This window comes from Copadichromis virginalis, linkage group LG17 (assembly GCF_057382275.1).
Source record: "Copadichromis virginalis isolate Kocher_CV1m ecotype Utaka linkage group LG17, C_Virginalis_male_GT1.1, whole genome shotgun sequence".
NCBI classification, from domain to species: domain Eukaryota; kingdom Metazoa; phylum Chordata; class Actinopteri; order Cichliformes; family Cichlidae; genus Copadichromis; species Copadichromis virginalis.
Genome location: NC_140634.1, coordinates 7,552,488 through 7,664,172, shown reverse-complemented (window position 1 = coordinate 7,664,172; position 111,685 = coordinate 7,552,488). Strand labels below are relative to the sequence as shown.

General features: G+C 41.2%; 4 protein-coding genes across 8 annotated transcripts; 3 read left to right on the top strand and 1 right to left on the bottom strand.

The window, feature by feature from the left end:
• Positions 1–46,434: 46,434 nt before the first annotated feature.
• Positions 46,435–53,229, top strand: LOC146688925 (fetuin-B). Its single transcript, XM_085436922.1, has 7 exons — positions 46,435–46,742; positions 47,537–47,647; positions 49,248–49,335; positions 50,110–50,276; positions 50,747–50,854; positions 51,651–51,737; positions 52,536–53,229. Exons 1-7 carry the CDS (start codon positions 46,524–46,526, stop codon positions 52,977–52,979), a joined length of 1,224 nt encoding a protein of 407 aa, XP_085293048.1. The 5' UTR covers positions 46,435–46,523; the 3' UTR covers positions 52,980–53,229.
• A 5,982-nt stretch (positions 53,230–59,211) lies between these two features.
• LOC146688924 (G protein-signaling modulator 2-like) lies at positions 59,212–76,191 on the top strand. Its single transcript, XM_085437381.1, has 16 exons — positions 59,212–59,475; positions 59,564–59,605; positions 67,261–67,482; positions 67,851–67,986; positions 68,352–68,491; positions 69,356–69,479; positions 69,602–69,717; positions 70,179–70,334; positions 70,917–71,025; positions 71,198–71,363; positions 71,585–71,682; positions 72,033–72,218; positions 73,347–73,506; positions 74,034–74,219; positions 74,304–74,419; positions 75,068–76,191. Exons 1-16 carry the CDS (start codon positions 59,468–59,470, stop codon positions 75,233–75,235), a joined length of 2,133 nt encoding a protein of 710 aa, XP_085293507.1. The 5' UTR covers positions 59,212–59,467; the 3' UTR covers positions 75,236–76,191.
• A 1-nt stretch (position 76,192) lies between these two features.
• Positions 76,193–83,775, bottom strand: mcoln3b (mucolipin TRP cation channel 3b). 2 transcript variants are annotated; one of them, XM_085437382.1, is made up of 14 exons: positions 83,491–83,775; positions 82,741–82,980; positions 82,454–82,621; positions 81,966–82,119; positions 80,690–80,756; positions 80,486–80,582; positions 80,034–80,133; positions 79,822–79,934; positions 77,975–78,124; positions 77,761–77,862; positions 77,297–77,419; positions 76,966–77,172; positions 76,632–76,762; positions 76,193–76,479 (listed from the first exon to the last, which is right to left on the bottom strand). In XM_085437382.1, the coding sequence occupies exons 2-14, from the start codon at positions 82,978–82,980 to the stop codon at positions 76,434–76,436; spliced, it is 1,698 nt and encodes a 565-aa protein (XP_085293508.1). In that variant the 5' UTR covers positions 83,491–83,775; the 3' UTR covers positions 76,193–76,433. The 2 variants fall into 2 exon arrangements, with proteins under 2 accessions (XP_085293508.1, XP_085293509.1); XM_085437383.1 differs by having other exon boundaries at positions 82,741–82,964.
• Positions 83,776–83,824: 49 nt separating this feature from the next.
• dnai3 (dynein axonemal intermediate chain 3) lies at positions 83,825–105,867 on the top strand. Of its 4 annotated transcripts, none has more exons than XM_085437378.1 (23): positions 83,825–83,919; positions 85,336–85,397; positions 86,036–86,074; positions 88,518–88,702; positions 89,065–89,169; positions 89,583–89,717; positions 89,811–90,007; positions 91,883–91,999; positions 92,291–92,487; positions 93,099–93,217; positions 93,712–93,801; positions 94,043–94,141; positions 95,367–95,486; positions 96,311–96,384; positions 98,006–98,156; positions 98,518–98,614; positions 101,495–101,610; positions 102,053–102,113; positions 102,400–102,530; positions 102,972–103,179; positions 103,267–103,358; positions 103,519–103,635; positions 105,270–105,867. In XM_085437378.1, exons 2-23 carry the CDS (start codon positions 85,343–85,345, stop codon positions 105,378–105,380), a joined length of 2,616 nt encoding a protein of 871 aa, XP_085293504.1. In that variant the 5' UTR covers positions 83,825–83,919; positions 85,336–85,342; the 3' UTR covers positions 105,381–105,867. The 4 variants fall into 4 exon arrangements, with proteins under 4 accessions (XP_085293504.1, XP_085293505.1, XP_085293506.1 ...); XM_085437379.1 differs by having other exon boundaries at positions 98,003–98,156; positions 98,518–98,602; XM_085437376.1 differs by having other exon boundaries at positions 83,826–83,919; positions 98,003–98,156.
• Positions 105,868–111,685: the final 5,818 nt, after the last annotated feature.

Genomic DNA, 111,685 nt, shown 5'->3' with positions numbered 1-111,685 from the left:
GGAAGCCGACGGGTAAAGAGATCGGTTGTTATCGTATTACGTCGTTGAAGAGAAATTGTTCGAGCCATGTTTCCGAAGTAACAAAGAGCCGACTGGATTGCAGCCATTCAAAGACAAAATATAACGTCCCAGAACACTCCAGCTCACAGGTTAGTCTGCTCCAAGCATTCCCACAAAGGTCAGTCTGCTGTTGTAGTTAATGCGTCATTTTCATAACATAATTGGTGATATAGGTTACAAGCAAGTCTGGCGCTGAACAGAAATTGTCGCGCTATGCTCCTTTGTTTATTGTGCATAAATAGTAAATTGTCCTGACACAATATTGTGTTTCGCTTCTGTTATTATGGTACACTGACAAAAACATACTTTTATTCACAGGATAAAACAGGTTTTTTGTATCACTAACTGTCCAGTACGATTACAGCATACAATATTATTGTCACTGCTACATTTCTGTGATGCGTACCAGAAATTATTTCCACTACTAATTAATTACCGTTGAGCTCAAAGTTCCCATTAATAAACGGTTAACGAATGTGTATTTATGACGACGATTTGTGAGACTGGTAAACTTATGATATGTACGATGGTCTTTCGTTCTACACGGTGCATTTCAAGGTCCTGCACCCATCCGTCGGCAAACTGTACCTGGGCTTGTTGCAGTGACCTGGAGTTACTAAACTTCACGAGTGTATGCACTCACTCCAAGAACCGTATGATTATAAATATGAGCGTGGTGAAAGTTGGGCAGCACGCTAACGTCTTTTGTCCCTCTGTGTGCTCGTAAGGATCTAACACTTTCACTGGTTTGATTTTTTTCCTCGTATCTTTTCTTTGACTTTTCATTAAGTCTGTCTTTGTACGGACCGGCATTGTTCTCCTTCGTTTTGTACATACCTTTTTGGGGGGCAAAGAAAAAGCAAGAATTTATTGGAACCGAAGAATGAACGTTTTGCGGTGCTGCAAATGCTTGCATTTGATGCAGTACTTGGATTGTTTTGCCACGAGTTACCGGCATGCAATGCGCGAAAGTCACGTGGTCTGTCAATCTCTATAGAGAAGCGTCGGACGAGAGAAAAAGTTCATGCTAGCAGGCCCACCTAGTGGTGATGGGATTTCCGGCTTTTTGGAGAACCGGATCTTTCGGCTTGGATCACCAAAAAGAGCCGGCTCTTTCAGCTCCCAACCGGCTCTTCAGGTTGTTTTGTTGCTTTAATTAATTTATTATTAACAATAATATAAAATTATGCACAAAAAGAATTGCTAATGGAGAAAAGGGTTTTTATTTATATATGTTTACATATAAATGTATACGGTGGCCCCTAGAGACAAACTCTGAAACACATTTCTAGCGTTAACTTAACTTCCAAAACAGAGCTATCTAGATAACTTAAATAACACAATTGAAAGCATATGTGTATTGTTTGTGTATTTACACACAAACACTCACTTAGTTTCAAATAATTTAAAAAAATGTTCATTTACCTGTTACTGCCACACACCAAATCCGATCATTGGTACTTGTGTAGCCACTAGGTAACAAAAGCTCAACACTGCGCAAAGCATCCTGGAGCACTTCTGTTGTCTTTTATACGTGCTTCTGAGTTTTTACGTGTTTTGGAGTTTTTACGTGCTTCGGAGTTCGTACGTGCTTTGTCTCTAGGGGCCACCGTAAATATACTTTCATTTATCCACTCCACATAAAATTTAATAAATAAATCATATAATACAAAAACCAACTATTTACATTTCAACTTTTAACTATTTAAATTTTCTGCTTTTTCCTTTTAAGTTTAAAGTGAAACAATACAAAATACTGCAAACCACAGCCAATTAAATATAAATTAAAATATGAAAGGGAGAGAAAAGGGGGAAAAAAACCCACTCTAAGAGCCGTTTCATTCGCGAACAACACATCACTACCACCATCATTAACTGATGACATTAATTTGTGTGACCGCTGGCTGCAGGCTCTGTGCATGACTGACAGATCACAGCAGTGTTTCCAGTCAGTTTGAAAGCCAAATGTAGCTGCTCTATCCTGCTCTGGCTTTTGATATTTAAAGTTCTACTTGCTATTTATTTAGCGTACCAACGCCACCGTTGCCAAATACTGTAAACAAGTTAACTGTACAATTTACTCCAGGATTAATTGCATGTCAGGTAAAGATTCAAAATCCAAGATTCAAAATGTATATTTAACAATGGTCTGTGTGGTAGTCCACAGAATATCTGTAGTTAAGCAAGCTTACTGAAATGGGCTTGGATTATTAAGGCTTAGGAACAAATATGAGCCTATCATGAACAAGCAGTTTTTGTAACATTAACAAAATAAAATGAAAGAGCCATACCAAAAAGATTATAGTGAGCAGCAACATGGGAGAGCTGTTGTTGGACCATACTAATGCATTATTGACATGGTTCGCCATGGTTTGCATATTCTCAATAATCCAGATGGCTCCAAAATTACTCTTGCTGAAAAAGAAAATCCTATTAAATTTGTTTGTATGAGGGTCAATCATAAAAGCTTTAAAGCAGCCACCTTCATATGCTGCTTGTGGGTCTTTCTGCATTCAGTTTTGTATTTATAACTGAAAAAAACTTGGGTTGAGATCATGTGACTGACATGTCCATTGAAGAATATCTTTGGACATTAACCACTGTACACAAGCAAACACACTATGTGTCATAATCTCTCTATCTGTCTCACTCATTCACAAATAATATCACCTAGCAGTGATCAATAATATCAATAGCATCATTCCAGCTTATGAATAACAATTCCAGTCAGAGTTCAGGGAAACTGACACATTTCAACTTGGCCACAAAAAATCCGAGACAGAATCAGCTTTGCTAAAGTAACAAAGAAAGGTGCAGCGTCTATAAGCCCGGAACAAACGAGATAAGCCCATTGGATGGGGTCGAGGTACCAGACAAGCACACCTCATTTATAGAATTCCTCATTCAACAAGCATTTTCAATGGACTAGTTGGAATAGAAAGAAACAGCGGCTTTCTAGATATGCCACACACATTACAGCATGAGTTTTTCATTTTCATTTCATTTTCAACTTACTTAGACTTAGATCCTCCCGTGCCGATCGGCGCATCGGGCGACAAGAGAACGCCATCGAACTCGGTCTATCGCGGCAGTTGTTGCTTCATCCTATGACAGTTCAACTGAACGTAAATCTTCAAGGAAAGTCCTCCTCCATGTTATTTTAGGTCTTCCTCGCTGTCTCTTTCCATTCTTCGGGTTCCACAGAACCGCGACACGGGCAGGTCTCGGGTCCGGTAGCCGAAGGATGTGACTGGCAAATCTGAACCGACGCTTGGTGACTTGGACATGGAGCGGCTCTACTCCTGCACGGCGATATACTTCTTCATTGGTAACGCGATCCCGATATGTGATCTTGAGCAGCCGTCGAAGACAACGTTGTTGGAAGACGTCAAGATGGTGGTTGATCTTTGCAGTTGATTTCCAAGTCTCCGCTGCATACAGTGCTGTCGGTATAACGATGGTCTTCAGGAGCCGCAACTTGGTTGATAAAGGCAGTACGGTGGTCATCCATATAGGTTGTCACTGCTAAAAGTGCAACCCAGGTACATGAACCTGTCCACCTCTTCTAGCTGCTGCTGTTGCTTCACAGTAACTTCTGTGTTTGATGGTGTAGCATAACCAACTCGCATAATCTTCGACTTCTCACCGCTGATCCTGAGTCCTATCGGTGCTGCTTCACTTTCCAAAGATGAGGTTGTTTTCTGAAGAGCCCGGAGTGTTGGTGCAAGTAAGGCTATATCGTCCGCAAAGTCCAAATCTGTGAACTGCTGCAGGGGATCACGTCCGGCGATGCCCATCGTGTTCGGTCCAATTGCTCGGCGCATGACATAGTCAATGGCGATGTTGAAGAGGAATGGCGATAGGACGCAGCCTTGTCGCACACCAGTATCGATGTTAAAATATTCCGTGATGCCGTTGTCTGTTCGGACGCAGCAACTAGAGTTGCGGTACAACGCTTGGAACGTGGTAACGAAGCAGTCGGGTACGCCGTAAGACTTGATGATTTTCCAGAGCGTGTCTCGATTAAGGCTATCAAAAGCCTTTTTAAAGTCAACGAAGTTCACGCATAGCCTTTGCTGGAATTCGAGGCTCTGCTCAATAATTGATCTCAGTGTGAATATTTGTTCAATGCAGGACCTTCCACTTCTAAAACCCGCCTGCTCTTCGCGTAGCCGTTCGTCCACCGTTCTCAATAGTCACCGAAGTAATACCTTTCCGAACACCTTCCCTGGGATGGAGAGGAGGTTGATGCCAGGCCAATTATTGCAGTTTGACAGATCACCCTTCTTTGGGAGTTTCACGATGGTACCTCTCGTCCAGTCGCCGGGTACTTTGCCTCTTTCCCAGCATTTGTTGACCAGAGTTGTCAAAGCTCTGACCAGAACGGGGTCAGCGTACTTCAGGAGTTCCGCGGTGATTTCGTCGGCACCGGCTACCTTTCCACTCTTGAGAGACTTAATTGCCGCCTTTGTCTCTTCCATAGTGAAGAGTTCATCATTTTCGGCTAAGTCATTGTCCAACAAGGGCGTGTCTGGGGCGGGTTGATTCAGGTCTTTGAAGTGTTCTACCCAGCGCTTATCTTGGTCTTCCTGCGTGACAAGAGGTCTGCCATCCCTGCTTTTAATTGGCACTCCTTGACCCGAAAAGGTGTCAGTGAGGTCACGCACGATCCGGAATAGCATTCTCGTATCATTCCGATTAGCAGCTTCCTGTGCCTCCTCCGCTTTCCGCTCGACCCATTCGCGTTCATCCCTTCGACAGCTTCACTTCACCTGCCGATCAAGGCGTCGGTACCGCTCCTCTGCGGCTTGCTATTGTTCATTTGATGTCGTCTGATCCCGGGCAATTTTTGCTCTTCGTCGTTCATCGATTAGCTGCCATGTTTGATCTTGGATCCAACGTTACTTGAAGGTACCTCTTCTCTGCCCGATGGCCTTCTCAGCGCTGGCTGTCATAGCAATTCGAAGACACTCCCAGTATGCCTCCAGATCTTCGACTTCTTCCAAGATGACAAAGCGATTTCGGATCTCAACGTTATATCGATCGCAGAAATCGCAATCCTTGAGCTTGGCAACATCAAAAGGGCGTACACGGCGAGCATCTTGTCTTGTTCGTTTGAGCCGCAACTGGATCTTTGCCAAGATAGTGGTCAGACCCAACATCCGCGCCGCGTCGAGTGACTACGTCAGCAGTAGCTGACCTCCATCGCCTCGATATGCAAATGTAGTTGATCTCATTTGCTGTTTGACCATCCGGGCTTCTCCACGTCTTCTGCACATTTTCAACATATGATTGGAAACAATTCTTGACAAAAAAAAGTAGTTTGTCTTTTCTCTTTTTGTCAAGAATTTTTTTATTGGAAACAGTTCTTGACAAAAAGAGAAAAGACAAACTACTTACCCATTGGAACTTCCTTTTTTTGGGCCTAATGCTAAGCAACGACATTGACAGCACCACTCAAATCCTAAATCCTGGTGCTCTGCTTGTCCTTTTTTCCACAGATGTCAAAGAAAAAAGTCAGGAAGTACAAGTAATACACATCACAGTGTGCCAACCTGTCGTCAAGGGCCGAGGGCTGACAGCATGTTGACCGGGCAGTTCCTTGGTAGCTACCCCGCCAAAAGTTACGCCTTCGCGTTTGTGCTGTCCATTATCCATTTACACTGTGAAATACTTCCAGAGACTGTTCTTGACTTGGTTGGTTGTTGTGAAGTTGTATTTTTTTTTCCTACCAATTCTGAAATAATTCTGCGATCATCCCCTTCAGTTGTCTTCTTCTTTCAGAACTTCTGGTGTTACTGAGCTGGCCAAAATATTAAAAATGAAGCAGATTGTTGCTTTGGACACTCCAACTCAACTCACCTGGTATTTTAAAAATAGATATACAATTAAACTTTTTTTTTTTAAAAACAACAACAACTTGTGATTCGTTTTTTAGGTCAGGACACAGACCTGAACTATTTATTATCTATTTATTTTGCTTTCTAAATGATGGGTTGTTCTTTATTACTTTGCATCAACTGAATTAACTCACACACCCACAAAGCAATAATGGACCCATTGATTTCAGATTAATACACCATAGTTGTGAACACACACATTAGCCACTGCAGAAATAATCAGCTGTCAGTGGAAATATGGCAGAAATATATGTGGATTTGTGGAGGATTTATGGCAGTCATTTAGGGAGAGGTTTACAGTTGCAGGAGCCGGGAAGGAAAAGCATGGCTGATGAAAAATAGTCTGTCAATCTGTCTGCCCTAGGTAGAATCTCAAACCCAGGAATCTGACGGTGGGAATGAAATATTATGTGAAGTGTGAAATATTCCAGCGGTGAAATACTCAGCTCTGTCTGTCCTCATTATCCAGCTCTCTCTCTCTCTCTCTCGTCCTTCTTTCTCTTTTGTATCACTTCCTTTTCTTCCTCTCTACCGACACTGCTCTCTTCATTCGCCTGCCCTCTCAGTCGTCTCTCTTTGTCTCCTTCTGTCCATCTCTCTTGCTGATGCAGGGAGTTGCTCAGATTGGTCACAGCTTTCACAACAAAGGAGGAGAGAACAGAGAGGGACAGATTGGTAAAGAAGGAGAAGATAAAGAGGCTTTTACCTGGCTCAGATGTTTCATTTTGGAAGTGAAATACTTACTAAGGGAAAGATAAATAGCTTATAAAGCTAGATTACCAACTGGACCAAGTGGACAAACCGTCTAGCGATTTCCTCCACGTCATGTCTGCGCAACGCTTTTGTTGTTAACAAATTTTCCCAATTGAAGCAATCACAACAAGGCATCCATGTCTTTTTCTTTTGTCTTGTAAGGTGACCTTGTTAAAAAAAAGTTTGTTTTATTTTTTATTTGGGTCATTTGTTTTGGTTTTTTTTATCAATCTGCTTTCATTTTGGTTCACATAATTAACACCCACGGACCCTGAGGGAAAGTACTGTTAGCTTTTAAACACAGTAGCCGTGGAAAGCTGCAACCAACATTTATTTTTATCATCAGTACATTTGAAAGATGTTTTTAATTAACTGACTGTAAAGTGTTACAAATGAGAGAAAATGCCAGTACATCTGTTCTCTTGATTTGGCTTCTAGAATCTGAAAAATAAGAAAGTACACCCTCCTTCAACTGCTGTAGGCCCATCAGGAATAAGAATACTTAAACTGTAGTGTACATCACCTCTCCTCTCGCGGTGCTTTGGTCTATCCAAAGGACACTGCTCTTGTGTTTTGTTCAGATGTAACTCTAAGCCATGCTGTGATGTTCTTTTTAGACACAAGAGGCTTTCTCCTGTCAAACTTTTCAAACAAGCCATACTCGTTCAGTCGTTCTCTAATTACACTGTCATGAACGTTAACATTTAGCAGGCCAATTTGGACCTAGAGAGCCTCAGATGTAGCTAGCTGTGTCTTTATTCCTATGGAAGCAATATTTACTTTATACAACAGACGGTTGATAATTACACTTTGACATTTTGGGTGACTATGCTGTACTGCTCTCCTTGCGTGTGTGCATGTGTGCATAGGTACACAATTCAGCAGCCAGCCAAACTCCATTCAAAAGAATACGGGAGTCAGGATTTTATTTTATTACCATTGTTGGCTGTTATAGACCCCCCTCAGCTAGTAGTGAGGCTTTAGTTTCACTTAGTGAAAAACTATCTACTTTAGATTTTAATGAAATTGTGCTGGCCGGAGATTTCAACTGGGACTGGTTGTCCTCTGCCTCAGACAGTTTTAAATCCATGTGTGATTCATATAATCTCACACAACTAATTTATAGCACAACTCGTCCAAATCTTAAATGCCCAGAACAGTCATCACTTATTGATTTATTTTTAACTAATATGCCGTATAAATATTCTCACACTGGGGTTTTCGCAAATGATATCAGTGACTGCTAATCAAAGACGTTCACATGCTTCCCTTGTTCAAGACTTGTGTGGAATTTTGATGATGTTTTAGGTCATAATTTTGCAGAAATATATAAAAAGCATGCACAACCTGCCAAGCGCCACTTTAATTGAGAGTGAAATTTTGATCATCATATTCACTACAAAAATAAGTCGCTGTGCCCCCGGGAAATTCAAGGACAGGTAATGTGAAATGTTTAAAACTCCTGTGGACAGCTGTGTGTTTTAATAGACCAAGATCATGATCCTTGCCAGCCAACCCACAAATGTTAAGTAGGTGAATAGCAGAGAATCAAATCAATTTGATTTGGCATTAACTGAAACGACTGGAGAGACACTGAGTTTTATTCGATTTAATTGGTCTGGTATAAACTATGCTGTTATTCAGGCTGAAATACAAACGCTTGTAAGAGCGGACAGATCGGCTGTTAGGAATAATAAGTCACAATAATGCAAAATGTCTGGGTAAGCCCTACATTTGTGTCAGAATCTTGAAACATATAAGTAAAGTACTGAGTACATGTATGCATGTTTCTCTTTTCCCCATGAAGATGACATTTGATGACCTCCGCTGTACTCTTAACGGTGACTTTTACTCACTATACATCAATAAAGACGTAATTTAACGATCCTCAAACATTTTGCACACAATCGCACACTTCCAACTTTGTAGGAACAGCTTGGTGATGGCCCCTTCCTGTTCCAGCATGACTATGCATGTATAAGTGTGTTTTGTTTTAAAGAACTTGACTGGCCTGCACAGAGTCCTGACCTCAACACCTTTGGGATGAATTACAGTGGAGACTGTGAGCCAGGCCTTCTCCTCCAACATCAGTGTCTTATCTCACAAATGGAAGAACAATCAAAAATTCCCATAAACACACTTGTAAACCTTGTTTATAGCTGCAAAGGGTGGACTGACACCAGCCTTGTGAATTGTGAGGAAATACTTTTGCCAATATGGCGTATAACAGAAACCGTCATAATAAAGTGTCCGTTTGAGTTTTTATTTTTAATTTGAAGCTAAGGCCTTTGACCTGTGTCACTGCTGTCAACCTCCTGCTGCCTCCATCTAGCAGATTCACATCACTTGACTCGCAGGAACAGCAACTCGGCACCGGCCTTGGTCAAGTGTGGACACTGGTTTACCAGCAAAGACCCCAGATTCATTCCATAAACATCTCTTTAATTATACAACTTACACTAATAGCTCAAAAATGAGCCAAATGCTGAATGTTGAGAAATAAAATCACGCCACAGTTATCAGGTTGCTGGTTGCACTAGGATTGCTGCTCAGACAGCGCTGTCCATGGTGCTGATAGCAACATGGAGACGTTTGGCTGCCTTCATCCATGTGCGGTATTCACAGTTTAACGCCTTCTGTGAGCTCTATGCTGATGTAATTGATCGTGTCATCTCCTTCCTCTCCAGGGCGAATCCCTTCCTGCTCTCCAACACATGAGCCTTGTGCCTGGCAGCCTGATAGACAGTCATGCCACGTACGGAGTTAATTCAAACACTTCCCGCTGAACGAGATGAAAGATTGTATTTGTGCCACTAACTTGAAACTAACTCCGTTGACACCGTGACACTTGATGCACCGTTCCTCTGTTGCAGGGAATTTTCCTCACTTCCTTTCCTAACCTGAAAGCACAAGAAAGTTCAACTTTTCCAGAGACAAAAATTCACGAGGCAGACTCCCACACATGAGCACACACACACACAGGGATGCACGCTTCCCCTCCCCGCGCCACACACCCATCAGCGTGTGCGTGCGTGCACAAAATAACACAGACAGAATAATAAAAAATGCCTCGGCACTCACGCTGAGATGAGAGCTTGCAAGTGGAAAATAATGACATCTGTTGGGAGTCAAGAAACCCTCTACGCAGTACACATAGAAATACACACAAGACTGCACACGTGCACTCGGAGGTTGATAAATATACTAATTCTCCTGCGTGGCGTTATGCATATTGGTTTCAAACTGTTCAACCAGTCATTTCGGATCAAGCTCATTCAATGTGTGTTCGGCTGCATTGGAACTGTTGCTGCTGTGGAAATTGACTGGAAGTCTCTCGTGTCACCTGTGCTGCTTGATGCGCTGCCATAGCAGAGGCAATCTTGGCTCAGAAATGTAGCGCTGCTTGTGCTGTGCAGGTTCTTCGAGTTATGTGCTGTGGTTACCAAAGAAATAAATCTGACCTTCATAAATACATCATTTTAAATGTGGTATTGCAGCTGACTTGCACGCACTGCAGAGTAATTTGAGAGAGTTCCGGTAGGTGTCCAGTCATTTTAATTTGATGGGGGTTGTGCATTCATTACCTCACCGAGTCCCCTACTGGTGCCTCCAAATAGCCAAGCAAAAAAATAATCCCAACTGCAACGCAAAGATAAGGACTCGCAGTATGCCAGGGGATAATCTCCTGATAATGTGTTGTGTAGCAGCAGGGGTGTGCTGTACAGGTAGCTTGTGGTAGTCATTTAAAAGTCCCATTACCTGGTAAGTAGACAGCCTTGGTGCTGTGGGATTTTTACAAAGTACTGCACCTGAGAGAGGCATGGGTTACCAACCACAGCGCGGCAAGGATTGCTCTTCCTGAAGTGAGTCACTATGAGATTTGGGAGCAGAAACAACTCAGTAGTGGTGGATTGGACGGGCTATATTTGCACATGTTTTCATCTCCGCTGGCCTGCCACAGGAGACAGAAGATGCTACAGTGTGATGGTAGTGGCAGAAAAAAAAGGCGGGGGAAGCATTCTAAAGGCGAGTTAAAGATCAGTGTGGCATTTTGCATAGCTGTGTGAAAAGACTGCTATCAGATTGCAGTTCAGGGTCTATTCTTGACCTTGTCTTGGAGGGACATCTATTTTTCTGACTACTGTAAGGGAAATGAAAATGTTTGACTTGATTTTTTTTTTTCTTTTTTAGTACTCTGAGCACTAAAAGAGTGCCTACGGAAAATGAACATCTACAGTTATAACTGGGTAAGAACAGTCATTAACTACTTGCTAGACTGCTGTATGTTTAGTAAATCCATATTTGCCAGTCAGGGTAATAACGATGTTATTATGGGTGTTCTGGATTATAAATCTCATCAGTGTGTTGTTGTATGATGTTTACATGATTACATAGGGACAGACAGTCATTTTTTGGAAAAAAATTGATTATTATTTATTTATTTAACTATTTAGTCAATAGTTAGCTCATAAACGGACAGTGATGATGCAACACAGTTGGACTTATTGAGATTCATAGGTATTTATCTTGAAAAGATTACATTTTAAGAGAGTGTTTCATCTGTCTCCATGAAACATAAACTCAGAAGTTATGATGCCATAAAAATCTTTTTGTTAGTCACAAAGTAGCTGTGGTTGATGAAGGTTGCTGTTAGGCAACAATGTAGCTCACTGGGTTAAACAAATGGCTTTTGCAGAGGGCCTGGCTCAAATCTACCCTGAGGCCTTACAGCGTGACTTCTTCCTGTTCTGTCTCCTCTGGTTTGCTGTCTTCTCTCCACTGTCCACAACAAAAATAAAAAAAGACAGTGCTGAACAGTGAACCCCAGATCACACATGCAACAGTGTTTCAGGTTTGTGGAACAAAAGGCTAACACACCCTATAAATCACTCAGTCCATCGCCAGAACTTTCACACCGCACTGCTCCAGCGTTAAGGGAAGGCTTTAGAGTTTATCGATCTGATAAACTAAAGACTCCAGCTGAGAATAACTCCATGGCACGAGTACGAATCTGGCTGCATTTTACACCAACTCAAAACCCAAGTATGATGACAACTTAAAAAATAAAAATAAATAACATTTCTCAGAGAGAAAATTTCAGTGTCATTGCTACAGATGTATGAAATCAAATACCTAGCCATGCAATCCGCCTTTACAAACAGTTGTGAATAGATGGGTCCTAAAAAGCTCACTGGACAGTGTGTTATTGTAATAGGATGTCACCATTGCAACAAGCCAATGACTCTGTGAAATTTCTTTCCTCCCACATATTTGACGAACTATATCATAACTATATCACTGCAAAGTGGATGAAGGTACTGTTACAGGTTAATTACATGAACTGGGAACAGGTCAGTAACATGACTCATTATAAAAATAGCATTTTAAAGAGGCAGGGTTAAGTCTAAGAAGTAAAGATGGGCAAAGATTTTTTTTAAAAAACACCGTTTACAATTTGTGGAAGAATTTTCCATAAAATATGTAAAATTGTCATCATCTACGGTACATAATATCATTCAAAGATTCACAGAACCTGGAGAAATCTCTGTGGGTGAGGGACAAAGCTGAAAATCAATACCAGATGCCTGTGATCTTCGGGCCCTTTAGGTCACCATGCCATCCACAAATCCAGGTTGAAGCTCTGTCATGCAAAGAGGATGCCATGTGTGAAACTTATAGAAACACCACCACTATGTCTTCGCTAGAACACAGTTCATTTTAAATGGACTGAGGCAAAGTGAAAAATTATTCTGTGTTCAGCTGAAAACTTTTTACCTTTCATGGAATCTGGTCAAAGGAAGTTATTTGGCAGATTTTCCTTAAAAGATGAAATATTTGACTTAATAAACATGTGATTTAATATTTTTCAGTTTCAGTTTAGCATAAACTAAATAAACGAAAAAGTCTTATATATAGTAAAATGCCGTAGTTTAAACATGTGATATCTTTTCCTTGATTTGAAAACCGTTTCATTCTGGTTTTCTTTACATTTTTCACAGCGTTCCAACTTTTCACGTGTCATTTAGATTTACTGAAACCTAAATGACATTTTATCCATACCCTGAGCTGTCCATTAGTAAGTGCAGCAATGTTACAGTCAAGATACCCATTATCATTAAGTGGGCTTCAGCTTTTGTCAAGCCATCTAATGCAATGAAGCCTGGTTATGTCCAACACCGAGCACAGGTGCCATTTATCTCTCTGTCTGCGTTTTACCTGAGAAAACAATCGGCGTGTTTTCACTGTTTGAACATCTGATGAGTCTTTAACATATGTATGAATGTGTTACCATTCAGTGGATGTCTCTTTGTCACTTGCTTACACTTTGTCAGACTTGTCAACACCACAGAAGCCAAAGAGAACTGTGTCGCATGTTTAATGTAAAATAAGTATGCTATCAAACTACAAACCAAAGCCACTGAAAAATCACCTGAAACAAGTGATTTACAGTGTGCAGTCACAATTAAGCAACAGCGCCTTTTGATAAACAAGCTCACGACAGTTTGCAATTCAGAAATTACTACTTTGAGAGCCTCCATAAAATGTGGTGCATAGCAAGGCATAAAAAACTATCCATATGATGCAAAGCTGAAGGACAAAATAGGAAATGGGCAAACATTTCCAATCAGGCTGGAGTCGTCCTTTAATGTTGACCTCAGTGATTGATGCAGGCATTCTCCAAACATCATTTTATTCCCGTAGCCTTTCAAATCAAAAGCAGCAGAGGACCGGGAGGCTTTGAATGGCCGTAATCAGTTTCTACTCCATTTTGCACAAACCATTGTTCGTGAAACAAAACCACAATGATGGGGCTACAAAGAAATGTGACGAACTGATTGACTGCCGACGGTACGCTGATTCAGAAAAGTTCCGTTGTGGATAACTTTTTGTTTGGCTTTTGACAACTTTGCTTATCATCCGCCCAACGGCCAAGTTTGGTTACTCAGCTCTGCAGGAAATGAATAGTTATTCCAGTCACTTGTTGATCATGTAGCTTGCAGTGTGAATGTGGGGTTTATGGGAGGAATGTAATGAAGTTTTTCACAGCAGTAAAAGAAAAAAAAATCCCTGTGTTTGTGCGTGCGTCCATGCGTGTGTGTGTGTGTGTGTGTGTGTGCGTGCGTGCGTGTGTGAATATTAAAACCCAGGAGATCCACAAGCGGCCAAAACAACAAATTAGCTGGGCAAATGATCCAAAAAATGAACAAACCAAGCAAAAAAACAACAAAAAAACAGCTTCCATCACTTCGTAAGTCGGACTTCACATGTGTGTAGCCCCCTTTCATCACCCTTAATCAGTGTATTAGTCAGCTTTTACCATTCCATTAAGTGTTTTCAAGCCTTGTTAGTGTCCCCTGTAGAGTGTGTTTGGGTGTGTTTTGGAGTAGCAGGGTACAGACTGTGCTCTGAGTCAGCAGACGAGAGTGGAACTGAATGTTAAAATGACTAAATGCTAAATGCCAGCTCAGTAATGAGAAACTGTCTGAAGCTGTCAGAAGCAGCCCGGACCAAATGCTCCCGGTTTTGATTAAGACACCTATCGTCGGTGTCCCGCAAACAGAAAGCAGAACGCTCTCTAAAAAGGTCAAGCTTTCAGGAAGTGAGAAACATTTCTTCATTCGCCCAGTGACATCTCTGCATTTCACAGAGTATGTTTATGTGTTTAAGCAGTTTGCAGAAGTTGCTCTGTGTGAGTGTGAGAGGACTTTGTTGAAACTGCTGCCTTATCCAGAACATCAGACTATATTTCACAGCAGTTCTGAGTCAAACTGCTTTTGACTCAGAACTGCTGTGAAATATATGGTCGCAGTTGGATAGATCGAACCCATCCTGACTGATTTACCTTATCTGTGGGCAATGGGAAACCTTTATTAAGAATTCTTTCCTGACTGATCTGCAGCATGTCTGGCTTACTATGACAGCCTTTCAGCATCTACTCTGTCAGGAGCACACGCAGCTGAGCAGCAGCTCATGTAGCTTTAATAAAGAAGTCATTCGATAATTGGCCTTTTCACTTCCCATCCTTGAACAACTGTGACCTCATGCTGCAAATAGGGTGAGCAGCTTTCCACACAGCAACAGCTCTACACAAGCCTCTAAGGTGGATGGAATGACCCAAATATCAACAGTACGATACCAGTGCCAGTATTGGTATCAGATCAATACTAACAAGAGAGGATCAATACTTTGTTTCTATCCTCCAAGTTCAGTGTGTAGCCCACTGAATTGTGTTAAATAAATACAAATGAAATGGAAAACACACCTCAAACAGTATGAAAAATATCTGAACCTTTTTGTGTTGACTGTCATTTATAGCCTATAGCACATTTAAACAACAAAAGCTGACCCAACGTGCTTTAGAGACACGAGCGCTTACGTGCAGGTCTCCAAATAAACCTGGTTTCAAAATACATGAAAAGCTGAATGATGTGTTTTGTTGTGTTAACTATTTAATGTGGAAAATATCAATCACCAAATTCCATCAGAGCTGAAGTACTTACAATTTGTTCCGGAATAGGAAATCTTTTTCCAGTTGCAATGTTGATCCAGGACCAACATTATCATGATGATGCAGGAACGACACGGGGATATCGGGTACACCCATGGGTTTGGAGGGGTGCGGCTCATCATCAGAACCTCACTGTGGCTGCTGCTTCTTCCTTTTAAATGAATGATTCCTGTCAGTGTTAACCTGGATGACAGATGTGTTTATTTTCTCTGTCACTTCTTCAGTCTGACTTTTTTTTTATCCGTGTGAATTAAGCATTGTGAAGCAGTTGGAAATATTTGTTTTCATTAGCAGTAACTTCATACAGCTCTGATACAGCTGTGGGAGAAGGAAGAGTAAACAGTGAGGCTGATGATAATGAGCTAAAATTACAAACAGTAATGGGTTTCTGGGAATCTTTGTGAAGGCAATCTGAATCCAGTAAGTCAACGGTTGACTTAGAGACATTACAAAAGCGATATATTGTACACATTGGTAGGTTTAAATACATATGTGACTGGATGGCTTTGCCGTCTAGGAAAGTTATCCCAGTAGCATCTGGGTTTTTGCCTTAATAAATGTTAGTATCATGTAAAATACAAAGTAAGAGCTTTTAGAACAAAGGGTGAATCTGTAAAAGAAATCAAGTTTGAAGAGATTAAGGCACTCAGTCAGTTTTTGTGTTAACCAGTGTTGGAAGTAATGCGATTCAATTATCTGTGGGAAAAGGAAAGAAAGAAAAAAATCAAACGTATCTTTTCCTACATCCTTGTGCAACAATTTTCAGTTCTAAGCTTGCATGGGAGAGGGTATGAAAAGTAGGAGGCCTGAAATATGCACATTATCTTCACATTTTTGGTCATTATGTGCAGTAGATTTGAAAGAAATAACCATTCACTACTGTCTGTGAGCACAGCTCACCATTCTCATGGCATCTGTGTTTGCACTCACCTGCAAAGGAGACATGCTAACACAAAGGTACCAGCAATTTGTACCATTGCTTGAATGTCAAGCTGTGGTGGGTCAACACAGAATAAGATGCATGTGAGGCAGATTCTCATCACTCTGAAACTCTCTTATAGACATCTGAATAACACATAGCCAATCAGCCAAGGAAACTGCTGTTGCTGCATCACTGTACAATACATTTGCGGGCTGTACAGCTAAGTAACGAGGAGTAGCTAGAAGTGCAATTCTCCAAAAAGATGAGTGCAGCTGCAGATTCAGCTGATAGTTTCCCATAAGTCAGAGAAGCCTTTCCACATCATCGCATTGCCAATATTATGACTTGATTGTTATTTGCCCTAATGAAAAGCCCGAGTCATAGTCTTACTGAACGGAATCAAAACTTCAAGTTTAAACTGTTTTTGACTCAGACCTACGAGCCTCCTCAGCAGTGCGCTCTCCTGCCTTAGGTAAAGTATCATTAACAAGGAAACATGCTGCTCGATGCAGGTGAAGGAATGCCTCCTGGTTGCCTCCTCTCTATAAGAACCTGCATGTGGCCAAACAATGAGTGTGTGAGTCATGCACAGAGCTATATCTGATGCTGCCTGTTGTTTTTTCCCTCCTTGTCAAACACACATGCTGGTCTGATGCAGTGTTTCAGCCCAGCAGTCGATGTAGCTTTTATCCTTGCTAATGTGGACGGTGGAATTGGCTAAAGCCGCATCTCTCCACTACATGGTGTTTCTTGTGTGCTTTCCTATCTCACTATCTTGGTTTAAAGTATATTACTGTCAATTTTACTATCTTTTCTTGGGACAGAGCTCTTACAGTGGGGCAAGGAACAAATCAGTAATGGAGCCAATGTTTGCGCTTCAGTGCTGATTGAAGACATGTGTTTCAGGTGTGCCTTTGTTCTGGTTTAATTCAGCCACATACAGTGAACTCTGAGACCATGAGTGTGCTTCAAGTGCTGCAGTCATAACAGTTGGGCTTCTTAAGGCTGAAGGGGCCTTGTATTAATCCATGCATGATGATGGATTAAACAGGACATTCAAAAATGTATGTGTAAAGTTGGTGTGACAGGAGCCTTCAGTTGATGAAGGCCCCTGTCACACAGGCCTCGATCCCAGTTACCAACTGCCTGGCAAGCATTAGTTGCTAAATAAAGATAAAGATTCCCTGAATGGTTGCCAGAGGTTGCTGGAAGTAGTTCTGTGAAACTGGTTACTTCAATTCATTTCTATTTCTATAGTGCCTAATTGCATCATGTTACTTTATATTGTAAGGTAAAGACCCTACAATAATAAAGGAACCCCCCCCAACGATCATACAACCGCCTTTGAGCTTCCCACTCTGGCAACAGTGGGAAGGAAAAACTCCCTTTTAAAAGAAAGAAACCTCCAGCAGAACCAGGAGTGGATAAGAACCCAAATAGTGCCCCGACTATCAGACAAGGTTCCTTCTATTTCAAAAAGTCCTATTTAAGTGCATTTAACTGGTCAGATTATTATCATTGCAATTATTACAGATCGACTGCATAATCACCCTTTTCAATCACTATGTGTTTGCACACCCCTATTATTTATTATTAATAATCTCTGGCTCTTTTCCACATGACAGATGGCCCCGCCCCTCCCTGGTTCTGCTGGAGGTTTCTTCCTGTTAAAAGGGAGTTTTTCCTTCCCACTGTCGCCAACGGCTTGCTCATAAGGGGGCATATGATTGTTTTCTCTGTTTTCTTTGTATCATTGTAGCATCTTTACCTTACAATATAACCTTGTTGTTATTTGGTGTTATATAGAAAAACCTGAATTGAATGGAATTAATGTGCAATGATTTCTTCAGAGCTTTTTTGCCCTGTCATTGTTACTCGTGAAGAAGTACAAAAATCTTCCTTTTGCTACGCTAGAGCCCTGTGACTGTGTTGTGAGAACTTGCATCACTTTCTGGATAAGTGATGCTGAACTTGAACTAATTATGTTTGCTTCAGTTTTACTGCACAGTCAGACTTTATTCAGCTTGCACGGTATATTTCCTTTCTTATTCTGTTCTATTTGCCTTGCTTATCGCATGGCTTCAAACAGCAGGCAGTCACCATTTCTCTGTTCTAATCCTTTGTTTTTCTTTTTTTAAATTTTCATTTGACCAGAAAATCTTGGTGTGTCATTGGGCGATTCCCATCCGGGTGCAGCAGCACACTCCCACTCTGGTCGGCGTCAGGCTCTTTCTATCAAAGCCGAGGGAAGCTGCTTTGATTCAGCAGACAACGCAGAGTCTGTAATGATGTTCTCAGCGGAGCACCCCCTCTAGAGTGATTGCGGGGCCATGTTTGTTGGTGTTGTTTAGATGCATCAATCTCACCGCTGAATGGAGTGGACTCCTGCTGCCACTGCTCAGCATTCAAATTATCTTCCAGTCAATTAGTCATGAAGTTGAGAGGAAGCCTTCACTGAAGAAGTTTTTTTTCCTAGAATGACCTAAATCTGTTATTTCAAAGAAGTGACATGTACTCCTCGACCAAAAAAAGAGAGTGAAAAAAGAGAGTCACCGGCACAGATGGAGATAAAACTTCCCTGCTGTTTCAAATGGAATTTGAGTTTACTTTTCATTTCAGAGGGGTTATTTTAGGAGAGTTCTCCCCCTTTTTTTTCAGAGTAAAAGTATGAACACAAACAGCCCCTCACATGTATACACAGCCTCGCACTCTGACAAGACTAGAAAAACCTCATTAAGATCAAAGACTTGTTTCTCTTAATGACTCTGTCGCTGCAGCCCCATCCTGCCCTCACATGCATGCACACACGCACACAAAGCAGAAAACTAATTAGACTGTGGTTATTTTTAAATCCGGATCACAGTTTCTGAGAGGGTTTTCTTTGACTGTTCTGTCTCTTCGGGAAGAGGATTCCCCTATAACCCTAGGATCAGTGACTATTTTATTACTAACAACTCTCTAATGCTGGCTAGGATCCCAGAAGTGCCCGCATTCTGCATTACATTGATTCAGCAGTGCATTAGCATTACAAAGTTGCTACATGATGCAGACTCAAGGGTTCCCTTTTGTGGACTGAGATATGCTAGCTGCAGTGACCTTTCCTACAGTATAACCGAACTTAAATCATACACTGTGTCCACAAAGATGCTTATGCTAAGAAACAACCATAGCGTTAAACCACTTCAATGCTTGGAAGTATTTTGTTTTTTATATTGGTGAATATATCCTGCAATACGAAGTGATTCAACAGGTATTTGCACCTATAGGAGCAAGAGGTAAGAAAGTTTCTTTTTGCTGCATAAGCATTCTTAGAACAAAATAAGCAACAACCTTTCCTGCAGTATCTCAAAATCAGTGGTGTATTCAGACAGAAGTACTGGTTAATGAATTATTTATTTGCTACAGCAAAATTTAGCAGCAAAAGTACCCCAAATATCATTCAGTCAGAGTGCATTTATTATGGGACAGGAATGACAAAGTTCAAGTGGGACAATGTTGAAACTCCCATCTGCATCCTGCAGAGACACAGGATCTTCTGGTTAATGAAAGATCATGGTGGGCATGCAAAATGGTGAAATAGTGAAACAGCAAAGGAGTGACCATTTATAGCATGGGTAAGGATCAGAGGTCATAAAGAGGTCAGAAGGTGCCTTGACCTGCATCTGAAAGCACAAGTGTTTGTAGCCCTGCTTACTGAAGTGAAGTAGATTACATAGTATAACATGTACAGGCAGGTACCTCTATTTTTTTAAAGACTCAGTTTTAGTGACAAGAGCAGTTGTAAATAATTTCTTTGGCCCCTGCTTCAAACGATTTACGCATGAATTGTGTAACCTGCTCTTGAAAACGATGTGTAGTTTGGCAGATTTGATTTAAATACAGCACCAGGATTTTCACTCAGCCCATTGTCAGGCTGGTGAGTGTTAGGGATTATTAAACATGGCCAAGTTCGTATTAAGGCCTTTATCTGCCAAGAAAATATTCTGAAACCTATGAGGCCTCCACCCCCAGCCTGAACTGCACAAGGCAGCTCAGATTCTGTGATTCATGATCATTTTGTTCTTTATTGGATGCTGTAGGATAACACAACTTAATTATCAAAGACAGATGCAAATAGTATTTGCAAATAGTATTTATAATACATCCAGCCATTTATCCATTTTCATAACCACTTATCCAACACAGGTTGGAGGTAACACTGTGTGAGAGCTGTTGACACTATATGAGAGGCAGGGTACACTCGGGCAGGTGGCCAGGAAACACAGACGTGTAGTTTTCTTTTATAAAGAAGTGGGCACTGAGTCAAAAAACACAAACTAGCTGGGAAAAAATAAAACATGTATTGATGCTGTGCTTTAATTTAATTTGTAATAATTGAAAAAATGAAAATGTTGCCAACTACACAGTTAGCTTGTCTGAAAACCTGTTGCTTTGCAACGGAAAATAGCGTTGGGCTTTCTCGACCGTTCCTCTTTTCTCCAGCCTAGTAAAGCACAAATGCAGTGTGCATATAAAACAAGGGCGCAGGACAATCAGTCTAATGGCCAGTAAGATGCTGAAGGCAATTATATTCTTTGAGATGAATAGGAAGAGAATAATGAGGTTGACACCATGAATAAAGCACTTCAAGTTTGTGTATGAGTGTAAAGCGAGTCCCTTTGTAACGTCTTGCACCCAGCGCTGTACATGACACGCAGTCAAATAGGGCAAAGTAACAGTGCTGGACAGTCTTGTGTGTCATGTCAGTAAGTGTGCAGTGTGACATTGGTGCAAGTAGTCTCGTTAATAACTTGGTTTTTCTTAACGTTACACACATTTATTCAGAGCTTTTAAAAAGGTAGGTTAACAGTTCGAGCCCTGTATGTCAGATAAATTACAATTATGATTGAACAGATTTATATCTAACATCTCTGTGTTTCCACAGACATTTGATCAACATTCAACATTTTCATGAGCTTATGATGCTTTTTTAATTGCATTACTGCTGCCTTTCCCACCTGATTAACAGTAACACTGTATTTGGTTGGTTTGGTCTGGATCAGAGTCAAAGCAACAAGCTATTCATAGCTTTTTAAATAGGATTGAGCCCATCATGAAGTTATCCTTACATTACATCCTTATGTAACCGGTGTGCTTCTGCGTTGTGTCTGATAAAAAAGGTAAAAGAAAGAAAGACCTCCAAGTAAATAATTTGCCCACTCCAGCTCCTCTCCCACAGGGGAATTGTAGAAAAAGGGGCTGGCATTTATTTTTACATTAAACATAAAATATGCATTTACACGTAACATATTTGACATAAGATAAAACAAAAACAACATGAAATCTGACATACCTGATAAAAAAGGTAAAAGAAAGAAAGACCTCCAAGTAAATAATTTGCCCACTCCAGCTCCTACGACCAAATACAGACAGTGGGGAAGAGGATTAGCTCAACCCACCACAGCTCCCAAGCTAGCAAGGAATACATATTCATGCTATCATTTATGGCGCCTAAAACACATTTATGACACACACATACTACACACTTATAACATCTTACAAAAACAGGCTCAATAATGACAATAACTGAATTAAAATCGCAATCATAAACATCAGGGTGGTTAAATATGAATTATGTGTGCTTTAAGGTGCTGGAAAGAAATGACACCCACCTCTCCCACAGGGGAATTGTAGAAAAAGGGGAGAGGCAAAAGGGGTACACTGTATTTATAGTATTGCACCAAAGAAGAAGAAAAGAATGAGGAGGGGCTCTAACTGATAATGAACACAACTACAGGCTTGGAGGTCCTAAAAGTCAGGTATAAAAGGAGAAGTTTGGAGGTTTAGAACACATTTTGTGTAATTATAACAATGTTATTTATGACTCTGTTACATTCACCCCCCAAGAATTACACAAAATCCTAAAGGGTACACCAAAAAAAAAAATATATAAACCCACAATAACAGATACAGTGGCCTCAAACAAATTCACATCGCATATACAATGAATTAGATCAGCAACATAGCTTCCTCCAAGGAGGATAAGAGACCTGAGACCTGCTCGGCGCCTAGCAAGATCCCAGGACTTTCTATAGACAAAATGAGGTGCCATTTACACCACACAAAACAGGCCATAATATCTATGGGCGTCACTATCAGACTGCACAGACTGACAAAATACAATGAACTCTGTGCCTGTATTATTCTTTTCCAAAAACAATAGCAATGAAAAACATACAGAAATAAGCAAATTCACACATCAATAACCGCTGCTTGAACAGGTTCAACACCAAGGAGTGTTTCAAGTTGAGCCATTGATTCAATCAAGCGACGAACTGGTTTAATGATTCTACCAAAACGTGTGGTAAGTCCTTGATCCACGTCCACATTTTTGGGTTCAAGAGAATGAAAAGTGTGGGACGGGAAAGCAGCAGGGGAGCCTGGGGAGGCTCCATCACCAGCCAGCCCACCAAGATCAGAAACACCCATTATGGGAGGGGTCCCATGAACGCCATCTTCGACCGGGTCAGCGGCAGATTGCTGATGGATCCATGATAGTGTGCGGTCATCACACTCGCCAATGCTGGAGACGGAATCCACAGTCCAGGTGGCAGGAGGTACAGCTCCTGTGCCCCCAAAAGATGTCACAGACCCATCCAGGTCAGACTCAGCGGGGCCACTGACAACGCTCACAGCAGGATGTGCAGCATCGTCATTCAGGGTTGTGTCCAAGGGCAAAAAGTTAACTTGAAGGAGCAGGTTGCGATGCACCACACGCTCATGACCTTCTTTGTCTCTGATACGGCAGATGTGAAGAGCAGGATCCAAGTCAACTACCGTGTACACAACAGGTTCCCATTTGTCAGAGAGCTTCCTTTTTCCTCTGACTCCCTTGTTTGCCAACAACACCTGGTCCCCTAGTGAAAGAGGCAGACCCTTCACTTTTCTGTTGTACTGGTCAGACTGGTGTCTCTGCTCCATTGTGCTGTGTTCCTGGGCTCGGAGCATGGCAGAGCGCAGGTCATCCATCAGTGACTTGACATAGGTATCATAGTCACAAATGGTGTCATCATGAAGGACATCCCGAAACATGAGGTCAACTGGCAACCTTGGCACCCTCCCAAACATCAGGTAGAATGGCGCAAAGCCGGTGGTCTCGTGTGCCGTACAGTTATACACAAACGTCATGGACTGTATCATCTGCGGCCATTTCTGCTTACATCTGGGGGGGAGGGACCGTAACATGTTTCCAAGGGTGCGATTAAATCTCTCTGTGGTACCATTACCCATGGGGTGGTATGGTGAAGTGTGGGATTTGGCAACGCCACCCAAAACCAGAAGCTCTGCAAGCAGCTCACTCTCAAAACTAGCTCCCTGGTCAGAGTGAATGCGCTGAGGGAAGCCATACACACAGAAGAATCCATCCCAGAGCTTTTTAGCGACTCTCTTAGCTGTCTGATCCTGGCATTGGAATGCATGTGCTAATTTTGTGAAGTGGTCAGTAATCACAAGGACATCCACAGACTTGTTGTTGCTGTCCTCAGCTGACCAGAAGTCAATGCACACAAGTTCCAGTGGAGCACAGGTCTTAATGCTTTCCAACGGGGCCCTAGCTGCTGGCTCTGGGGTCTTGCTGAGAACACACCTGCGGCAATTTCTCACATGACCGCGCACATCCTTCTCCATATCATACCAGAAAAAACGCTGACGAGCCAAGGAGAGTGTGCGAGGTTGACCTTGATGACCAGCATTGTCGTGTATGCCAGACAGCACCACTTGTTTTAGGGAGTCAGGTACCACAAACTGGAATCTCTTGTGTTTGGTCAGTGGGTCCCTCACGACTCTGTAGAGGACACCATTGAGGAATGTGAGCTTATCCCATTGTTTCAGGAGCCGCAACGTATGTTGGTTCTCATGACAGCGCTCACGTCTGGAGGGTCTGCGCTTACGCTCAACATAGCGGGCTACTCTGGAGATCACAGGATCCCCTGTTTGATGAGACAGGAGATCAACACGGGACAGCGCATGAGTAACATCACAGTCAGGTGGACTGATGGAGGTTAGGTGACCAGCGAGGGATGTTGCACGCTGGCGAGAAGCAGACTCCCACTCACAGAGCGAAGACATGAGAGAAGACACGTCATCAGTTGACAGAGACACATCAAGCACAGCAGAGGGTGGAGCACTGCGTATCGATTGAGGTTGACAGGTCAAACGGAAGGCATCTTGGACACTGGCATCTTTCACACCACTGACTTGCTCTAGCAGCTCAAAGTAGGGCTCCGATAGGAGCCGCTGGGCCAACGGCCTCACAAACGGTTCCCTGCTCAGGGTGTCTGCCACAATGTTCAGCTTTCCAGGAACATATTTGATCTCAAAGCAGTATGGTGCAAGCTTAGAGACCCAACGCTGTTCACAGGCATCCAGCTTTGGCTTAGTCAGAATGTATGTGAGAGGATTGTTATCAGTCCAGACAGTGAACCGATGACCCTTGAGCCAGTGGCTGAACTTATCGCACACAGCCCACTTCAGAGCCAAAAATTCGAGCCGGTGTGCTGGGTATTTGGCCTGACTGTGGCTGAGAGACTTACTAGCAAAGGCTATAGGTCTTGCTCTCTCCTCACCAGCTGGCACCTGGGATAAGACAGCACCCAGCCCATCCATGGAAGCGTCAGTTGAAAGGATGAATGGCCTCTCAAAATCAGGATGTGCCAGCACCGCACAGCTGAGGAGTGCACCTTTGAGTCCCTCAAATGCTTTCTCACAAGCAGGAGTCCAATCTTGAGGGGTGAGCTTGCGAAAAGTTCCAGGTTTCCGACTCCCATGGCAGCCTTTAGTCCTCTTCTGACCGGCAGTTAGAGCAAAGAGTGGCTTCGCAATACGAGAGCACCCTGGAATAAAATGCTGGTAAAACATCACCATGCCAAGGAAGGATCTCACTTTCCTCTGAGAAGGGGTGCAACCGTCACCATCCATAAGGTCAGTCTTCTGAAAATTGGCGATAACCCTCACTTTATCCTGATCAACCGAGACACCACCAGCATCCACGACATGACCCAAAAACCTCACAGAGCGTCTGAGAAAGTGACATTTTTTCTGCGCCAGCTTCAGATTGCTGGTCCTCAGGCGAGAGAAAACAATCTCAAGACGTCTTAGGGCCTCCTCTTCTGAAGGCGCAAACACCAGCAGGTCATCAAGATAACACAGGAGGCTGGAAAAGTTCAAATCACCAAAGATGCTGAGCATCATCCGCATGAAAGATGCTGGGCTGTTGCATAGACCCTGGGGAAGTCTGTTGTACTCATACAGGCCAAGAGGTGTAGTGAAAGCAGTGTACCGTCTGTCAGACTCATGGAGGGGAACGTTGTAGAACCCAGATGTGAGGTCCATGGTGCTGAAGAAAGCATTCCCACCAAGGGCAGCAAGACAGTCAGCCTGATGGGGCAGTGGGTGAGCATCCTTAATGGTTTTGGCATTGAGCCAGCGGAAGTCAGTGCATATCCTCAAGTCACCTGACTTCTTCCAAACCATTACCAGTGGCGAGGCGTATTCGCTGGTGGACTTACTGATGATGCCTTTCATCTCCATGTCTGACAGCACCTCTCGCAACTTGTGATAGTGAGCCGGGGGTACTCTGCGATAGGGAAGCCTGAAAGGGCGGTCGTCAGTGAGGTGGATACGATGGACAAAGTCTTTCACCTCACCACAGTCCAGTTTGTCTCTAGAGAACACATCTTGGTAAGTCAACACAAGCTCCACCAATTTCCTCTTCCACCCATCTGACACTTCACAGCCCTCAATATCAATGTCAGCCAACCCAGCATCTTTGAGTAGCTGTGCAGAGTCAGGCACAGAGTCTGATGAGGGGGGAAAACTGGTATGCTGGTCAGTCAGAGTCTCGCAGAGACCTTGAGTGATGGGCAGGTCCTCCACAGCAATACAAGGAAAGACATCCGCAATCTTAGCATTGCGACGAAGTGTCACAGGGCTCTCTGTTGGGTTAAGGACTTTCATAGGGACCCAACGATCTCCCCACATGGGTGTTATAATGCGCCCCACCATTATGTTCTTTGGAGTGGAACGGGCTGACGTGGGTTCCACAACGACAGTACTTCCTGGAGACACGAGGGCAGAAGGTGGCAGCTTTCCCCAAACTACATATTCTTTTTGTGGCAGGAGAGTGACACTCTTCCGCAACCTGACTGTACCTACTTTATCTGGCAACACAGGAGCAGACCACCGTGAGATACAGCTCAGCAACTGCAGGAAGTCTTCACAATCAGTGCCAGTGTAATTGGAGTTAATAAGCTCCCAGTACTTTGTATCAGCCTTCATCTTCTGAATGATGGGCCGGATCACATTGCTCCCCACGATGAGCTCATCTTTTTGCCCAGGAACCACAAATGTTGGTACAAGAAACCTAGTCCCATATACTTCAATGTCCAAATCATAGATGCATTTCGGTTGTGTGAGAAGGCCACCGCAACCAACCAGCACCACATTTTCAGGGATATGCTGCGGAATCAGAGCAACACCAGCGGCTCTTAGCTTGCTATCAGCCTCTTCACTTAGTGTGCATGACATACTTCCTGAATCAAGCATGCTTGTCAGGGAACACCGGCCACTGACCGACACTGGAGTGTAAAACAACTCACTAGCCCTGCCAACTCTTTGTGAACCCATAATAACAGTCTTCTCATCAGAGAGGCTACTACAGCAGTTAACATATATGGCTTCTGGGTCTGTTGCATTTCTGAGGGTTTCATCAACACTGCCCATGCTACCCCTCTCGTTACATGGGCTGGCTAGTTTAAAGCAGCATCGGCGGGAGGAGGGACTGAAACGCTTGGTTTCTGGTGCAACTGTGGGCATTCACGCCTCATGTGTCCAGGGTCAAAGCAGCTGTAGCTTGTACAGCCTACAATGCACATGGGTTGTGTGTTCATGTGAGCCACACACTCTGCACGAAGCACGATGAGCATTGCGGTGCCCATGGGAATGACCTGTGGGTTGTGGGCACCTAGGACCAGTGGCTAGTGATGCAGTGCACATGGACAGAACCTTGTCAAACAGTGCTACCATCTGTTGAGCACCTGGCTCAGCTGGAGGAGGGCCAGAAACTGGCAAAGATGGGGGCATGACATGTAGAGTCAAAGGAGGACAAGCAGAGGGCTGCTGCACACTTACCATGCCATCAGAAGAGAGAGGCTGACATGTGGCTGCAGAGGGAACAGAGGGCATAGGATACGAGGCTGGCTCATGTGTTACTGGGACTGCTTGAGCACCGCTGGAGTGGGGCTGGCTGTTAACAGCGACAGGGCTCTGATGCGGGATGGACAGACTTGCTGTATTATGAGACAAAACACTAGACTGTCTCATTTTCCTCACATAGTTGTCCAGACGGCTCTGAACCTCAGCTGCAGTCCACTCCTCAGGGGCCTTCAGTTGAAAAGACAACGTAAGACTGTGGTCAGGACAGTGATTAATGAACATCGAAACAACCTCACTACTGGGGTCCTCTACCATCTTGCCGCGCCTGCGGAGACACTCATCAGCAGCATCAATAGACTTGTTCAACCGGATCCAGTAATCCATGGCGTTCTCACCTGGACGTGGCACAGTACTGTAGAAATCTTTCATGGGCAGGCTGGAATATGTCAAGTCGCTGAAGTTAGACCTCAGTATGTCAAACACAGCAGTAATAGGATCATTCCGATTCAACTCAGGGCGGCAACGAAGTGACACCTTGACCACATCTCTGGCTTTGCCAGTTAGTCTAGACATTAATATGGCAAACATTTCTTCATCTGTGTCACAGCTGATTCTGTGCAGATAACATCTCATCATGTCCTCCCATTCACCGATGGGAAATAGATCTGTGTTGTCACCCTTGAAGTATGGTGGAGCTTTGGTGTCTGACTGAACAACAACCTTCAGCTGGGACTGGTCATTGCAGCTCGAGGGCACATTCTGGGGAGACTGTGGCTGGGTGGGGGCTGGCTGGTGCATAGAGTTAAGAGAGGATGTGATATTTTCCCCAATTTGCTTTGCTAAGTCAGTGATCAAGCTGCTCAACATGTCACTAGTGACAGCCTGGGTGTGTGTTTGGCGTTCGCAAGCAGCTGGTGTGGAGCTAGCTGCTGGCATCAATGGTGAGTGCATCACTGGCTGGTCTACAGTGTGGGCACCAATACCCGGGACTACTGGCCTACCCCTCCCAAAAAACTTTGGAGCAATCTGATGACCCCTCCCCAAACCAAAGGTCATATTACTCCCCGCAGAGAACAGATCAGGCAAAGCGCTATCCACAGTTTCCTCACCTAACATGTTGGCCCAAGTGAGATATCACTGTTCAACAGCAAAAAAAAAAAAAACGAGCCTAACCCCCACACACAATTATGCAAAACTTCACAAAACAATGAAATGTGGGGAGAAGAAAAAAAACATCAAAGAATCAAAACACCATAGAAAATAAAATGTTGTTTTCTCCTCTCAATTAAAACAGGCTGTAAAAGCCAATATCAATAGAGAAAAAAAATTACAATCCGTGCCTGTATAATTTGAGGCAACAATATGAAACAGTGACAGAAATGATCACCTACGTATTTGCCCTTTAAGTTCACACGTGACAGAGATGCCTGCAAGCCAAATTACGGGGCATCGATCACACACGCGATATAAAAACCTGTGAGTCAAAGCGCAGGGCACAGGATTCTGGCACACAGCTGCAGAGAGGAGGCGGGAAAACAGCGGCAGCAGAAGGAGGAGGGGTGGATCGCGGATTGGCGATGTGACGGGTCAGCGGCACCAAGTGTAACCGGTGTGCTTCTGCGTTGTGTCTGATAAAAAAGGTAAAAGAAAGAAAGACCTCCAAGTAAATAATTTGCCCACTCCAGCTCCTCTCCCACAGGGGAATTGTAGAAAAAGGGGCTGGCATTTATTTTTACATTAAACATAAAATATGCATTTACACGTAACATATTTGACATAAGATAAAACAAAAACAACATGAAATCTGACATACCTGATAAAAAAGGTAAAAGAAAGAAAGACCTCCAAGTAAATAATTTGCCCACTCCAGCTCCTACGACCAAATACAGACAGTGGGGAAGAGGATTAGCTCAACCCACCACAGCTCCCAAGCTAGCAAGGAATACATATTCATGCTATCATTTATGGCGCCTAAAACACATTTATGACACACACATACTACACACTTATAACATCTTACAAAAACAGGCTCAATAATGACAATAACTGAATTAAAATCGCAATCATAAACATCAGGGTGGTTAAATATGAATTATGTGTGCTTTAAGGTGCTGGAAAGAAATGACACCCACCTCTCCCACAGGGGAATTGTAGAAAAAGGGGAGAGGCAAAAGGGGTACACTGTATTTATAGTATTGCACCAAAGAAGAAGAAAAGAATGAGGAGGGGCTCTAACTGATAATGAACACAACTACAGGCTTGGAGGTCCTAAAAGTCAGGTATAAAAGGAGAAGTTTGGAGGTTTAGAACACATTTTGTGTAATTATAACAATGTTATTTATGACTCTGTTACACTTACATAATTGTGTCCAAGTTTTAACTTTCTAGCTGTTGATCTGAGGTCAGACCAAAGTGATTCTCTCTGTTCATCCACATTGTGCAATGTACCAGTATTACTGGCAGAAAAACTGCCCAGGAGCATGATGCTGCTACCACCATGTTTGACAGCTGTTACAGTGTTCCCAGGTTTGAAAGCCTTGCCTGTACTCTTCCAAACAAACCTCTTTTCATTGTGTATAAATAGCTCACTATTGATCTCTTCTGATCATAACACTTTTGTCCAAAACGCATTTGTCCATAGGAGAATAATCATATGATCTTTCATTGCAGGTGTAACCATGATCATCTCATACATATTGCAGTTTGTTGCTCATTGTAGAGTTGTGCTCAAGTTAATAAGGGTTAAAAGCTACAGTCAGCGCGAATGTCTGGCTGATCTATGGAGGGGAAAGGCTTCGAGCATAGAAGGCCGCACGCGCTTACACAACACTGATATCATGTTATTCTTTGTGATCCTGTATTCAGTTATATCTTTTGTTATGTTTTAAGTAGTGGCAGTTGATTAAACAACATTCATTTAATATTACATACTTGATTCAGAGCATCACCTCCAGGACATTGCGGCGTGCAGCTCGGATCTCAGCTGACCCTTCTCACCCTGGACACAGTCTGTTTGACCTGCTCCCCTCAGGCAGGAGGCTCCGGTCCATTCGCACCAGAACCTCTCGCCATAAGAACAGTTTCTTCCCCTCTGCTGTTGGACACATGAACAATAACCATATGACTGTTCCCACCACTAACACATGACCCTACGCTGTGTCACTGCATCATTCCATGTTTGGCACTGATCACCACCTGCACTCATGTATATATCTTTCAACGTAGCACTCTTAATTCTTATTCTCATGTATATATCTCATGTATAGCTCATGCACATATCTTTCTACGTAGCACTTTTAATTCTTATCCCTAGTTTTATTTTTTCATGTCTATTTAAGTGCTATTTATGACACTATTTAAGTGCTATTTATGACACTATGTTTGCACTGAAGCACCGCAGCAATTTCCTAATGTTGTAAACCTGCTCAACATTTGGCAATAAAACCCTTTCTGATTCTGATTCTGATTACACACTGATCACCTTAACCAATCTGGAAATCCTTGTAGCTGCAATGTTGTGTCTCCGCAGGGGACAGTTGGCTCCAGGAGATAGGCGGGAGTCAGGGCCCGTCCTCGGGAAGGAGAGAATGTTCTTTTGCTGTGTTAAATAAACTGTCAACATTGATTGTATTGTACCTGTCTTACGCATGAGGGGGCATTCTAACACCCTGATTTCATAAAACTATGGAAATGTGGTTTTTGAGGTGAGATCTGATGCTGTCTGCGTACGGTGTCCATCTCCCACGTGTGTGATCATTAAAATCATCGTTTGACTCAACCTGGCCGGACCAGTGTTGTTATTGTGGTTTTTCCTCTTGTATCCATCCCCAATATTTGAATCCGTAACAGTTTGGGGGCTCGTCCGGGTCAGACAAATTCTTTTCATGCTGGCAAAAAGAAAATGCCAGTTGTAGTCAATCATGATCACTAACAAGAAGTTAATAGTTAACGTGTGTATATATTTGAGCCCTTTGATATTTAATGAATGTATATATATATATATTTCTGACATCAACTAAATAAAACCATACTAGGTGTCTGTATGAATAAGTTCAGAGCTTGTTTGAAATAGTCATGGTTTAATGGAGGTTCTAAGTTTGTCTGCAGTCATTTTGTTTCTGCTACAAAGCTAAATGAACTGCAGGATTAAAATACAACATGCACTCTTTCCAAAATGTACAGATAATCTTGCAAAATCTTCTAGGGGATGACATTCATCCATCCCCAGAGAGACTAGTAGTTTAGTCAAACTTTACAGATAGTGAAAAGCTTAAAAGGAGACACACATGCTGTGTGTGGAAATAGCCTGTTTGGAATAATGCAACCAGATAACTGACAACATCTCCTCTGTATATTTTTGACTTATTCTACTGCGAATTTCGCTCACTTGCAACATCATTTCAAGGCACTTCTCCGTGTGTGTGTGTGTGGGGGTGTCTGCATTTGTGTAAATCCCATCTTCTTTTTTTAAAATATGAAATTCATTTCTGACGCACCACACGAGGGGAATATGTATCAGATCATGTCTTCCACATGCGAGGAGTGAGACTTTTGAGTCATTGCTCATCCCAGATGACTCGTGCCTGACAACCATGTGGGTTTTAAGGCTGTTTCCTGTTGTTTTTCGAAGCCTCTCGTAACATAAGATATGTGAATTTCATTACACCATATCAAAATCTGTCCCTGAACACCAAAATAGTAATGTCTATGGTCTTTGTAGTTGCCAACAAAGGCCTATCTCTGTCTCTTGTTTTGCCACTGTGGCGGTGGCAGTGTGTAGTGTGTAGCATGTAGATGGCCCACCTGCCACTTCAAAGCTCCTGCCAGATGTGAAAGTACAGGGACTGGCAACGCAGGGTCCCACAGTGGGAGGTCCCCACACGGTTCTGCAGCATTATTCACACATAATTATACATGCACAAACACAATGGCTGTAGCTCATTGTAGTGCCGGAAATCATGCACCCACCCTGTGTCTTTACCTCTGGCCACTCTTTGATGGATAAAGCTGTAGCAGCGATTTTTCATTATTTTTCAAATAAGCATTTGTTTCATTTGAATATGTGTTGAACAGTGAGCCAGGGCTGTACAGGAGGACATCCCATCTTGCTAACGTGGTCAAGGGATGCTCAGTCTTACCTTAGACCAGCGGTCTCCAACCTTTTTTGCGCCACGGACGGGTTTATGCCCGACATTATTTTCACGGACCGGCCTTTAAGGTGTCGCGGATAAATACAACAAAATAAAACTAGTACCGGTACTGAAAAATAGAAGATTTATTCATAACACACGTGAAAAGACCCAGGAAAACCGAGTAAACGATAAAAACGATAACAAAATAACACTGAAAACCGATAAAAACCCTGAAAACCATACATTTCACACCTGAGCGTCAACTCTCGCGGCCCGGTACCAAACGACTCACGGACCGGCACCGGTCGGAGGCCCGGGGATTGGGGACCGCTGCCTTAGACAATACGGGAGGTGCTTCGAATGTCATTTCCTTGTCCAGCTTTGGACCATTTTCGGTGCCCTATCAACTTTTCCCTCAGATCATGTTGAGGGAACATGCTTCATTTCTTTATATTTTGCTTCAAAGCAGACAGACCTTTTTGTAATTGTGGTCTTGAGCAATAGTTCTCTGGGATTTTTTTCAAAGTCCTTGTACTTGACCGTTTCAGACGATTTTTCTGCTCATTAAAACACTTAATACTGACCCACGAATTGGTCGAGCATAAAAAGGCAGCTAACTTAAATAGGATGTCTACACACAACAGAGCAAAGAACCAATTTTACATTTTATCTTTAGTGACTTGGTTACTTTGTGTCCATTTCTTTAGTTTAATCTACAAAAAATAGAAAACAGCTTGACATTCATAAAATAGTGTTTTGTGATATAAAAACTATCTAGACCTCGTGAACGGCATCTGAAATTCTTGCCCTTAAGAAATTGTAAAAAGCTGAGACCTTACACACGACCTGCGAGATGCCTCCATTGGAGCTTTGATGAAGCCTCACCGGAGAGGTTGAGATACGCTAAATTACACAAGAACTGCACTAAAAATCAGTGCAAGAAGTCTTGTGGGGAAGTGAATCCAAATTTGAAATGTTTGGTTCACATATGTAGCAAAAAGGTCTTGAGAGATCTGCAGCCATCTATACGCAGTAAAAGCACATCTGAATAGAAAAACACACAATGACATGATCAATCATGGATTAGCATGAAAGAGCTCAAAACTCAAGATTATTGAAGTAGTAAGGGGTCATCTTGAAGGCAGTCAACATCCAAAGGAGAGCTCTAAATGTCTTGAAGAAATTTTCCCAAAAACTAGTAAAGAAATTACAGGAAAGCTTAAATTAAAGAGGCGGTGCTGAAGAACAAAGGTCATACCAAATATTGACTTTCAAGCTAGAGTTGAACCAGTTGTTGCCTTATATACTGTATTCCCATGTATGTTTGCACATGTTTCAATAAATCGCTACATGTATTTCCCATTTTGCTAACAATGCACAAAGAACTCAGAGGCGGCTTAAGACTTTTGCACGACAGTGTCCATGTTACAAAATGTCTGTTTCCTGGTTTTAGTTCCTCTGTTAGTTCAAGTTCAAGGCATGAGAGAAACTTCAGCGGAGAAATGAAATTTCAAGTTCAAAAAGATTTCAGACGCCACAGTAATGAGATGCATGTCAAAAGATTTGACCACATAATTACTTCATTGTATAGTTGCTACCATCACATTAAAAGCATTTCTAAAGGACTGTAACATTTCCTATTTTCAACATCTGATAAGTTTCTTTGTACTGTTCAACTAATATGTAGAGATATAACCCTGAGATGAGGCTTTTTTCTCTTCAAAAATTATTCTACCCAGAAGATAGCACATGATGTTTTCTCCGTTTTTCAGTTAATGAAGCTGATTATCTTTGTGGCTTAATTACAGCCCACAAAAAAGAATAATTTCACTACGCTTTCTTTGCTTTCTTTATTGTGTGATGCTTCTCATCATTACTGTAGTCTGCAGACTTGCTGCATTAGTACAGTTTGCATAAGTAAAGTCTGGATGCTTCATATATAGAGAGAATGGATGGCTGTATATTTTTAAATAATGTGCTTTTTCTATTAAGTTATTATGTGCTTGATCCATAAAGCTAACAGCTAAGATGCTAAGGTTGTGCTTTATTTAGCATTGTGTTAGAATATGTAGTAGAATGTGTCACCGTGATGACTAAACCTGTGTTAGCACAGACGGGAGTGATGCTTTTCCCACAGTTAAAAAGAAGATCTTTGAAGTGAATTTCAAACCGTCTTGCTGCTGATGAAATGTGGAGTCACTCATAAAACTTTTATGCCAGGCAAAATAAAGAGTAATGATCTATGTTAACTTTTGTGTTATATTTACAATGTATAGAGTCAATGCTTTCGTTCAATAAGGAAGATTTTATTAATTCTACCATTCCTTTGTGGTTTGGTCTGTGAGTTTATTCTTTACATTATTCTTTTCTTTCATGCTCTCAATGCAGTTACTCAGGTCCGGTAATGTTCTTGGTCACCTTCTATGAGCCAATCAGCCTCAGTACTGCTCTGTCAGTCTGCCTTTCAGACTCTCATTTGTGCGACCCACCTTCACCACACCTCCAGCTCATTTCGTTTCCTCAGAGAGCCTCACCCAAGTCTCCACTGACTTCTCCACCACCAGCAACAAGCATCTAGACTCCAAAGGGCCATTTCCCCAAGGTGATCTCATCTTGATGAAATGAAATGAAGGTGTCTTACTTCAAATTAAAAACCCGACATTACTTTCTAAAGACTTTAACTCATTAAAAAGCCGACATAGCATGTCATTAGATCCTTAAATTCTGAAAATATTCAGTTTGAGTTGACTTGATTTTTATAAGCTACTGTATAGGCTGTAATCACAGGAATTCTTGATTTTCTATGTTAATAACTAATTTAAAGCTTTCAAAGTGTATATATTGCATCTAATAAGCTTAGTATCCTTTCATTATTTGGGCCGATGTCAGGTTTTGGATTTTAACACAACATTGAAGCATGGTAAAAAAGTGCATTTTGCTTATTGTGTGTCATTATTATATTAATTCTATTATGTGATTGACCGTATCCGGCAAGGGTCGGCCTCTCCAGACCAGCATCGTGTTACACAGTAGTGGTCATTGGGATTTAAGAGACCTGCCTTCTCACTTTTCCCAGCAGACCAGCGCTACCCGCCTCCACTTGCTTGCCATAGTCACGTATTCCTTTTTAATACCACAAACCGCTTCCCATTACAGGGTTGATAAAGCTGCACAACTGTTCCTTGCAGTAGCCCCTCAAGAGTGTGTGTGTACATGTGTGCGTGTGTGTGAAGTGTTTTTTATCCATTAATGCTTAATATCATTGGCAGAGGGCACGTTTCTATTTCATCTCTCACAGCGTTTAAGTGTTGAATCATCTGTGATTAAAGTGTCGAAATGACTACATCATCATGTTCCTCACGCTGCCCATGTGCATCTCGACTCAAACAGTCACTTCAGTGATATTAAGGCAGGTATGCACGCAACATTAAAACTCCATGAGCCGCTGTTACACGCCAACGTAAACGCGGCCTCTTGCCCATTCGAGTCTGTGCGCAACATCGTGCATTTTGACGCGTACGCGCATCTGAATGTGGCAGCATATTTACAGCTGTCCCGTTTTAAGTAGAACAACAGGGCTTTTTGATATTCCTGCCATGGATTGTAATACTGTCAGGCTAAGGGTTTTGTGCATTCAAGTGAAGAGAATTAGACAGGTAGAAAACTGGAAGGAAGGAAAAGACATGCAACACACACATACGCACACGTGTAGCTTTTCATGTACTCACAAACACAATCAGTCTCACACACACACACACAAATGCGCAGACACCCTTTCCTTGTTTCAGTGATTTGTTGGCTGGCATTTCCTGGGGTTGCTCTCTCTGCATGAGCTTTTCACACATCCTCCCTCTTTGGCTGTGAGTAACACTGATCTGATGGGCAGAAAGAAAGACAGACAGACAGAGCGAGAGAGAGAGAGCAATCAGGCAGATACTTGGTCAGATGCAGCCAAGCAAAGAGTGGTAGTCAGACAACGAGACAGACTGCGCGGGAGTGGTGCCAGGACCTGAATTTTTATTTTACCCCGAACCAGCCGTCTTCATTCAAACATCAAACCAGGATCAATCGAGCTCCAGTGAAAGAAAGGCCAAGGTCAAGGGAAGAAAGCCAGTGTTCTTTAATGCGTGTGCCTTGTTAGCTGTATTTTTTTGATCCTCAGAGCTGGGAATGATCTCTAACGTGTCAGTTTCTTCTAGTTAGAATTCAATTAAAGAGAAATTTCACGGCAGCAAAAACCTTGATTTCTGGCACAACTCCAGTGGTTTCCACTGGTTTAACTTCCACTCCTGCAGAGAAATATAGCAACTGTGGCAACAGGTGCAGTATACCACGTCTCCAACCACACCCAGATACACCAGATACACTCAAAAAATACTTTTGAGTAAAATGCAGCTGAATCTAAAATCTGCTTGGTATAAAGTGAGGGCAACACTGTTGCCTCACAGCAAGAAGGTCCTTGGTTCAAATCCACCATCTGTAGCTGCTATTGTTCTCCTCATGTCTGCATTCGGCTAATCCAACTTCCTCCCACAGGCCACAGACATGGAGTTAGTGGGGTTAGGTCAACTGATGATTCTAAATTGCCTATAGGTTTGAATGTAAGTGTGTGTGTCTCTGTGTTAGCCCTGCGACAGACTGGTGACCTGTCCAGGATGTACCAACCTATGGCAGTTGAGATAGTCTCCAGTCCCCCCAGTTTGACCCTGAATTGGATAAGCAGAAGAAAATGGAAGCATAAACTGAATATATACCAATCAAGTAAATTTCACTGACCAGATTCCATTTAAATTAATTTTTCTTTGTATTTTTGTATCAAAATTACATGCAAAATTGAAATAAAATTACTTAAAATCATTGTTTTTCAGCAAAAAAGTACTTTTTCAGAGCTCATGTAACTCAAAATCCTGAAATTCTGACCTGAACAAAATAGTTTTAGGATAATTAGACTTTAGGGTGAGAAGTTCGGCCATCCGGGAGGGGCTCAGAGTAGAGCAGCTGCTGCTCCACATCGAAAGGAGCCAGCTGAGGTGATTCGGGCATCTGACAAGGATGCCCCCTGGGCGCCTCCTGGGTGAGGTGTTCCAGGCATGTCCCACCGGGAGGAGGCCCCGGGGCAGACCCAGGACACGCTGGAGAGATTATATCTCTTGGCTGGCCTGGGAACGCCTTGGTGTTCCCCTGGATAAGCTGGAGGAGGTGGCTGGGGAGAGGGAGGTCTGGGCCTCTTTGCTTAGGCTGCTGCCCCCGCAACCCGGCCTCGGATAAAGCGGATGAAGATGGATGGATAATTAGACTTGATCCAAACGCGGCTGAAACAAACAAACCCTAAAGGAGGGAGAAAATGAGCAGTGGCAGCACCATGATACTCTACAACTTAACAAGCAGCATCTGTCGCGGCACGGTGTCAAAACATGTAATTTTTTTCTCCTGCACTTAACAGTTCGCACGCCTTGTTTCAAAAGACAGATTACACTGAGTATGAGACAATACAATGCTTTGCCACACTGATATGAGTCCCGGTGCAGTATAATGAGATACTACCTGATCCAGTCAAATCACAGCCACTAGTATCTGAACAAATGTGAAGATCTGAGACTGCAGTGAAGTATTCATCTTAAAATTAATATATATAAAACCATCATCTGTGCGTTTTGGTGATGCATTTCCAGATTTGCAAGGCACAAAACTGCTAACTGGTTATTAAAACAGTGAAACCCACTGGCGGGGACGCACACCTAATGTTCATGCACAAGAGTGGTGTACAAACAATCATCAGAACCTGATCATCAAAGCGCTGCTCCCCAGCCACATCATCATCATCATCATCATCCTTATTATTATTATTATGAAGCATGCAGCGGGTGTCCGCACAGGCTGCTGCTGCAAGACACACATTCAGACTGAAAAAAAGAAAAAAAAAGAATTCAATATTTGATGAACATTAAAGAGAGGGGGGAAAAATGCTAAGTGATTTTCAAAGACTGGGCTGAGACTTCGGTGGATAGCAGTAAGATTAAAAGATTACTCTGGAGAAAGTGAGAGCGAAAGATAATTGAAATGGCGTGCTGCCAACGACATCCCAAGTCTGTGGTATGTAAGGCAGGCTGATGAGGAACGACGTAGCCCGCAGATTGTTGTTGCTGACGGAAGAATACACAGATACAGTATATCCACTGAACAATAGGGAAAGTTGCCTGTAAGATTTGGATCCATTGTTCAAAACGTGAATAATCAAATATCCCGAGACTGTTTAGACGTATTGAAACAAACAAAAACACCTCAACTGAAACAAAGCGGGGGGCATTCATAAATGACACACACACATATACGCACACATTCTCACATGTAAGCTGGCGTGCACTCACGAGAACAGACGGACACAGACACACACACATATATATACACAGGCAGTCTGAGACATCCACAGCATCCTCTATGTGCCGGGCTCTCCCTCCAGGGTGAGTTAGTGGTGCTTTTAAGTGCCGACATCAAAGAGGCCTGTATGGGTGTATAAATAGGCTTTAGGGCTGGAAAAGTTTTAGTTGTCATGAGTTTGATACCCAGTCGGTTAGACAAGGTCATGCATTGACTCAGTGACTTCTCACTAACCCCTCTCTCTCTCTCTCTCTCTCTCTCTCTCTCTCACACACACACACACACACACACACACGCATGTAAAAACACACACACAGAAAAGTACATAAATACACACAGGCCGGCAAAACAACCTGCGCTCAGGCTTCCAAACACTGTACAGCTTGTGCAAATAAGCACATGCATCCAAACACATTTTAATATATTCACACACGCAAACAGACACAGACTTGGCTTGGAATACAAATAGGAAGCAGAGGTTATGACATTTCCCAAATAGCCACAATATTACTGCCAAACAAAAAAAAGTATTATATTTTCTTTGTCAGCGTGTCAGGCGCAGAGGTCCAGCTGTGCGGTGGGTAGCAGGTGACTGGTCCTGATACATCTTAGGGTTGGCCGAGGAGGTAAAATGAGGAGTGGGCAATGCATCGAGAGAGGCAGAGTTTGAAGTGCCACACATGGTACTTCAATCACATTCAGTGATTGAGCCAGTCTCTCACACTGTGCGTCATCATTCCAGCTCTGGGTTTCTATAACACACCCTGACATAGCTGTGTTCCACAGTATTTTCTCTCTCTCTCTCCCTGCAAGTCACACTAAATCCCTGTGCTTGCAGTGTCTTGTACCGCGTGGCGGCCGTGGCGGCAGCATGTGCAGGAAAACAAAGCCGCGTTAATTAATGTTGCTCTAATGTTAAATAAAGTGAAGGCATGTGACGAGAGAGAGGGTCTCCTGTTAGTGAATGCCAGCTACGTTTCTGAGGAGTTTGGTTTGAAAGCACACACAGCAAATACCTCTCAGTAAGCAAGCAAGCTGTGATTATCCCACTGGTGCAGAAAATCTATAATTCTATATCAAATCTATATATTTTTGTTATTCCTAGAATCACCAATTAACCTAACTAGACATACAGCACATCAATATACAGAAAAACAGCAATTGTTCTCCCTAAATATTCACTTAATTGAATATTCTTTTAACATCATTGGACAGAACTATCCAGTGGCTTATCAATCAGCTATTTAACTTCATTCAGGGTAATCACAGGGTTAATACAGGCAGACAAGCATTCACGCTTGTCACATGTCATTATACCTACAGCTAGTTTATAATGACCAATTAACAGTTAATAGACAGGAGGTATATATTTACTTACTACAATCTGCAAGTGCTGACAAGTGCCCTCAAACCAATCTCCTGTCGGCTTTGTTAGACTCAAAGTGCTGGCTGCTGCCATATTGCATATTTATAGATATACAGTATGTACAGCGTTTCTTCTTCACTCACTACTTTTCTCTCTGTATGTTTTTTATACACCACTCTGCATTAATCATTAGTTATTATTATTAAACTCTGGTTCTCATCCACAGTGTGTGTTTTTGTCCTGCCTCCCTCCATTCACCCTCAACTGGCCACCGCAGATGGCCCCGCCCCTCCCTGAATCTGCTTCTGCTGGAGGTTTCTTCCTGTTAAAAGGGAGTTTTTCCTCCCCACTGTTGCCAAGTGCTTGCTTGTAGGGGGTCACCTGATTGTTGGGGTTTTTGAGACAACTGCTGTTGTGATTTGGCGCTACATAAATAAATCTGAATTAAACTGAATTGATTTTGGATTTATCCTGGGTCACTGATATTACACTATAATGGGGTTTTGATTTGCTGTTTACCTATTTGTCAACCGAAAACCAAATGAGTGGACAAATCCTAGATCCTTATGATGTGCCGTTAAGTGCTATTAATAAGTCTAATGTAAGTATATCAATAAGCATAATAAGAAATGTTACTTTACTTCTTTGGTTTTGTTCTGAAAAGGCATATACAGGAAGCACATATAATGGTTCAATCAATACGATGAATAAAATCCTGCACATACAGAATACAGGAGCATCAGTTAATGTTTACACCAGAACAGGAGGCGAGCTGCTGTCTCAATGACTCGTTGGTGCCAGAGTGGCTGCTCTGAGTACTTCTGGGAATTTCACCAGAACATTCTCTGCAATCCACACAGGTCAGTGGGAAAAAAAACAAATGCTCCTGTGGGAGTGTGCATTGTAGAGAGAGAGGTCAGATGAGTACTATTACTGTGAGCATCTTATAAACCAAAACCCTTCTCAACTCGAGGCAGACGGGCTACATCAGCAGAAGACCACGGCAGCCGAGAACATACATCTGAGGCTACAGATGTGCCGGCTCAGAGCAGACATCACCAGTTTGAATCCATCCACCGACCGGCCTTGCGTGTGCGTGTGTCAGTAGTCCAGGCTATGAGTTTGGTGGTGTAATGGTGTTGGGTGAATGCATGGTCTTAGTGGCACAGCCTATCAGAGTGGCCTCTGCATGACCATGATTAAGCCGTCTCCTAATGGGCGCTTCCAGCATGCTGACACACCAAGTCTCAAATCAAAAGTCGTCTCAAATTGATTTCATGACACGACATTGACTTCCCTGGGCTTCGGAGGCCTCCCCATTCACCAGATCTTAATCCAGTAGAACACCTTTGGGATGTTGCAGATGAGTGCAGAACAGGAGATTTGCAGCATGAATGTGCCGCTCGTGAATCTGCGGAAATAGTGTGAAATCATGTCAGCATGCACCAAACTCAGAGGAATACTTCCTTCAGTTGGTGGAACCATGTCAAAAATAGCTGCTGCTGCTTTTGAGCACTAATAGCGGTGATATTTATGCATTACATGCAGCTCTAAATGAAATGATCAGCATGCGTTTAAATGCGTTGAAAGTATCTATCTATCTATCTATCTATCTATCTATCTATCTATCTATCTATCTATCTATCTATTGTGGGCAAAACAGAATCACAGTTACACCCAAGTCACACAGATGGAGGGCAAGATTAAAGGAAAGTCCAAACTCTAAGTTTTTTTTAAGTGAGTGATCACATGTAATAATGAAAGAAAACATTCCCATCTCGATAGGAGTGGTCTCTTCCCAGATAATAGGGCTTCCATCCATAAGGCACAAGGGATCAGTAAATGGTTAGACGCAATAACATGAGGTAAATGCGCACAGGCCCTATGGAAGATTTCAAACCAGTGCATCAGACAGCATTTTCCACCACTATCATCAGAACACCAGAAACATTTGTAATATCATGTGGGATATTCCGCCTGTCCAGTAGATTTCCAGAGACTTGGAATCAGTGCTAAACCAGACTGGACCAGTGCAGGCAGCAATTGGTGGCCCAGCACTTCACATGGACACTAAATGCTTTTTTACCTGTTCGTATCTTGGAGTTTGTTTTGTAAAATGAGACTATTAACGATAATAATGTTGAATTAAAAACCTTATTCTACTTTAAGCAAAAAACAAGCATGTGCCACTAAGTGCAGGCAGGAAGACTTCCCACATAACAAGCCGTGTTCTGGTGCAGGTGTCCATTCATTTACCGGCTGCTGCTGCAAAAGCAGAGGCTGAATACACGGTGGGGAAATTAAGAGTCTAAAGCTGACTACTTTATCCAAGGGAAATGACTGGGATTTGTGACCACTGCCGCGGAGAATGCCAATCAACTGTGAAAGCTTTTGCTAACACGAGCTCGTGGCTTGATCAATTACAGTGAAATTTAATGGGTTTAGCGTCAGTGTCCGTGTTTTGGCCACAACAGCGGAGGAAACAGGTCCTCCAGGGGCGAAAAAAGTTTGAAACCAATTAAATGAGGAAATTATCCTTCTTCCTCCTCTTTCCTCTCTCCCTGATGTAATGTCTCCTTGCAGACTTTGACCAGTAAGATTGAAAAAAAGAGTTCCCAGAAGCTTCTCAAGTCAGAAAAAAGCAGAAATAGAAACGGCAAAAACACAGTGGGAGATAAAATGCAAAAGAGAAGACAAAAGCGAGGCTAGTGTGAGAATTAAACCAGGCGAGATGGAGATGGAAGAGCGTGATTTTTTCTAAAGATAAAGGCTGGCTGTTGTCCTGTCCACTTGTTCTATTTATTCACACCAATCTGTGGGAGATAGTCTAAGTAATGATAAAAGACAAAATGTAAATACTCTGAAAGACAAACACACATCCCAGGTACGATGTGATTAGAAAGTGAAATGGCACTGGCCTCCCCCCCTCCCTCCTCCTCCTAAATGCACCATGCAGTACAGAAACCAATTCTTTTCCTCTTTTACTGGCAAGGGATGTGACACAGAGTGATGGGGGGGGGTTCCCCCAGAAATTTGTTCTTGGCAAGGTGGAAAGGTCTGTGAAACAGCATTTAGAGCATGGAAGACTGCAATTCTCCACTGAAAACAATACTAATGAACTTCTCTGAAGCAGCATTTAAACCATGTCAGAGTAAAACTTTGCTCTGCGAGAAACTTCAGTGAAACCTTTCAGAGCGTATTTTAGACCAGCGTCACGCTGCAAATTTCTCTTCTCTTCTCTTCTCTTCTCTTCTCTTCTCTTCTCTTCTCTTCTCTTCTCTTCCCGCAGGCTCATGACTGTACAAAGTGAACAGCAGGAGCCCCGGTGGCAGCAGCCCCCTCGTATCAGGGCCTGGGCATCACTACAGTGTGGCATCTATCCGCAGCTAGCAGAAGGGGAGATTACTCAGTGCTCACATCAAAGGAGGTTTGTCTAACTTGGGTCTGGCGTTGTGCTGGTAGAGCAAGTCCTTGGAGCAGCCGTGCCGTTCTTATCTCTCCCCCACAGACTCTTTCTGTTTTTCTGCAGCAACACAACTGGCTCCCGGTAACACTGACGCATGAATGCATGGCTCTGCGTGGTCAAAATGTGCACACAGACAAACACCGGTTCACATTCTCTCGTATGAAAGCACACATACACAAAGGGCGCACACAGCATGGAAGCAGCTCTCTCTCTCTCTCTCTCTCTCTTTTCCCTGATATTAGTAGAATTTGTTCTGCTGAGCGAGCCTCTCTCTCTCTCTCCCTCCCTCCCTCCTCCTGCTCCTTGTCGAGAGCTGAACCTGGTTCAGTGAATATTTGAAATGGATTAAATGATTATCCCTGGACAGATGCTTGCAAAAAAGAACCCTCTGTGGTGGAATATTATGTTAAATATTTTAACCACTCCAGGTGTACTTTCAACCCGAAAGCACCAGCAAAGTGAAAATCGCTGAAACGTATAAACAAACTGGCTTATGGCGTTTTACACACTAAACTCAGATGATCTTAATTTCTGGATGAAAGGCAACTAGAAAAATCAACAGTTTGAAAAATGGACTTGAGAGGGTTCTCATACCACCAGCATGTAGCTTAACACAAAGAGCATTGCCATGTCATACCAGCAGGTCCTTCATTAAGAGATTCACCTATATAGCTTTTATGTAAGGCATAGACTGCATATAAATGATGGATACAGCGACCACGACATCACCCACCAGTTTGTAATCTCCTGTTTTGAGACCTCGTGGCATCCACGGACTGTGCAGGTGTCAGTCAAAGTGGCCGTACCACAGCATTACTTAACTGTAAGTGAAGGTGGATGAGTTTAAATACTTGGAGTCAACCACCCAAAGCAGGAGAGTGCACAGGAGAAGTGAAGAAGAGAGTGGAGGCAGGGTGTCAGGGGTATTTTGTGACAGAAGGATTGCAGGGAGAGGGAAGTGAAAGGGAAGGTTTATAACCTGCTATGATGGATAGGTTGGAGAGGGTGGCACTAACTGAAAAGACAGGAGGCCAGACTGGAGATGGCAAGGTGGAAGATGATAAGATTTTTGTTGGGAGCGACCAGAAGGGACAGGATTAGAAATGAGAACATCAGAGGGACAGCTCAGGTTGAGCTCAGGTCAACCCTAAGTCAGAAAGGTGAGGCTGGGATAGTTTGGACATGTGCAGAGGGGGATAGTGGATATAATGGACAAAGGATGAAGAATATGGAGGAAAAGAGGAAGACCACAGAGGGGTTTCACATATGCAGTGAAGGAGGGCATGCAGAGGGTTGGTGTGACAGAAAAGGATTCAACGAGCAGAGTGAGATGGAAGACAGGAGATCCATTGTGGCAACTGCTAAAGGGAAGAAGCAATGTGTCAGTTGTAAAAGTTGAGGAAATTATCTACAGAGAACCAAAGGATTTATTTATTTATTTTGGCAAAAGGCTGTAAACACGTGTATTCCAGATGAAAGGTTGGGCATTTTGACCTATTCTGAGTGATTCGGGTTCGGAGCCAGCCTCGAGTAGCCATTTGAGGGCCTGCTTTTGCCCTTTCTGTCTTGACATCATTTTTAACCCCTGAGGTCACCACCTGGTCAAATCCACAGCTAGACTGTTTTTCCTTGTTGCTGCCTTTTATGCTAAGCTAACAGCATCTTAGCTTTACTTAGATTTACAGCCTTGCCAGAGGGCAAATGTGAGTATTTCCCAGTTGTATAAAACTAATGCTTTGGAATTCTTTATTCATCAGTGTATGCAAAAAAAAAACCTTTGCTTTGTAAAATCTATGATTAATTAAATGCAAGCATATGTGCGTGTGAGAGAGAACCGAGAGAGAACGAGATAGGCCACGCACGTGTGCTCTCCTGTATGCCAGTCTGTACCGAGCTGCAGTTACAGACATTAGTCATCGATGTTCTCATGAACAATGGAAGCAGCCGTACTTCTCCCAAAAAATGTGAAACCCCCCCACCACCACCACCCTTCTACACACAAACGCACACTCTCTACGAGGGCCTTACCTTCTGTTTATTACTTAAAAAGGAACATTATGTACTCCCATTTATTTAAAAAAGAAAATCTGATTTCTTTTGTAAACATGACACTAGTTTATAAAATCTAAAACAATTAGACTATGGTTACTTATTTACCACAACAAAGTAAGTTGAGTAGGATTAAGGGCAGCTGGGTTCCTCAGGAAAAAAGAATGAAGATAGGAAAACACAAATATCAGAGTTATGAGGCTCTAAGACAACATCAACATCAAATGCTAAAGTAATTAACTTGATATCAGTGAATCATTAACCCAGTTCTGCCTGGTGGACCAATAGATTTCTCAACCCGCATCTTACCAGATCCACAGTGACCCCTACTGGTGAGATAATAATATTACAGTCCAACTCAGCGACCCAGTCTTGAAGGCATTGCACGCTCTCTTTGGTGTTCATTGTCATTTAATGAGGTATCTATTGCACTAATTTAGTTTGCATGACATACACCTCTTGCACAGTATGGAAACAACTCCTGCAGAAACAATAAAATAACCCCCAGACTTAATATTGGAGCCACAGGAATAAGTATATTGAATGGCCGTTTTGACATAGGTTCTATTTGCCTTTGACGACTGCGTGTTCCAGGGGTTAAATAAATACCAGGAACATCCATTCACAAGTCAGCTCTCTGCCGTCAAATAAACTTTGTCCTTGGCGTCATTTCAGCTGTCCTGTTCGTCCTGTTTTGATTCCAAAAGTCAATGCCTCGACTGAAGGCAAACACAAGGGAACAAACTTCACTATAAAACTGCCCAGTCTTCTGGCTCCTGTCTAAAACCACCTGCCGTCATGGACAAATTACTACATCTAATATCACTATCCATTCACATCTTGTGTGTGTGTGGAGAGGGTGTCGTACTAATGCCAGTTGAACTTGCTCCCATCCCCTGTAACGACAAAGCGGTGGAGAAGCTGTCTCGCTTGGCCGTCACTTACATCAATGAGGATCGCAGCGAAGGATACAAGTTTGCCCTGAACCGCATCGCAAATGTTCATCTGCACGCTCAGGTTAGTACAAAGACCAGAGGAGGCTGTAAAACACGTTTGTTCATCCTAGACCAGGGTGGGAAGTGTTTATATGTAACAGCCATGACCAGATTCATGTCAGGGGAAGCCCATTTGATAAGATTTAAAACAACAAAAATCAGAAATGACCCTTTTCCAGGACTCGCTGTGGCTTCTAGATTCTCCAGTTGAGGACCCGCTGGGTTACATGAAAGCTGTGAAAAACAGCAGCAGTTTCATTAGGGAGCAGCAACGTAAGTACTAAAAACAACAAGAAACACTTTGGTGCGAATGGCCGCCATCAGTGCATGTCGCTTTTAATAAATGTAGCATTAAGATCAAAGTACATAATTTTATATCATAAAACGGGAAGCCATTCCTTTTTCACGCCCCGTGAAAAAAGGCCTCTAGGATTGAAGCGAGTGTTAATAAAGTCCAGGTCATTTCAGTCCAGCACTGCTGGGACAAACCTTGCACAACAGACTTTATGAACTTCATGCTGTCAGCTGCTGAAGGCTATAGTGGCCCGACTGTGGGATAGATCAGGTTTTAAGAGGCTCAGATCAACTTCATGACCTAAAAAGGCTGCTATTACTGTGGCGCAAAGTGTTGACAAATCATTATTGTACAAAGTGTTGTGTGGAATTACACAGAGCACCTCCTAAATGGTCCCTTATTGATATACTTAACAGAACAAATGATGCTACTTGGCAGGAGGACGTCTCATAAATTTGAGCCTCATAGCTTTGTTAATGCCTGCTCTCCTTTATCGCATGTGTTTATACTCTGAATTACAGGGCCCGGCAGGCAACGTGTATTACCTCGACCTGGAAGTCCTGGAGACCAAGTGTCACACAGGCAGCAAGAAACCATGGAAACGTTGTGACGTCAGGCCATTCATGGAAACGGTAGGATGTTCACACGTATACAAACAAGAGCACGTGTCCGCACGAGTAGGAGGCCCCTATATGCCTGAAGGCACTGTTTATAAGATATGTCCCACACTGTAACTGGACAATGTAAGAAAGTCACACTTAAACCATATACATGAAGGTATTTTTGAGTTTTTGGAAGTGTCAGGGCGTTCTTTCAGAAGTCACAGTCACTTTACCCATTTCCACTGGCAGATCTATTTTATTACTGTGACTTTTTTCAAAGCATAAATGTATTACTCTTCAGTAACTGGGCATTTGGAGGAAATCTTTCCCACAAAATGGAAAAATCTATTCTGTTAAAATAGATATTTATGGTTTACATATTTTACTTATGAAACTTCCATTATAAAAAAAACTATTGATTTAGTCCTGAAAGCAGCTCCTTTGACAAAAGGAAGGAACCATCAGCAAGACAATCATGGGCCACTTTATTAGGTACATCTGTTCAACTGCTCGTTAATGATTGTTGGTTTATTAATGGATTGTTGATAGCAGACAGGCTGGACTGGGCTCATCAGACTATGAGAGACACAATCATCTCTAGGGCTCAAAGAAACAACAACCAGTGAGTGGTGAAAATGTATTGCTGGCATCAGAGGTCAGAGGAGAACAGCCAGACAGCTTTCAAATGACAGCAAGGAAACAACCAAGATATGCAGAAAAGCATCTCTTACTGCACAACACAAACCTCTAAGCAGACGGGCTACAGCAGCAGAAGACCACACTGGGTGCCCTACTCGTGTCAGATAAGGCAGAAGAGTAGAAAAACTTGAACTTCCCTTAAGAGTCTGGATTTCTGCTATGACATTTGGATGTTAGGGTCAGAATGTGGTGTAAATGACATGAATGTATGCATCCATCCTAATTTTATATCAGCGGAAGTGGTGAAAGTGGTGTAACGCTGTGGGGGATCATTTCTTGGCACATTTTAACAAATAATAGTACCAAATAAATATTTAAACATCACAGTCTACCTGATTATTGTTGCCGAAAGTGTCCACAGTGTAACCATCTTCTAATAGCTGCTACCATCAGGATAAAGCATCATGTCACAAAGGTCATTTGGGATGTGGTGGAACAGCAGATTCGCATCATGAGTGTACAGCGGACAAATCTGCAGCAACTGCGTGATTCTGTCACGTAGCATGGACCAAAATGTCTGAGGAATATTTCCAGCAACCTTGTTGAATCTGTGCTATTAAGAATTAAGACAGCTCTGAAGGCAAAAAGTGGTCCAAACCAGTACTAGCAGCATAGTGTACCTAACAAAGTGGCTGGTGAATGTCCTCTAAAACTTACAAACACAACCTTTTTTTTACGGCAATGGGAAATTCAAATGAGTTTATTTCTTTTCCGTATAGGTGAGCGACTTATAAGCCAAAAACAGCCCTTTGAAGAAGTAACACAAGCCAAAACACTCACACTGGTCTCACTGATAGAAGAGTACATTCAAAGTTTTTTTGTCTTGCATCTGTTTGAACACATTGTGCCAAGTCTTTGTAGTGAAGAGGTTGATATTGGGCCAATCACGAATTCTGTCTGTTTTATCTTTTTTTTTTTTTTTTTTTTAAAGCAAATCTCTGGCAACTGCAACACCACCATCCTGCACACACCAGAGGGCTACTCCTACTTATACAGCTACGACTGTGCTCTCGTGCCAGGTAACGTTAGCAGGTTCCTAACCACTAACTGCTCACATACACAGAAGGTCGCATGCATACAGTGCTGTGCAACATGAGTCGCAACATAACGTCTATTATTAGATACCCACTGTTTATCGATATCTTTAAATAATGTGTAGCATCAGAGATCATGCAGCCGGCATGTGCTGCTTTGGATACCACATCAAGCTGGAGATTTAAGGTAAAGAAAATATTGAATTAAAACAAAGAAATTGTAAATATCCAGTAGGGAAAAATTCTCATAAGAAAGAACAGCAAAGACCTGAGGAGAGAAAAGTATCGACGTTTCACTGTGAGTATCTCAATTTGTTACGTGCAGGTGTAACTAATAACATTAATGATGGCCCAGTCTAATGGAGCTGAGTCCTAATTAATTATCAGTTAGTCACACTAGTGAATTTCCCACTATGACAAATCAAAAGGTCGAGCGTGAAAATTATGATTTCGCCCCGATCTCAATTGATTTCCCTTCTCTCTCACTGCCACAGCGTTTGGTTTGGTGCTACTTTGGAGACATCAGCAAAAGCAGGTTACACCTCACTGTCATGAAAAGAGATGTAGATGTCCGATTTAAGTGCATTTGGACAGCAAAAAGTTGTGTATCCGTTCAAAATGACATGACTTTTTTTCCTTTTCTGCTTTCACTGTAAATTTAGTGCCACTGCTTTATCCAGTCTCTATCATCTGTTTGCTCATGTAATTTAATACAGACGTTTACTTATTCATTCTTATTCAGTTCTCTGGTTTCTGCAGATTCTCCAGAGAAACTCCAGCAGATCTGCCCAACATGCCCCCTCCTGCTCTCCGTAGACAGCCCCGAGGCCATGACTGCTGCTCGGGTCACTCTGGTATCCTATAAAAGGACGTCCACTATGGCTGCAGGGCTCGGGGTGAAAAAAATTACCAGAGCTGCTGTACAGGTATCGCTAGATATACTGTTATTAACTTTGATGGGGGGAAAGAAAGCTGCGGGGCTAATTTTATTGCTTGACAGTGCGTCAAACATTATGTTTATGGGGGGAAATCACACTTAAGGAAATTCTCTGGGTATACATATGCAGAAGGTACAGTGCACCTTTGAGCTTCTGTGTTCCAGATAAGAACCATTATTGCACAAGCATCACCATCACGCAATAGTTATAGACGAGTCTGGCAAGGTTGCAAAGGATCACTGAAGGCACTTTCCTCCATGGCCCAGCTTTTGTTTGGGGAGCAAATGAGAAAAACTGAATAGTTTGCTTGGGGACCAAAGCTAAGTACACAGCTTCAGGATGGAAAAACCAACATGATAGCTGCCGCAATAAAAAACCCTGCCATCTCTATTTGTGCCTGTGCTTGTGTTTGTTTTTGCAGTTTGCTCCTCTCTTCCTATATTATTTTTATATTTCAGTCTGTGCCAGTAAAAGCCACCTTTGTGGAATACACAGTGCAAGAATGCCCCGAGGGAGTGACAGAAAGAGGCACCTGCCAGCGACTGACACTCGACTCGGACACAGAGGTACTCGTATAGAAGTTACTCGAAAAAAATGACACATTCACACACCAATTTAGATACACTCGTACAATGTGCTTTAATTTATTGTTTTTTAGGATTCCTGTATTGTTTAGTCATGCCACTTTTGGAGATTATTTATTTTTAGGTCCTTAGTGTCCCAGCTAAGCAGATTTTGTGGCCTCCTTGTGTATGTAAACAAGAAGGACAAAAGCATTTCCAAGGTCAACAAAAATTGAACATTACAAACTTCACAAAGGTGAAATTCATGGAAGAGCTGTATAAATTCTAGATCTATTTACGTGGCCGCTAAGTGTATATTAATGATGAATTAGCACTCAGACATAGTCAAGCAGCGCTGTCTGAAACAGCACTTAATTACAAATCAATTCATTGATCACCATTGTGTGTGTGACATCTGGATAATTTCATGGATAATTTACTAGCTGACATGACTACTTTGGTTACGTTTAAAATGTGACGTCACTTAATGGTTTAGGCTCATTCAGACATGAATAGTGGTGGTGGGGTGCAGGTGGCTTGCGAAGCGGCTTGCAGATGCACAACAATTATTTGCAGGGTAAAGCAGGCTTTGATATCAGCTTCTAGTAAAAACATCAGCTGAGCTGCAGGGACTGTTGCTGAGCTTAACTTCATTTTCTGCCTGAACTAATGCTAATGAGAAGGAATGTACATTTTATTTTAATTATTTTAACCCACCCTGTGTCATACTCTTACTTTTTAATAGTCTCCCAGTATGTCACAGAAATACATTACCAAATGTCTCACACTCTTCTCTCAGACTGCAGGTTTCTGCAAAGGATCTGTACATGGAGACACGAATACTGATCCTGATGTCCAGACGTCCTGTGAGATGTTTAAAGTACAGGTATGGGAGGAAATTACGTAATATTTTTTAATATTGCGTTGCTAAGCCAAAGTGGCAGCTCATTTATGCAAAGATCCTATAAAATCACAACTATAAGAATCAGTATGATGAGGAGGAAAGGAATAGAAGTGACTGCATGTGGACTGCATGTTGAACATGTTTCTTATTCTCCCATGACAAGAAGAAGAACAGATTTAGATTTATAGAAAAGCCAACATTCAGTGTGCACGCAAGATTTGACCTAAAAACCTGTTCTGATTGTTCTCTATCAAAAACTGTGAACGTCCTACATGCAGGAAAATCACAGCGGAGGTGTAACAATGATAGCAGCTGAATTATCCGCAACCCAAAAGTGAACAGAAAATTGAAATGCATTAATAGAAGAATGTCAGTAACTGAGAAAAAAAAGCAAAAACTACTGGAAAAGTGTAGCATTTAGTGTCAGTTCACACTGCTTGACCTTGACTTGATGAATGTTTCATGTTCTCTGTTTTCTTTCAGGGTTTTTTTTTTTTTTTTTTACTAAAGTAACCTTTAGAGTGAACATTTAACTCTCTGAATGGAAGCCAGTGGTCATATAATTATTCTGTCATATCTTACAAGTTGGTGGTTTTGTGTGTGTGTGTTTAATCCTATGTGTGAGATTTCAAATTGTATGCTCCTGCGCTGTAATTATGTTGTCTTCTCAGTTCTTTTTAGAGCGTGTGGTTTGTAAAGTAGTTTTACAGTATTGAGTAAAATTCATTCGTGCAGCCAGAAGAGTTCTCATTTGGTGTGGTGTTGTCTGCGTCTCTTCAGAATGTGGATGTCCTCCGGCCGGTGCAGCCACAGGGTCACGACCTCCCAGAAAACCCAGCAATCCCGACGTTCCCACCTGTGATTGGCGGCCCAGGAAACGATCCGCAGCCTGTTCCCTCTGACCCTCCCTTTCCCACTGCCGTTCACCCTGTACCCGTTGACCCCTCTGTGGCTGTTAACCCAGCTGTCCCTCTTAGCTCTTCTTCCAGTGAGTCTGCTGAAGGTCTACTCACTGAGGCTTCTGACTCATCCTCCGAGGAAATCGGAGGCCCTGTGGCTCTGCGTCCCCCTTTTAACTTCCGCTACCAGAGGCGTGACCGTGAAAAACGCCAGGCTTTGAACAACACCTCGCCCTCTCACCACCCTGTCTTCCTGTCTGATTTCCCCAGTGGGCCCTCTCCTTTCCGATCCTGTCCCGGTCCAGCTCGGTACACCACTGTTTAAGTGTTGCTGCTCTGTTCAGGAGTCTATTTTTCCATTTCTGATTTATCCAGCGAGAGCCTACGCTGATAAACTGTTCCACTTTCTGTTGCTGGAAGCATAAAAATAATTTGTGCTAATAAGAGGAAACCTATCTCTTTTCACTGGCCCTGAAATGACCTCTAATACTGCTGCACTGTTAACTGCTTCTAATGCAGCAAAATAGCTTCAGATGTTATTACAAATTTCAATAAAACTTGTTTTGAAACCCTCATCAGAATCTTCAAATTCTTACACTCATAGTCTGACAATGCCTACACTTATTTGGTAGTACATACAATTTTGATTGAAGAGCTGAATTTGTCAATAAAAGTTTTAATGGAACTAATCTTAACCAGTTTAATAAATAATTGAATGTTTTGAGTGAAACAACATGGATCAGAAAGCTGATAACTTTCATGCGCTTTTCTAATTCAGATATCCTTGCAAAATGCAGCCCCTGTGTTACAAGCATGTTTCATTGATTCTTTGATAATTCTCACATTTTTTACAAAATGAAGAACTATAGAAGGAAATGGGTGTTTTAAAAAAAGTAATGAGAAAATAACCAGCTGCAGCTGCAAAATCTTTAGCTGCCGTGCTGCAGCTGCATTTATATTCCTACAATTTCTATCAAGCCCATCCCTGCTGAAATTAGGCATCAAAGGGCTAACATAAAGACGCAGACAACCATTCAAGTACACGCCAATTTAGAATGCAATGCACATGTTTCTGGACTGAGTAGGGAAGCCACAAAAACTGGTGAGAACCCACATAGACACATTTAGAACACAAACTGCACAGAAAGGCTCCAACCGACTACAGGAACCTTTTTGCTGTGTGCTGTGCTAACAGCTGCACAGCTACGTCAACTCACATCCAATTTTCTGTAATACAGGGAGTGCAGAATTATTAGGCAAGTTGTATTTTTGAGGAGTAATGTTATTATTGAACAACAACCATGTTCCCAATGAACCCAAAAAACTCATTAATATCAAAGCTGAATGTTTTTGGAAGTAGTTTTTAGTTTGTTGTTAGTTTTAGCTATTTTAGGGGGATATCTGTGTGTGCAGGTGACTATTACTGTGCATAATTATTAGGCAACTTAACAAAAAACAAATATATACCCATTTCAATTATTTATTTTTACCAGTGAAACCAATATAACATCTCCACATTCACAAATATACATTTCTGACATTCAAAAACAAAACAAAAACAAATCAGCGACCAATATAGCCACCTTTCTTTGCAAGGACACTCAAAAGCCTGCCATCCATGGATTCTGTCAGTGTTTTGATCTGTTCACCATCAACATTGCGTGCAGCAGCAACCACAGCCTCCCAGACACTGTTCAGAGAGGTGTACTGTTTTCCCTCCTTGTAAATCTCACATTTGATGATGGACCACAGGTTCTCAATGGGGTTCAGATCAGGTGAACAAGGTGGCCATGTCATTAGTTTTTCTTCTTTTATACCCTTCTTGCCAGCCACGCTGTGGAGTACTTGGACGCGTGTGATGGAGCATTGTCCTGCATGAAGATCATGTTTTTCTTGAAGGATGCAGACTTCTTCCTGTACCACTGCTTGAAGAAGGTGTCTTCCAGAAACTGGCAGTAGGACTGGGAGTTGAGCTTGACTCCATCCTCAACCCGAAAAGGCCCCACAAGCTCATCTTTGATGATACCAGCCCAAACCAGTACTCCACCTCCACCTTGCTGGCGTCTGAGTCGGACTGGAGCTCTCTGCCCTTTACCAATCCAGCCACGGGCCCATCCATCTGGCCCATCAAGACTCACTCTCATTTCATCAGTCCATAAAACCTTAGAAAAATCAGTCTTGAGATATTTCTTGGCCCAGTCTTGACGTTTCAGCTTGTGTGTCTTGTTCAGTGGTGGTCGTCTTTCAGCCTTTCTTACCTTGGCCATGTCTCTGAGTATTGCACACCTTGTGCTTTTGGGCACTCCAGTGATGTTGCAGCTCTGAAATATGGCCAAACTGGTGGCAAGTGGCATCTTGGCAGCTGCACGCTTGACTTTTCTCAGTTCATGGGCAGTTATTTTGCGCCTTGGTCTTTCCACACACTTCTTGTGACCCTGTTGACTATTTTGAATGAAACGCTTGATTGTTCGATGATCACGCTTCAGAAGCTTTGCAATTTTGAGACTGCTGCATCCCTCTGCAAAATATCTCACTATCTTTGACTTTTCTGAGCCTGTCAAGTCCTTCTTTTGACCCATTTTGCCAAAGGAGTATTGCACTAATAATTGCCTAATAATTATGCACACCTGATATAGGGTGTTGATGTCATTAGACCACACCCCTTCTCATTACAGAGATGCACATCACCTAATATGCTTAATTGGTAGTAGGCTTTCGAGCCTATACAGCTTGGAGTAAGACAACATGCATGAAGAGGATGATGTGGACAAAATACTCATTTGCCTAATAATTCTGCACTCCCTGTACATTTCATATATAACGATAATGGACTGATTAATCACACTAGGTCATTTCATTTTACTGTTATCCTTCCCTCAAATGTTTTAAAGGTGACCTTTTATGCTTTCCCTTACTTCCTGTTAGACATTGATACACTATATGGACACCTTCAGGAGTTGCTTGAGCAAAGAAACTTACGTCATGAAGCTCCTGGCCCACAGTTTTTGTGCTGATGTTAATGGAAGTTTGGAACTGAGCAGTTACTGAATCAGCAGAGCACAGATGAGTTTCATGCACTATAGTCCTCAGCACTTGGGAACTCCACTGCGTAACTTTAGGTGGTCTGCCACTATGTGGCTGAGTTGCCTTGAGTATGCAGTGGTACCACATACAGTTTGTTGTGCAATATCTATGAAGGAAGAGATCGCACAAACTTGTAATGATGACATTTTATCACAGTACTATGTACCTCTTTAGAACAGCGGTGTCAGAGCTAAAGGCCCGAGGGCAAAGACTCCAATCTGCCCATTGGACGCCTTCGGAAAATGTGAAGGAGGGCATAAACTTGGACTTTTAACTGTTTTATCATTAGTTTTACAGCATTTCCTATTTCCATCGTTGCCATTTTTACTATTCCAAAGTAATTAAGTAATAGATAAACACTTAAATCAGAGAAAAGTTCATTTTTTTATTATCTACTGTAGAGATTTCCTCATTCGTTACAACAACATTTATTTGTTGTAGAACACTGACATAGACGTACTATTGAAACTGCACTTCTTTTTTGAGATATCTCCGGGATTACATGTTTGGTTTACACTGACAGAATGGAGTCCAGCCCACTTAATATCAAAGTGGGCTGTTAGGGCCCATGATGTAACATGAGTTAGACATCCCTGCTTTACAATGACCCATTCTTTCACAAGCATATATAAAGGCAGGGTGCATAGCTGGCTGCTTGATTTTGCACACCTGTAGAAAATGATGCTGAAAACACCTGAATTTGAACATACTTTTGTCCATATAGCGTATGTAGATAGCAGTGAATGCTGAAATGAAATATGAAGATTCAATATTAAGTTACAGGTGAGCCCTGTTAGCCGAAAGCTCAGGGTTCAGTCCATTTAGTGCACTTTTTTGAGAGGGGATATCCTTAACACAGTCATTTCAGGTACACAGCTTAGGTTATAAGTGCAGAAGCCCAACCTAATTGTTTCCTTTTTCTGTTTTAAATCTTCTGTTTGTGATAGACAGCCAATCAGAATAAAGTAATATAAGAAGAACGAAGCTGAAAGATGAACAGAAGATGAGCTGAAGGTCAAAGGGCTAACAGAAGGTAAATAATGATTATTTTGATTTAAAAACCATGGAAATCTCCTCTAGTACAGCCCAAGAATAAAATTATGGAGTAGAAAATAACTGTAATATTTTCTTTTCAAAGGATTCCCTCATCCTGTCTTTATCTGGAGAATTTCAACACACAGGACTTTTATGAGTCAAAAAGGAATATTTTAGAACGTTTTATTTTATTTTTTAACTTTCAAGATGACAGTGTTGTAGAACACAGCAAGGTTTGTATTCTCCACACCATATCCCTCAAGATCCAGATGGTTTAAAACAGCTTTACAAACACATCTGGCGAAGCAGGGGGAAAAGTCGGGGTTTGTTATTGTAGGACTCTTCACCACAGGGCTTATACTGTGCCAAAAAGCACTGAAGTGAAAAGGAAAGTGCAAACATATCAGGAAAGCTTTAAAAGCTTGCAGCTAGCTAAAGTGGGCCTTTATCAACACAGCTACATGAGCTATTAAAAAGAGCAGGACAGGACAGCACAGAGGAGAGACGCAGCACAAATGTGAAAAGTCATCTCGTACCTGGCTGGAGTGTCACTCTGGAGAATCCTCAATCAGCAGCATCTCAGTGTTTTTTAAGGCCAGTGTGTCAGAAACTAGCTATTAGGAAAACCACACACACACACACACACACACACACACACAGAGCAATGTCGAGTCCAGACCAAAGACAAATTCAGAAACATATAAGCCAAGAAATGAAATATGACTAAGACAGAGCAAACCAGGTCAGGTCTCTGCAGTATGTCTTCATTTAAGAGACAGCAGAACATTATTTGAGCTTCATGCTTGACAGAGACGAAGATGAATGAAAAATGAAAAAAGCTAAAATAACCATTCGGAACACCATCCCCCCTGACATTAGCAAAATACCAGCAGGACTCATATGACAGCCATGTAAACAATTTCAGTGACTGACGACGTCAAGTTGTAAACGTCGTACAGAGGTTTAAGTGTCTGTGACTCCCTAAATGCATCAAAACATCACTGCCATTCTTGATAATGCATTCTTCTGAATTGCAGCAAACTGGAAGCACAAGTTACATTTTCTTTATTTTCCATATGGTTCTTAGCTTTCTGTGCTACGACAAATCCCTCAAAGCTACAAAAGAAGGAAGCTTAGGGTGTTAATGACCCTGTGATTCTCCCTGCCTTGTTCAAATTACACGAAAGCTTTCTGGGTACAACAGGACATCCCATGCGGTGACTGTGTGATTCACAAGTCTCAGACAGCTCTTCCTCTTTTTTTTTGTTGAAAAAAATTGCAACAGTTGTGAAAAAAAAATTCGTCAGTAAAGGCAGGGTATATGTGAGTAGTCCTGTGTGATGTAGTCATTTCATTACTTCAGTCTGACAACTATTTCTGGATAAAACAAAAAGAAACCAAAACTGAGCTCTTGGCCAGCTGCTGGGACAATCTAACCAGCAAATAGCTGTTTTAAATCATCAATTAAAAGTATTAATTGGCAGAATTAGTGAGCAAAAGTAGCTAAACTGTTTTGAGGCATTTATTTGGGCAGTTTAGAGAAGAAATGACACTTGGGAGAGACAGTGAATGACAACTAGAGGTGGCCGGGTCAGTCCAATGCTAGTACTGGTGTCAGATTGATAGTAGGAACGATATTTTGTTTCAGTCCTGAAACACTGAATTGTGTTAAATAAATTATTGTTTATAAATGAAAAAATATATACCTCATGCACATGTGCATTAGAAAAATGTCTGAATCTTTTTTGTGTTGACTGTCTGTCACCTCTATTTTATTTGCCCTATGGCACATTTAAACAACGGAAGTTGACCCAAAGAGGCAAGCACATTTACATTCCAGGTCTCCAACAGTTTCAAAAATATAGTAAAAGCTGAGAGGTGTGTTTTGATTGTGTAAAGTAGAAAGAAAAAAAAACTAAATAAAACCACAGTGATTTAGTGGTTTTTAAAACGGCTTCAGAATTTGCAAACTAATGATGATTCATCTCAAAAATCATGACACATTGCTCTCGCCGCTAAAAGCTGCCTTTACAGGTTAAAAATATCAGTATTGACAAAATTGGCCCTCTATTTACTTGGTCAGTAGGTAATTTTTTACGGCACTAAATTTGCAGTATTGCACAGCACTAAGGACAGCTAAATGCCTGGGTGAAGACTACGACTACAACCATCAGTAAGGGACATACCTTTATTTTGAAATCCTAAACGTTGCGTTGCGCGTTTGTCGTAATTCCCACTTAGTCAAAGTGATTTAAACAAACTGCTACACTTTGCCACCCTACTTTTAAATATTTTTACCGGACTACACAAGACATCTGCCGTAATTTGCTTGTTTTGAAAATGAGTCGCAAAGAATAGCGCCGTGCGGCAGGGGGCGGGAGAGACCTTCAAAGCTAGGCACGCTGTATTAATTGAGGCTATTCGCTAGTACGCGAATAGCCTCAACTGGTTTATTAACAATCCCTGACTTCCAACGACGGATAGTTGACAGTGGAGGTTTACAACCGCCCTTCTGCAAACGTCACCTCAAGAACTTTTTAACGACGTGATTGGTCAGGTTACAGCACCATTGCCAAATATTTCCCATGACACTTGAAGGCAGCAACCGTGGAATCCTAATTGGAGTCAGATTTTGAGCTCGAGGAGTGGCTTCGACTTGTGCTTCCCGAGACACCAGAGTCATCTTCCTCCCAGATGGACGAGTGAGTAGTAACTCTACTGTAAACAACCCGGTGGAAAACAAAACAAACACTTTGGAAGATTTTTGACTTGACTATTTTCTTTACCGAGCTGGAGCCATGTTTGTGGTGTATTCGCGGACTTCACTTTGAGGTAGGTGAAAGAAACATCTGGGAAGTTTTGGTGTCGTTTGGTCGTGGTGGTTAATTTCTAGAAACAGTCGTTTACACATTTAAGGTAGCTTTAGTCTCTGTGAGACCTTCATACGTTTGGACTGTCACAATAGCTTCTATAACAAGTGACACCGTCTGCCGTTCAGTCAGACAGGGGGCATGTGAGGGCTTGCTCAGGTTTAACTGACTCATTTCCAGCTTTCTAATACAGAATTTCCTAAACATGACCAAGGCTGTGTCATGAGTTTAGGGAAGAAATGTAGCGTGAGCCAGTACACGGACCAAACAAATGGTAGCTTTAGGTGTTAAATCGTAGCACAAAAAAACCCCCCAACAACAACAAAAATAAGTTTTGTTTTTTAAGTAGTGTATTGCTACAGCTTTGGCTACATGGTGAAACCCACTCAACTAGTTTAACATAAACAGTAATTACAGGGCAGGCAGCAGTTATGATGTTGAAGCTCAGTTTGCTATTTAAATAGGCTGCGACCCATTTTCCCATGTAGGGCTGGGTTTAAGTCTCTAATGATGGTTTCTGGTGAGCTTTCTTCAGGGGAAAAAGAAAGAAAGAAGCTGTTAGCACTTCAGAGAGCATCACTTAATTGGAGAGAGATTGGCTGGGCGTATTTCTATGGAAATTATTTTTGGATGTCACTTTGAGCTCTCTTTTTTTTCTTTTTTCTTTTTCTTTTTCTTTTTTAATGCATGGGGGAGTAAGAGGCTTCCAAAGAGCAGCGGTGGGGTGGTGCTTTCGTTTGTAGTTGTCCACACTTTCTTTGCAAAATGCAGCAAAATTAGGAGGATTTGTTGTGTCAGCTTTTTTTGTGTTATGGGAAATTAAAAGCAGTGGGCTGGGGTTTTTTTTCTTCTTTTTTTAAGGATGTTTTAAAAAATATTTATCACTGGATCTTCAGCAGAGAGCTGTGGTTAAAGGCTATGGAGCTGCTGCAGGACTGCACATTGCTCTTATAATTCTTCAGAATTATAAAAATTCATATTTAAAGCAGCGTTTGACAAATGAGATCTAGATTTAGGCCAAACTGGGTGGAAAGTGAAAGAAAACTGGACTTATTTGGCTGCTCATTGTGATCAGTTTTGGTTTTACTGTGCCGCACTTCCTCCTGATTGTCATTTACTGTAATGAAACATTGCACATGTATAGTGCTTGATCTTGAATGTTTTCCAGTCAGCTGATTTTTTTTTTCTTCATTCTACTCTCAAGAAAATCTGATGGCTTTTTTTTCACCCCCTCTTCTTTTAAGCTTTAAAAAGTAAAATCTCAGTTTGACAGGTATTGCTAAAAGTGCGACGCAGAACCGACTTTTAAGTTTGCTCTCGATTGTTGGCAGATGTCATGGTCCCTGCATCGGAAACGACTTTCCCTTTGGGATCCGTGTGCACTGCAACACTGTCAAAACTTTAGAGCGCATGATGATGCTTTCACCCAAAAAAAGAGGGGGAAAAGGAAAATGGTGCAGTCAGCTGGAGTGCCTTCTCTGAAAACAGTTCAGTCAGTGAATGAGGTCATAGGATAAATGGATCCATTCAGGCCAACAGGGAGGCAAACAAGCCTAGTACAGCTCAGTATGTGCAAAATAGGTCAAAAATCAAGAAAAAGAGCATCAACGGCAGCATGATCAGAAAGACAGGAGGTGTGAAACTAGTAGTTGGATTTCGAGTTTCTGTTTGGACACGGTCTTGGGAACTGGGCATGAGGAACATGAGCACTTTCTCATTGTTTTGAATGTGAAGGGATTTTTCTTGGCATACGATTGACACTGAGTAGGTGAACATCATTTTGAATGCAGTAGCGTGCCCATTGCATTGTGTGCACTGTTCATGACAAATCCCCAGTCATTTTTTAAGCATGAAAATCAAAGAACATGCCACAGAGCAGTGGTACCCAATGCAAGCTCTTCCCCTTCGAGACAGTGTCTGTGTATTCTGTTTATTTACCACATATTGCAACTTGAGGAGAGATCGCTATTGCTTTGAACAAGTACGTGAACTGACAGCTTCCACAGAACTCCTGGCAGCATGTGCAGCTATGAAAATAATTAAATTATAAAGCTCTGCTGATTCAATTGTCTCCCCATCTGTGTCTCGTCAAACACCCTTGATTGATTGTGTTAGTTTTTGCTTGTGAGTTGGTTTTTGTTTTTTTCTTTACATGTGTGCATGACAGTGAGTGTTTTCTCTTGCACCTCAGCTCTGGTTTCCAGATAAGAGGTGGGACAGAGATGGTGCGACAGCTGAACCCATGCATAGCAGCATGCGGGCGTTCTCCATGAATCTGTTGCATGTATATTTCGTGTCAGTTAGTTCCCAGATTTTTCTTCAAAACAAAAAAAGCTTGGTTCACCTTGAGCCGAGGAGTTGACAGGAATACATAATGTGGTTCAGTCTCTGGCTCCTTATAGGACTGCTTGGCTGACTGTCATGTTTGGCAGCTTTGCTCTGCAATGTGCATACGACAGAGAGCATTTACTCCATGTGCGCCTCAGGTAGGCTTGTGTTTGCGTTTACTTAAACTGTGCCATGCTTTTGTGCCGTTCTCTCTGAATATAAAATCAGAGAGATTAGAAGAACACGACTGAAGAGTAATGGAATAATCCACATTATTTGGCGTGGAGTGATAAGAGCTGAAAATCTGAATGCTGACACGCGTAAGAGCTTCCATACTGAATGGCACAATTACCTCAATTTGAAGTTACAGCTAATTAAATGCTTTACTTTTTTTCCACAATAGTAGTAACAATAATAATACTACTAATAATAATAATAATTAAGGAAAGAATCACTCACATTTGTATTTATCATTAGTTTATCTGCTAAGTTTGTGTCTGTGTCAGTAACATGAGACCTGATTGGCTAGCTGATGACAGATTCTGGATGGCCCACAGGAGGTCCTCCTGAGCCACGGTGTAAATATTTCATGGCAGGACCGAAATAGTTGTGAGAAAATGAACCTGATTACAAAGCTGTGCTGTCATGTTGTTGACTCTGACTCTCATGTTTAGCTCTGCATGTAACTGATATAGTATATGACATATATTTTGGGAAACGGCGTAGGGTAGAGACATAATTGAGCTGCATGCACAAGCCCAGTCAAACCGGTTTGCTACTGGCATATTTTCCTTTGAATGAATTCCATTCTGTGTGTTCGGCAACAGCTAGCATGCAGGTAAATAAGACAACCTGATAATGGAGATTTTCTTTTACTTTGAAGTCATAGCCATTAGGGCTGGGCCATATTATACCGTTCACGGTAATACCGGTATAATGTTAGGCAACGATAGGAAAATGAAATATCGCGATAGAATGGAGTAAAACGCGCATGCGCAGTGCCTTTGTTTTCATACACACATGGCCGATTGTTGGTTTGTAAAAATGGTGCAACTTCAGTGATGTGGAACTGGTTTGGTGTTTGTCCGTCAGATACACAACAAAGCACATTTTTTTGCAGAACATGCAAGCGGCCGTTGTTATTGTCGTATTTGTCGGACTAAGATGCTCTTAAATCTGGGAGTAATCTGGGTCCCAAACTCCGTATATTTGACTTCAGGTCAAACAACACTGCAGCATCACTGAGAGTTGAAAACTGTCTAAATTCTTTCATCTTTAATAAAACGATCAGCATTGCTGCTTTACCAGGTGTAACTATAAAGTTTAACTTCCAGGCATCCATGAAAACAAAAGTTATTACATTTAACGGAGTTAGAAGTTAGCAGGAAGCTAGCGGAAGTTAGCTCGCTAGTTTCGCTAGTTACCTAAGCATGATATTGCATGTTCTGACTGAGAGATTTCTGAAAAAATTCAAACGTACAGCTCTGCTATCACTTCCAACATAAATGAAGACAGGAAACTAAACAGCAGTGACGTTTGTAGGGTTACTGAAGTTGGGCTAGCTGGTATATAATGATGTGCTACGTGATCGCTAGCGACACAGCTATGTTAGCATAACATAAACAGTGAAGCTGGAGGAGGAACACTAACACTTTTCCACTTATAAAAGTTAACGTGAAGGTTCCTCATGGTTAGAGACAAATGCAATCGCATGGCAGGATGCTGTAAACGGACCAAACTTCAGTCAGGAGAACAACTGAGATAATCCGTCCACAATACGAGGTTAGTCATTAATATACTGCAACAACATGGGAATAGAGCAGCTGCCAGAGAATTCAACATTAATGAATCAATGGTACAGAAGTGGAGGAAGCAAGAAGAATGAGTTTAATAAAGTTTGATTTATCTGACTGCTTTGTTTCGCTTAATGTGCCTTATAATCCCGTGCACCTTATGGTCCGAAAAATGCGTACTGCACACTGCAGTTTAATGTTGCAAAGCACCTCTTTTTAACTTCAGTGGATATTATACATGGTTATGCTCAGGATATGTCAGCCCATTTCTACGGAAATGCCTTTGGGTTAAACTTTCAGCAAGGAATTTGCATTTGCACTGTTACATTTTTATAAAGCTTTAATGTACATAAAAACCAGCTTCTTGTTTACGTGAAAATAAATGGAAGGTTGTCTTTTTGCGCTAGTAATGTTGTGGAGTTGTATTTTGTCTCGCATCAATTATATCGTCAGTTATATCGTTATCGCAAATTTTCAAATATATCGTGATAAATATTTTTGGCCATATCGCCCTGCTCTAATAGCCATAGATGAGAAGTAGCAGGATAATAATTTATATATTATTATTTCTACATAAGTAACTCATAGCTAATTAGGAGAATTTTACTAATGCATTTTCTTGTCTAATACATTTCTACGTGCACCAACGTTCACCTCTTTGTATACCAATTGACCTGGCGTTTGGTCAGCTGAGGTGGTGGCTTTAAAGTCACATGGCTTGCTCTAGTGATCGTGGACAAGGATGAGGAAATGTCCACCCCAGAGGGCACTTTGGTCCAGCCTTCTTAATTCAGACAAGTGGATTTCTTCGGATCTGCAACAGCTGAGATACGAGAAGCTTTGGTTAATGGATTGTGAAGGGGTGTGAATTTATTTTTGACTTTCCGTACCTAATACATCTCTATGCTGTCCACTGTGGGATTTGCCAAAAGAAATCACACAGAGTCATTCTAATAAAAGATGATGTGTCTTATTAAAATGAACACTATTGTCCAGGTAAAACATTTTTATATGTTAATAGTAGAATGTGTGTACATCCAGACTGCATGCTGCAGAATGATTATTTCATGCGGAGTCAAGCAAATAGCCTTAGGGTTCACTAGAGCCACTTAAAGTGACTATAATTACCTCGCAGGTCTGGCCTAATTGGAAGTGACACATACCATCAGGTGGATTAGATGTGCAGGTTACCAATGGCTAAGTGAGAAATATAACAATCATTTGAACATGCCAGCCTCGCGGACTGCTCTAACTTGAATCATATCAGCTCTGTAACAGCCTGCTGTTAATCCGTCTTCACCTAAACAAAAGGTCTCCCAGCCTTTCACCTGGCCATCGAGGTCGACGTGAACGCTGAGAGGATTAAGTCCTTTGTTTTGCTGCTACGAGTTAGCGGGGCGCACGCAGGGAAGGCGGCCTATCCGTGGGGGTTTTCTTTATTTCTTTGAAATTGAGACACCGTAGCTGTGTGCGTTATGTGTATGCACGCGAAAGTAGAGAAGATAAAGGGTGCAGTGCTGAACGAGCTGGGTTTGCTCCTGAGAGTCATTGAGAAGCTTGAAATGTCTGTCGTGTCAACTTGTCTCGAGTGCATCAGAAGGGGAAGAGGCGACAGGTATGTGAGCCAGGGTATTGGATTGTCACTTGTCTTTGACCGGGAGCAACAAAATGTCCAGTTACATGTCAGAAAGCATGTTAATATACAGGAAACACTGTGGTACTCTGAGGTCCTACATTGTACACATACGTCTCAACAGCTTACAGTTAGTGTTTTTGTGGAATTTAAAGTCTTCAACATATTGTAAACAATAAAGACATCCTTTTTTTTTAATGCATTAGTGCTTTAGTAAGAAAAGGTTTAGTTTATTTACATTACTTTTAACCTTTTGAAAGAACATCTCTGCTCTCTAGCTGAGATTAAATACTTCTATTCTTGTAACCAAAGTGTGCTCAAGTAGCCATGGAACATTCAGAAGAGGAAATCTCTAAGTTTAGAAAGTAAATGCAGCACATCACACATGAAGATATATTAGTTTGTTTGTTTATTTATTTATTTTAATGAATCCTATGAAACCACATTTTGCCATTCATAAATTACTTGTTAATTCCTGAATGGAGCAACCTAACAAACCAAATAGTATTGCAGACAACACAGCAGAATGTGGTTTCATTTCCTCAGAGGGCTGAGGGGGTTGAGGGGGCGGGGGATAACTGGTATGGTCTCTTTGGGGGATGGGGTCACAAGCGTGCAAGGGTAATTATAAACCTGTGATTGTTCTGATTAAAAAGAAATGCCTGCATGTGTGTGCTTTTCCTGTGGCAGACACACAAATTTTAACCCAGTTCATGAAAGTAAACCGCTTTGTTTTAATGCAGAGCAATATTGCTGTTCCTCCAAATTTAGTATCAATCAACAAGTCAAGTCATGTTAATGCTGTAGTTGTGAAACTGTTGCAGCCGTGCATGACTGGATTTGTTTTACAAATTTATTGTGCATTTGCTCATGACAGATTTTTTTTTTTCCCCTCTCGGTTTTGTTTCATTGACAGTTTTGAAGCTGAAAAAAGTAAAAGATGATTGAGAGTGCAAAAATGTTAGACCTTATTAGTTTAGCTAATGTCATGGTTAAATGTAAAGTACACGTTGTCATTTCAGGGTAAATGTGGCAGTTTAGGAGTTGGACAGGAAATGCTTGGTCCTATTTTGGAATTATAGTTGTTGGGTCTGGTTTCACAGACTGGAGGTTTTTTTTTTGTTTTGTTTTGTTTTTCCTGCTTCTCATTTGGAGTTTCTCTTTCTTGTGTTGTGTGGTAATTCGACTGTTAAAAAGGGATCTCCACAGTGAGCCAGTGAGATGAGTTCATGTGTTAGTTGAGTGATCTAACCTCCAGGTTATTTGGCCCCGTTTCAAAACACAGATGATCTCTCCGCGGTGGCACTTTAGCTTATTTCTTTGTAGTAAAGGACATTCGTGCAATTTAAAAAGTGGTTGTTTCAGATTTTGCTTGAACAATTTGTCAATTTGTTGTTAAGTCACTTCAGAAAGGTTTTTGCTAAATGTGATCTGTTGAATAATTCAAACAACCAAAATGGAATTTTTGGCATCTTTTTTTTTTTTTTCCCCTCGCTGGCAGCAGATTCTCTTAAATGATAATTTTCTGCTCTTTTACATCATTTTTGAGTAGATGAATATTTTTTTCTAATATGCTAGGAAATTGATTGGTTAATCAAAACCTAGTCAAGAGTAATCCGTTTTACCGGTAGTAATTTGGAAGAAAAAAAAATCAGTACCGTACATTTGAATGGATGAGTGTGTCCACACTTATGTTCGGGACTGTGGACGTGACAGAGTATTGAGTTGTAGTTTTGTGGCTCAGCATGAGTAAGGGGGAAGGGGAGAATTATAACTGGTTTGGCATCCTTCTGATTTAGTAAGGTATTTCAGCCTTGTGATTAAACACACTGTGATTTCTCGCCTGGTCCCGCCTCCCTGCAGGATGGAGTCATCATGTCTGGACCTGGCTCTGGAAGGTGAGCGGCTCTGTAAGACCGGGGACTACCGAGCGGGTGTGTCCTTCTTTGAGTCTGCCATCCAGGTTGGAACAGAGGACCTCCAGATCCTCAGTGCCATCTACAGCCAGCTGGGAAATGCCTACTTTCACCTTCAAGAGTATAATAAAGCTCTGGAATACCATCGGCATGACCTCACACTCACCAGGTGAACATTTTTAAAATATGATTGTTAAACAAATCAACCTAATCTCTTCATTTTTAAGTCTTTTGAGTTGATTGTACAACTGTTTTGACCTTGGTCAGCCTACACACACACACGCGCACACACGTATAGTCTAACAATACATTCAGGATTAAGTGCTACAACTTTTTTTTTTTAAATCACTATATCTCCCCTCCTTAATTAAACTGCTAAACTAGACTCCAGTGTATTACTGCTTGCAGCTGCAAATTACTTTCTTGCCTCTTGTGTTTTCTATCTAATACACATAAGGAATACACTGATATTCCAATCTAATTATTTCCTAATGCTTATTTTTTTTTATTTTTTTTAAATCTTCATTACAATCCCAGAACAATTGGAGATGAAGTTGGAGAGGCCAAAGCCAGTGGTAACCTTGGAAACACATTAAAGCTTTTAGGACGGTATGATGAAGCAGTGGTTTGCTGCCAAAGACATTTGGAAATCACGAGAGCCATATATGATAAGGTGGGTAATGTTTTATTTATTATTTCAACACAGGCGGAGCATCCCCCAGCTGTTTTTTATTTCAGCAACATGAGATTAAATTATTTTCACTGTTTTGTCATTTAGTCTGTGACTAAATTGCTCATATACTGTGATTACCATAAATGGATCCAAATTTGTTACAACTGTACCACGTAACGTGCTGTGGAGCCACAGAACACTTCGCGCACACGTGACGACTGCATTGACTCGGTGTACCAGCATCTAGAATAGTTCTGCAGGCTGCATGCAAGCACCAAAGTCTGGTGTCTGTGTATTTTAAGTATGTAATTACAGCGCCGGTCACTCTGGTTTCCGTCTGTGAAAATCTGTTGTGCGTGTTGTAGGTCGGGCAGGCTCGAGCGCTGTATAATTTCGGAAACGTTTACCACGCCAAGGGCAAGAGCATCTGCTGGAGCGGAGCAGAGCCAGGAGAGTTTTCAGAGGAGGCAAGGATAGCCCTGAGGAAAGCTGCGCAGTACTACGAGTGAGTTGGCATCACTGTTTACCTCTAAGCATTGATTTTGCTTTGTTTACTGCAAAGGTCCCAATGAGATATGACTAAGACGCTGAACTGTGCCACGGTTGGAAGTTGCTTAAAAAATTAGCTTGCCAGAATGGATTAGATATAGAGCTTAAGACAGCTCTGAGGTGCTAGGGTGGTGTATGGTTTTTTGTAATAAAGTTGTTTAATAATCATTTCCATTGCCTCACATTTCACTGACTAACATCAATGTCTTTGCATCAGTGGCAGGCGATATTTATATAACTGAACAGTTTGGAGTGGCATTGAAACTGTTGTGTCCCATGCAGCTCTAATCAAAATTGTCATTTTTGATTGTTTGCTGTTATTTCATTATGCAATGACCACCATGCACATGTAGACAAAGACGATTTGTAGAAAAAATGGTATGTAATCTTCCACTGATCCATTCAAATGATTAAAAAAAAAAAAAAAAAACACACACACACACACACACACACACACACACACAAAAAATAAACTGTTGCTAAAGTTACTTAAGTTGTTGGGTGGTTGTGCTATCAAGATGTAGGTCATAAGATGGTCCATCAAGAGTTTTTTTTTTTTTTTGTTTTTTTTTTTAAAGTAGCAGACAAGCTCCGATTGGCATTAAACCCAAGTCGAAGCAAATCTTCGTCTGGCTGTCCAGTGGCCGGCGCAGACTGATCAGTTTCTTGTTGACGACTAGAAAAACAAAAGGAAAAGTGTCTTTTTGTCAAATCTCAGTCAGTCATCACAGAATCACCCAGGAAACCTAAGACAACAGCCATGTGTTTCTGCCACAGTTTTCAATTATAAGTGAGCATTTTCTTGTTATTGTGAACAAAGAGCAAACCTGCACCTGGTGACGGAGCTAGGCGATCGAGCGGCCCAGGGTCGTACCTACGGGAACCTTGGAAACACTTACTATCTGCTAGGAGACTTTGAAAACGCAGTAGCTGCACATGAAAAGGTAGGTGCCGAAGTACTCACAACGCTCTTTGATGCTTGTTTAGGAGCTTGGCCAGTATTGTTATGATGCTTAACTCATTCTTTAATAAGATAAGAGTAACATGCACCCTTTTTATTCGATAGCGCCTTCTCATTGCTAAGGAGTTTGGGGATAGGTCTGCTGAGAGGAGGGCCCACTGCAACCTTGGCAATGCACACATATTCCTCAAACAGTTTGACGTGGCGGCCGGTCATTACAAGTGAGGCTCATCATCTTTCTCACTTCATTTGTGGCATGACAGAATGCTGAAAGCGCACTTTTTACTTTTAGGGCTTCTCTTTGTTCTCCTCTTTGTACCATAAATGCTACATTAAAACCTTTTACACATGAACAGACAGCTATAAATGAGTTAGAGAACAAGAATCAGTTTAAACCTAAGTGATTTACACTGGAGGATGAGTTCATCCCAGCAGCTTAGGAGTTTTTTTTTGGCTGCACTTCCTCTCTAGTTTTTATGAGCAGCATAGTATTTTTTAATGACTTACTTACAGGAACACTGTCAAATGTTGTAACTTGTCAGTCTGTCATTCCAGCACTTCCTTGACATGGATGTCCTTGGAAAATGAGAACAAAGAGAACAGAAAAGAGCAGATAACAATCATTGTCCTGCACCCGCCCTAGACATTCTTTGACCTTCCTCCTCTTCTCTTTCACCCTCAGGAGGACTTTGCAGCTGGCCAGGGTTTTGAAGGACAAGGCTGTGGAGGCTCAGGCCTGTTACAGTCTGGGAAACACCTACACGCTACTGCAGGACTATGAGAGAGCTATCGATTACCACCTCAAACATCTGGTCATTGCTCAGGATCTTAGCGACCGGTATACCACTGAAAGCCTTTTGTTGTTGTCAGCCTTGCTGCCAAACTGTCCTCAGAAGTGTAATCAGATTGTGCACTTAACATGTGGGTGGCCGCTGTGGTGTTAAAACAAACATCCAAAAGGAAAAAAGTCCCAAGGAGCAGCATTTACAGTCACTTCATGTTGTAATTGGTTAAGTGTTTATAGATGAGCTTTATATAAAGGCTCTGCAGGATATTTGGGAACAATGGTTATTTTATAATGTGCAAATGTTGTGTTGTTTTTTTTGTTCTTTTTTTTTTTGAGGGGGGTTGATTTTCTTTTTAGCCTTGTAAAAAGATGTAAAAGGGTTTAAAATAGGCGGTGCTGAGTAAATCTTGTAGAATGTTTTTTGGGGGTTTTTTTAAACTAGCTGTCATTAATATGTATAGATTTTAGCAAATTGTGCGTGGAAATGTTAAATACCCACTATTGTTGTGAAATACACATGAGCTAATTTTAGTCTCAGCTGTTGTAATTGCAGTGTGTGATAATTTGATGTATGACTACCCGTTATTGCATAATTTCACATGAAGTTACTCAGACTGTTCTGTCTTGCTGCAGCGTCGGTGAAGGAAGAGCTTACTGGAGTCTAGGAAATGCCCACACAGCCCTGGGGAATCATGAGCAAGCCATGCAGTTTGCTGAGAAACATCTAGAAATTGCCAAAGAGGTGACTGTTTACAGTTTTCCTGCTCTTTTAGGAGTTTTATCGGGCCACACCTCCATCTGCTGGTTGAGTAGGGAACAACAGGAAATAATTGCATATGTATTTATAAAGCCAGATGTAGAAATAGAAATATATCGTATGCTCACAGTAAACTGTAATGTTGTCATTGGTGCAGACCAGAGATAAAAGTAGCGAGGCCACCGCCAGGATGAACTTGTCAGACCTACGGTTGGCTGTAGGCCTCAAGTCCAACCCAAACTTTCATCCCTTCCTCTTCGGCAACACCAATGCAAATAGCTCTGCTCTGACAGGATGCTACCAGGGTTACCCCAGCATACCAGGTAAATCTGGACTTTGTTAACCAGTTCATTTTTACACTTCTGCATGTGTGTAAATGTGCATGAACAAGAGTCGAGTCCTCTTTAACACCAAACCCATGCTGCTAAGATTCAGAAATCCATTTGCTTGTGTCCTGTAGCTTTATGCTGTGATGCTTCACTGAATCATTGTTTTTCCAGAAATGTGGCCACACTGGCTAATTTTTTTTTAATTTTTGTTTCAGGGACCAAGTATGCATCCTTGAACAGAAGTAAAGAAGAGAACTTGGATTACAGTCCAATTTCCCCCAAAAGTCAAAGGGGAGATTTGCCAGCACACCCGGTACGTAAAACTAACTGTGCTCAGTCTTATTTCAAAACTGGCCATAACAAATGAAATGGTCCAAACTCCTGAGCTTTAAATTAGGCTAGCCAAATTTTTAGTTTTATTAGTTTTACTATATTCACTATTTTTAGGAGACAAAGTGGAACAGAGTAACAAAAAAACAGCTGTTCTGACAATGAAAACACATTAAATACAAAAAAAGAGTTAATTTTACATGAAAAATGGTTTGCAGAGAATGGTACTTTCTGCTCTGTTCACCCAGCCTGTGCTAGGTAAAAAAAAAAAGACTGATCTTGTAATTCTGTCAGTAAGAAAGTCGTATGTTCTGTGTGTTTTTATATATACAGGACTGGGGGGAAGATGCATTCTCTGGGTCTTCAAAAAACAACTCAATCAAGGCTTCCAGTAAGCTTTTCCCCTTCCCCTGGACAAAAAGCAAAAGGCAGAAGGATGACAAATCCTCTCCGGAAGACCAGCGCAAAACCTGCACCAAGGACACGGAGCCTGAGCTGGAAGCACCAGTGCCTCAGAAGGTATGTGTAAGTTAAAGCAGGCAGAAAGACGTAACCCACTCAAAACATTCTTGGAATCCTCGCTGAGCTTCTGGTCAGTGATGATTCAGCCTAAAATCATTCAAAGTGAGCATGTAGCCTGTGACACAACCTCACGCAGATGCCTTCCCACAAAAGTGTTAATGCTGTGGGAGGAAGTTTCTGTGTAGCAGCATGGAGTCATAGTTTCTGTCTTATGTTCATTGTTGTTTTTCTTCCTACTGCTTCCAAGTACTTAAAGGGAAACGGTTTGTCTGTACAATACCGAGTCTGTTAAAATACAGGCCGTTTCAGATTTAAGTGAATTTGTAGCAAAATGTAACACTTGTAGTAATAAACTGTAAACTAGTGAATCTAAGCTTTTGTCCTCTGTGCCTGCAGCTGTCTTGGAGTATGTTGATATCATAAGACAAGAAAAATTGCTACACAAAAAAGGGGCTTTCTTTGTAAAAATCATCCACTCTGCTGCTAGTACAATTATCCCAAGTTGTGATTGGTCAGATGCTGCTAGCAGCACTCTGGGAAACCCTGGGCTAAGTTGCTGAGTTCATAACCAGTTATATGTAACTGCTTATCCTGATTCAAAGATATCCTATGTATGTTGAACTCTCTTTGTAGTACAGGACCCTCACCAGATGAAATTAGATGTGCCACCTCAGAGAATCTGTTGTATATTCAACTGCATCGCAGTTGGTGTAACAAACTGTGTGCACCAGATGAAGAAAGGCTGTGTTAACAAAGGGAGCCGAAAACCACTCAGGATACTTATCTTATTGTATTCATAGCTGTTTATAGTATATTGATGCATAAGTATCAGTAAACATCTACTCCACTCTCTGCCAGAGTGTAAAGGTTCATCTCTTGTCACACTTGCCTTTTAGTCAGTTTTGCCTCTAAAATGTTGGAAAATAGAGAAAGTGCTCATCAAAATTTCCCAGAACACAAATGGCATCTTTATTAAAATGATTTAATTTTCTGTCAAAGGTCAAATTAACTAATTGTTTTAGCTTTACTGTTTTGTTTGTTTGAGTACCTCCGTTATCTGCAGCGTTTTCTGTTGTTATTAAACCTGCTTCATTATTTATTTATAGATTTTTAATGTTTTTGTAGCCAGAAACACGGGACACTATCGGCGAGGACAGCTTTTTCGACGTCCTTTCTCGTTTCCAGGGCAACAGAATGGACGAGCAAAGGTGTACCCTGGATGGCAACAGCCATCTCCCTGCCCATCCCTCTCCCTCCTCCGTCCCACCTGTAGCTGAAAAGAAATGTGAGTCAGTCTTGTGTCCTTACTGATGTTCACGCCATATCTAAAAAGGTGCCAGGTAATATACGAGTGAACTACAGAGAAGGCACTCCCAGTGTTGGCGTATTGTGGTGTGAATGTCACAGAATTATCCTTTTACATGTTGAATGTTGCTTTTCCTCATGGCAGAGATGACCTTAAGTGATTCTCCACCCAAAAAGCTATATTTGTGGTTTTATCCTTCAGTGAGCACAGTGGCGTTTATGAGCCTTTTTGTTATCATTGCACTCGTCTGTAACGGCCATGAGTCCCAGCTTATCACACCCGACAGTCTCTATGAAGGGCAAATTCTTTTCAGCCAGCTTTCAAACCTCCGAGGAATATTTGAAGCGGCACACTTCATTTGGGTGGAGGATTGCTTTAAGATACTGCCCTCTTTTGACATGTACAAAGTCAAGAGTAAATGTTGGGTTGAGTAGCTAATTGCCCAACTAACAGTTAACTCACTTCCATTGGTTACTCACACACATAATAATTATGTCTGTTTGTAGCTGTTTCAGAGCGCGAACGACTATACCAGGATCCTGGTCATTTCCTGGAGCTGCTGGCCAGCTCCCAAGCCCGCCGTCTGGACGACCAACGGGTCAGCATGACCCCTTTTCCTGGCTTACGTGTCAACACCTCCAACCAGCCTTGTACACCCTCCACCTCCAACACAGATCAAGTCCAGTCACAAGGTAAAGAATGCAAGGAAAAGCCCACTTTTATCCTTTCATTACTCCCCATAATATCACGTAAAGGGTTTCTGGTTTTGTTCCTAGTCCCAGTCCCCACTGCAAATACTACTCGCACACCCTCCCTGTACGGTCGTCTCGAGGCCAGTTCTGAGCAGCCCGAGGGGGATGATGTCTTCTTCGACATGTTAGTCAAATGCCAGGTAAAGAAAATTCATTGCATCACGTCCTGCCTTGTACATGCCCTTAAAGTTTTCCATGTGATAACACTTAGATTCTGGGTCCATGAATTTAGGTCCCAGGAAGTAGCTTTGATAATTTGAACATGGTTGGATAATTCAGGATTATTTATACTAAAAAAGAGACTGCTGTACACCGTCTTCTCATGCTGACTGTGCTCCAGGTTAAACAAGGCATTGCCATTTCATTGAAAGTGCAGGGCAGTCCTTCTTAATTGGCACCATATTACCCAGTTCATTCCACGAAATATCCAAGACAAAAAGGGACTCATGTATGTACTTTTCAACCAAGTTGGGTATTTGAAAAGTGAGTTAATGTCTAGGTGTGATAGGCAGTGTAATGCAGTCAAGTGAGAATTTTCATGGGCTATGGCGTGGCAGGCCTCCCAGCCAAAACAATCTACTGGACCTCAGAATAGAAAATATTAGGCCACTCATTTCTAATTTTTATCAGTTTCCATGCTGCACCACTACCCTGGAAATGAGTTTCCTCACTTACCAGTTTCTGCTTTATGCCTAATAAAGTATAATCAGGGGTTAATCAATTCTGATACGTGCAAAGCATCACTAAACACTTCAGTTGGTATAATTTAACTCTCGATTGTGTTTTAGGGTTCCAGACTGAATGACCAGAGGTGTGCTGCTCCACCACCTACAACTAAAGCATCGACTGTTCCTGATGAGGATTTTTTCAGTCTCATCCTGCGTTCCCAATCCAACAGGATGGAGGAGCAACGGGTTCCACCTCCCTCTGGAGTAAACCAGTCCAAACTAGGCTGACGCTGACCAGCAGGGTTTTTTTTTTTTCATATTAAATGAAGTAACAAGCTCTGGCGTTTTGCTTTTGGGTTTGTTTGTTTTTTTGGGTTTTTTTTTTTTTACATTTAAGGAGAGTTTGTAACCTGTAGGAATTCCTGCCTTTTTGGACTGCCCTGACTGATTTCCTGTGCGATCAGGAAGAATACAAAGCAATCCTGCGAGGAAGTCAAGCTCTCAAAACTGGCATCGTGACTTAAAAATCATGTGAAATTTATGATTACAAGACTTGGGAATTTATTTTATTGAAAGGTCACAACTTTTTTTTCTTTTTTTTTTTTTAAATATTGGTGATGTCACTGGTTGGCTGCTTATATAAGAGACCTCTCTACCAGTGATGTCTGTTTACTCTGGAAGTTTGCATAAAGTCACTCCTGCAAACAGATGGTTGTAGTGGTCACTGGTGGCTGGATTATGTATTCCAAAATCATAAGCCAAAAAGAAAATAATGGATTTTGGCTTCGGTTTCAAGGCTTCAAGTTGGATGGCATATTCGATGAAAGGAAGATGCATTAAAGCAGCGTGGAGTGTGTGTGGTCTGTTTACAACTTCATTAAATGCAAGAATGGAACATCTTTGTTTGAATTGATCTCTGACCTCTCCAGCAGTAATTTGTCAAAGGAGCTCAACTCTTCTCTTGGGAAATAATCCACTGCTACAGCACCGTGGAGCCATATACAATATCTGCTTGCGGATATTGCTTTTAAAGACACAAAAGACTTAATTATTTTACTGTGCTGACAGATGTATGGGTTGTCTTATTACCGTGAAATGAAATGGGATTTTTTTTTTTTTTTTTTTTTTGAATTGTAACAAGATTTTACAGAGGATTAACTAATGTGAAGGGTAAAATGCTACAATATTAGCTTTTATACTAATACCTTCTCCTGATGATGGGGAAATAAAATCATTTAATACACGTTTCAACTTATTCATTGAACCTTGATTTATTACCTAGAATTTGCAACTTCCAGTATGACGTGCTTGATTTAAAAACAACATTTTCATACAGTGTTCATATGAAACTAGGAGAAGTGCATCACAGTGCTTCACTTCTAACCAGATGGGTTCAGTCAGGTTAAAAAAATCCCTGTAGCTGACTATAACAGGATAAAGTGCACATTAATTATAATTTTTAATGCGTTTCCACAATGAAATCATGTCACGCCTCTGAAGTCAGCCTCTCTTGAGTTCGATACTTCCTGCATCTGAAAGGAAGGTGGGGGGAGAGTCTCTGTTACAAAAATATGACCAATTTTCACTTGCACCTCAAGTTTAATTACCAACAGACATCTCTAGTAAGCGGTGCAATATCAACTAAAGAGCAAAGAAGTGCTGTAGAGCAGAAGTCTGGATTTACCTGTTGTTGAAGCAGTTTAGGAAACAGCTATTGTTCTTGTCAAGTCTGTATGCCCCAGAGTTTGGCAGGTCTTTACATTCTGACAAGAATCTCTGCAGCTCTGATGTTGGGGTTCCACTCTGCTGCTGTTGCTAAATGATGCAAGTCGGAGAGTGACAGTAGATACAGAGTGCATGCTTGTTAAGCGTTTCAGACACCATTTCAACTATTAAGGCTTTCTCAGAAACCTTTTGTTAGACCTGCGCTTAAAACTTTCTTCTGCAGCATTCAAAGCAGAATGTGCATTTAAAAAACACAAAAACCAATGACAGAGTTAGTAGAAAGGTAGCAATACCTTGATGGTGTCATAGGTGTCAGTGATGAGTGTGATGAAAAGGCTGAGGATCATGTAGATAAAGAGTGACACGAAGGTGTAGAGGTAGACCCTGCTGAACATCCACACCAGGCTGTTCTTCTGCTGCATGTTCTTAAAAGTGGGAAACATGTCGTCTCCATTGATCAGCGAGAACAGACACTCTGACACAGTGTTCAACGTCCGGAACTGCAAAGACATTTACAGAGCACCACGTTAATTTTTTTTCCCCACTGCATTGATTTTAAAAAAGTTAATTTGGCCTCAGTAAAGTAAAGCAGGCCTTTTTTGTGTTAAGTACAATGCTTGTTACCTTCTCATGATACGGGCCTAGGACAATCCAGCCACAAAAACAGTAACTCAGGTAAATGATTCCCGCGCAGCAGATGAAACGAATAACATTTGGGAAAGCTGCCCGGAGTGTCAGGATGAGGATCTGGAAATGAACACATGGTAATGCATCTAAAAAACACATGTGCAAAAGTGTGTGAATCATTCTCTCTTCGAGAATATCTTCAGGTTTACTGGGTCTAGTTTTCCCACAACTGGCCATTCAGAGACCTTAAAGTATTCTGAGGTCCTATTAAGCTTTAGTCTTTCACACACTGCCGTTATGCACAAAGACAATAAGAAAAGCTGCATCTTCTTTTCAGACCTATGAACAAATGTTTCTAATTATTTAACCCTTTCTAATGAATAAAAAAGGATTTTATACATGTTTAATCATGTCTAGAGATCTATTAAAACAAAAAATCTACTACTGTGTGACAGATTTACATTATACTTCTTGAAGTATCCCATATAACGGATCACCCCCATCCAGACAAACATGGTGCCTGTGCCAAGGAAGATGCTGCACACATCATAGCTGGTGAGCACCTGGAAGGAAAAAAAACATGAATGATGAACTCAAAAAAATACTTGTAGTATCAAACAGAAAATAATAACGGCTAGCACAATTGAAATGACGAACTTACTAAAATGTTATTACCTTTGTTTGGATCGCTATCTTGAGAAGGGAACCAATGATAGTCAGTGTGTCGCTGACGATAATAAGGATATACCAGCTGTTCACAAACTCTAACTTGTCAGACCACGACAGCTCTTTGCTGAAGTGTTTCCTGCAGTAACGGCTGTACTCCTGTTTAAAAGAAGAAACGTGGGTTGTAATTTGAATCACTAAAGAGAATTAATCACTACAGGTTTTTGTTTGTGATCTAAACGCAAGCACGTAAAAAACTAATAACCAGAATAATGAAGATCAGATGATATTAGAACTGGATATAGTTCTGAGAATGAGATATTATGATAACATATGTAGGGAGAATTTGAAGGAAATGAACAGGTGACACAGAAAGGTGGACACAATGTTCCCTTTGGTTCGTAGTTTTGGTACTGAAGAGTGGTGAGAAAAGTGTTTATGCAGGACATTATCAAGTCAAAGTTGAGCTGAACTTCGGCCATAAGAAAATTTCATCTTCATCATTTTCTTCAAGTCAAGCTCAGCTGTAATCCCAGCAATTCAGCTGATCTCAGTTCCAGCCCACATCAACTGATATAGCACATTTCTACAAATCCAACTGGCTATGAAATACAGAGACTGCTTGTTACAGTCAGTTGGATTAAGTGGAATTTCTGGTACAGTGGGGGTAGTGCGTTCACAGTCTAGGGATGTCCTGGCTACCTGCAGAGAGCTCTGTTATCGATGGAGGTACAGAGTATGTGGTACAACTGGTCTGTGAGCTGCTTTTGCCTGTGCTGTTGTTGGTCCGTCAGTCAGCCGTGGAAAAGAGCAAATTTTCCGCGACCTGAAGTGTTAGAACAATGAAAAGTGGCCACTGCGTGATAAACGCATGTACCATCTGCTTAAAGCACAGGTGGGATTTTGGCGGAGTGCATGCACGATGGGTGAAAACCCCTCTCTGCTCCATGTCTGAACAGAAATGTGCATGCAGACAGACACATTTGCGGGGACTGTAAATTCTGCTTTAACCTGTACACAGCCCGTGTGCATGTGCAACCTGCTTTGCACCCACCTCTTATATCCTACCTCCCCCCTTTTCATCTTGCATCTGACTTAATGTCGTATCCATTTTCCCTGATGACTGCTCTGCTCTGTTCTGGAGCTTTCTTTCCACTGCTCTCCTTGTCTCTGTCTTTCTGTGTCTGCTCACTGGAGGGTGGAGAGGTTGCAGAATACAGCTAGCTACTAGCTAGATACTCATTTTCCTGCCACAATAGTCATAAAGCTATATAAAAAAAAACTAAAAAGAAATACTTTTTAAGTATAGACAAGTGTTACTCATCTAACCCAAAGTAAAAACTGACAACGGCAAGCTCTTATCTGCCGTTATACTACAGAATAATTGTTTTTTTAGTAAAAGCTGCACTAGGCTGAAAAAAAAAAATCCTGCAGTTGTCCCCTCTCTGTCCTAAGCCCCTCCTACCAGCTGAGCTCAGGCAGAAGCAAATACTTTGTATGAGCTAAGATAAGTCTGATTTGACTTCAGCAAGGATTAAAATCCCACTCACCCAGACACAAGTCCTCTGCTTAACCCACCCAACTGCTTAAGCTGCCACATCCAACTTCCTCTATAGACTTTCAGGACCCTAATCTGCTCTCTGATTGGCCAATATTACTCCCACTTCACTTCACTAGATCCCTTCACTTGAATTACAATATCTTTTTTTTCCAATGATGCCAAAAACATGTTGCCGAGCCTAGTCAGATGTAGAATCAGCTGTGAGCGTTCTCTTGCACTTGTGTACACAAAAATGTATCAGACAATCACAGCCTGTTTTAGGTCTGAGCAAAAGCAACCGCTTTGTTTTACTCACGAGCTGCAGCTGAATCCCAGTGATCACCGAGCGCGTGCACAGGGCGAAGGAGATGATGCACATTATAATGATGAGGCAGTCAAACAGCACAGTCAGGTATATGCTTCTACCATCTGAAAGAGGACAGGAATTCAAAATTTTCATCAAAATTAAAAAAAGAAAATCTCCAACCAGATGATTTGTACAAACTAGAATCTGCTCATCTAACTTACATGCTCCAGTTACTTTCCATTGCCTGCATTCATTGATGTCTACTTCGTTTTCCAAATCAACCTTTATCTGGCCACTGTGAGCTTGGTTGTTGAAAGTGATCTGTTAACCAAACAGTCGTATTTGGAGAAGAGGAAAGAGTAAGCACTCCAGTCTTAAAGCCACACTTGATAGCCAAGCATTTATCTGCCTGGCCTCAAAGATAACATTCATTATATAAACAGCAACTGCTGTGTAACTAAACTGCTCTAATTTGTTTACCCGAATGAACTTCAGAAATAAAGACTCTCTATACTTTGTTTAGGTACAGAGTCACAAGTAGTAACTGTCACGGTGAAGGGTTAGCGTTAGTGATACAACACATCAGATACATCGTATAACTGCTAGTAAGAGTCAAAGTCTGACGTGATCCACTCATGCTCACGGAGCCACGAAGACAAGTCAAATGACATACGATAAGAGTGAAGTCGTAGCAATCTGGCAGCTCTCGATGTCTCACTGTCTGCAAATTTATTGCCTTGAGAACAAATGTAATCTTGACAGATATTAACCTGGAAGACAGAGCAGGCACATGAGCTGACAGGAGGATTTAAATGCATATACAGCAACAACAGCGAGGGAACAAAGTCAAAGAAAACATCGAATGTTTTTTCCGTACCTTATGAAATCCAATTTAAAATGTGGAAGCGCTTCGTGTACTGGCTGGGGATAAACTCTGAGGCACTCTAGTAGAGACAGGCCACAACACAGACAGAAATTAACAAAATAAACCCATTAGACCTAATTGGATTTTTTTATTTTTATATCTGATTCCATTGTCTATAAATTAAACAAAGTCAAATGTGTTTTCCTTTTTATGCTGTTCAAAGCTTCCACTGTTTATTTCTCAAAACCACCTTCATGACTTTGTGTCCTGGAGCTTTTCCAGCGGTGCTGAAGGAGTTACCAAAAGTGCTGAGCACTTGTTGGCTGCCTTTCCTTCACTTCACGGTCCAACTCATTCCAATCCCAAACATCAGTTAGGTTTGGATTTCAGTGAAGGCCAAAGGTATTGATGCAGCCCTCAATCATGGCGCCAATCGGTCAAACACTCATTACAGAGCCTGGAGGCATGCTTTTGTACTGGGGAAATACTTCAGGAGGCTGAGGTAGTCAAAGTGTTACCTTGAAAACAAAATAAGCCACCAGCAGCTCCTTGATAAATTATCCTCCATACATTTTACCTGACCTAATGCCCATTTACTGTGCTTCTTGGACAGATAACTTCTCCTGTTATTAGTCTTTCTCAGAGGCTTCTTTGGAGCAAATTGCAATTTGTGCAGGCTTCATCAACTAATCTGAGGTGCTGTTAAGTGATGAGATTACTTTAAAGGTGCAGTGTGTAAAATCTCACCACTAGATGTCAGTAGACTGCAGATTACAGTCAACTGAATTCTGTGTTCTTACTACTTCCAATTCCAGTGCATAATCCATGCTACAGTGGCAGCTGTAGGATAAGTGACTCTGGCTGCCATTCCTCTGTAGTGAGTGTAGTCGTTTAGTCCACTGTTTATCTTAGCTGTCAATATGTGTCAGTTATATATTTACTCTGGAAGAGGCTTTAGTTAGTTAGTTTTCTATAAGGCAAACCCAAACATCACCACGTGACTACTTCATGAAGCTGGTTAGGTTAAAATGAAGGCACTGTTGTGCAAAGTTGATCATTTTTGCTAACAGTGTCAACATCATTCTTTGTAGTTTCAGCACCTTATTTTTTCTACACTTTAGATAATTAGATATATAAATAGATATAATTTTATATTATTACAAATTGCAAAAATCTTTGAGTCCTTGTTTGAGTCACAGTGTCCAATCTTTCAGTTGGCTTATGTGTAAATCAGTGTATTTTAGCAATACTGTTATGAGTCTTTCCTGTAAATATTAATCATGCTTACCAGTGTCCACATGAGCATCAATTTCAAAGGTCTCATTTGAAGGGTAGATGGTCCCGTTCCTGTAGAACTCCTGACACAGTAACAGCGGGGTGTAGACACTGTGCTTTTCCTCATATTCATGATTGCTTAATGTGATGTTGTGCAGAAGCCGATACTGAAAATGAACAGTAGAAAAAGGTAGTTGACATTTTGCTAACATTTTACCACAGGAGGTTTATGTAACCGCCATGTTATTTAAAAACACATTTACTATATGAGCCATAATCAACACAACTAAAATACTGGTTCATGCGACATGACCAAAGTCCAATCCCATGACACGCTTAGCCTGTAAGACGCTTGGACATACGAGGATACAGAATTGTAAAATTCCAGCAATAATTAACAATAACTAAGGCACATGTAAAGCTGTGTTTTCAAACAACCAAAGTAAACCCATTTCACAGCTTCTTAGTTTATTTTCTTATTTATAGATAAGTTTTAGTCACCTGTTGAATGACGTACTCAATGTGATCATAAACATCCGCCTGTCTGTAAAGAGCATACGGAGCTATGCCTCCGTCCACATAGTCTTTCAAGAAGAGGTTCTTGAACGTCATCAGATTTTCATCCTTGAAAGTGACAACCATCTGGTTGCTTAGCCCAAATAAAACCAGCTGCAGTAGGGAAAAATTATAATATAAATCTTATAAATTATAAGTCTTATAAGGACAGTAGATCACAATAAAATGAACTGATCATAATTGTTTGGATCATGTTTGAGAATACCGTGTACCTGGATGGTAATAATGGCGATTTTGATGATCTGCAGTATGAGTTTCCATGGTTTACGTCCACGAGCGTGGTATTTCTCGCAGGGGTTCATGAAGTAATACTTGATCTTCCTCCTGAGGCGCTCCACTTTTGCCACGTCTTGCAGACACTGGTGGTGCTGGTCCTCCCAAGAAGAGGGGTCATTGGTCTCACGCACATCATACAAGTCACCGGACTCCTCCATATCTAGAGTTATTGACATCTGGGTGATATGCATGCAAGCTCCTTTATGAGTGTGTTTGTGTATAGTTTAGAGTTCATTTTATACTTCAGATACATGATGAATATTTTTAATGTGCTATACGGGATTAAATGCAGATTGTAACATTTTTGTCCAGCCTAGTGCTATTCATGAAAACTTAAAAGAATTAAAACACAGGCTGGGAAATAAATACTAGTCTTGATTTTTGTTTTGTTGATCCTTAAGAATGAAGAACAAACCAACATACTTGCCACAAGCTGAATGCATAGCTCTAGCTTTCACGTGATTAATGACTAGCTAACAGCTGACTGGGAAGGAAGGAAGAAAGGAAGGCAGTGACTTCTAGCTTACTTGTACTGCTGAATAATACAGACAGCTCAGGTTTACAGTCACGGTCGCCTTCCAGCATTGCGGGAACATGTCAGCTATTCATTACTCCTCGTGAAGGAGTGAACTCATACCCCGTAGATCCGGGAAAACAGTACATAACGTACATTAACAGATACTTACCGATATCCCGAAACAGGTTAATCAACTTGTAATTGCATCCCAACGCTGCGGATCCAACGACGCGCACTCGGCGTCAAAATTAATATATTCCTCTCAATTAAAAATCATAATTAAAACTGTTGCTTTGATTAGACAATCGCGAGTGACCTCACTGACTTCGACTGAACTTCTAAAGCACCAGACTTGTCTTTCCGGTAAACTCCTTTAACTATGTAAAATACCCAGGTAACTTTTAACCACTTCGCGAAGCCTCGTTGAGCTGGAATGTGATTAGCTCGTGCGAATGCCAGTCAATGTTCTCCCGCCCTCTCTCTTGTAACCATTGGCAACCCAGCGGTTCCCAACCCACTGGTGAGCAAAAACAGTGAGTGCGAAGAAGATATCAAGAAGATAGAAGAAGGTATCAAGCCTATGCGGTGTAAGATCACGGTAATATTGATTCATTCTTCTGTAAAGGGGAAAAGTTGCACCTTCGAGCATAAAATAAGCTGCGTATCCAATGTTCTTTTGATGACTTTAGCTATTAACTAGCTACACGACTAACTTAACGTAACTAGCCTGTAATAGCTAATGTCTTCTAATTTGTAATGCCTAAGTAAGCCTTAAAGAAAACAGGACGTTACGAGTTATACTTTATGATATTAAATCGAGACTTACATATTCTGGATTATACTGAGTGATAGCTATGTGGATATGATACTGGTACTACAGTGGACTAAAATTAAACTGACTAAAATACCATCCATATTTCAGGAAATAAATGAGACTATCATTAACTAGGAAACGCATAAAAACCTAAATTGACCATTGTCAAATAATACAAGCGAACTCAGAAAGTAATCTGTATTGAAAACAAACGTCAAAATGAAACAAAAAACTTTTTAGAAACTACAAAACTGTAACAATATTGTATCTTCGTGAGTTAGTGCATTTTATGGGCCCAATACTTTCCAGTTCCCTTTTTTGTGTATTTTTGTTCCAGAAGGAAATATTAAGTGAAATAATGTTAGTAAATTATTATTGTAAGTGCACACCCATAGTTTGTTTTTAACAAAATTTTCATTGAAAAATATTTGAGCTTGTTAAATTAGATGCTGTTAGAGGATATATAAAGTTTCCTAATATTACACAAAGCAGTAAAAACGTCCTCTTGGCAGAGCATATTCGCATCACTAAACATTATTTCCAGTGGGCAAATTATGTTGTTACTACTTTTGATGATTAGACTACATCCATCCAGGTCACCAGTCTATTACAGGCCTAACAGAGAGAACTAGTTAACCTAACATGCATGTCCTTGGAGTGTGGGAGAAAGCTGGAGAACAAAGGAGAACAACAGACTACACATAGAAAGGTCATGGATTTGCACCCAAGACCTGCTTGCTGTGGGGCAACAGTGCTAATTGCTGTAACTTCATGTTGCCCAATTAAATAAATTTTATTGATATGCACAAAATATAACACAATACAATAACACAAGTGTATAATAAAACTTCCTCTATCACCGGTTGTAATCTGTATTATAATTCTGATTAAGACAACTAAACAACAACTTATTATTGTCATAATAATAACTTTAACATGTATTATTTGGGTAAGTTGTTTAAATTAATATAAGCATTTATTCTCAGAGTTCACCAGCTTTTTTTTAAGTAAGCAGTGCAGTTCCCTTATCTGCCACAAGATGTCACCAGAGCTTTTGATAATGACATCAAGATCGCCTGAGCGGATGAGTTCTAATGCCAGTGACAGTGGTGAAAATTAAATTGAAAATTGTGTACAGAATGTGTTTGGTTGAAAAAAATGTGTAAACTTCCTCTCTTCCCTTTATAAATCTGCCCAAAGAGCAAAGATGGCACCCAAGAGGCAAAAAAGTCCATCAAGAAAAACAGGTGTTAAAGGAAAAGGTGAGTCCTGGAGTATTAATTTCTGAATTTAAATGCATTTGTTTGCTTTTATTGTATATGTCTCTGTATGAAAGATGTTCTTTCATGACATGTAAATAAAATAGTAAACGGATTTCCCAGAGCCAGGGTGATCCTATAATCCTTGATGCTTTTGAATTGGCCATTAAGTTTATGTTGAGGGATTCTTAACTCATGGTAACTGAATTACTTTTAATTAGTTTTGTAACACAAATAGCTGAGAAAAAAAATCTCAGAAAAAAAAAGCTATTTGCATTGTTTTAATTTGGTCTTGAGTGTAATGTTAGACAGCACAGTGACATTGGTGCTTGCAGATGGTTTCTGCTCAGCTGTGATTCCCCATTCTCAGTGTTTGGTTTACATTCACCATGCCACAGCTGAAAACCTGCATACAGTTAAATACTATCAGCACATCATTTTACGATGAGGTGATGGTGCCATGTCCTTGTTAAAGATTATTGTTCTCAGAGTTGTTCCTTTTTAAAATATCCTGTGTTACCCATTCCACCTGTCTCCAGCTTATAGCCCCGACAGTGTAAGTCTACATTGTCAAAACAATCTAAACAGGCTTACTTTTGTTTTTGATTTACCCTAACAACTAACAGTTACTTTCTATTCAGTCAAGGACAATCTGACACCTTCACCTATGGAAAAGCCTGGTAAGAAAAAAAATTATTTGTATTTTTTTTCTTTTGAAGAGAGAAAATTAAATTCGAACTCCTTATTGTGTTTTTACTTTTACAAAAAGCTGGCTTTGTTCATTTTTCACCACTGTATTTTTATTCTTGAACTCAGAGAGCCTGAGCATTTGGCTCTCCTACTTATCTCCTACATATGTGCTGACTTTCAGCACAGCATATTAATCAGACCCTTATTATTCCGTTTCAGGTTTACCAGTAGCAATGCTCAAGTCAAAAGAACAGTCGCATTTTGAAGTAGTCCTATAATGTGAATAGTTATATATCCTTCATATGTGCATTGTTCTGATATGTTCTCAAGTGTACTGCTGTGTAACCTCTAATGCAGCGGTCCCCAACCTTTTTTGCGCCACGGACCGGTTTATGCCCGACAATATTTTCACGGACCGGCCTTTAAGGTGTCGTGGATAAATACAACAAAATAAAACCATTACCGAAAAAAGGAAGATTTATTCATAACGCACGTGAAAAGACCCAGGAAAACCGAGTTAACGATCAAAACGATAATAAAATAACACTGAAAACCAATAAAAACCCTGAAAACCATACATTTCACACCTGAGCCTCAACTCGCGTGGCCCGGTACCAAACGACTCACGGACCAGTACCGGTTCGAGGCCCGGGGACCGCTGCTCTGGAGCTCTTCTCTACTTGGCTCTGTGTCCCTAGATTTGGTTTTTTCTTAGACATACCAACCCCAAAACTTGTTTTTGATCAAGTGCTTGTAGCCATCAGCATAAGTAATGTTTCAATTTAGATTAGGTGATTGTGAGTAAAAAATATTTTTCCTTTCAAAATTTGCTCAGTTTTTTTGCATTTATTTATTCCTTTTAATCTTATACTTCCAGCAGTTTAAGTCCAATTTGTGAACGTGACAAAATTGAACATGACCTAATTAGGTTGAGCCCAAGCCAAGCCTGGGCTCAGCCTAAAATATTGTCTTTGCCATAAAACTAATGGTAATTTTTTAGGAACCAGTTTAAAATCTTTGTGACAATAACAACACATTGGCCTTCTAGTTCAAATATAAATGCAGGTTTCTGCACATTGTGTGACATTAAGGATACGCTGATAAATGTATTTTGTTCAAGCTTAAATTCTTCACTAATATGAGCAGACTGGAAAACAAACTGTGCTAAAATTTCAATGCTCTGAGGTTTGGTATAAATATCTTGTGGTATGCTTTTAAAAATGCCTGGGTAAATTATGCAAGAGAAAAGAAGCTTAACAAATTAAAAATAGCTTTTTGGAGCAGCCAACAAATATAATTTAATTGCATTCTTGAGGGCTGTGGAACGCTGCGCATCACACTCTTTATGTCTCCCAAGCAAATATTTCCCATGAATACAAATGCCTTGGTTGACACATGACTCTGTGAAATGAAGGGTGTGAGTTTCCACTACAATGATTTGGCGTGAGGCCTAAGTGGTGTGAGTGGAAAAGGTTGACACACCCAGCTGGGAAGTGGTTACTTAAGCTGTACTTGAGCATTCCCAGTGTCCCCTTAGCAACCTTGTGGAAAGACTTTGAAGCGAGAGACCACAAGCAGGATGAAAACTATCATTATACAAAGCTTTGTTTACTGTACTATGCCCTGGACTGTGCTTGGCTTAGATATAGTAGAGTCTGAATGGATTGTTTATTAGGAAAAGCGTTGTTGTGGTGATGGTAAAGTACTTTGGCTTCGTATTATAACAGTCCTGAATAAATGTGTGTAACTGCACTTTATGTCTTGAGGGATGCCCTATTGGTTTTTACACATTCTGATACAAACGTACGCCTAGAAACATTTAAACATCGTGCACAGACTTCTCATAAGGACTGATATTTGTAGAGTCAAAGCAGGCGAAGGATGAGAGGCGTTCGCTGGGTCTGAGGGATGTTAAATTTCTTCATTGGAAGGTGAACACGAGGCTCTGCGTGGATGTACGCGTGCCTTATAGTTTGCTGTGACCACAAGGACTTGTCCCCATGGACAATGCACTGCAATGCACCAATTCTGCACACATTCTCCAGGCCCACTCCAAGCATATTTGAATAAATACATGTCAGTGGTCTTTGCAGCTGTTGTGCGTATCCACAAGCCAGTAAAATCCCAACATTTATACCAGAGTTTGCTTATCTGAGTGTTTACATTGTTTTGATATCAAAATCATTATTGTTTGATTATCTGATACAGTCTCATTCAATATTCTAAAACATAAGTAATTGGTTCTGAATTATTTATTATCATTATTCTCACTATTTTTATTATTATTTGTGGTAGTAGTAGTATTAGTATTAGTATTTATTTGAGCCGTCATCAGTCATCAGCTTTGCTTTTAGGGAATGAAGCCCAAAAGCTCGTTTTATCAGATAACTTCCCTATTTTTCTTCTCTCAATTGTTTCTGAACGCTCCTGAAGATCACCCTGATGACATCTACCCCATCGTCCTGACAACAGCCACCCAGGAGCTCTTTGAATGCTGCATTGATGAGGATGTCACAGAGCAGAGCCCTTACAAGCTGCTGGAAAAGGACGACATCATACAGGATATTAAGACAAGAGCCGCAGTGTCCGATTTCCACCCTGTGAAGCAGTTTGTGCTGGTTAGGCGCTGGTTATGCATTGTTGCATAGTTTACTCAGACAACAGCAGCCAGACACTGTGATGATGCACAGACCCAAGTTAAGAGCTGTGGGAAAAGACAAAGCAACCAGTTTAACTTCATTTTTTTCTCTGTCTGATCTAAATTCTTTTATGCATTTATGACAGAACTTTGCAACTTTAGTCATCTACAAATGAGACACCAGTTTTCCTTTCAGCCATTTCGTTTTTTGTGATGTTTGTAGGGTTTTGGGCATTTTCACATTCACTCTCAACCAAATTACTGGAGAAGTAGTTTGTACTGTGATGTATTCTAACACTCTCATAAAAAATTAATGCTGTGATTTTCACTTTCTTTTGACAGGACTACCCAGAGGATGAAATATTGCTTGTTTTTGATGTAGATTTCACCTATGGACAGAGTTTTTACCTGGTTCTCACACCAGAAGCCAAGGCTAGAATATATAATGTAAGCTAACAGTTTTGGTTACAGTAACAAGGTTCTCTTTTGTTAATATGTTTTTTCTTTCCTCAATACATGTTTGTTATTAGACAGAACAGGCCAATAATTAAAAAATGTATACTGATAAGCAGTAACATAACAGAAGTTTTATATTATTTAATTTAAAGGTCGTTAATTGTTTCTAGTGCTTTTGTGGCACCAGTTATTAGTAATAGTGACAGGTCATATATCATCCGGGGTGTTTCGCTTTCCAGGCTATTTTTCCGTAAAATTTAAGACTTTAAGTACTACTTTATTATCTTTCCCTAGCATAAGCATTTTGCTGTAAGTATGAATACATGTAAAGATTGCTAGTGTGTGGTTTTTTTTTTTACTGTTATTTTGGCCTTTATATTATATATTCTTACAATTGTATTTAGGTTCTGCAGCCCCCACAACCTGAAATAATAGTGTTGGAGGATGATGTCAGTAAAACCCCAGAACCAAAGCCATGGATATCTCTCGGCAGTGAGCTGGAAGTAGATCAAGAGTCTGTCAAAGAGACCAGAGAAAAGGCACTGCAGTATATTCAAATTAACATTAAATGTTTATATCTGATCTGATTGCTTTGCTCATGAATTCTGTTCTGTCTCTTCTGTCATCATCAGCTGTGCTACAAGTTTGACTTAAAGCGCAGACCGGGGTTACCTGTCTGTTTTTCTGACCGCAACAGTACAGAGGCTGAGTGTCGCTCCGTGGCGTGTCCTTCCTACCAAGACAGCAGATTCAGCATCAAGCAGATGCAGAGGGACTGCGGGATGCAGGCTGTTCCCAAACTGCAGAGCAGCACTGCTCAGACGGAGCGGTAGGCCAGCAAATCAGTACACTTAAAATGGATTTGTTCTGTAGGGAGGGAAAGCACGTGCAGGTTTGACTAGCCTGATAATAAGACTGCATCTGTTTCAAATCAAGGAAGTAAGATGAAATCAATTTCAGAAATATTTTCTGCTTTCTCTACATACATATACAGTGGGGCAAAAAAGTATTTAGTCAGCCACCGATTGTGCAAGTTCCCCCACATAAAATGATGACAGAGGTCAGTAATTTGCACCAGAGGTACACTTCAACTGTGAGAGACAGAATGTGAAAAAAAATCCATGAATTCACATGGTAGGATTTGTAAAGAATTTATTCGTAAATCAGGGTGGAAAATAAGTATTTGGTCAATAACAAAAATACAACTCAATACTTTGTAACATAACCTTTGTTGGCAATAACAGAGGTCAAACGTTTACTATAGGTCTTTACCAGGTTTGCACACACAGTATTTTGGCCCATTCCTCCATGCAGATCTTCTCGAGAGCAGTGATGTTTTGGGGCTGTCGCCGAGCAACACGGACTTTCAACTCCCGCCACAGATTTTCTATGGGGTTGAGGTCTGGAGACTGGCTAGGCCACTCCAGGACTTTCAAATGCTTCTTACGGAGCCACTCCTTTGTTGCCCGGGCGGTGTGTTTTGGATCATTGTCATGTTGGAAGACCCAGCCTCGTTTCATCTTCAAAGTTCTCACTGATGGAAGGAGGTTTTGGCTCAAAATCTCACGATACATGGCCCCATTCATTCTGTCCTTAACACGGATCAGTCGTCCTGTCCCCTTGGCAGAAAAACAGCCCCATAGCATGATGTTTCCACCCCCATGCTTCACAGTAGGTATGGTGTTCTTGGGATGCAACTCAGTATTCTTCTTCCTCCAAACACGACGAGTTGAGTTTATACCAAAAAGTTCTACTTTGGTTTCATCTGACCACATGACATTCTCCCAATCCTCTGCTGTATCATCCATGTGCTCTCTGGCAAACTTCAGACGGGCCTGGACATGCACTGGCTTCAGCAGCGGAACACGTCTGGCACTGCGGGATTTGATTCCCTGCCGTTGTAGTGTGTTACTGATGGTGACCTTTGTTACTTTGGTCCCAGCTCTCTGCAGGTCATTCACCAGGTCCCCCCGTGTGGTTCTGGGATCTTTGCTCACCGTTCTCATGATCATTTTGACCCCACGGGATGAGATCTTGCGTGGAGCCCCAGATCGAGGGAGATTATCAGTGGTCTTGTATGTCTTCCATTTTCTGATGATTGCTCCCACAGTTGATTTTTTCACACCAAGCTGCTTGCCTATTGTAGATTCACTCTTCCCAGTCTGGTGCAGGTCTACAATACTTTTCCTGGTGTCCTTCGAAAGCTCTTTGGTCTTGGCCATGGCGGAGTTTGGAGTCTGACTGTTTGAGGCTGTGGACAGGTGTCTTTTATACAGATGATGAGTTCAAACAGGTGCCATTCATACAGGTAACGAGTGGGGGACAGAAAAGCTTCTTACAGAAGACGTTACAGGTCTGTGAGAGCCAGAGACTTTCCTTGTTTGAGGTGACCAAATACTTATTTTCCACCCTGATTTACGAATAAATTCTTTACAAATCCTACCATGTGGATTCATGGATTTTTTTTTCACATTCTGTCTCTCACAGTTGAAGTGTACCTCTGGTGCAAATTACTGACCTCTGTCATCATTTTAAGTGGGGGAACTTGCACAATCGGTGGCTGACTAAATACTTTTTTGCCCCACTGTATATATAAATTATATATGCTTTCAGTGAATCTGCAACACATTTCATAACATATTGTTTTAAAAGTAAGGCAAGTTCCATGTTTTATTGTATGTGTTGCCTTCTGTCTATTTTACAGGGCGGTTCAGAGGAATGTGTTTACCCAGTATGAACCAAGAGAGCTAAGAGAGAAAGAAAAAGAAAACATCCTCAGGTCTGAGAAACTGAAGAAGTTTGTCAACTCAGTGACCCCCAGGTAAAATGAATTCTTATGGTATCGTCGTTTCCATCTGCTTCTTAACAACCCATGCTCAAAATATCAGCCATAGATAACTCAATCCCATCCAGTATTATGAATGCAGGAATATTCAGTGGAAATATGATGATGGTGTATTAAGACAATTGTGTGTACTTTATTCCTCTGCCGAGGCGAGAGAGAAAAAATGTTTCCAGCAGCGTTTGTTTGTCTGTTTGCTCCGCTGTCTGTGAGCAATGATACATAAAAAGTACCGGTCCAAATTTCAACAGGTACATTTTCACTTTGCAGGGTCTTGCATGCCCTTCAGCAGGCACACATAATGAATGTGTTCACTGATGACTTTAAGGCCTTGGGCATAGGAGCAGAAGCTTCTGACCAGTTAGTGATGGTTTCTGAAGGTCTGAAGCTTCAATGGACCTTCACAGACGAGAAGCGCGCCATGGGCAAGAAAATCAGCAGCGTCAGCTGGCACCCTACAATCCATGGTGAAGTACATAGACTTCTACAGACATAGCATAGAGTACATTTATGATAAAGTCAAGATTTGTGTACCATAGAAACTTTGGACATTCATTAACATTGGAAAATAATCGTTAGAACCCTGACAGGTCACATTAAAATCATCATAATTCATTTTCTTTCACTTTTTAGTTGGAAAAATTAGGTCACTATTGACCCCCTGCACAGACCTGGGCAGGCAGGAGTTCACCCAATTCTTGTTTTTTCAGCAACAGCAGCTTGTGGCGAGAAAGTATACACTTAGTGGGCAATGATATAAATATGTACAAATATACAATAGCCTGCCTAAAAGAAATTGAACTCCCTTTTCCTGTTATTTCAACTTCACTGACAAGCTCTGTAATATCTGTAATATCAACGTGTCACCTTAAGACACACATCGACGTCCACAAAACCAGAAAAAGAATATCAGTGTGATCAGTGCACATGCATTATCAATTTGTGGCTTCTATGTAAAGTAGAAATTAGAGTAGATCTACAGATTTTTCAAAAAAGGCTTTGTAAACACAGGTCTGTTTTCCTGTTGCTATGTAGCTGATACATTGTGGGGTGTGGTGTTTTTTTGTCTATGTGGCAGGTCTGATAGCTGTGACTTTTATAAAGAAACAGGAGGAGCAGCTGGATAAGTCCACTGTGTACATCAACAGTCCTGCTTTCATTGTCTTCTATGGCTTCCCCGATCAATCTAACCCCCGGGTATGAGAAGTAGAGGAGAGAAACCCATTAACGGGAGTCGAGAAAACATTTTTTTAAATGTATGTGTTTGAGAGTTAGCTCTAAGTCTTTGCCCTTTACTGTAATTTTTCTTCTGCTGTAAATTTGAAAAGATCTATTGATTTGAGCCAAGCACTCAATCAATATAACCAAGCTGCTAAATCGCTCAAAAGTAATATGAGTTCCATGTGTGCCTTCAATGGTGCATGTGTCATGATTTGGTTTCAGCCTCTGGGACCAGTGGCACTTTGACAAGACATATAAATAACATAAATAATTAATATTTTCTACAAAAGGGAATAAAGCTAAAAAATGTACTGCATACTGTCTTTTTCCCCTTATGTCTAGTGTAGGCATATGAGAGACTAGAATAAATACATTTTTGCGTTGGGAAGCTCCTTATACATGGAAACCTCTGCTTGGAAATATGTGTATGCTCATTTTTATGTGTTTTGATTTTTTTTATATATATATAGTTGCTCTTGGAGTGCCCAGATGACATTTTTGCCTTCGAGTTCTGCCCTTCGAATCCAAATGTTATTGTTGGTGGCTGCAGGAATGGCAAGGTGCTCCTTTTTCACTCAGCGTCTCAACTTCACAAATCAAAACAATCAGTTTCTCATCCCATGCCCCCATTTTAGTTCAATATAAACATGGTATCGCATGCTGTTGCCACTCTTCTGTCAGCATTTAATATGATATGTTTGAGGGGTTTTTTTCTAATGTATATATTTGTATATTATTATCTATAGTCTCAGGCTCAAATGATCATCACCACTAAACGATTTTATGTTGCTGATGTCTCAGGTGGTGTTGTGGGACATTTCTTTTCACATCCCGCACTTACAGGGAACACGGCCTAACAGTAAAAAAGCCTCAGACTCCGACTCTGACACTGACACATTTGTAAGTACCCATACTCTCTTTGAAATAGTCACAGTGCTGATGCAGTGAGACATGCTGCTCTGTACAATGTTAGTCAAGTTACTTGAAAAAAGTAATTAGTTACTTTTGAATAACATGATACACAACCTGAACACATAATAAAGCAATAGACCTTTCTGCCCAATAATATTTTTTCTGCATAATCCAACATATAAATTTGAAATGAATTTTGAATCAAATGAAAAAGTCTTTTTTTTAAATTGTTTTACTAATTTTAATCTTTTAACTTTATGCACATTGAATCATGCAAAAATTAAATGATATGTAAGTTTTGACTTTGTTTTGTTTTAGCTCATTTCAGTGTAGCTTTTATAGTTTTAAAATGTTTTGTTTTACAGTTTCTTAAAGCTTCCGCTTAAAGCCTAACCTGCACTGATATCTTCCAGCTGTATTTAAGTAGACACTCGTGTCCTATCATCTCTGGCCCAGATTTACCTTGGGTGTTTTTATTGCCACTACAGTGGAGCAGCTGCCTCCATCCTTCTCCTTACTGCTGCCTTCCCCTCTCCCACCCTCTGTGCCTCCTTCTGTTCTCTTTGTCATTGTTAGCCCTTTATTCACCAGAGTCAACAGCACCGGCTCACATACGCCAGCTGTTACATAACTCTTGTTTCTTGCCCCCACATAGAAGATAACACACAGTGAAATCAGATCACTGCCCTTCCTGCTGTTTGCAGTGTAAACAGTGGCAGTTGTATCTACTAGAACGCTCTGTTAGGTGATGTGAAAGCTGTGCTACACCACCACCTGTCACTGGGTTGTCAGATAAATGAAGAATTACATTTTAAATTAACATCTTCTCTATCTACTTTTTTTTTATTCGCTCCATTGCACATAATAAATCCAATTGCAGGTCCACAAAACGACTAAGATATATGTTTAAAATTTGCTTGCAATACTATGAGGAGGTGTTTTAAACAAATTAAATAATCATATTGCAGCGATTTTATGTTTTTTAAGTGGCTCTATTGTGCCAGAATGTGTTTGAGTGTATTTATCTGTGTGCTGTTTGTTTCTCCATGCACACATCGAAGTCGTCATTTGCATTTCATTATTCTGCTTGTGCGTTTTACAGTGGTTATTCAGCTGTGTACAGTCTTTGTGTCTAGATTGAATTTGTGTGTAGACTGAATTGTCAGAGCTCACCATACAGCACATTACTGTCGCGTGTCTGCTTTCCCTACAGGACTTGGGTAACAAAAAAGAGAACAAGACTCCTGTCATGAGCTACTGTGCAGTTTCTTCCATAGAAAGCAGCCACAAATCCCCAGTTACTGATGTCCAGTGGCTGCCGAAAACATTTGAGGTACTGAGGGACTGAAGGGCAAAGGGGTTGGAGGGAATTAACAACTGTTGGGAATTACTTTTTCCACCAGGCGCACATGAGCCTACTCTGAGCCCTTCCACAAGGTTACTGCTGTTTAGCGTGTGGATAAAAGGTGTTTTTGTGTGACTACACAGCAATAGTCTCAGAAAAGCAATCTTTAGATCTCAGCCTCCCTAAATTATATCTAATACAAACACTGTGTCGTAATTCAACATACTAAAACCCCCAATCTCAAAATGGTAACAAAACACACACTTCAAGGTCAGGTCTCATACTGGCATACTGATTTCTCTGTCTTGTTTTGGAATGGTGACAGGTTAATGGCCAATTCACTATAAACAGGATGTAGGGCATTAGTGGGAAGTAGATAGCAAGCAGAGCAAATGTTACAAATGAGGGTGCGAGCACAGAAAAGGAGCAATGTAGAATATATGTTCAGAGGAAAACAAACCCCACAATCACAACGTCAAAAGAAATCAAATCTAAACTTATATTTATCTAAAGATATATTTTCTGCAGTAAGACTATGGTATTTTGTCTTTTACAAAGAAATCCAATATTAAGTGTGCACAGAAAATTACTAGCCATATATGTCCAGATTTGGTTTCCCACTTGTGCCTATCACTTACCTCTATGTAGTTACTTGCAGTAAATCACATCGATCACTTTCAGTTATCTTGATAAGTAAAATAAGGCAATCATCAAAGTGCCCCCAGGGGAAAATCCAACCACCCATACAGCTTCATGAACCAAGACCAAGCCTGATGCAGACATTTATTGATTTTGTAACTCCCTCTGTTTAGGTGACCAGGACAGGCGTTCCAGTTCAAAACATTTCTAACATGTCTGTTCAAGTTGTCACCTGCTCCCCTGACTGGTAAGTTCTCTACAGTTTAATGAAAAAAATAACTCCTGATACTTTTTCTTCTTACTTTTCACTGCTTGTCAGTATGTACTTTGGATGTTGATTCTAAGTGTGATTTTAGTGGCTGATAACATGTGTGTGTTTTTTAATACATACAGTTATTTGCAAAGTAGGCAAACAAAGGCCTCTGGTTACCTGATGGATACATTATACACTCACTAGATCCACTGTTTGCTTTATCACGTCCCCTTTCTCTCTCGCTGCCCTTGTTTTGAGTCTCTCTGGATTGTTGACATTCTAATGAAGGTCAAATACAGGGGGGAAAAAAAGAAAAGAAAGAAAACCTTTGGAAGTGAACAGCGTTTAGAAAATGGGTTTTAGTCATTTTCCCTCATCATAACTGACTTGACTTTGCCACACCTCTACATGTGCATAGAAAAAAGGATACATAAAATATTATTATGAAATTACAGCAAAACCTCGACAAATTTAGATAATAAGCAAAACAACCCAAATGGGAATACTATACTACTTATGCCGTGACATGAGCTAAATAAATACATCATAATTTAAGTTCCTTGGTGTATATATTTGTGTAATTCCAAATCAAACTGACTTATAACTAACGCTGGAAATTAAACACAAAAGAAAGCAAATACAAAGAATATAAGAAGTAGAAGTATTTATTGCTGAATTGTAAAAAGAGTAGAAACACAGTTGCAAGATACAGAAAAATTCAAGCAGTACCAGATCTCTTAGAGAAGATGGAATTCTAACTTCAGGCTAATGCTAGAAAGTTAGCAAGCTACATACCTAGCTTCGAGTATGGTTTTGGTTTTACTGTCTGTAGTTGGCAGACAAATTGTCTGGCTATTAGTGCCAAGTCACATATCAATTAAATAATGAAACACTACAATTTTGTTCAGATCAGTGACTTGGATTAACAAGACATAACAGCTACTAGCTAAGTTTAAAACATAAAATGTATATGTGTGAAAAAATCACCTATAAATTCTTCATAAAGATGAAAGGTATTTATATAGAGTTATTTTTTTTTTCTTGTAGAGTAGACTGTAAAGATGCTTTTTAATACTGTAAAGTTGTAAAGCTTTCTATTGGTGAATATATATTATGGCACTCAAACACGCTGGATTATTTTTCCGGTTTCATCTTAATTCTATGGTGTAATCTGTAGTCATTCTCCTCTGGTTGAACATACTGAGCCAATAATATATTGAAGAGCTGTGCAGTTGGTTAAAATATTGCCTTTTGTAAACCACGTAAATGAGTGTAGCTGGCAATCATTATATTTCTCAGGAAATAGCTATGCAGTCTAATTCTCACTAGTGTTTTTATGTGTTACTTCATTTTGCATGTCCTGTTATTCAGTTTAGATATGAAGTATCAATGTGAATACAGACTGTGTTTCACACTCTGCGTCATTAGACTGGCGCTAAAGGAGTTGCAAATGACAGAAAGATTTCAAAACACTGCTCCTGTTGTTTTTGGCAATAACCACATTTATATATGCAACAATCATGTTTGAATATGAACATTTGATGATAGAGAATTTTGTTAATTTTCAGGTGGTTCTTACTTCCACATTATCTTATTGTGTCTCTGTCTAAAGCAGTGTCATGTTTTGGGATCTGCGAGTGCCAAAACTACAGAACCAGTTTCTGGCCGACAGGAAGCAAGATGTGGATCAGAAGACCATGATGACACCCTATAGCATCCCCACAACTTTCAAACACCTGGACCGGACATGGAAACCACTCTTCAGGGTACTTTCATGTCTGGGATGCATTACAGAGCTTGTGATTTGTGTAGAAAGAGCTTTTTTCTTCAACTTCCAACCATAAGAAAATCAACCATAAGAAAAAGAATGATTCGATGTTTAGTGTTATTTTTACACATCAGTAATTATTCTGCAGACAAAGATTTGTTACAAGAAAATAAGGAAAATGGCTTAAATTGAATAACTATTTAATTTGTATTTACGTGTGCATTGGATTTATTTAACTGGGGTTTAGGTAATGATTTCAGTGTGTAGATTCTTGAGCATGCTCTGTGATTTTGTTTTAGATAAGGTTTTCTTTTTTTCTTCAAGTGATAAAAGCCATCTTCTTTTATGCCATGTGTCAGGTTTCCCTGCCAAAGATTGATACAAGTGGAGAGTATGCTCCTTTGAAGTTCAGCCTAGAACATTACACCTGTAATAGTAATACAGGTAGGAACACAGGTGAGCAAGAGCTTTTACCCTCGAGGCTGCAAGGCTTTGTCTGTTTCAGTCTGCTATACTCGTTCTCTGTTTTCCTGCAATCAGTCACATTACTTAATTACACAAAATACTTTGTGGTTTTTTTGTTTGATGCCAAACGTTTTAGGAAGCTGACTCACTCACATGCTCTTTCAAATCAAACCGATTGTCCATAAGAGATGTTGTTTGATCCCCTGCTGAATTTGTTGCTTATTGGAAAAAAAAGAACAGTCTCTAATATTCATGGAAGCTTCAATTTAATGGAGAGAAACAGAAAATCAACCAAAAATCTAGAAAAAAATACATAAACATTATAAATTGATTTGCATGTCTGCATGCGGCAGACAGACTAATTCAATTTTATTTATGCAGCGCCAAATCACAACAACAAGGTGCTTTATATTGTAAGGTAGACCCTACAATAATACATAGAAAAACCCATCAGTCATATGAACCCCTATTAGCAAGCACTTTGGCAACAGTGGGAAGGAAAAACTCCCTTTTTACAAGAAGAAACCTCCAGCAGAACCAGGCTCAGGGAGGGGCGGGGCCATCTGCCTTGAGCGGTTGGGGTGAGAGAGGGAAGACAGGATAAAAGACATCCTGTGGAAGAGAGCCAGAGATTAATAACAAGTATGATTCATACAGTCAATCAGTCAGTTACAGATACTCCTGAATCTGTTTGTCCCATTCCAACCTCTCCACCACCATAAGTAAGACCAAATAGCTCTCCATGGATGTCAGGGGCAGGACTGCAGACCTGTTGAGGCTGGAGTTGGCTACAGTTGGGACCACAGACACCAAGAGCACCATTGGTAACGGTTTGGACAATGGACAGAAATCTTCCGGGTCTCGCAAAGTCCCCTGCTCAAGAAGGCACATTTACAGGCCCATGTCAAATTTGCCAATGAGGATGTAAATGGGAGAAAGTACTGTGGTCAAGTTATTGTGTTTGTGTTTGAAGGAAGAGAAATGCTGCATATGGCACTAAGAGCATCATCCCCACAGTCAAGCACGGAGATGTAAACATGCTTTAGGACTGTTTTTCTGCTAATGGTTCAGGGCAAACTCATTGCACTGAGGGACCAATGTAACGTAACGTAAAATCTTGGACACAAACATCCTCTCCTCAGTCAGAACACTAAAGATGGGTCATGGACGGCTCTTTGGTCATGGATCAAATTCTTCTTTCAAAATCAATTTATAACTTCTATATAAAGTGTTTTCTGGATTTTTGGTTTATATTCAGTGTGCCCTCCATTAAAATTAAACTACCATAACAATTAGAGAAATGATTTCCCCATTGTAGCTGATAGTCTCATTTTCATTGTTGTCCATATAACAGTTTTGATGAGGAAAGTATTGAAGCAAAGCTCAAGCGCAAACTATAGAAAGATACACTCACTGTGTCTTCAAAATATCAAAGGTAAAGAGCAATTATTCTTTTATGTGCCTGAACAATTCTTATAATATCTGAATGGCACAGAATGTGTTAAAAACTGAAGTAAGTGAGGAGGGCAAACAGTGAGCATCACAGACATGTCTCCTGACCTCTTTGAGGGAGTTTTGGATTCTTGAGTTCTCTTTTGGATGGCTGAGCACAGTGATCAGTGGGGCAGGGCTCATTTGGCCCTGAGCTACTCTATTTCTCTCTCTGTCTTGTCTCTCCTCAGGTTTCATGGCACTTTATTAAGCGATACTTCCAAAACAAGGCCGCCATAGTTGCAGACCATTGGCTTTGCTGACTGTCAGCTCTTTGCAATATGCTGCTCAGACTCCTTGAGGGCCAGAAGATGATCATGTGTGTCCTGGCTGGTCAAGAAGAGACATGTCTTTGTCTGGCTTCCATAAACACAGCCTTGGTGGCTGGTTGTTATAGAATTAATATGCTTACTAACTCAAGCAATAAATCTGCTTCTTTTTTCATCAGCCATCAGGGAGTCTGTTATTACGATTTTAATGAATCCCTGTGTGATTAATACTGCAGCGTTACCTAAGATATCTGACTCACATTGATTGAGGGTGGTCTTTGCTGTCTGCTTCTGTGCCTTTTGACATTTTTCTGAACATTTAAAAAGCTACAATATACTTGTTAACATGATTTTTCACACTGAAATAAATTGTGAGCAGGCGCTCATGGGGATTAAGCAAAGTCAAACACTGTCTGTAGCTGTTCCTGTATCATCTTTCTCATATCTTTACACACATCTTAACTGGGAGAAAATAGATTTAGAAGACATGTGGTTTGGTAATCTGATCTAACCTTTAAGAGTGAGAGTTGATCGAGAGCGGTCCACAGGTAAGGGGCTGTGAACAGATAGACCCACATGATCTCTGGCAGACAGTCAGGCTTTTGTGATGGAAAAGGCTTCTACCAGCTTAACCTATTTCAGCCCCTCCACCTTTTACCTCCTGTCCCTGTTTTCTCCACAGGCTTCCTTCCTACCTCTACCTCTTGTGCTTTTCTTTCTCTCTCCCTTCAAATCCACTCTTACCAGCCCTTTCACTTCGGCTGTACCCCCTCCCCACCTCACTTGCTTTAGTACTTCTGTCGTCTTGTTCACGGTCAAATTACAGCACCACTGCAGGCTGTTATTTCCTTCATTTGAATAAAGCAGATGTTCTTTTTCCTAAAATCTGCTAGTTGTCACCTATTCTTCTTCCCCTATTTGAGTTTATTGAAATATTTGTACTTGTCTAGTAACAAGGCGCTGAGTATTGTGAACATTTTAGTCCCACGTCAGCACCAGGCTCCCTCTCTCAGGTCACTGAAATGTTAAATAAATAAATAAAAAACAATGAGTTGAACTTTTAACCTGTTCTTACTTTACCGTCTCTTCCTGTTTTGTCTTACATAACAAGATAATGAAAATGATGGCGCAGAGGTCCTCCCAGAATACAGTCAACTCAGAATACCCTCAGCCAAGACGCTCAAGACCCTGGACGATGTCAATACCAAGTTTTATGTTGGAACAGAGGTAAAAATTCTGTTATTTTCTTCTAAATAAACTGTACACTCTCTATATGCTCATGTAAGGCAGAGGAGCACGAGCCAAAACATTTCATTATGGTTAAATGTGGCTACATTGTTTATCTGTACATGACAATAAAACTTGAAACTTGAAAATGTCTTCAAATGATATCAACATAGAGCAAGTAAAAAATACAGTTAAGTTCTTGACTGCTTAACTTTTAACTTAACTCTTGACTTTACTCAGCTTGTGAGCAAGCTGGACTTCTTTTTGTTACATTGAAGTTCATCTCAAGTTGGCATAACCAATAATGAATGATTTTTTTTATTAGGTTTTTGCACATGTTTTTGTCATGCCACTTAAGGAGTGTACTATACTTTACAACTTAACTGAAATAAGGAAGACGCATACATACATTTATAAACAGTTTTATGTTCATTTTTTACAGGAAGGAGAGATTGTCTACACTGACTGGAAACTGGAGGAAGATGAGTTTGGACGAAAGTTCAGTGAGTAGTCGGGCTTGCCGCGCTCTGTTTTTTATGGCTCACCAGTGCTCAGCTGTCAGACTGACAGCAGTACGTTGATTCATAAAACAATTACACCCAATTTATTGAAATGACTTTGATTGCTACTTTCACATTAAATCCACTATTTAGTTTGGTAACCTGGGCAAATGTAATGACCATAATGTTTTACAGGGTTAATTGCTCCTTTGCATTATGATTACCCTGGAAGGAAATTACTGTCAAATAAAACTGTGCATATTCTCCATCTGTCTCACTTCACTCCCAGGTGCCAAGCCCCTGCTCTGTTTTAGAACTCATGCCTGGTTTGTGAACACAATGCAGCGATCACCCTTTTTCAAAGACATTCTTTTGACAACAGGAGGCTGGAACTTTGCCATCTGGAAAGAGGGTGTGATGGTACTGCAACAGAAAACATTGATTACCTCACATGACGTATGCATACATCACATAGAATTGAGACAATTCAAATTACGTAATTTCTTGGTTGCTGTTTTGATCATTTAAACTGCAAAACTAAGCAAAACTATTCACACTTATTCAGTTGGTCACAGACATAGACTGTACATAAAAAATGGATGAAGCAGCCATGTATGGTTTGTGGAGCCTCAGCATTAGCAATCACGTTTTTTTGTTTGTTTGGTTTTTGGATAAAACTGTCAATTTTGGTTTTTGAAGCACGTCCAAATGGGAACCATGCACAGACTAATTCGTCCTAAGTAACACACAAGTAAAATACCACAAGTTCAATCGACAAAATTGGAGCACATAATTCAATAATTAAAATGCTTCAGAACGCACAAAATTTTTTAAATACTTCTTGTAAACCACAACATCCAGGGTGGCCCAATCTTCGTGGGACCAAGCTCTGAGCAAGAGTACAGTGCGGCATGCTGGTCCCTCTCCCGATCTGCGGTTTTCTTCATTGGGAGAAATGATGGCAGTATTGAGGTGTGGAACCTGCTCCTAAACACCAGCGAACCTACACACGTCCATGAACACGTCGCCAGTACCAGAATTACCTGCATCAAACCCTGTATCACCGCCTGTGAGTTCTTGGCTTATATTAGGTGCTCAGGACAGATACGATTTTTGAACCTTAAAACTCATTTAATGGACTGTTTTGTACTTACAGCCAAACAACACTACCTGGCTGTTGCTGACAACCTTGGAGTGCTACGTGTTTTCAATGTGCCAAAGGCCCTCCGCTCCCCGGTTAAGAATGAGGTAAGAAGACTGTGAGCTGTCTGTTTTGCTTGGACCCTTGTGTAATGTTAAGAAACTGCGGTAAAAATGTGTTATTTTTCTTAAAGGTATTTAATGGCTGCTACAGTATTATTGACTGCTAACTAGTATCTTTGTCTTGTTTTGCTTTGTTTGTATGCAGGATTTAAACATGCAGATCTTCTTTGACCAAGAGAATGACAGGCTGAAGGATTATTTGGAGTGGGAAGAACTGTGGGCGAAACCGAGAAAGGAGGAAGGCGAGTCCAAGAAACAAGTGGTGAGCATCCATCCATCCATCCATTTTCATCCGCTTTGTCCGGGGCCGGGTCGCGGGGGCAGCAGCCTAAGCAAAGAGGCCCAGACCTCCCTCTCCCCAGCCACCTCCTCCAGCTTATCCGGGGCAATACCAAGGCGTTCCCAGGCAAGCCGAGAGATATAATCTCTCCAGCGTGTCCTGGGTCTGCCCCGGGGCCTCCTCCCGGTGGGACTTGCCTGGAACACCTCGCCCAGGAGGCGCCCAGGGGGCATCCTTGTCAGATGCCCGAACCACCTCAGCTGGCTCCTTTCGATGTGGAGCAGCAGCTGCTCTACTCTGAGCCCCTCCCGGATGGCCGAACTTCTCACCCTATCTCTAAGGGAGAGGCCAGCCACCCTTCGGAGGAAGCTCATTTCTGCCGCTTGTATCCGCGATCTCGTTCTTTCGGTCACTACCCACAGCTCGTGGCCATAGGTGAGGGTAGGGACGTAGATCGACCGGTAAATTGAGAGCTTCGCTTTTACACTCAGCTCCCTCAGCTCACAAGTGGTGAGCAGTAGGTTTTAATTCTAAACTGAATTCCCAGAAGTCTCAAGGTGCCAGTTTCCATCAGTGTGACTGGAAGGTGGCTCAACAGCAGCTGAGAGGGAGGAAAGATGTCCTGTGTCCAGTGTTTGTAATTTCCTAGATCTGACAGTTCAGACCATAGTGACGCACAACGAATGGTTAGATTTGAAATGAAAATGAAGGACGAGAAAGGATAGGAGAACACTAAAGCTTTTCTTTCCCTGTGTCCTTTGCCATTTGTCTACAGTGAAAGTGTCCTTGAGTTAAACCGTGACTTCCCACAAAGCTTCCCTGCATTGGTGATCAGAATCTTCAGCAGACTTACAAAAGTTTTAGTACTGACCCAGCTAAATATGTGGACGTATAAAGTTGACATTGGAAAAGATGAAGAAGGCACTCGTGTATCTCTTTTTGTGTCTCTCTCTCATTTTCTATCCGCTTATGTTTAATTCATTCACATCGTTATTTGATCCCAAGCACTGGGGATAGGGTAGTTATTGACAGGCAGTGCCTGACAGTCTGCCTGCTAAGTATAGAAGCAAACTTAAGTGGCTAACTGGTTCTATCTTAGGCTGCATGGCAGCTACCAAAAAAGTTTTGTTTTGCTTTAGTAATGTCACTTGGAGTGGATACTTTCTCTTAATTCCTCTAAACAGGAATGAATTTTCATGTTCACCTCCAGCTTCTTTCTGCTGTTGGCTTTAAAACATCTACGGCAATTTGAATTTAGATGGATGATAAGGACAAGGCACAGCTTAAATATGATATGAACAATACTGTCAGGTTTACTGTTGTGGGAGGAAAGTATCAGGAATTTTCCACACAGTATCCTAATTTTCCTTTTTTTTTCTTTAAAGGACTGTGCCCTGCATGCAATACACAGATGCAGGGCACAGTCCAGATTTTACTAGAAAAGTGTCATCTTATTTAATATTTGCATCCTTCAATAAAATTTCAGTTCAGTAAAATTCAGAGGCAATGTAATTTTCTGCCTCTACGATGGGAAACGCTGAGATCTTGGATTAGGTGCTCTATTGTTTCGTAATTATTGTTTATGATGAAGCTTGTTTCTCTGGCTTTGTCTGCAGGAGCCTGACAAGCCAGTCACATTCCAGGTAGACAGCGAGGAGGCGGACTTGAAGGAGTACAGTGATTACCTGAAACTGGAGGAAAGCATCCTCGAGCATACGGGCCTGTAGCCACATGCTCCAAAAGCCTAGGATACCTAATATCACACCCCTTCATACACACATGCACATAAATTAAAAGCTTTTTTCCTTACATATATTTATTAATTTGTATAAGTTTAATGTAAATAAGAAAACATTTTACAATATGGAAACCTGTTCAAACTGTTCAACACATTGCCAGTGTTCGTATGTTTGTGCCTATTTTTGCAGTATTTCTTGTAACTTACATCGATTTTACAGTATACATTCACATTGTCCTTGGGTGCAGGCTTCAGGGTCAACAGATTATTTTCATCCATTCATCTAAGATCGAGTTACTGGGTAATGCCATCCATTAGTGCCCTCCTTACCACCACTCCCTAAGGATACAAAAGTGATCTGACCTTGACAGAAAGTCATTATATGGCTGTTTAATTTCAGTAAGTGCCGTAAGAAATGAATTTAGAATCTGGTGTTTTGTGGACAATTTTGAATAAAAAGCCAATGACTGTGGTCACTATCGCAAAAGCTGTTTGTCAGTAATCCTGCTTGTAAGTGATCATTATGGCTTAATATTGTGTCTCTGGGTCTTTACTAAGTCAGTAATTCACACGGCTGTGAACCAGTTGGAACTGGTGGCTATAAGGCCGACTACATTTTAGTAGGGCAGCATAAAAGGAGTCAAATGAAAGGATGCACTCTTGCTGATCTATGAATACATGTACACAGCCTGCACAGCACCAAACAGCAGTAAGCTGAAACTAGCTGGAACAATAAATATTTACCTAAAGAATATGCGGAGAGCATATTTTCCAAATAATCTGGCCAGATGGTGAGAGTCATAACTCCAATTAAATGATAACACTAGTCTACCGACAAGTGGATTGGATGGCTAACAATGTAATAAGATCATGGTATGCTAATCATGTGTGTATAGCTTGCCCTCATTGCACAAGTAATCAGCTAATGCAGCAATAACGTCTTGATCTAAACAGTGGCCAGATGTTAGCATTATGTCTAAAGCAGTCTCCCTAATGGTCCCGCTGAATGAATCCATTGTTTCCAGTGAAAAGATTCTAATCATTTGTCAGTTTGTTTTTTTTGTGCACAAAAGGCCATGTAGTTATGTGCTAGTTAACGGCTGTCCAAGAACTTCCAAGGCTGTTTTGGGAGCGCAGGAAACTGCACCTATGGCCTTAAAACGTTGTAACCAGAACCACGAGTGTGGTGTGTTACTGTACAGCACCTCTACAGCTAAAAATTGGAATGTGTTCAATATTTTAAGTAACACACTTTTACCAGAATTAGAAGATTTTACTAACTGTGTATTATTTTAGAAAGTAGGCTACTGAAATGTAGCACACATGGAAACCAAACATTACAGTATAAGTTTGCAAAATGGAAACAGCTGGTTTCCCTTTCATAAGTAACTTTGGAACATTTCCATATGGGGAATAGATCAAATAGATTAAATCTAATTAAATATATCTTTAATAAATCCAAGACTGTAGACTGTAAATCCTTTAGACTGTAGTCCTCACAGCTTCATTCAGCCATGACTCAAAAACATAATACTGAAATGAGGCACGGTGGTTAGCACTGTTGCCGCACAGCAAGAAGGTCCTGAGTTCAATTCCAACATCAGGCCGGGGTCTTTCTGTGTGGAGTTTGCATGTTCTCCCCGTGTTTGTGCGGGTTCCCTCTGGGTACTCCGGCTTCCTCCCACCGTCCAAAGACATGCAGCTTGTGGGGATAGGTTAATTGGATAATCCAAATTGTCACTAGGTGTGAATGAATGTGAGTGCAAATGGTTGTCTGTCCCTGTGTGTTGGCCCTGCGACAGACTGGCGACCTGTCCAGGGTGTACCCTGCCTCTCGCCCTATGACAGCTGGGATAGGCTCCAGCGCCCCCCGCGACCCTGAAAAGGATAAGCGGAAGCGAATGGATGGATGGATGGATGAGCCACAGTGATGCATTATAATATCTTAAAGTTTGTTTGTTTTTTAAATTCACTTCATCTTAGAATTGTGTCAGAACTCGGATTGTAGTCATTACTGATGAGTGTAATCTGTAACCCAACCGACTTTAGTCTTTGTTGCAGCAATCGTTAAAAATTGCTTCACCATGTAACAACGTGAGATTCTAGATCAAAGTGAGTGAGGGAAAGTTGGATATACTGTCATGTAAAAAAGAAAGTTTTCTTGGGATTCTGCACACTTGTGAGAAATTAAGTCCACACTTACTGCTTCCATAGGATCTAAGAGGGTAAGTCAGCCAGGTGCTGCTAATAACACGGCACTTAATTAACTGATTATCAGCAAGTACAAAACTTCTGGAACAATGTCCTTTGGACAGATGAGACCAAAATGGAGAGTTCTAGCCATAATGCACAGCACCATGTCTGGAGAAAACCAAACACAGTATATCAGCATGAACACGTCATACCAACCAAGCACGGTGATGGATGTGTTATGATTTACACTTGTTTGCAGTCTTTAAGTCAACCATGAACTCCTCTGTATACCAAACTGTTCAAAAGTCAAATGGGACTGTGGAATACTTGAATATCTGTCATACAAACAGGGCCGCCCATTCGACTTCACTAACGACAAACAAACTGTGTTCTCTGTGCTCTGTGCCATGTATATGGATACATGGTGTTTCTGAAATGCTGGAAAAAAAGTCTGATATTCAGATTTTTCTCCGTGTGCAATAAACACATGTGGACCATGACTTAAAGAATAAAGTTATATTTAGCATAACACAACTCAGTCATTTAAAGATAGCAACTAAGGCCAAAAACTGATCAACAAAGCGTTTACTGAGTTCAAAGACTCAGTAAAGGGATTTTCCCCATAAATATCTGCGCAATATACTGCAACAAGAGGACTCGCCCCCTGCTCGTCATTAAGACAGAACGCAGTGATGAAGAAGATGGCATTGACTTTACTTTACTTTTAACCAGATGCTAACTCAGTTTTTTACATAGTCTTTTACTAAAAGTGATAAAGCTTGAGGAATCTCGTATAAGAAATTTAATGTTAAAAAAAGACACACGATGGAAGGCAAATCCTAGTTAAAAGCATTGGAAATAAGCAGTTAAAATAATTTTACAATGAATTTGTATTAGGTTATGAAACTTTTGCCAGTTGTGTTTGATTCCAAAATGGTCAAGGGCTATGGAAATCACAAGAAAAGCTAAATTAAACGTCGAATCCTCCCCCATTGTTCACAACATTTATGAGAATGTCGTTTCCTTTGCAGTATCTTGCAAGGAGTACCTCTCAGCTTTCTGGACTCCATTAGTTTCACTCCTTCATGGGGATAAAATAAGGACGCCTCAGAGCGCTGGGTCCACCACAGGTCAGGGCAGCGCCGCAAACCTATAGTCCCAAATTGACAGCCGGTGTTCTGCCAGAAAAGAGGCCGGAGGGACGGAGAAGGAGGGGGCTATAGGGGCAGCTGTCTATTGCCAAGTTTTCACACTGTGTTCGAGATGCCTCAAAAGGAAAGAGAGAGTGCGAGGGTTGAGAGAATCAATGAACAACACAAGCACGAATGGTTGAATTCAGGGGGGAGAGGGGGAAGGAGACTGTTAAAGAGGAGAGAAAGATGAAAAACAGACACGATTCTCCTTAGCAGAAGTGAACCGGGGTCGACTTCACCCTGGCCATGACTCATTCACATGGACGGTCCTGTCACGGAGCGAAGGGGGTGGAGGACGGTGAAGAATGGGCTGATGTGAGGGTGCACAGCGACAGGCGTCCATATGGCCCCTGAGGCACCAACAAGGTCCCATGACAAAAGGGGGCTCTGCTCTCAAGTCGCGTCCTCCTCAAACCTCTCTGGGAATTCTCTTTCGCAGTCCCCCCTTTCCTCTGCAGAGCCTCTCACTTTTCTGCCAGCCCAGCAAGCAGCAGAGGAATGTGCCTTCTGCAAACCAGCACTCGCTCGGGGATTGCCTTTACACTTGCTGGCTAGTTATTATTGTAATGGCTGATGCAAAGAATGTTGTGCAATTGAGTAGGCTTATGTGCTATGTAAACATTTGCGGCATTTGAGGTTCTGCAGACGTACATAGAGATGTTTGCAGGGTAAGCTCTACTGCTCAGCGTTTGTCCTCTAGAGCATTCGCTACAATAGTCAGCAGCATGGCCATAAACCAAGTGGCATGAAGGGCATTCATGATGTCAGCTTTTCCTCACTTGACTTCTTCATCTAAGTCCCAAACAAGAGATTTCCCAAACATAAAAAGCGATCTTTAACTAAAGGGGGGAGTATTTGGGGGGGGGGGGGGGGGGATCTATACAGAGCGGATTGCCCGTAGTCCAGTTTTTATTACCAGTTCATCAAAGTTCTTAAGCCAAGTCCTGGGATACAATGAGCGCAGGTGCTGTGCAGGAGGGGCTGTAAATCTGACCAGGCGAATTAAGCCATTGCTTTGGCATTGTTCTGTTTGGCCTCCTATCTGTTTTTGCTCCGGAGGGTGTTGGGTAGATTGGGGTGTTGGGAGGGACATGTGAGGGCCTGCATCCACAAATCTCCCAACATGGGAGGCATCCTGCAGATTTCACACACGGTCATACGAGTCGGACCCCAGCTGCAGAGGAGGATCATGCAGGACAACGAGAAGGGTTAAAAGATATTAAAAGAGGGAGAGCTGGAGAAAAGGACGGTTGAGAGAGAAAGCCACATTTGCCTGTGAGATAAAGAAAACATTTAATTGACTGAAACAAAATTTCTCCTACTTGAGACACAAGCAAATCAGAATTCTGTTTAATCTCAAAGCAGCTGTGCAATTGCTAAAAGTATCCCCAGGTAAACTGTTGGGCTTTCTTTCTGTAAACCATGCCGCTGTTTCTCTTTAAAGCCTCTGCCAAGCTGGTGGTAGGTTTCATTAGTTGACCCTTGACCTCATAAGAGATCAGGTGACCAGGGCAGTGCTGTGGAATGCTCCCTCTTGACTCCTTTTCATTTTCTAATTTCAAAGCTCTCAACACTTTGGATCCTAGTCATTTTACCAGTGCCTTCTGTTATCTACAGCAACATGTAGAGTGTGTGTGTGTGTGTGTGTGTGTGTGTGTGTGGTTTTATAATGTCCTGTACGCACTCAAGAAAAAGAATTGTATTTATTCAATCCAGTTTTCGATTCCAGCTGTTAAAAGGATTGTTGTTCGTAGCTTTATCTAATTAGAGAAATGTCTTTGGCCTCAATTATAGCATCCGGGAAACCAGTGTGAGATATATTTTAAATACAATTTCATCAATGGGATCATTAGATGGTAGGTCATCCAATAAACCTTTCAGTAAACTTATAAGTCTTAAGTTCTGTTTCTACTTTAAGCTAAACAGAGAAGCTAGTGGCAGAAGATTCACAAGGACACTGTTAACCTGCTAATGTTCAGCCGGTGAAGATACAGTGCATTTAAGTCCACCACTCTAGAGGGGAAAATAAGCATGTCTGTCCACTGAAACTATGTTTTGTGAAGATATCCCCTTTTTGTCTGCTACTAAAATACTGAGAAATAACCAAAATCTGCACTGTGTTGGGATTGGCTAATCTTAGCAGGTTAAATGAGCTACAAAACTAGAAACTGGAGCATTTAATTCAAAGGTCACATTAACCCAATATAGCAGTGGATGTACTATTTTAGCATGTTAACATGAAACATTACCATTGTAGAAAGTTTTGCAGTGTATCTGACAGTTGCAGCTGTATTTCTATAAATCAAGCTCTAAAGCCTTTTCACTGTCTGTAGTATTACAGTGGACTCTGAAAGTGTTTTAGCTAACTATGCATGACTATGGCTACTAACGCAGCTAACATTTGCTTTCTGACAGTGCTAAAAAAGATCCACTTATATACCAGAGCCTAAGCAAAAATAATGAAAATAATACTATCATGGGTTGTATATAAGTAGAGTTTATACATATAGTACTTAAAATAGTAAAATAGGATAAAAATAAAAATTAACTAAAAAGCACTGCTTTTGTCCAAAACCATGTCCTAGGTATCACCAACAATCATTGATTGGCTGACTTCAGTACTGCAGCTACTGGATGTAGGGAGGCATTTGATCGTCAAGAGGTCTGAAAGTGATCAACAGAATCTTAAACTGAAGCGTCAGTATTGAACTGAACCCAGAGTAAACGGAACATAATCTGTGTCACATAGAACCTTTTACAGGACCTGACGAGAAGCCTTGCAGCACCATCTGGGCCATAAGTGATCCAGGGATGATTACTACATCACTTACAAATGCTTTAAAATTAGTCATTGAGTTATCCACTCCTCACTGTTCTGCGATAGACTAGTGCCCTCTTCGGCACCTAC

Bases quoted from the DNA above. Each gene is read 5' to 3' on its own strand.
- mcoln3b (XM_085437382.1), bottom strand. From the start codon at position 82,980: ATGTCAATAACTCTAGATATGGAGGAGTCCGGTGACTTGTATGATGTG. The intron at 78,125-79,821 runs GTGAGTAAAACA...TCTTTTAAACAG, and splicing joins CTGGGATTCAGCTGCAGCTC to GAGTACAGCCGTTACTGCAG. The intron at 76,480-76,631 runs GTAAATCCAGAC...CCTTCCTTTCAG, and splicing joins CTAAACTGCTTCAACAACAG to ATGCAGGAAGTATCGAACTC.
- dnai3 (XM_085437376.1), top strand. From the start codon at position 85,343: ATGGCACCCAAGAGGCAAAAAAGTCCATCAAGAAAAACAGGTGTTAAA. The intron at 89,718-89,810 runs GCACTGCAGTAT...TGTCATCATCAG, and splicing joins TCAAAGAGACCAGAGAAAAG to CTGTGCTACAAGTTTGACTT. The intron at 102,114-102,399 runs GTGAGTAGTCGG...CTTCACTCCCAG, and splicing joins TGAGTTTGGACGAAAGTTCA to GTGCCAAGCCCCTGCTCTGT.
- LOC146688924 (XM_085437381.1), top strand. The intron at 59,606-67,260 runs GTAGGTGAAAGA...GCCTCCCTGCAG, and splicing joins TTCGCGGACTTCACTTTGAG to GATGGAGTCATCATGTCTGG. The intron at 69,480-69,601 runs GTAGGTGCCGAA...TTTATTCGATAG, and splicing joins CAGTAGCTGCACATGAAAAG to CGCCTTCTCATTGCTAAGGA.
- LOC146688925 (XM_085436922.1), top strand. From the start codon at position 46,524: ATGGACAAATTACTACATCTAATATCACTATCCATTCACATCTTGTGT. The intron at 50,277-50,746 runs GTATCGCTAGAT...TTTATATTTCAG, and splicing joins TTACCAGAGCTGCTGTACAG to TCTGTGCCAGTAAAAGCCAC. The intron at 51,738-52,535 runs GTATGGGAGGAA...GCGTCTCTTCAG, and splicing joins GTGAGATGTTTAAAGTACAG to AATGTGGATGTCCTCCGGCC.